This window comes from Muscardinus avellanarius (genome assembly GCF_963383645.1).
Source record: "Muscardinus avellanarius genome assembly, chromosome: 12".
Taxonomy (NCBI): Eukaryota; Metazoa; Chordata; class Mammalia; order Rodentia; family Gliridae; genus Muscardinus; species Muscardinus avellanarius.
Window position 1 is genome coordinate 93,493,809 of NC_137798.1, and position 144,179 is coordinate 93,637,987.

A 144,179-nucleotide genomic window follows, 5' to 3' on the forward strand; every position below is an offset into this window, starting at 1 on the left:
CAGTGGCATTCCCTCCTCTTTATTGGATTAGCTCTTCCTGGTCCTGAAGGTCCCCACTGAACCTCGGGGCAGCCCACTCTCTGTCCTGCTTGGGTATGTGACTCGTCCCCACTGAAATTCATCTGTCGGATAACTCTCTCATCTAAGCCGAACTGTGCTCCTCTTAGATCCACATGTCAAGGCCCTAATCCCTGGTCCCTATGAATGTGACTGTATTTGGAGACGGAACCTTTAAAGGGATGATTAAATTACAATGAGCCCAGCTGTGAGAGTGGACCCTAATCTTATTAGTGTCCATGTAAGAAGAACACCAAATGATGGATGTCCTTATAGAAGAGGAAATTTGGTCACAAAAATGCTTAGGCTCGGGGGCACACAGAAGATAGGCCATGTGAGGAAATTACAAGAAGATGGCCATCTGCAAGCCAGTCCTGATGACGTTTCTAAGAAAATCAATTTCCGCTGTATGATTCACCCAATTGGTAGTATTTTGTTACAGCAGCTTGAACTGACTCATACACTCCCCCTTACAGACCTGTTACTGTTTTGATCTGCCTCATTATCTGATTGCTGTCTCCCTGATAAGACTGTGAACTCTGGGAGGACTAGAACTGAATGGGCCTCAGTTTTAGAGGACTAGAACCCCAGAGCCTGGCACAAGGGCCTGCATGTAGTAAGTGCTTAATAAATGTTTGCTGAATTAATGAATGAAGGTAAGACACATTTGAGTGGATGGATGAACAGGTGCCTTAAAGCAGCAGCAGGTACAGGTGGCTTTTACCTGTGGGAAGACTCATTTCAGGCCTGAGCTGCATCCAGACACAAGGGCACCTTGTATTGGCCGATGCTGATATTAGCATGCATTTATATAATTTCACTAGATAATGCAAATTCCTGGAATGTCAAGCTTTCTGCCCCTTAGAGAAGCACTATTCAATGAAATTTAATCTCATGGATTTTATTTTTAAAGAGGCAAATGTATCTCTCTAGGGTTAAAAAGAAAGATCATTCTTAGAAATAGAAATCCAACATCACTGCAATTGGAAGAAAATACACTCAGGAGAGAAATGTCCTCATTTGATTAATGGCACGCTTGATTTCAGCCTGGAAAACGTCCTTGGTGGTGTCCTTAGGGGCGAGGACACAGTAAGAGAACTGTGGCCCCGCCTTGCGGGAGGGAGGTTGGAGCCCACCTGAGGACTTCTTGCCCAAGTCTTCGGAGGAATCCTCTTTTCTGAGAAACTCATTATTCACTTAATTATTCATTCTGTTTATTTACTGTATAGTTATTACATATAAATATGGTGCAAATCTCCAGAATCCTCAAACACCAGATGCCACTTTCTCTTTGCAGTCCCAAAAGACATAGCCAAGCCATCACTGTGAGAATTAAAACAACAACAAGTAAAACCCAATTAAAATTGTGCCAGCATGTTCATTTCCAAAAGAGAAACCCTGCGAATGAATAAGCTTCTAGTCACTCTCCTGTCTGCTTCTGCAAAGAAGCAAGCAAGCAAGCAAACCCTTGAAAACAAACCCAGAATTATCGCTAGTATTTAAAATCACAGCTTCTTTGAACTTCCGTTTCGGCACGGAAAGGGCTTTGGCTAGAGTCAACTTCATATAATTTCCCCCATTTTCTAAATCTAATGATGAAAGAAAACGGCGCTTTGCTTTTCAAGCTTTTGATGCGGCTGGCAAGACCCACAGTTGTGGAACCCAGAGGTGCCAGGTCCATGTTGGGGGCTTGGCACCCTGGGCGTCCAGGACTCTTCTTCCCATCGAGCTGAGCCAGGATGGGGCCCGGGCACCCTACGTGCTGGAGAATATGACTGGGCATTCAGAGCTCTTCAAAAAGGACACAGGCTGCCGGGAAAGGTCAGGCTGCTGCGAGGCTGGTGGGGGTTGCAGAGAGGACTCTAGCAACTGAGGACAGGGCAGGATTGACCTCTATGGCGGAGGAACCATGTAGGAAGGAGAAGGGAAGGTGTGTGTGTGTGTGTGTGTGTGTGTGTGTGTGTGTGTGTGTGTGTGTAATTGCTTGCAGGTCCCCAGTGTGCGTGTGACCATGGCCAGTCCCAGTGGAGAGTCCTGGTGAGATTGAGAGGTGCGTCTAGATCACTCTACCCATCTCAGCATCTCAGCATCTCTTCCCCAGGAGGCCACTGACCTCAGAGCTGCAGGCAGCTGATTCCTTTACTGAAAGTACTCAAAGCTCTTCTGGCCCGGCAGAGGTCTCTAGTGCCTCCTCCAAACCAGACCTGAAAGGCCAGGGGTCTCCTTCTGCAGCACTGACGGCTGTGCTCAGGGCCAGAGGATCCAGGGCCAAATCCCAGGTCTGCCCCTGACCACCGAAGGCACTATTCCTCCCCCCGAGGTTGCACCTGCATCTCCCCCTCGCTGTCACCACAGGAAGCAAATGCAGTAATGCGTGTAGTGTGCCCCGAAGAGGGCCCCCAACTTTGGGCAGGCATATGAAACCTCCTGGCTTCGTATGCACGCCAGCAGCTTCCCGTGCTGGCACTAGCCTTTGCGGTCACTCTGGTTGTCCTACTTTTTATTTTTTCAAGGCAGCCAGTAGACTTACTTGTTTCACTCTTTGGCAACAAGAATGTTGCCGTTTCTGGCATCTTCAAGTCAGGGCATCACCTCCTCTTCCGAGCTGCCTTCTGCTCGGTCTCAATAAGTTGCAGGGGGCCTCACTAAGTAGCTGAGGCTGTCCGCGAACCCACGATCCCGCCAGGCCCTCCCGGCCATCTTTGCTACCTGTTGCAAATATTTTCTAGGCACGTATCCTAATTTTGAGGCGTTTTGCTGAAAAGGCAAAAACATTTTCTAATTTATTCAGCAACCACATTGTAAAGTATCAGGCCCATCAAAACACTAAAGGTCTTCATTAATAATATATGGAATAAGAACTCTCTACAATATCTCTTTATTGCTTTCTTATTAACATAACATTAATAATCTGTTGCTGCTTTAAGAATTCATGGGTATGAAGGCCTGGTATATTAAGTTATGGTTCAAACGAGGTCTGCGAGACAGCGATACCCAGGATATCACGAGAGAAACGTGGTAGAACTGGAAGAAAATCAATTTTAAATTAGAGTAAAATCATTCTGTCTTATGCTTTCGATTTTCAAAGCAGCCTCTCTTTTCGATTAGCAGTGTCATTACTTCATTATCAGAGGTCAGAGTTAAGTGTGTGCGCCACTCCCTCCCCACGACCAGCGTTTTAAATAGAGATGCTCCAATGTCTTCTCTTGGGTGGGGCGGGAGGGGGAGGGGAGATGGATAAGTGGGGGCTGGGGTTGGGAGGCTAAGTGGGGGGCTGGGGGAGCTCATAGCCAGAGCATTGAGTCAGAAAGACTCTGTGCAACATCTTCATGGAAGCCATAAACACCAGGGACTGGAGGGTCCTGTAGAGACTACAGAGACTGGCTAGTTGGCCATTTCTCAACGTTCGATCCATGGAACATAAGTTCTTTGTGATGACTTTCTCTCTCTCTTTACACACGCGCGTGCGCACACACACACACACTTCCATGGTCCAACAAGTCTACCCATTTTATAAAGTGCCACAATGGGCCGGGCGTGGTGGCGCACGCTTGTAATCCCCGCGCTTGGGAGGCAGAGACAGGAGGATCGCGCAGGTTCGAAGCCAGCCACGCGTGCTGGCTTAGGAGACCCTGTTTCCAAATAAAAATATAAAAATAGGTCTGGGAGTGTAGCCCGGAGGTAGAAGGGCTTCCAGGAATCCCAGTACCACCAAAAAAAATAAAAATAAAAAAAAATAAAGTGCCACAATGGACTTTAGCATCGTATGTGTGTGGGGAGGGATACTGGGGAGGGGTTCAGGGCCATATTCTACCTCCGAGCTACCCCACCCCCCGCCCTTTTTGTTTTGAAACAGGGTCTTACCAGGTTGCTGAGCTTCTCACTACATTGCTGAGGCTATCCTCAAACTTGTGCTTTTCCTGTCTCGGCCTTTCATATATGGAGTTTACAGGTGTACACCGCATACCTGGTGGACGTTAGCATTTTAAAGGTTCTGTGAACCCTTGCATTAAAAATTACCCATATTATAGCCGGGCGTGGTGGAGCACGTTTGTAATCCCAGCATTCGGGAGGCTGAGACCGGAGGATCGCGGTTCACGGACAGCCTCAGCTAGTTAGTGAGGCCCTCTGCAACGCATTGAGACCTGGTTTAAAAAAAAATTAAAAAATAGGGCAGAGGGTGTAGCTCGGAGGTAGAATGCCCCTGGGTTCCATCCCCAGACCTGCAAAAAAAAAAATAAAAAATAAAAAAATTACCCATATTTTGAGTCTGGCATTGTGGCACACATTTGTAATCCCAGTACTAGGGAGGTTGAGACAGGAGGATCACAGGTTTGAGGCCAGTCTCAGTGATTTTTGTGAGGCCCTTTGCAGTTTAGCGAGATCTTGCTTCAAAATAAAAATTTATATAGGGCTGAGGATGTAGCTGAGAGGTAGAATTCCTCTGGGTTCCATCCCCAGTAACACATTTTCTCTCTGTCTCTGTCTCTGTCTCTGTCTCTCTCTCCCTCTCTCATCATCTTTGGCCAAGTATTCCCCACTTCTCTGACTTGGCACCTTGGTTCATATGATACTAATTCATGATAACGATGCAACAAACCAAATGTCTGCGCCTCCTCAAATCCCAGTGTTGAAACCCTCATCCCCAGTGTGATGGCATCGGGAGGCAGGACCATTGGGAAGTAAGGAGGTCACGAGGATGGGGCCTCGCGAATGGGATCAGTGCCCTTGTGAAGAGTGCTTCTGCCCCTTCCATTGTGTGAGGACGGAGACGTGCGTGAGCATGGAAGCAGGCCTTCCCAGACACCCAATACGCAGCGTCTTGGCTTTGGATCCCCCAGCCTTCGTAATTGTTAAGAAATAAATATTGGCTGCTTAAGCCACGCAGTCTGTGGTAACTTTGCTGCAGTAGCCTGGGTAGATTAAGATAAACAGGCAAAGAGCTATCTTATCTAAGTCAATAGCCTCACTGAGATTGATGAGACAGAGGAAACTGAGGCCCAGGAAGAGTGGTGGCCTTGCTGAACGGCAGAAGAGGTAGCGACCGAGTGCAGAGTGAGTCAGAGTTCTGATTCTTAGTTCCAGGATATTCCACCTCGCTGAGAAATGTCCCTTTGATTCTTCAGCGTGCCAAGACCTGTCACCCATGAGGCAGTGCCAGGCACTGACACAGCGACAGGAGTCCTGGCCTTCGGAAAGCACGTAATCAAAACAGCTATGGAAATATGTTACCCTCAGTAGAAGACGGCAGAACTGTGAAGCGGCAGTGTGTGGCTGGCCTCCGAAGGAGCCAGGAGAGTGGTCCTACAGAAGGTGATGGAGGCAGCCATCCTTGGGGATGCCATGATTTGAATGTTTGTCCCCCACAAAGCTCATGTTGAGGTTTAATTGCCATTTGTAATTTATCATTATTAAGAGGTAGAATTGCTGAACATGGTGGTGCGCATCTATAATCCTCTTGCTTGGGAGGCTGAGACGGGAGAATTGCAGGTTCAAGGACAGCCTCAGCAACTTAGCAAGACCATCAGCAATCAAAACAAAAAAATTAAAATGGCTAGTGGTGTAGCTGGGAAATCGAATGCTTCTGGGTTCAGTCCCCAGAAATACATACACACACACACACACACACACACACACGAGGTAGAACTTTAAGAGGGGATTAGGAATTGAGGGCTCTGCTCTTGTGAATGGCTTCATGTCATTACGTGAAAGAGGGTTCATGATAAAGGGGTGAATTCAGCTCTCTCTCTCTCTCTCTCTCTCTCTCTCTCTCTCTCTCTCTCTCTCTCTCTCTCTCTCTCTCTCTGAGATAACAGGACTTCCAGACCTGAAATAGATAGCTTTCCCTTCTTTATAGATAACTCAGTTTCAGGTTTTTTTTTTCTTTCTTTTTGTAGCAACACAAATGGGCTAAAACAAAAGGAGACTGGGCAGTTTGCTGCATAATGCAAATTATCCCCTCAATCCCTTTCTAAGGAGTTCCCACAATAGCCCCTTATTTGGAGTGCTATTTGCATAAATCACCAAACTAGTGCCATAGGAGTCTGTTAGCTGATTCAGGTTGGCCAACTGACCCTAGAGCAGCTGATTTAAATGTGGACCAAAACCCCACAGGAGTGCCTAGTGCCATCCAACAGGACTTGCTGCGATGGTGGGAATGTTCCATTCTGCACTGTTCAGTGTGGTAGCCCCTATCTTCAAGTAGCTGTCAAACACCTGAAGTATGGCCACTGAACATGGCTGTTCAGTGAGTACAGTCAGCTCCCATCACTGTGACAAAACAGCCAAGAGTAACAACTTGGCGGAGGGAAGGTTTATTTTGGCTCACAGTTTCAGGATTTCAGTCCATGGTCAGCTGACTCCATTGCTGTGGTGAGATAGAAACGACATGGTGGGAGGGCATGGTGGAAGGAAGGAAGCTGCTCAGCTCTTGGCAGCCAGGAAGGAGAAAGAGAGGGAGAGGGAGGGGAAGAGGGAGAGAGATGGAGAGGGCACGCGAGCGAGCGGCTGGGGACATCCTATATCCTTCAAGGACATGCCTCCAGTGGCCTACTTCCTCCAGTGAGGTCCCACCTTCTCCAGCTGTAGCTATCTCCCAATAATGACCTCAAATTGGGACTCCATCAGTGGACTGATCCACCACGAGGCCAGAGTCTTCACGAATCTAGTCACTCCCCAAGCCCTGTAGTGGACACTGCATCGAGGGCCTGCCTTGATCACATGAGCCTTTGGGGGACATGCCAGATGTGCGGGGCATCATTCTCACAGCCATAATGTAAAGACCTGACCATGTCACTTAGAGGAAAGAAGATTTATTTTCTTATGGTTTTAGGTTCAGTCCACGTGAGGCTGGAGACTGCAGGTCTCAGGGCATGGTGGTGGGAGGCAAAGCGAGGAAGAGGTTACATCATGGAGGTCGGAAGCAGGAAAGAGAGCAGGGGAAGGAGGAACCATGTATATAACCCCCAAGGATCCACTCCCCCAGTCGTACCCTACTGGCCTGGTCACCACCCAGATCAATCCATTACGATGGATTTTATCCACTGCTGGGATTACAACCTCATGACTCAATTACTTCAGCACCAAACATTAATACATGAGCTTTTTAGGGGACATTTTATATCTAACTATAACACCAGATCCAAACCATAAATGTAAGAAACTGAATTTAACTTTTTATTTGAGTTTTACTTGTTAATAATTAAATTTAATGGACACATGTGTTTGGTTAGTGGCTACTACTTCAGTCAGTATAGATTTTGGTTGAGGAACAGATTCACTTGGTTATTACAATTTAACATATAAGTTGGTTTAGATTCATGATTTCAAGTTGAAATCCAAGTTTACAAATAGTATTGGAGCACCCATTCTAAAGAATTAAGACTTAAAAGGTCATAGAGCTTATTTTTCTTAAAAATTTTATTCAAATTCATGGGAATATGTATTCATGCCCTGGAGAGTCTAAGAACTAAAAATAGAGTTTTAAAACTGAAAAGATTCAGAGTAAATTTTCTGACTAAAGTGGAATTAGCTAGAAATCATTAAAAACTAGAAGACACATAATCTTTAAAAAATTTAGCAATTCATTTATTAAAAACCCACAGGTCAAAGAAGAAATTGCAACAGAAATTAGAAAGTGTTTTTCAGAGACTGATAAGGAAATAAGACAGTATAAACTTGTGAGATATAGCTAAAGCTGTGACAGAGGACATTTATAGCCCTACATATATGTATTAGAAAAAATGTATGAAAGTAAAAATTTTAGTCTCTCAAGTAGCTAGAGAAAAAAATCAAGAAAAAGAAGAAAGGAAATAGTAATAATAATAATAAGGGCCAAAATAATGAAATGGAAAAGAAACATAAAGGAAAAGCAGGACGGCCAAAAGTTGATGTTTTGAGAAGACTAAAGAAATTGATAAAATTGGTTCTTGATTGGAAAAACTAATTAAGAAAAGATAACTGAGGGGCTGGGGATGTGGTTCAATGGCAGAGTACTTACTGGCATGTAAGAGGCCTTGGGCTTGATCCCCAGAACCATAAGCATAAAATAACTTAAAGGACAACGGAATATACTATTCAATGCATGCATTTCAAACTTAAAGAAACATAACAGAAGAGCAAAAGCTCTCAGAGTGAATAATACAATTTTCTGGATTTATAAATAGAATAATGTGATCTCTACATGAAACAAAAGCTTAACGAAGAACTGAGTTTTTTGTAACCATTATAACTTCCATGAATATGATATCAGCTTTATCAAACCCCACTCGTCCCCGAGTGACCTCACAAAGACCTTGCTGCTTCTCCAAGGCTACAATTCGGTTCACCAAGCTGAGGTGGAGCCACCAAGATCGCAGGACAGTAATGGCGAGTTGGTCCCTGGACACTGGCACGCTCCATTTGTGAACAGGCCTTTGCTGACCTGCCTCAGGAGAATCCAGGAACGACACCTCGTGGTGTACGGCTCCTTACAGTTTTCTCAGCACTGTGAGGAATTATCACGTTTAAAAGAAATACAAAGGGCCTTCTTTTCAATAGGTCCAATAGGTTCCTTGAAATGGATATTGAAAGCATATAATAGGAAGCTGCGCCTTTTTCTTATGTTTCAAATGTTCTTAAAATGTGATTCATACGTGGGTACTTTCAACTCTACGAGGTCTCTTCTTTGTCAGAAACCAATCCAAATCACATAATGGGTGGTGAACAAATTTTCCTGTGCCAAAGGTCTGACTCCAGTAGGGTACCCTTGAATGCTCAGAGGGGCCTGAAAGGTGCCATGAAGTGGTGGTCTACGGAACTTTTTTTTGCTAATGTATACCATACTATTATGTTGAAAAGTTACCCATCCCCTTTGCATACTTTTAATTGACATCATAACTTTCATTATAAATTCAAATCGTGGCGAGGGATATAATTTCCACCAATTTTTAAAATTAACTTTTAATTTTCAAACAGTTTTAGAGCTACAGAAAAATTGTAACGACACTCCAGGGAATTCCTATGCACCATAGGCTGAGCTTTCCTATGATGAACATTCGTCATTTGTGCGGTACGTTTGCTAGAGTTAACGAACTAACGTTGGTACATTATTATTAACCAAAGTGCCTACTCTATTCAGACTTCCTGGGTTTTTACCTACCGTCTTTTTCCTTTTCTAAGAGGATCTCATCCAGGCTCTCAGCTTACATAGGCGCCAGAACTCCCTAACCTCATCTTGGGATTTCTCCTAAGTTTTCTTTGCTTCTGGTGACCTTGACGTTTTTGAAGAGTACTGCTCAAGTGTTTTGTAGAATCTCCATTAACTTCTAGGAGGACATTTCTTGGTTGTTTCTAGTTTTTGACATTTGCGAATAAAGCCAATGTAAACAGTCACACGCACGTTTTTGTGTGGACGTAGTTTTCAGATCGCTTGGGTAAATTAGAGAGCCTGATCACTGGATCATGGGGTGAGACCATGTTCAGCTTTTTAAGAAACTGCCAAACTGTTTTCAGTGTTTGCATTCCTCCCAGTAAGGAATGAGAGCAGAAATTAGCCACTAAAAAAAGAGAAAGCAGGAGTATAAAAAAGAAGCGAATAGAGAAAGACATGTCAGATGCTATCACTGACAACTTAAAGCATTGCCGTTGGAGTCTGATAGGGATGATCTCTCCAAGAATACTGCAAAGGGAATATTTGAAGAGATAATGCCTGGGTGTGGTGGCGCACCCTTGTTAATCCCAGCATCCAGGAGGCGGAGACCAGAGGATCTTGGTGCACAGACAGCCTCAGCTACTTAGTGAGGCCCTTTGCAACTCAGTGAGACCCTGTTTCAAAAAATAAAAAGATTTTTTAAAAAAGGGCTGGGGGTGTAGCTTGGAGGTAGAATGCCCCTGGGTTCCATCCCCAGTACCACACACACACACACACACACACACACACACACACACACACACAAATCCCAAAAAACAAAAAAAAGCAACAACAACAACAACAACAACAACAACAACAACAACAACAACAGAGATAATAGCCAAGAAGTCTCCATGTCTGGTGAAGGACATAGTGTCCTGGAATTTTGGGTTTTATTTGTAGTAAGGAGAAAGGATTCTGTAGAAATGTGTTTGGATATCAGCCAAGAAGCAGGTAAGATTGACTCTTACACAGCCCAATGTATGTAATTCTATTTAATGAATGTGAAAGGAAGAGAAGGAAAGACAGAAGAAAGGAAGAAACGGAGGGAGGGAGGAGCTTTATCCCATGAGCAGCACAATACCAGCAGCAGTAGGGAAAGCTTGGTAAAGAAATTGATTCAAGCACTATCTCTGACACATTTGACCTTAGAAAAGTCATTTAAAATCCAGCTTGGCTTCTTTATTTAAAATAAGAAAGATGTCCAAATCTGACTTCTACCTTACAATGACTGTTGCTATGACAATGTGTAATATATTTCCAGCCTCTTGGTCAATTTTTCCTATAAATTTAATATTACTGGAATTGCTCTGTCTGAAATCACTTTTTTTTTGTACTGGGGATTAAACCCAGAGGCCTTGGACCTCCAATCTATATTCCGAGCACATTCTATATTTTTTATTTTGAAACATGGTCTTGCTAAATTGCTGAGGCTGGCCTCTGCCCTCCAATCCTCCTGTCTCAGCCTCCCGAGAACTGGGATTACAGGTATATGCCCCTGTACCCAGTTCTGATGTCACAAACCTTATCCAATTTATCTGTTTTGTTCTCCTTTGAGTTTTTTTCCTGAAGAATCAGTAAGCCATTTGTGTTTTAATATAAAGTAACTTTCATTTCTCTAAAGTTAGAACAGTGGTCTTTTTTTATATTTTTCTATTCATGTGGCCCACCAGATTTATATTTGTTTTGTGAAAAAGGTCCCCTTGTGAACTGCTACCTAACACCACTTTCAATCTGTGTGTGAATGTATGTGTTTATTTCTTTTTTCCACCCTTTTTTTGGTGGTACTGGGGTTCCTGGAAGACCTTCTACCTCCAGGCTACACTCCCAGACCTTTTTTATATTTTTTTATTTGGAAACAGGGTCTCTTAAGCCAGCACAGCTGGCTTCAAACCTGCACGATCCTCCTGTCTCCGCCTCCCAAGTGCAGGGATTACAAGCGTGAACCACCATTCCTGGCTGTATGTGTTTATTTCTAACAACCCATTTCTGAAGTTTCAAACAAATTTCGTGAAAGCTATGCATTAAGAAAAAGAAAGGAGGCCGGGCATGGTGGGCACGCTTGTAATCCCCGCGCTTGGGAGGCAGAGACAGGAGGATCGCGCAGGTTCGAAGCCAGCCGCGCGCACTGGCTTAGGAGACCCTGTTTCCAAATAAAAATGTAAAAATAGGTCTGGGAGTGTAGCCCGGAGGTAGAAGGGCTTCCAGGAACCCCAGTGCCACCAAAAAAAAAAAAAAAAAAAAAAAAAAAAGAAGAAGAAGAAAAAAGAAAGGAGCCCGGCGTGGTGGCACACACTTGTAATCCCAGCATTTGGGAGGCTGAGACTGGAGAATCATGGTTCACGGACAGCCTCAGCTACTTAGTGATATCCTCTGCAACAATTTTTTTTGAGACCCTCTTTCAAAATAAAGAATAAAAAATAGGGCAGGGGGTATAGCTCGGAGGTCCAATGCCCCTGAGTTCCACCACCAGTACCACCTCCCCCCCCAAAAAAGGAAAGCAAAAACTGTTTTTATTAATTCTAAATTACAAGTCTGTAAGTATAGTGGGAACATCAAGTAGAATGATTGGTGAACTATATTATTTTGAATTTGTACAAGTGACTATTGGCCAGAGAGAATGCACACTTATTCAAAGATGCTTCCAAGCCAGGGTGCACACCTGTAACCCCAGTTCTTGGTAGGCTGAGACAGGAGGATTTCAGGTTGGAGGACAGCCGTAGCAAGGCTCTCAGCAACCTAGTGAGACAGTTTCAAAGCAAACAATAGAAAAGAGCTGGAGTGTAGCTTGGAGATAGAATTCCCAGTAACACACACACACACACACACACACACACACACACACTTTCTTCCACAGAGTTCAGTCTCTCTAGAACTTCTCTTCGAATAGTGCCTTTTCAGCCTACTGCACATTTTAATCTTTGACTTTTGAATTCTGATTTATAGTCCAATGTAGTTTTGGTTCATTTTTGATGATGCACAAAAATGGGAATTAATTTTTTTTTTTTTTTTTGGTGGTACTGGGGTTCCTGGAAGCCCTTCTACCTCCGGGCTACACTCCCAGACCTATTTTTACATTTTTATTTGGAAACAGGGTCTCCTAAGCCAGCGCACGTGGCTGGCTTCGAACCTGCGCGATCCTCCTGTCTCTGCCTCCCAAGCGCGGGGATTACAAGCGTGCGCCACCACGCCCGGCGTGGAAATTAATTTTTAATACCTACTATGTACTAGATGCCTGCACTGAGCTGGCTAAGGAAACTGGGTTAACTCATTTGTGTTAAACCCCAAATGTAGCTATAAACTAAGGCCAGTGGCATGGACGAGCAGCCACGGTGTGCGTGCAGAATCACTCCTGGCACTCTCCACGGGACCCCATCACTTGGCCTGCGTCAAGTTTCTGACTCTGAGAGTGTTTCTTCATTTATACAAAAAAGATGGCTAATAAAGATCTCTAGAGTTTCAATAATAAAATTTATAAGATACCTGGCATAATTAGTCTTCCTTCTCCATTCCCAAGGGGAGGGCTGTGAAGGGAAAAATAGTCATTAGGATAAAGGTGGTCCATGTTTTTAAAGATGACGCATGGAAACCCAATACTTGGAAGGCTGAGACAGGAGGCTGGTGGAGTGAGACTCGTGAAGGCAACGGCGGGACTCTTGGCAGGGGTGAAACTGTCCTCGGAGGCTGCGTTGATGGAGAAGATTGGCCTCTTACAGGACCTGGCAGAGGACCACTGCCTTAGGATGGTGATAGGGTCGGAAACTGGAGGCTGGTAGGGAAAGATGGGCAAAGGAGTACCAGCGTCAGGGAGGCGAGAAGAGGATCCCAAAGGTGTGGCCGTCAGTGCAGACTCCGAAGGGGCAGTCTCAGCGGGGCTGGAGGGTTGGGCCTTCCCTGAGAGCTGTCTCAACAGGGAAGACTGTGGTGGGGAGCAGTGAGGAGTCAAGCCGGGGTGGAGAGAGAAGGGGCTGCGGCCCCCTCGGCCATCTTTGTCTGCTGTTTCTCAGTCTCTTTAGAAGGGTTTTCTCTTCCGCTGCAGGACGTTAATGTTACCTAGGGACAAGTCTGACTGTGTTTTTACAACAGAAAGTGACTCCAGCTGGCCCCAGCAGAAAGATTTATTGGAAGGATGCAGGGCTACCTCACAGGACGCAGAGGGTTATGCCTGGGCCTTGTGCATAAGCTTCAAGCAGAAACCTCAGGGTTCCTCCTGGAGTCTGTCTCCCACCACCCTCTGCTCCTGCCTCAGTTTTCCAGGCTGCATGGTAGAGAACATGCCTGCCATCACTCCCAGGGCCCACCCCTCTGCCCGGCCACTCGGGGGAGCATAGCTGTGTCCCACTCACTCATGCTTCTGATGCCCTCCCAAGGCGGAGGCTGAGGGATCAGCTAGAACAGGTGCCCACGCTCTGGCCACCAACTGAAGTCAGACCGACAAGATCACACGGCAGGACAGTGACAGGGTCCAAGACACCGGGACCTGGAGGTGAGATGCCGGGGGGAGGCTGGTGTGCTGAGAACGTGGCGCGGGCCGGGGCAAGTGCTAAGGAGAGGAGGGGACACGAGCGGCTCCCCACTCATCTTCCTAAGCAGCAAACCCAGTGGGCGCTCTCCCTCCTCAATGAGGACCTAGCCGTATTGATTTTTTCTAAGGAAGAAAATAGAATGGTTGTTCTGGTCTCTATGACCAGCTCTGGATAGACCTGGGGGATTCCTCTGTGGTCAAGTCCACAGCCCCGGGGTGAACTGGAGTTGACTGGTCAACAGGGCCCACCAGAGTCTCTTCCTGGTGTTTCTGGACCTGCACCTGAGTGGATATGGGCCAGCTCCTCTGCAGGGTGGTGTGGGCTGTCAGTGTCTATGGGAGGGAGGCAGAGACTGTAGGTGCTGGTGACACTGGACTTGGTTATCTTGGAAGCCATATCCCTGCCCTCTGTTAGGTTTCAGAAGCTGGCCCAGTGTTTTCTGTTAAAGTCTCTTACAGTATAAGCTAGTTTGGGTAGTTTTCTGGTATTGAGAACAAAAAGAGTCTTGATTAGCACAGGGACACAGGGCTGAGGTGCTGCCCAGGAGCTTTCCTAACCTGGCCTGTGGCTGACCACGTCCACTGCAGGAGGGGCCCTCCCGTCCCTTCCCCTCTTCTCCCCAACCCTTGCCATGCTCCCCGGGGAAATGCGGTCCAAATAGCGACTGCTCTAGGAGGCGTTGGAATTCTGGCAACTGCTGAAATCCTATCACTTTGCTAGTGAATATTAAAATTTAGAATATTGTGTGAATATATGCCATCGTCAACATGATCCACATTATAATGCGAGACTATAGTGTACCGCAAAAATTAAAAAATTAGGTTATTTTAAAGATCTAAAATTTATATAATTTGTGTTTTGAGATTAAGATCAAGTACTCAATTTATAATGAAAATATTTGCTGAGTAAAACTCTACCCCAGATCAAAAAGGGCAATTCATCAATGGGGACAAATTGTGTAAAAACTAAAATAAACAAATAAAACCAAACCAAACCAAAACAGGCTATTCAGTGATACCTCCGATCCATCATCTTGTGTTTGAAATATTATTTCATTTGTAATACTTAATAGTTTTCAATGTTTCTTCATTTTAGGTAAAGTTTAACTTATTCACTTTTGAATAAGGCCTTATTTTAACAAACTTTTAATTCTGGAATAATTTTAGACTTATAGAAAAACTGTGAAACTAAGTACAGAGATTTCCCAGATACCTTTCACCCAATTTAAACTGTGATTAACATTTTATATAAGCTTGGTCCACAATTAATGAACCAATATTAATACATTATTAGTAGCTGAAGTTCACCCTATTTTTGTCTCTGTTCCAGGACACATGCAGGACACCAGATGACACTTAATTGTCACTTTCCTTGGGCTCCTCTGCTTTATCGCTTCCTTTTTTTCTTTGTGGTCCTGGGGATTGAACCCAAGGACATTCTACCTCCATGCTAACAATCCCAGCCCTATTTTTCATTATTATTATTATTATTATTATTATTATTATTATTATGCGGGTCTGAGAATGGAACCTAGCGGCATTTGACCTCCGAGCTACACCCCCTGCCCTATTTTTTTATTCTTTATTTCGAAACAGGGTCTCATTAAGTTGCGGAGGGCCTCACTGAGTAGCTGAGGCTGGCCACCAACCTGTGATCCTCTAGTCTCAGCCTCCCAAGTCCTGGGTTTTATAAGCGTGTACTACCACACCTGGCTTAGTTTATCACATTTTAAAGCCTTGTTTTTATTAAGGTTATCAGCTAATAACTATATGAGAATGAATTTTGTTTATTTTTCCTCGATCTTTAAATATTTAATACTTGCTTGCTTGCTTGCTTATTTATTTATTTAGTGGTATTGGGGATTGAACTGAGGGGCATTCTATGTTTGAGCTACATCTCCAGCCCTTTAAAAAAAATTTTTTTTTTTGTTTTGAAACAGGGTCTCACTAGGTTGCTGCGAGTCTTGCTACATTGCTAAAGCTGTTCTTGAACCTGAGATGCTCTTGTTTCAGTCTCTCAAGTAATGGGATTACAGGTCTGCACCATTACAGCTGGCTAAAATATGTTTTACAAATGTTATTAACGTAGCGAATTCTAAGCAAAGATAAAATATTAGTGATGATAACCATATTTTGTACATTTTAAAAATAAATGCTGAGCTGGGTATAGTGGCACAAGCTTTTAATTCCAGCATTTGGGAGACTGAGGAGGATCGCGGTTCGCACACAGCCTTTGCTATTTAGTGAGGCCCTTTGCAACTCAGTGAGACTGTTTCAAAATAAAAAATAATTTAAAAAAATAGGGCTCTGGTGTAGCTTGGAAGCAGAATGCCCCTGGGTTCCAAGTACCAAAAAAAAAAAAAAATGGTGTACATTCAGAATTGCAGGCTTTGCTCCAGTACTGCAGTCGCTGGAGATTAGGGGACGGGTGGATCACAGAGAGCCTGAGAGTGGGACAGTTTGAGGCTCCACATGGGGCAGAACCACTCGGAACCAGGAGTTTGCAGCAGAGAGCAGCTGGGGAGGTGAGCAGCCCAGGTTTTGCTTCTCTGCAGCAGGAAGCCCAAGCCTTGGCCCTGGCCACCAAAAAGGGTTCTGCAGAGGTCTCTGGCCCCCGGACCCCTAGTGCGCAGTGTTCTTCCTCTGTGTGCGGTGGAGAGGGTGCCTGTGTTAGCCCCATCTGGGCTGTCACGCACAGCCAGTGCCCTGAGCCGCTGGCGTTGATGACGTGGCTCCAGGTCAAAGGGTCTTACATCTTTATTTTCTCAGAGCCTTGCTCACTGTGGGGAACACGGTAAGCAAGAGCTCATGTTGGTGCTATTATTCATTCAACCAAAGTTGCATAAATAAAGGAAACTGGCATCACTGGCAGGAAAAAGCTGTGGCCCCTCCCAGGCCTTGGATCTGATGAGAGCCACTGGGCGGTGGTGAGGACCAGTGAACGAGTGAGTGGAGAGCCCACCCTGCAGTGTGTGTGGGGGTGGCAGTTGGCGAGGAGGGGACCCCTGAGTGGTGGGGCCAGCCGCAGCACCTGGCTCAGGGCTGGCACCACGTGGCAGGAGACCCCAGTGCCCAGCCCCTCCAGGATTCCGGATCAAGTACACCATCAGCATCCACAAGCTACGACTAAGAGTTTAATCACAAATATGTAACGTCACATCATCAATAGAGCCAGGTCTGTTTGACCTGGGACTATGACACCATCTGTACATCTCTCCAGGACTATGACACCATCTGTACATCTCTCCAGGACTATGACACCATCTGTACATCTCTCCAGAGTTGCTGATAGTAGATCACAATCGTTGGGCTTCGCTCTGTCCACACTTCATGGCATATTCGAAGTCTCTAAAGCTGACGTGACCATCTGAGTCTTGATCTACTTCCCTGGAAAAGAAAACAAAAAGTTACTTTCTCATCACACTTCCGCATCGAGAGCATATTAGAATCTTTCTTTGTGTGTTTAAGAGACAAACTCATTTTATTTATGTGAAGACTAAGATTGATGGCTACATGTCTTTTCTTACTTTGATAATGCCTAAGGAAGAGAGGAAAGAAAGGGCATTTATTAAAGCCTAGGGGGAAAATATACCCAACCTATTTAAAGGAATGAAGCCAAATGCACAGGCTATACAAGAAAAGGAGGAATGGCTGTTTTTCTAGCTGTCCTGCACACATCTTTCTGTGATATAAAAATGCATTACAGAATAGAAATGTGATATAAACAAATAAGAGGCAAGGAAAACATTTTGGGAATAAATCATGCCAGCAACAGAGGCTGGCATCCACAGCACTGCCTTTGCCTCCTCAGAGTCTTGGCACCAGTGCTGAGGGGGGTCCACCGTACAGGAGGACACCGAGCCTTCAGAAAGCTCTTCAGTTCTCTCACCACCATGCTGCCAGTAAGCAGCAGCGATAGAACTCATACTCGAAAACTAGGGCTCCATCCTCTACCTAATTGCTTCTTTACATTATAGGCTATCGCAGAGATAAGTGATGTACTGCGATGCCCACTTGCCTAACTCTGGTGGTTTGCACTGGCTTCCCTCATGGCCTTAGACATGCTGTTAAATCCCTACAAACACCCGCTAAGTTTCTCTGATTCCTATAAGGACTGATGAGGCTGTGCGCCTCTCGCGGGTGGGACGAGGGTACTGCTGAGACAGGTACATGGCTTGCTGAACAGGCAGAGAGCGGAGAACAGCACCCATTCCTCGGGGTTAAGATAAGGTGTCAGAGGGACAAAATCCCAGCACAGCAACACACCTGAACCATGACCAGTAAAAGAAGTATACAAGAATGAGGGTCTGGGGCAGGATAACTGATGAGTGTTGGCCACGATTCCTCTTTGGGGGGCATTCTAAAACACTGCGTATTCCATGCCTTCTGCGTAGCTTCTGTGGTTGATGCAAATTACATTTTGTTGAAACAACAGATGGTATCAACCATGACATAGGGCTTTTTAAAGCAAAGGCTGGCCCAAGCAAGAGAGAGCCACTAATCACTGTAATAGTTTTAAAGCAGGCTTTTAAAATATTGAATTCTAAAATAAACTTTCTGAATATTTCATGCCAAAGTCTCTGAAGTCTCTAATGGTTCTGGATAGAGTGATGATAATTTTTCATTCTTTTGAAGTAGAGAAAAATCCCCACTTCTCTGCCCCAGGGCAAAACCATGTTGCAGTGTGTTAGTATAAAACGTCTGCAGGCTGCAGAGGCTATTAGTCTTGTTACTTCTTTTGGTGAAATATACATGACGATTTCATGCTTGCTATACGGCGCCAAAAGCGCGATGTCAGATCTCTTCTAAGGGATTAGAAATAATCAGCATCACGCGTTACTGAGTACGGAATATAAATCATCCCCTTTATAAAATTAGATAATTGAAGATTCTTAATATTGCCGAAGCATTTCTTCCCGAGGAATTGGATTAGATAAATGGCCTTTTTTCTTTCCACTCTCAACTGGTATGGGGGAACTATAAATCTCAGAGGCCGAGTAAATGAATAACCCAGGAAAGTAATATTTAGAATAAACTGCTTCTGATAATATTTTTGTATTTTTATTCACTTATCGAGATGCTACATGTTTGTAGAAAAGGAATCCTTTTGCCAGATGTTCTCAGTACATAACCTTCACTGTCACTGTATTAACTTCTAATTTTTTTTTTTTTTTTGCTGTCATTGACAAAACTTTCCAAAATGAATAGGTACAGCTAGGCATTGGTGTTGCACACTCGTCATCCCAGTACTTAGGAGGCTGAGGCAGGAGGAACACAGGTTCGAGGCCAGCCTGAGGAACTTGGCAAAAGACCTTCAGCGACTTAGTGAGATCCTGTTTCAAAACTAAAAACCTCACAAGGGCTGGAGGCGTCGCTTGGAGGTAGGCTGCCCCTGGTTCAACCCCCAGTACCAGAAAACAAACAAACAAAAAGTAACTTGGGCTTTCCTAGAGGAGAGCAGGACAGACCAAGCCAAGAAAACCAAGTGCGAGAATTCCAGAGGCAGAGGTTGCTTCTCAGAGGCTGATGTAAAAGCTCTGGCACTGAGGGTCCTGCCACCGGTGGGTGTTGCCCCGGACTCTGTCGTGTGAATCCCCGCAGCTTTGAAGAACCACCAGCTTACGAGAACGCCGCGTGCATGGACCTCGCGCGGAACCCTGCCAGGACTCCTGAGTGTCTCAGACTCGTGTTTGCTCACTGCACCCATTTTGCTAATGTCGGTTTAATTTTTTTTTTTTTTTTTGGTGGTACTGGGGGTGGTACCAGAGGCTTTCTACCTCTGGGCTATACTCCCAGACCTATTTTATACTTTATTTGGAAACAGGGTCTCACTAAGTTGCTGAGAGCCTCACTAAGTAGCTGAAGCTGGCTTCGAACCAGCGCGATCCTCCTGTCTCAGCCTCCCAAGCGCGGGGATTACAAGCGTGCGCCACCATGCCTGGCTTGACGGTTTCATGTTTATCTTTATTTGAAGAAGCAGAAGAGTTCCTGAGGGGACTTTCTAGATGAGGACAATGACAACGAGAAAGAGGCGGGCTTCCCACTGGCTGCTTTTTAGCTGAATCGGTCTTTGAAATTAAATAAATTAATATAATGGGCGCGATACAACAAGAAGTGGTAAAAGGGGGCAGTTTGGTCATTATTTTATTCAAGTAAGATGGAGGGGCGGCCTATTTAGAGGTAAACTGAGGCAGGGTAGAAGATGTTATGCCTCTGACTTTTCTTCATGTGTGAGCACAATCTGGTAACCTCAGCGAGAAAAAAGGAGAAAGGAGGGTCAAGTTTTAGGATACACACACACACACACACACACACACACACACATGTATGGTACTAGGCATTGAACTCAGGGGCATTCGAACTCCGAGCTACATCCCAGCCCTATTTATTATTTTTATTTTGAAACAGGGTCTCTTTAGGTTGATGAGAGTCTCAGTACTTGCTGAGGCTGTCCTTGAGCCTGCGATCCTCCTGTCTCAGCCTCCCAAGTACTGAGATTACAAACGTGCACCCCCATGCCCGGTTTAGGGTTATACTTTTGTTGTTGTTGTTGTTAGGTACTGGGAATGGAACCCAGGGACACTGTACCTCCAAGCTACACTCCCAGGCCTATTTTTTAGTCTTTTTATTTTTGGAACAGGGTCTCACTGAGTTGTGAAGGGCCTTGCTAAGTAGCCGAGGCTGTCCGCAAACTGCGATCCTCTGGTCTCAGTCTCCTGAACGCTGGTATTACAAGCGTGCGCCCCCATGCCCGGCTCAGGGTTATACTTTTAAAAGGTAAGATATATATTCTTCCCATTACAGACAGACTTCTTCTGGAGGAGGAAGATTTCACAATACCCACACTGGAATCGCCGTACGATGGGGGAACAGATGTGGCTGTGGGTAGAAGTGGCGTGAGGAGGAGAGGAGGGGAATGTCCTTAGGAAGGAAGGAAGACGTGTCACCGTGACTATTCACAGCCTCGGCCCCAGTTCTCAAACCAGTTATGGTGTCGCCACCATATGTGCACAGCACAGGAATATTCCATCCCTCCTTACCCCAGCCAGAAATGAGCCCGAGGGGGGCAAGAACATGTGCCCCCTGCTGTGGCCCAACTCTTAGCCCACACGGGCAACACGCGTGTGCTGGGTGACCGAGTTTGTGGAATAATGTATCTGGGGAAACAGGCGACAGTAGTATGGGAAGTCAATGGCCTCCCGGGAGGACCTGGGGATTCAAGAAAAGGACTGCACCATCACCGTCTACAGAAGCTAAAACGTAGACAGGGAACCTGAACGCACAGAAATAGCCACCAGGAAATCGCCACTCGAGGACCCTGAGGAAGTCAATATGGCCTCTTGGCAAACTTGGCAAACACAGACGAGGTGCCAGAGAGGCCAGATGAGGGCGGACGTTGGAAAACTGACGGGAGGAATCTCTGGAATGTGAGATGGAACCATTGCGAGCTGACAGGTAGGACTCTGAGCAAGAGCCGCAGACTGTATGCAGCATCCATGCTGCCCTGCGGCTGAGGAGGGCACGCGGCAGTCCCGGCAGCCAGCTGCTCTTTGCCGTGACACATGGACACAGATGCAGAAATCACCCCGGCCTGGGCTTCAGAACTGGCTCTTCAAAGGGATGAAGGCTATATTAAGCAGATGAGTTAGCCATTAACCATAAGAATAAATTGCCATTAACCATAAGAAACATAGGGTCAGTTAAACTAAAGGCTTTTTGAGTGGTTTGTGAGAGACACGAAGAGATATGGAATTAATTTTGGGAGGAGGGCCTTCAAAGAGCTCAAGTCTTCCATGCAACTTAGTATGAACGGTCGAGGGCCCTCTGGGAGGACGGGAAGCAAGGTAAGAGAGGTAGCGGGCGTGGGGGCGCAGGCCTGTGAGCCCAGTGCTTGGGAGGCTGAGACAGGCGGGAGGACTGCACATTCAGCAATCTGGAAAGGCCGTTTTAAAATTAAAAAGCGCAAAAGAAATAAAAAAATAAAAAAATAAAAAAGCGCTGGGGGTATAGCTGGGAAGCAGAATGCTCCTGGTTCAATTCCCAGTACAGAAGAAGTAGTAGGAGGAGGAGGGGGGAGGAGGAGGAGGAGGAGGAGAAGGAGGAGGAGGAGGAAGAGGAGGAGGAAGAGGAGGAGGAGGAGAAAAGGAAGGAAGGAAGGAAGGAAGAAGGAAGGAAGGAAGGAAGGAAGGAAGGAAGGAAAGAAAGAGACAAGGAAGAAGGGGCTTCTCAGTGAGAACCCCCATGTGCCCCCTGCGGCAGGGACTGGAAACCCTTTGATTAATGCTGCGCTTAGTAGGAGCTTCCAGGTTGCTAGTGTTGTTACATGCTCCCTCCCATCCTCACCACGGGGCGTGGCAGGTACATACCATGGGGAGATGTGAGCCCGGGGTGTCTGTGCCGAGCCAGGGGCCGAGGACTGGGTTAGGGGTGAGTTCTGCCGGGGCAGGTGCAGTGGAGAGCAAGAAAAGCAAACAGAGCGGGTACAGTTCTCCATCAACGGAGTCAGCTCACAAACATAAGAGTCAGACGCCCTCCAGAAACCTGCAAGACTCCTGGAGAGGACTTACAATCCTTCAGTGTGTGGAACGGGGGTTCTGGGTGACAATTTATATCTACACCTATATCTATTTATTTACATTTATCTATACATATGTATTTATATAGCTCATATAAATACATATTATATATAATATCTTTTTTTTTTTTGCAGAACTGAGGATTGAACCCAGGGGCATTCTATCTCTGAGCTATACCCCAGTCCTATTTTTTATTCTTTATTTTATTTATTTTTTGTGGTATTGTGGGTGGAATCCAGGGGCCTTCTATCTCTGGGCTATACTCAGACTTATTTTATATTTTATTTGGAAATAGGGTCTCACTAAGTTCCTGAGAGTCTCACTAAGTAGCTGAGGCTGGCTGCAAACCTGAGATCCTCTTGGCTCAGCCTCCCAAGTGCTGAGATTACTAGTGTGCACCACCACACCTGGCTAATATTTTAAAAATCTAAGGAAGCCGGGAGTGGTGGCGCACGCTTATAATCTCCGTACTTGGGAGGCAGAGACGGGAGGATCGTGCAGGTTTGCAGCCAGCCTCACTGGTTTAAGAGACCCTGTTTCCAAATAAAAAGTATAAAATAGGTCTGGGAGTGTAGCCTGGAGGTAGAAGGGCTTCCAGGAACCCCAGTACCACCAAAAAAAAAAAAAAAAAAAAAAAAAAAGGCAGAAAGGCAGGAAGACCTAGGCTGATGCTGGACACACTGAGAATTACAAGTGGGACTAGACAGTCCAATCAGCAGAATCCTGACAGTTCTCTTATCTTTAAAAACACAAGCAGCCGGGCGCGCACGCTTGTAATCCCCGCGCTTGGGAGGCAGAGACAGGAGGATTGCGCAGGTTCGAAGCCAGCCGCGCGCACTGGCTTAGGAGACCCTGTTTCCAAATAAAAATGTAAAAATAGGTCTGGGAGTGTAGCCCGGGGGTAGAAGGGCTTCCATGAACCCCAGTACCAAAAAACAAAAAAACACAAGCATTTCCTGATTCAGCGCCCTCTCTCTCTCTCTCTCTCTCTCTCTCTCTCTCTCTCTCTCTCTCTCTCTCTCTCTCTCTCTCTCTCTCTCTCTCTCTCTCTCTCTCTCTCTCTCTCTCTGTACTAGAGGTTGAACCCAGGGCAGTCTACCTTCAAGCTACACCTTCTGCCCTATTTTATTTTTAATTTTGTTTTGAAACAGTCTTGCTAAGTTGTTGAGGTCTTGATCCCCTTGTCTCAGCCTCCCAAGTGCTGGGATTACCCACCTGCCACCGCGCGCCTGGCTGCACTGTTCCCTTCTGCATCCCGATGTGTCAAGCAAGTTGTTCCCCCGCTTTGGGCGAGGCCGTGTGGGCTTCAAAGCCCACACAGATGCTCCTCTAACTGGTTTCGTGCCGCGCATCTCTCCTGGAGCCAGGTCACAGGGCCACCCTACTACATTCTCAGGGGAAAGCCAGGGCTCAGTTTAATAAAAAAAATATGTAAACAGTGAGTGCTTCTCCAAAGTGGGAACTATTCCTTGTATGAAATATTTACATTGGAATGATTTCTTAAGTGTTCTGAGAGTACTTATTTCTTGAAAAATAGTTTCTGTTGTAACATCATGTATGAGTAATTCTGGGCCAAGTCTCCAAAGTCTGCAGCCTGGAGTGCTGGCTTTTACCCCAAGTACTTTTTAAAAATGAAAGAAAAAAACCAAAGAGGCAGTGGTTACAGATTTTGTTACATAAAACAATGGTGTAGTCTCTATTCAAATAATACAGAGACTACACAAGTGACTTTTTCAATTGGAAACAAGAATACCAGCTGGTATTTAGATTATAATTGTAACTTTATAGCAGGGCATGGTGACACACTTTTAGTGGAGGCTGAAACAGGAGGAAGTTCAGGGACAGCTTCAGCTACTTAGTGAGGCCCTTGGCAACTCAATGAGACCCTGTTTAAAAAAATAAATAAAGAGGCCAGGCGTGGTGGCACATGCTTGTAATCTCAGCATTTGGGAGGCTGAGACAGGAGGACCATGGTTCATGGACAGCCTCAGCTACTTAGTGAGGCTCTTTGCAACTCAGTGAGACCAGGTTTCAAAATAAAGAATAAAAAATAGGGCAGGGGGTGTAGCTCGGAGGTCAAATGCCCCTGGGTTCCATTCCCAGACCCACAAAAATAAAATAAAATAAAAAAAGAAAGAAAGAAAGAATAAAAATAGGGCTGTGGGTGTAACTGGGAGGTAGAATGCCCCTGGGTTGCATCCCCAGTACCACACACACATTAAAAAAATAATAATTGTAACTTTATAAATATCTATATCCACCTGGGCAGAAGTTGAAGATTATATACTAAACAGAATGAAGATGGTCGGTAATGGGTAATTGTGTCTTAAAGTATTTTATAATATGAAATATTTTCTTTCTTTTTTGTCTGACTTTTCCAAACAAGTTGTCTTCTAATGTCTCACTGGCTAGAGAAGGGTGTTTCCACTTCAGCGCTACTGACCTTTTGGACCAAATTCTTTTCCGTCACAGCAAAGAGGGCCATCCTGGGCAGCCGAGATTTAACAGCGCCCCCCGGCCTCTACCCACTAGATGTCAGTTACCCTTTGCCACCCTTCACCCTCAGTGTGACAGCCAAAACAGGTCTCTATGATGTACCAAGTGTCCCCAGGGGGCCACATTATCCTGGCTGAGAACCATGAAACTAGAGGAACCAGAGTTTGAGGCAATCCCTGGGGATGCTCCAACTAAATTCACATTTTCTAAAATCATTGCTGTAAAGACATTTTTAAACATATAATTAAAGACGCGATTTAAAAATGTCTTTAATGGCCAGGCGTGGTGGCACACGCTTGTAATCCCCACGCTTCGGAGGTGGAGATGGGAGGATCGCGCAGGTTCGAAGCCAGCCTCGCTGGCTTAAGAGGCCCTATTTCCAAATAAAAAATATAAAATAGGTCTGGGAGTGTAGCCCGGAGGTAGAAGGGCTTCCGGGAACCCCAGTACCACCACCACCACCAAAAAAAAAATGTCTTTAATGATTTAAAAATGAGCCAGCTGAGGCACACATGTTTCTCAGCTGGATTATGCAGATAATTATCCTCATACTCTGTCTGGCCAACACTAAGGTTTTAAGTTGAGCCCAGAGAAGACCCCGCTCGAGAGGCAAGCCCCTGCTGGCGATAACGGGCCAGTGCCAGACATATCTGTGTTCCCAGCGAAGCGCTGATAGGCGGCAATTACTATGAGCCACTGGGAGAGTCACGCAGGGGTTGAAAGTTGACCCTGCATTTGATATACCTGAAACATGAATGAGAAACTGACTGTGGAGGCAAAGATTTAAATGAGGAAAGTTTTCTTTTAGTGCAATGTTTCGAGTGGGGCAAGGGAAGAGAGGATCTCTTTCTTTCTCTTTGGTTCTATACAGAATAATTGAAATGAAAGTCAAAACTGCCATCATATTAGGGACAAAGCTGTCATATTGACTGAACGGGGAGAGTAAAAATTACCCTTCAAGCAAGGAGCCCCTGCTGGGGATGAGAGAACCCGCGGGCTGAAGATGTAATAACGACTGCTCCCCCACGCGCCTTCTCTTCTGAGGAACCCGTGGCTTCTCTCTCTCCACCGGCCACTTGCCTCTTGGCTGATGAGACTCCTGCAGGGCTCCACAGCAATCCAGTTGGTAATGTGTTTATTAATTTTACCTTCTTAAAGACATGTGTTAAGAAAAACCACTCAGACACACAGGGAAGATTAAAGAGCTATGCAAATGATTTCTGGTCTCTTCCAAGCTCCTCTGTGACTCCAGAAGAGGCACGGCCCTTTACTGTGCGGTCAGCTCCCTTTCTGCCCAGCGCACACACTCTGCACCCATGTTTTACTCCAGCAGTGTGGGGAGCACCTCGCCTCAGATACACCTTAAACCAAATATCTTTCGCCATCTGCCATCCCTGATACCTGCAGGCGGCATGCACACTCACATGCACGCTCTCTGAGAGTTGAGGTAAAGAAGGCCCCGGAGGACAACCCTTGACCAAGCGAGGCGAGGGCTGTCAGTGGATGACGAGTCTCTCCTCCCCGCCCTAGCGGCGCATCGCGGTTCTGGTGGGCTGAGCTCCAGCTGCTCACAGCAGTGACTAACTGGATGGCAGATGTGTGCACCAGTTTCTCCTCATTCTGTTTCACAACAAGTTCTGGAAGGTTCTCACCACGGGTTCTAGAAGAACCTGGGTTAAGACGCAGTGATAACTTCATTTTGAAAGACGCACTTGACACAGAGTATTTAAACTGCCTCTGCAGCCGGGCGTGGTGGCTCACACTTGTCATCCCAGTACTTGGGAGGCCGAGTTGGCCTTGGGAGGCCAAGTTGGGAGGCTCGCAGGTTCTAGGCTATTCTCAGTAACTTAATGAGGCTCTCAGCTACTTAGCAAAATCCCGTTTCAAAATAAAGAAACAGAAATGGGGCTGGGGGGTAGGTCGAAGGTAGAATGCCCTGGGTTTCCTCAATAGCAAATAAAACAAGTTGCCATCAGCAACAGTATGTCACATCAGATTCTCATTCAGGGAAATGGGACCTCGCCGCTTGTACTGGATCAGAGTGTCCAGCTATTAGTAAATGGTCTCTTAGAGCAAATTAAATACATTACCTAAAAAAAGAACATTGAAGTTCTTGGCAAATGAAATGCCAGAATTAACCAGAAAAACACAGCACCAGTTTTCTCTTTACTGCCTAATATGCATGTCATATTTGATGATATTATCAACAATAAATAGTATTATTGAGCTTTAAGCGTTCCTTCAGCGTGAGGACACAGACTCCAAGGTCCTTGCGGGACCCTTCTGCATGTGGAGGTGTGGTGAAGAGCTGACTGTGAGATGACGGCAAACTACTCTGTCCCTGAGCTCCAAAGCTAAAAGCCTGCCCAGACCAGGCCATGAATATGGAAGGATGAAGCCAGGCAAATCTGGGGTCTCACTAGCCCTGGGTTCAGACTACAGACTAACAACACAGTTGATGTCGGTGTTTCTGCCTCAACATCCATCCTACCTGCTCTGTGCTATCCAGCATATATGCGCTTTAGGTGGGACTGAACCCCACCCCAAGCTCCAGAAATGGGATCTGACTGCCCCAGCCAATCAGCGTAACTCCGGGCTCCATGCCACGGCGACTGGCTCAAGGATCGACTGGCCGATGCCAATCAGTACATGACAGCATTCCTCTGGCCACCACTGATTGATGAAGAGTTGGTCCAAACATATCAATGTCCAGGAATTGTGTCTGCAAGTTGAGAAAGAAGCTCTCTAATACAGACATCCGGATGCAGAGGTGAGGCTTGGTCTTACAGGCTTGGTCTTACAGGTCTTACTGTGGTGGAGGTCTTTCCCTCTACCACAGTCCTCTCACTGTGGTGCTGAGATCCAGTAGTCGCCACACAGACTTCCAAGTGGTAAACACCAGGCTGAAATGGAGCGACGCCACGGAAGGGAGGAGCCAGAGCAGCCAGTGAGCAAAATCTAATCAAACCTTTCCTGAAGCCTGTCCTATGTCCAGCCTCTCAGTCACGACCCACTAAATTTTTGGCATCTTTTAAGGCACTCTGAAGTAGATTTCCTGCAATTGCAAGTGGAACCATCTTGACATACCAGGTAATCTGCCTGAAATCCTTTCTAGACCCTGCAGTCCCTGGACCTTGGCAGACATGCAGTAGACAGGAAGTACGCAGTAGTCTGACTTTGTTCTTGGGGGATATGTCCCCAGACTCCTAGGGGATGCCTGAAACCGCTGCTGGTAACAAACCCTATGGATACATTACATCGCTTCCAACACATCCATAGCTATGATGAAGCTTAAAAACCAGGCTCTGTAAAAGATTATCAACACATCGTTGATCTCACACTTTGGGATCCAATAAGGGTTCCTTGAACACAAGCCCTGCGGTATTACAAAAGCAGATCCGATAACCAAGAGGACTACCAAGAGACCGATGGCACCGGGCGTGGTGGCACATGACTAATCCCACTACTTTGGGAGGCTGAGACAGGAGGACTGCAGGTTCGAGGACGGCTTCAGCAACTTAGGCCCTCTGCAACTAAGCGAAACCCTCTTTCAAAATAAAATATGGCCGGGTATGGAGGCACACACTTGTAATCCCTGCAATTGGGAGGCGGAGACAGGGGGATCGCGCAGGTTTGAAGCCAGCCACGCTGGCTTAAGAGACCCTGTTTCCAAATAAAAAGTATAAAATAGGTCTGGGAGTGTAGCCCGGAGGTAGAAGGGCTTCCAAGAACCCCAGTACCACAAAAAAAATTAAAATAAAATATGAAATAGGGCTAGGGTGTAGCTCAGAGGTAGAATGACCCTGAGTTCAATCCCCAGTAACCCCCCAACACACACAAAGGGACTAATGGGTGACTAACACATACAGTGTGGCTCTGGTGGACAAAGGAATGATTCAGAGGACGGAACAAGATGGCATGCTACTCAAAAATGGTATGCAATTTAAAACTGATGAATTATTTATTTCTGGATTTTCCATTTAATACTTTTGGACTGAGTGTGACTGTGGATAACTAAAACTGAGGAAAATGAAACCAAGAATAAGGAGGACTACTGTAATTCTTTTGAAACTGTTCCATCTCGAAAGAAAAGCTAAAATAATTCAGATCTTGTTCCTCAGTTGCTTTCCTGAGATGCTGGGGTATTCTCCTCATTTCTATATTCTAAAGCGGTAATTTACTTGCTGTATCTGAAACAAATTTCTGTTTGTGGTACCTTAGCTGTGATTCCTAATGAGCCAAGGAGACCGATATGGCTTTCCCCTAGAGACGGACAGGATGGATCCTCCAGTCCAAGAAAAAAGGAAAAGCGGATGTACAATGCCGTCACAGCTGGTAAAAGCGGCTAGCCATAAATTATGACTCACTTTTTCCTATTTTCTAAGTTGTAAGAACGAGGAATCTTATTTAAAGTGAGGCATATTTCCAAAGGAGGAAAGAATGTAATTTCGGTGTGCCCAATTATCAACTACGTGCGGACACGTGGCCCCATGTGATCAACACGAAGACTGAAGTCTCATTTCCGGCAAACAGTCTGATGTTCCTTCTCTGTCAAGTGTTTTAGCAGAGCTGCTAATAAACGGTGATCTGATCTTGTTTCTCTTTGGTTTTCTGAAGAGAAACTGCAATGTAAGAAAATAGCACATATCAGACGGCTTTAAGGATAAGGAGTAAAGGTCAACGTGACCATCTTTGAACCAGCCATGAAAGATCCGTTTCTCTTGGGCTTCTACTCCCCCCACGCTATGTCTGCGTCACTCGCTCCAGGCCTACTCTGAACACGGCGGGGGTGGGGGGTAGCGCGGTTCAGCTCCTTCCCCGAGAGAGGGCTCTTCTCTCAGCCAGGATGCAGCCAGCCTTGTGACCTCAGGCAAGACTTTGTGACCTTGGGCAAGTCTCTCTGAGATGCTATGAATTTCAAGCTCCTCATTTGTCACGTTGAAGGGTTGGGCAAGACCGCAGATCTGATCTAGACCTAAATTTCGATGATTCTGAGCTAGATCTCATTTATACAACCAGTGTCTTCGTATACAGACTACTTAAAGATGCAACCCGATTCCTGTTAAGACATTTAAAAAAAAAAAGTAGTTTGAATCTTTGATTGTGTGAACAGTTATAAGGAACCACAGACACATATAAATGCAAATGGAAGGGGAAAAGATCCTGCCTTCAACAGTGTGAAATATGAACGGAGATAAAGCCATTTCTAGTTCAAATAATCGCTTCAGCTGAGATACCCAGTATCATCTTGAACTTGATTATGAGATAAAAGAAATGGGACAGCGATGGCAATCATTTAATCTCTTAAGAACAGCTATTCTGAAGAGCTTTTCACTTTCGGCTCAGTACATTTCTAGCAGGTTATGATCTGGCTAGAAAGAGAGCATAATGATGAGGAAAATAATGTTTTCAATAACACGCGCTTTTCCAGTACAAGTCTGTCCACAAAGGAGGCAATAAAATGAACCCTGACCACTTTAACAGATGGCATAATGGCTCGGGGCACAGCGCAGCCTTTCTGAAAAGCAACAAGTCCACATCCTCGACTGGAGGTTTAGGAATGAGCTGAACTTGCAAATGTAATGTAGGGAAGATTACGTACTTCCAGACGAGAAAGCTGAGTATTAGTGGGTTCAGAGGCTCGGAGAGATGCGCTAACAGAATAAGGCGTAATGAGCTTCATTTTGCTAATGCAACAAATAGAGTGGAAGTTGAAATGTGAACTATAAACATCAAGCCTTTCACGAATGCCCCGCTAATAGCACTGCTAGCCACTGTTTGGTAAGCAGCTTGCTTTTAAAAAGGCATACTGCCTCAAGTCAGAAAACACCAATTGTAAAATAAGGCTTACTTTCTCTGAGATGCATAATGGTTTTGAGTAGAATATATATTTTTTAATAATATGTGATAGGGGAATTGGAGGGTTTGTTTACTTGTTCTTTTAAATGGGAATTTGATAAATGAAGTCTTCAATTTATCTGGAAAAAAATAAACATGCCATAACATTCAGCATGTTTTAAAAATAATAATGATAATGTCAAAATAAATGATAAATCCTCAGTCACTGAAATCGTGTGATTATGACTCAGTAATCAGTGAAACAAGTGTAGTGCCCAGAAATATGTATCCAGGAATTCGGCGAAGATCAAACGAGGCATTTTGAGCCGGTGGGGACGCCATAGGTTGGCGGGAAGAGCAGCTGAGATGACTGGCTGTGCATTTTCAGGATGAAGAAGGCTCACTCCATGGCAGGCAGGGTCATGTGTTCAGTGAAACCTTACTTCCCTCTCTTTCCCGGAATATCGCTGGACTGCAGGCCCCGGCCTTCCTTACAGCTATAGTACAACCAAGAGTTATGGCTATGGGACATTAATGATACCATGACACAGAAACAAAGACCATCCCTTGCTCTCTCTAATTAAAGGCATAACAATTCAGAGGGCACAGGACCTGACAGCATTCCCAGGGGCTGTGACATGGCCGTATTCTGAAAGATACTCTCGTCTGGAGTATCTCACCGGAAATCCAGGTGAGTTGCTCCATATATCTTGGTTATAAAAGAATTACTTTAAAATTCTGCAAAGTCGGGTTTTCTTTTCATTAAATGAGAATGTAGGAATTTATAAAAATTAAGATTTTTTGGACTTCCGGGAAGATGGCGACCGAGAAAAGCGGGGCTTAAGAGCCCCGCTAACAACAAATATCCATTACCACAAAATCAGCGCCTTTCAAAGCCAGAAAACAACATCACCAGAGAAACAAAAAAAATCACCAGGCTCCAGAGAGAAAGCGGACTGAGAACAGAGCCACAGAGGATATCCTCACGCCCGAGGACGCGGCAGACGCGGCAGCAGCGCCATACTGCCGGCGAATTCACGGGACGGCCACAGCAAGCCGAGGGGAGCCGCTGCGGAACAGCCAGGCGGGATTTCTCGGCGCAGAGGACATCTAAAGCTCCCAGTGTCTGAGCTCAGCACACGCTGCAGGGATTCAGAGTGGAAATCAAAACCAAGAAAAAAAAAAAAAAAAAAACGCCAGCCCAACAGCCGAGGGCGTAGCAGCGGCGCCATATTGCCACCGGCGGCAGCAGCACGGAACTCACTACAGCTACATCTGCGTACTCAAGAACAGTGAGTCAAATTGCGGGCCACAGCGGAGAAATCCCAGTACTGTACTCACTGAGACTTGACCCAGAGGGAGAGGGGCGGTGGCAGTGATATCAAACCATAGGAGAACGTGCAACCTGGCACCCCCCACGGTCTAAAGCAGCCTCTATCGACTCTCTGGGTCGGAGACTCTGTGATAAAACCCAGTAAAGGAGTAGTGGGGTCTGAGATACTACTGACTCGAGATCCAGAGCACCTTAAGTGAAGTCATAGTGACCCAAGGGAAGAACCCAGAGAAGGCACAAACTTCCGAAATCATGGGAAAGAGGAATAATACTGGAGCAATGAATGCTCACAACCCCACAACATCAGAACCCGATAAAACAGAAAATCAGAGATTTCTAGAAGATCAAATCAGGAAAATAACTGTAGAAATAATAGAGGTGCTTCGAAAAGAACTCAGAGAGAGCCAAAAAGAGATAAAGGATGCAATTAATGAAGTAAAGGCCTCAATTCAAAGCACAAACAACCGATTAGAACACATGGAGAACAGAATCTCACTCTTAGAAGATGATCATTCCAAAAATGAACGCATAGTTTCTAATCTAGGAAAAAATATCCGACAGCAGGAATCTGATATTGAAGAAATATGGGCCCATTTTAAGAGAGCTAACCTAAGAATAATTGGAATAGAGGAGGGAAAAGAAAGTGAAACTAAAGGGATCAACAATCTCTTCAAGGAAGTAATAGCAGAAAATTTTCCAGACATAGAGCAAGAGGTCGATACGCAGGTCCAGGAAACTTATAGAACTCCCTTTAGACAGGATCGGAGAAGAGGATCCCCACGCCACATAATTGTCAAAATGACCAATGTGGAAGCCAAGCAGAGAATCTTAAAGGCAACAAAAGCAAAGGGCCAAGTGACATTCAGAGGCAAACCAATTAGAATCACTCCAGACTTCCCAAACCAAGTTATGAGAGCCAGAAGGGCTTGGAGTAACATATTCCCAATTTTGAAAGAAAACAACTTCCAGCCAAAAATTTCCTACCCAGCAAAACTTTCTATCAAATTAGATGGAGAAATAAGAAGCTTCCATGACAAACAGAAACTGAAGGAATTTATGTCTTCAAAACCAGCACTAGAGAAAATACTCAAAGAGATTAACTACAAAGAAGAAATAGGTAACACACATCAGAACTAGAGAAACAAGATTTTCCATCCAACAGACAACTAAGATTGGTTATCTGTGGAGATTCATTATTTATGTTAGTCTGTTACCTATCTCTAAAGGGTATTGTTTGCCTTTATTGTTGTTAATTTTTAGGATTTCTAGTTGGAATATTAATATACCTTCAGATATAGCATTTGGAAATATTTTATCCCATTCTATTAGTAACTCTTAACTCTGTTTACATTGTCTTTGGATATACAATATGTTTTTTATTTTTTAGGGAGTTTGTATACTCTTCTGTTGCCTGTGCCATTGAAATCATAACCAAGAAATCACTGCCAATTTCAATGTTGTGAGGTTTTATGACCCAGATTTTCTCCTAAAAGTTTATAGTCTTAAGATTTATATTTAGGTCTTTTATCTATTTTGAGTTAATACTTGTATATGGGATTAGGTAAGGGTTCAATTTTATTCTTTTCCATGTAATTATTATGTTTCAACAATATTTAGTTAAAAGATTATTATTTCCACCACCAAATGTTCGTGGAAACCTTGTCAAAAATAACTTGACAATATAGGGAAGAATTTAGCTCTAGGCTTTTATTTAACTCCAATGGTTTATATATCTGCCTTTAGAATAGTACTACACTGTTTCAATTATTGTAGCTTTATATGGTTTGAAATCAGAAAATGTATATCTTCTAGCTTTGTTCTTTTTCAAGATCGATGTGGGTACCTAGAGTCCATATTCCATATTAGGATAGATTTTTTTTTCTGAAAAATAAATATATAAATATATGATAGTTTCACCTAAAAAATAGAAAAAAATAGATTCTCTGGTAAGAAAGAAAGCAAAAAGAAATATTGAAATGTTATCTTTAAGTCATCAAAAGCTTGGTATCAGACAAATGAAACTGTTATGTGAGATTATCATTTTTAATTTTGGATAAATTGCTATAATACTAGATGTCAACTACTAAGCCAAGCATAGGAGGGGGGGATAGGGAGAGAATGGGGTGGGGATCGGGTGGGGGCTGACTGGGCAATGTGTGCATGTATGTCTACAAAAGTATGTATCCCACTATGATGTATGAATACAGTGCACCAATTAAAAATAAAAAAAAAAAAAAAAAAAAAAAAAAAAAGATTTTTAACAGTTTGTACTTTAGTCTTAAATAATCCATTTGGGAAAATAGATTTTACATCGTGGCCCATTTCTCACGGATGTGCATCACTGAGTGAAAAGAAAATTTGGCTTTAGTTCAGCATAATTATAATAAATTATTTATGTTTCATTTACAATGTACTCCTAGCATTTAAAACTTCTGGGCCTGTGGACAATAAGAAACAGCATAAAAAGTAGATAACACTTCCTAATGAAATGATCCCCTCAAATTATAAGAAGCACTCCATTAATAAAGTCCACCTATAATCAAAAAGTCACACCAAATGGAAGGAACAGTAGGCTTTTAATGAGAGAATATCAGTCTAAAGAGATGAAAGTTCAGAGGGCACGTAAGAGCATTTAGAAAATTACTAAAAAATAGGCAGTGTGGAAAAACCAGCCACTTCTCAGGCCAAACAAAACCAAGAGACCCCAGGTGAAGGTGCAGGGGCAGCATCCGAGGACCCAGACCTCCTGGTCATATTCTTTAATAGCTAAAAGGCAGGACTTGCTTTCTTTTCTTATTCTTCTCTTCTCTTCTCTTCTCTTCTCTTCTCTTCTCTCTCTCTCTCTCTATCTCTCTATCTCTCTATCTCTCTATCTCTATCTCTCTCTCTCTCTCGTCCTAGGGATAGAACCCAGGAGCATTCTATCTCTAAGCTATACCCCTAGCCTTTTAAAATTTTTATTTAGAAATTTATAAACAGCGTCTTGCTAAGGATCTCACTAACTTGCTGAGGTTGGTCTCGAACCTGTGATCCTCCTGTCTTAGCCTCCCAAGTACTGAGGTTATAGGTGAGGCCACAGCTAGGACTTGCTTCCTCTCCCTGCAATAATTCTCAAAGCCTTTATAGAATTATTTAATATTTAATTCTCAAAGCCTTTATAGAATTATAAAAGCCTTTATAGAGGAAGGAGAGGGAACATACCGTGGTGGGGCTCACAGATTGTGTACGACCTCCCGCACCCCAGGCCCAGTGGGCCTCTCCCCTGCTGTTCCAGGGCCTCAGACCATGGGCTGGGGCTGGCACAGCCCTTGCCTCGCAGGTGGGGAGGGGAGGCCAAGCCTCAAAGGCTCCAGGCTGAGCCAGACACTGCCTCACTAGGGGTTTCAGTAAGTGCACAAATCACTAAGGGGCATTAGAGATGGTGGGGGGCTCTTCCTAGCCCTGGGAAGAAACTGCTCTCCCATAAATTGCCACACTAATACCGATCTCAGGGATTCAAATTACCAGCCCAATCCAGCATGACATTTTCTGCCCATTATCTAGTCTCCCCCAGCCTCCAGGCAGGGGCACATCATTGATTACAGAGCCTTTCAGCCACTAGAAAAGATCACGCTCATCATTAAAGACATTAAGTGTTGATCTGCGCGAGCTAAGTGACTTAAAAGGTTCGTGCCCTTCTAGTAACAACTCAAAGAGGCTATTTCAGAATATTTATTAAACAAATTAAGTATTTACATTATGCTCAAGCACAGAGGCACAGGCATTTGTGTGCCTAGGTGTAAGAAGACAAACCCCCGAAGAACTTACATGGGGGAAAACTGCTTTTTTTGATTCCTAAGAGAAGGGCAAAGGAACCTCCGGATGTTTGGGAAAGAGTCTGAACTGGGCAGGGAAAGTGTTCCGACTGCTCTTCCCCCAGCCAGTGGCATCCCGATGGCCGCCTGTCTCAAAGCTTATCCTGTCGCAAGACAGTTTCCTCTAGAGTATCCAGTCTACTTCTTGGTAAGTGGTATTCGAAGAATGGGCAGGACATTTGGGAAATCCCTTTCAAAGACTTAAGGAAATGGATACATTAGCCCTATAGGTTCTCCTGCAGTTTAAATTTTTAGCGGTAGAATACCGAGGGCCTTGATCTCATAGCATGGTGGAGGAGCCCAAGCTCTGTGATTATGGTTCGTGTTCCTCCTCATCCTGTACATGTGCAATGGTCAGAGGCCACTCACGTCTTGTCCCCTGCGCTGCCAGTACTGGGCTCAGTGTCCAGCACACAGTGTCCAATACACACTGGCTGAGCATATAAACGTGTTTACACAGGAAACTATGAAGACTGGGAGAAAAAAAAAAACAACAACACAACTCCACACCCCATGACCTCAAACCAGTTCCAGGATTAATTTGGCACATTTTCTTCTGGTAAACATAAGAACATTTGGATCCTGCTATATTAAATGTAATAGATTATTCCCCTCTATTGTTACATTTTTTATTTATACTTTCCCTTTTTAGTGCCTGTGTACAATTTTATCAAATAGTTTTAAAATGATTAACACACTGTTGGATTTTTTGCCGGCCCCATCTTATTCACTTGTATAAGTGTCAGTGAATATATGAATTAATAGTGCTTTTTCTTGGCAGTGGATTCCTGAGTTCACTGACTCATTCACCAGACAAGGGCCCACTATGGACCGAGTGCAGTAGGTTTTGAAGATGTAGCCTTTGAGGTGTTTAGTCTAGCCAAAGAACACAACGATTCTACAGGAGAGTCAAACTACTAGTGTGCGAGGGGCCCTCAAGGTGCCACTGAAGGTGCTCAGAGAGGGTGGGATGAAGACCCAGAGACGGCTCAACAGGTGGGGCTGAGCTGCCCCGCGCAGAAGGAGCAGGAAGCCAGCCAGGGCAGTGCAGGTCGGGGACAGCTTCTCGGGCAGAAGGAACAGCAAATGTGAAGGCCTCGCGGCAGGAGAGAGTAAGGCACTCACCAAGCCCAGAGAGGGCCAATGTGGGAGAACACAGTGGGGATGAGCGTGGAGCCAAGGAGGCTGGAGAGTGGGGGAAGTGATCCAAGCAGCACAGCTGTCCTGCTGGGTCTCCAGGACTCAGAGAGCATCAGAGAAGCCACCGAGTGCTTCCAGGGGGGGGCGAGTTGCTTGATACAGATTTTGAAAGTTCATTCTTGCTGTGTTAGGCAGAATAATCCCTCCCTAAATATTAAAATAATCCCCAGAGGCCGGGCGTGGTGGCGCACGCTTGTTATCCCCGAGCTTGGGAGGCAGAGACAGGAGGATCGCACAGGTTCGAAGCCAGCTGCGCTGGTTTAAGAGACCCTGTTTCCAAATTAAAAAAAAAAAAAAAGTATAAAATAGGTCTGGGAGTGTAGCCTGGAGGTAGAAGGGTTTCCAGGAACCCCAGTACCACCAAAAACAAACAAACAAACAAACAAACAAACAAACAAACAAACAATCCCCAGAACCTATGAATACATTGTATTATTAGGAAAGAGGAATTAAGGTTGCTGACTTTAAGAATGATTTTCCTAGATATCTGACTGAGCCTAATATAATCTTACGGGTCTTTGAAAGTGGAAGGAGTCTGTAATATCAGTATTTGGGAGGCTGAGTTGGTAAGATCACAGGTTCAAGGCCAGCCTTAGTAACTTCATGAGACCTTGTTCCAAAATAAAAAATAAAATAGGGCTGAGGATGTAGCTTAAAGGCAGAATGTCCCTGGGTTCAGTCCCTAGTACCCACCCCACACAAACTCATTCAAAACAGAAGAGGGAAAGAGAAGAGTCGGTCAGAGTTAAAGATGTGAAGATGTTAAGCTGCTGGTGTTGAAGAGGGAGGAAGGGGCCCTGAGCCAGGGAAGGCGGGTACCTCCAGAGGCTGGGAAGGGCAGGCGAAGGATTCTCGCCAGAGCCTCTAGGAGGGTGCAACTCTGCTCACACCTCCGCTCCAGCCAGGGGCCCAGTCTGATCTCTGACTCCTGAATGTAAGACGGGAGACTTGTGTTGTTTGGAGCCACGGGGACTGTGGTACTTTGTTATTACTGTCCCCGCAACCTAACACGAGAAGAAAGAGCATGCGCTGGCTTCAGGCATCTTAACTTTCACAAGCCCTTGACACAGAGAATACGGACATTTGGAAGTATTCATCTGCAGCCGCTCTCCTAACAAAGTTACATGGTCTTTAAAAACTGTCTTACCTTCCATGACCTCAGCTTCAGCATACATAAAAAGAAACTGCATTTAAGGCTGGTTCCAGTTCTGAGACTCAGGGTTTATACACTTGGAAAAGAATAAATATGCTTTTCACTTAGATTCCTGTTAGTACTTGGCAATCACTCGGGAAAAAGTGATATTAAAAACAGTGATCCAACAAAGGGGAAAAGGATTCCATTAAAAAAAATGTACCCCAAATACACCCTGGAAATACCGTAGTGAGAAATGTGTTAGGCTTATTTAAAGAAAACTACACAATTCCACTGAGACATATAAGAAGATATTTGAAAATGTGGAAGGATGTGCCATATGTGTATTCTTGGATGGGAACACTGAGCATTGTAAAGATGCCAAATTCTTCCCAATTAATTTATAGGTTGAATGCAATTTTCATCGAAACCCCAAAGGGAGTTTTTAGAACTTCACATAAAAAAAAAAGCGATTTCATCATTCATCTAGAAAATAAACAAGCCAAAAGAGCTGAGAGTAATTTGAAAACAAGAAATATCAGGTTTTAGAATATATTATAAGAACCAGGGTGGGGGGAGGTATGTTTCTCGTGTAGGACTAAGAAGACCAAGTGACCAGAACAGATAGCTGGGTCAGCTCCCCTCAGTATAATATAGCATAATATATCCTTTATTATATAAATGGATTCTTTTATAAATGACCAGAGAAAAACTGGCTACCTACTTGGAAATGAAAATGTTTAGATCATCACTCTATGATATACATAGAGTATATCATTAATTTCAATACATTAAATTAAAACATTAATTTCAAATACATTAAAACATTAATAGCCTTAGAATTCAAACCAACCAATACAAGGGAAGTGGGATATTTATCATGTCCACAGCCCAGTTGTGCCAGGGCCGTGAGGTAGACTGCTGAAAGTCCAGAAGAGTGCCTGGAGATCACGGAGGAGCCCTGCGACTCACTGGGGAAAACTTATGAGAGACCAGTGACAGGCCCAAGAACGGCTGTATGGAGACTGGCTTGGTGCCTCCTCTCCTTCGTAGTATTTTTTTGGGGGTGGGTACTTGGGATGATGGAACCCAGGGGCATTCTACCTCCAAGCTACACCCCCAGCTATATTTTTTTTATACTTTATTTTGAAACAGGGTCTCACTGAGTTGCAAAGAGCCTCACCCAGTAGCTGAAGCTGTCCTTGAACTGAGATTCTCCCATCTCAGCCTCCTGAACGCTGGAATGACAAGCGTGCGCCCCCATGCCCGGCACCCTCACTGTGTTTAATGGCGACAGGCTGATAGCACCTCCTCTCCCTCACGGTGTTTTGTGGAGGCCAGCTGGACAGGTGGCGTGTCCCCTCCACAGTACCCTCGTTCTGTGCCTGTCCCCACTCAGAGACATCATCACAGAAGCTGTGCATGCGTCCGGCATCCCAGGCCCATCCGTCCTAGAGTACATGCAAGACAGTAGATTTCTACACATAAGACTAACTTGCCCTAATTTCCAGGGTGCATTAGACAAAGACAGTGGCCGTCAAGATAATATGTACCTGGACTTTCCGGCCCAGGCTTGTTCTCATTGTTTCCTTAAAATACTTAGTTTTTGGAAACACATAAAAGGGCATTCAGAGACATGGTGTTTTACTGTCCTTGTTTTCTTTAAGACAACACGATATTAACCTAGGACATCATTCTTATTGAAGAAAGTGTGAAGGAAAAGATTACAGGATTGAATACATGAAAACTTAAAATCTCTGCACATATGAAAGGTCATCTTAAAAGGAAAATAATAACCGGACACATAGTTGTAATCAAAATAGGTAAATGGTCTACCAGTGGAGAGAAAATGGGAAAATTTACATAAAGAGATACTTTGCAGAAAAAGGAACATAAGGAGATAATAAATGTGAAAATGTTCAGTATTTCTAGTAATCAGTGAACTAGAACACAAGAATGAGATATTATTCTCTTTCCTATTAGATTGGCAAAGATTTGAAGAACAAATAATATTTGATTTTTGGTGAGAACATGATCAAAGTGTAATTTGTTAATTAGGCAACTGGGTAAGAGGACTCAGAAACCATAAAATATTAAAATAAGTTCACATTCTCAAACATGGCATCACAACAATTTGAAAATGCAGACTCGTATATTCTTTGCAGGGTTATAGAGCAAAAATGAGAAAAATATTGAAAAGCATGACATACAAAACTCACCTATTTTAACAACAGGAAACTTGGAGAGAAAGAGAAAGAAATAAATATAAAAACATTAATGATGATTATCTTTGGTTTGGTGGGAATGTGGTTGGTTTCTATTTTTTTTTTAGACCTTACTCTATTTCTAGAGTATTCTACAAGGAACATTTGTTACTTTCACCAGTTCTCCACTTTATTACTCCAACAGAGATAGATTCTCTCTCTCCCTCTTTCTCTCTTCCTCCCTTTCTCTCTCTCCCTCCCTCTCCCCTTCTCTCCCTCCTCTCTCCATCGCGCTCTCTCTCTCTCTCTCTCTCTCTCTCTCTCTCTCTCTCTCACACACACACACACACACACACACTTGGAGCACGATGGTCAAATCCTCAGCGCACACACCACTCTCCCTGTTCAGTTGTCATCCTAGCACATGGCATAGTTGATAGCCAGGGGAAAATTCATACTTGATAAAATCATCCTGAGAGTGACGGCCAACAGAGGAAAACCACTTAGCACTTAGAGGGCTTCACAGTATGAGTTTATAGGAAAGGAATGAAAGAAGGGACCTTAGGGTAGACTGGCTAAAGGAACCGCCGTGTCTGACTGCGGAGAAGGAATGCCCTCCGCCCGGGAGCTGTGCACACACATTCCTGCGCACTGGTCTCCTTTGGTGACTGCATGGTCTGACTATTCCACTCATTGGACACTCTCTGGTAATAAGTATAGCCTCCTAGGGAAATTTTGCTGAAAACAGCTCCTGGGGGAGTAAATAACTTTAGAAAAAAAAACTTTGACTCAAATCACAGGTATAGAACAACTCTGACCTTGTATGTGGTACCACAATCTCTGGGGCCATGTGCAGGCCGCACCACAGAGGCAAGATCATCTTGTGTTTACATTTCCATTGCTTCCTGCTCTCCTCTCCCAAGCCATTAGTGAGCTGTGAGCCATGGTGCGGGTGCCCAGCCTGCCCCCTGCCCGCCCCACGAGGTCTGTACACTGGGAAAAAGGCCACTAGTCACCTGCCCCTGCACCTTATTCCACCCTCTCCCCAGAACATTGGCACAGAATTCTTTTCTCCTTTGGGGGCTCTAAAATTCACCCAGCTCATTCTTTTCATTTTATAGTCAAGGAAGCCAAGGTGCGGAGGTACAGGGCACCTTTCCTAACCACAGAGAACCAGGTCTCTTGGTTCACAGCACAGCCCTATGCCCAGCTAATAATTTGGGACTTTCTGAGATTCTGAGGGCCTTTGGCAACAATCCCTGTTGCACAGAAAGAAAAGCCAAGTATTAGAATACTATGTACCAGCTGCGAGCAGCACCGGGAGCAAGGCTTCGGGGCTCTTCTCTTCCAATGGCTTGGTCATTTTTGGCTTCTGTGGGAATATGGGGTAAACTCTGGGGCCAGTGGGGGTCTCTCTGCTGTTTCTGCTTTGAGTCAGCCCAGAGCTTTTCAGAGCCTTGCAGAATTGCAGGCTGTATGAGACATGAAGACCTGGACCTAGGCTGTGGCAATACTGACATCAAATCACACGTGCTCCCCGGAAATGGTGTAAGAGAACATTCCAATAATTTGGGAGCGGGAAAACAAAACACAAAAACACTTCAAAGTATTGGTGTTTCAACATTATGTAATAAGTATACATTGAGAAAATTTCCCTGGAAGTTCTTGGTCATGTTTTCCTCTCACAAATGCTGGGCTGTGCTTAAGAGTCTTTAGCAAAACCCTGCATTTAATAAAAGCAGTGGTATCATAATTAGAGGAATTCCATTATGAAATCCTTTTTAATTAATAGTATGTAGACAGCTAACAATTGAGCTGAACGATGGCGAGGAAATAAACTATTGGAGGAGAGCTAATGCCCTCAGAATATCCTCAGGATGGGGGCTTCTGCTGATGTGAAGGTTTAACTGGAAAAACAAAGGTCAGGAAAGACAGTATCAAGAGGAATGCCGAGTGGAGAGGCCGGAGGCATTGCTGAGCCGGAGGGAGAATGAAGTCTGTGCAGGCTTTAGGGGTACAACAATGCGCACTAAAATCTCCTCAGAAATACAATTTTTGAAACTTCAGAGCAAAAGATAAAAAAATGTATGGACCAAAATGGAAAGCATTCCAAAAAGAAATATGTTCTTCTCGTGTTAGTTAATTAACCCATGGCTTACATTTTTGGGGACCGTATTTTCTTTGTATAATAAGAATTAAATAAGAGTTTTGTAAAATAAAACATATAGTCCATGTCTTTGACTTCTGAAAACAGAAAACAAATCCCTTAGAATAAAGAGTCAATACTACTAGTGGTGAAGGAGATAGTAAAGCAAAGTCAAAACAGAGATACTTTTAATCTTATACTTTACTTGATAAACTATTAGAAGGCCTTGCAATTGTGACAAAGAAGGAAAAAAATAAAAATATTACTAATTGCTGCAATCATGATTGTATAACTCAGAAAATTCAAAGGAATCTACACAGAATCTTAGACATAAAAGAATTCAGAAATATCTTCATAAAAGAATTCAGGAATATTTTTCATAGCAAATATGTTCTAAAAATAACAATGAATCTTTTTAAAAAACTATCCTTTTTTTAAAACTAACTAAAAAGATTTCAGAATAGGATTTCACCTATAACAAGGACAAAATAAAAGTATATTTAATATACAATTATTGAGTACCTACTTGGTAACTAACCTAAGGTAGATTGTATGTCTAATATAAATAAAATGACAAAAATTTCATAAAAGAAAAATGACAATATTATAAATATGGAAATGCTTCAAGTTAATTTGTAGATTTAATATATTTTAAAATAATATAACAAAATATTTAATTGCATAGAAAACTCTAAAATTCATATCAGAGGTGAATTTGGAAAAAGAAAAAAAACTCATCTTAGAAGTTATAAGAATTTATAATAAAGCAACCCTCAATGAAAGTAAGTAGCTGACTTCAGATCCCTGGACCCATGGAAGGAAGCAAAGAGTTTAGAAATAGGATATAGTTATGTGAGAATTGAATATATCTAATCTCAGTGCAACAGAAAGGACTGCTGACTGTATTTAATATTAAGAATCAGAAACTTAAAATCATAATAATCACATTTTAACATGTGATTTTCCAATTTTAAGAGAAAACAGAACATATTTATATCAAGTGGACATTTAAATCTATTTAAAATATAAAAGAAGTAAATTGCATATGGGAAAACTAAGATAAGTTAAATATTGATACTACAGTAATTGTGATAAACACTGTATGTAAATGTTTGCGTCTAAATCTATGGAAAGCTCTTAAAATATATAAGAGTAAGATAAATCTAATGAAAGATGATTAAAATTTACCAAAAGAATCATCATTATTTGCAATACTGGGGACTGAACCCAGGGGTGTTCTATTTATTATTTATACTCCCAGTCCTATTTTTATTTTTTATCTTTAAACAGAGTCTTGCTAAGTTGCTGAGGGCCTTGCTAAGTTGCTGAGGCTGGCCTCAAAGACTCAGCTTCCCAAGTTCTGGGATTATAGGTGTGAGCCATCATACCCAGCTACAAAAGAATTATTTGAAAAATACACCAAGTTTAAGAAAATGTTCAACTTCCCAGGTAAGTGAAGTAAAAAGCAGCTATAATGTAACAACTTTGTGCTCATCAAAATGGCAAATAAAGACAAGTGAGAAGTACCAGTGTGGGCAAGTCTCCAAGGGACAGACATACCGTAACTCGGGGACAGTATTTCAAAGTCTCCAGGAGACAGATAATAGCTAACCAGAACACACACACACACACACACACACACACACACACACACACACCACGCACACACCACGCACCATACGCATACACACACACACACACACACACACGCACATGAAAGGAGGGAGGGGATTTTATAAAAGGAAGGAAGGAAGCAAGCAATTATATATTTGACCTAATCCTATTTATAGAAATATTTCTAAAAAAAACTAATTTCAAGAACATCTGGTCTTCAAAAGACACTGTTAAGACAATGAAAAGACGTGGAAAAGACTAGAAAAATCTTTGTGAAGCATTTACCTTATAAAGCGATGAATAAAGAAAGAAATAAACTCCCAAACCCTATAATTACAGCAAGAATCACTTCACTAAAGGAGGTAAATGAATGGAAGAACTCTAAATGAAGAAGGAGAAAGCACAGATGCGCAATGGGGCGACCTGAGGGGGAGGGGGCAGAGGAAGCGGAAATTCCCTAATGCACATGAGGAACATTCACAAACATATCGAAGTCAATCACTAAGGCAAACATGAGCAGGAGGGGGGGTGGGTGGGGTGGGAACTGGGGAAGGGCTGAGTGAGTGATGTGTGCACATGTGCCTCTACCATCTTGGACCCCATTAAGATGTATGACTACAATGCATCAATAAAAAAAGTTTAAAAAAGATAGCCAACATTATTAGTAGAAAAATGATGAGTAGGACTTCCGGGAAGATGGCGACTGAGAAAAGCAGGGCTTAAGAGCCCCGCTAACAACCAATCTCCATTACCACAAAATCAGCGCCTTTCATAGCCAGAAAACACCATCACCAGAGAAACAAAAAAATCACCAGGCTCCAGAGAGAAAGCAGACTGAGAACAGAGCCACAGATGCGGCAGCAGCGCTTTACTGCCGGCGGCAGCGGGGAGTTCACCGGACGGCTACAGCAAGCCGAGGTGAGCCGCTGCGGATCAGCCAGGCGGGATTTCTCGCCGCAGGTAAAATCTAAAGCTCCCAGTGGCTGAGCTCAGCACACGCTGCAGGGATTCAGAGTGGAAATCAAAACCAAGAAGAAAAACACCAGCCCCACGGCCGAGGGTGTAGCAGTGGCGCCATATTGCCACCGGCGGCAGCAGCAGCGAATTCAGCGAATCCAGTACAGCTACATCTGCGTACTCAAAAACAGTGAGTCAAATTGCGGGCCACAGAGGAGAAATCCCAGTACTGTACTCCCTGGGACTTGACCCAGTGGAGGAGGGGCAGTGGCAGAGATATCACACCATAGGAGAACGTGCAACCTGGCACCCCCCATAGTCTAAAGCAGCCTCTATCAACTCTCTGGGTCGGAGACTCTGTGATACAACCCAGTAAAGGAGTAGTGGGGTCTGAGATACTACTGACTCGAGATCCAGAACACCTTAAGTGAAGTCATAGTGACCCAAGGGAAGAACCCAGAGAAGGCACAAACATCCGAAATCATGGGAAAGAGGAATAATACTGGAGCAATGAATGCCCACAACCCCACAACATCAGAACTCGATAAAACAGAAAATCAGAGATTTCTAGAAGAGCAAATCAGGAAAATAACTGTAGAAATAATAGAGGTGCTTCGAAAAAAACTCAGAGAGAGCCAAAAGGAGATAAAGGATGCAATTAATGAAGTAAAGGCCTCAATTCAAAGCACAAACAACCGATTAGAACACATGGAGAACAGAATCTCGCTCTTAGAAGATGATCATTCCAAAAATGAACACATAGTTTCTAATCTAGAAAAAAATATCCGACAGCAGGAATCTGATATTGAAGAAATATGGGTCCATTTTAAGAGAGCTAACCTAAGAATAATTGGAATAGAGGAGGGAAAAGAAAGTGAAACCAAAGGGATCAACAATCTCTTCAAGGAAGTAATAGCAGAAAATTTTCCAAACATAGAGCAAGAGGTCGATACACAGGTCCAGGAAACTTATAGAACTCGCTTTAGACAGGATCGGAGAAGAGGATCCCCACGCCACATAATTGTCAAAATGACCAATGTGGAAGCCAAGCAGAGAATCTTAAAGGCAACAAAAGCAAAGGGCCAAGTGACATTCAGAGGCAAACCAATTAGAATCATTCCAGACTTCCCAAACCAAGTTATGAGAGCCAGAAGAGCTTGGAGTAACATATTCGCAATTCTGAAAGAAAACAACTTCCAGCCAAAAATTTCCTACCCAGCAAAACTTTCTATCAAATTAGATGGAGAAATAAGAAGCTTCCATGACAAAAAGAAACTGAAGGAATTTATGTCTTCAAAACCAGCACTAGAGAAAATACTCAAAGAGATTAACTACAAAGAAGAAATAGGTAACACACACCAGAACTAGAGAAACAAGATTTTCCATCCAACAGACACTAAGATTGGTTATCTGTGGAGATTCATTATTTATGTTAGTCTTTTACCTATCTCTAAAGGGTATTGTTTGCCTTTATTGTTGTTAATTTTTAGGATTTCTAGTTGGAATATTAATATACCTTCAGATATAGCATTTGTGAAATATTTTATCCCATTCTATTAGTAACTGTTAACTCTGTTTACATTGTCTTTGGATATACAATATTTTTTTATTTTTTAGGGAGTTTGTATACTCTTCTGTTGCCTGTGCCATTGAAATCATATCCAAGAAATCACTGCCAATTTCAATGTTGTGAGGTTTTATGACCCAGATTTTCTTCTAAAAGTTTATAGTCTTAAGATTTATATTTAGGTCTTTTATCTATTTTGAGTTAATATTTGTATATGGGATTAGGTAAGGGTCCAATTTTATTCTTTTCCATGTAATTATTATTTTTCAACAATATTTAGTTAAAAGATTATTTTTTCCACCACCAAATGTTTGTGGAAACCTTGTCAAAAATAACTTGACAATATAGGGAAGAATTTAGCTCTAGGCTTTTATTTAACTCCAATGGTTTATATATCTGCCTTTAGAATAGTACTACACTGTTTCAATTATTGTAGCTTTATATGGTTTGAAATCAGAAAATATATATCTTCTAGCTTTGTTCTTTTTCAAGATCGTGTTGGGTATCTAGAGTCCATATTCCATATTAGGATAGAGTTTTTTTTTCTGAAAAATAAATATATAAATATATGATAGTTTCACCTAAAATATAGAAAAAAATATTCTCTGGTAAGAAAGAAAGTAAAAAGAAATATTGAAATGTTATCTTTAAGTCATCAAAAGCTTGGTATCAGACAAATGAAACTGTTATGTGAGATTATCATTTTTAATTTTGGATAAATTGCTATAATACTAGATGTCAACCACTAAGCCAAGCATGGGAGGGAGGGATGGGGAGAGAATGGGGTGGGGATCGGGTGGGGGCTGACTGGGCGATGTGTGCATGTATGTCTGCAAAAGTTTGTATCCCACTATGATGTATGAATACAGTGCACCAATAAAAATAAATAAATAAAAAAGAAAAAAAAAAGAAAAATGATGAGTAAAAACGTAAGAAGCCACCACCACATGTGATAAGAATGGCTAAATTTACACAGACCAATGTTGGTTTGGATGTAGAACAATTAGAATTCTCATTCACTGTTGATAGAGATGAAAACAGGTGTAACCACTTAGGAAAACGTTGGCAGTTTCTTAAAAAAATAAACACACATTTACCATGTGGTGTTGCTATTCTATTCCTAGGTATTTATCCAAGGGAAAAGAATGCCCGGCTCCATTCAGACTTGGATCTGAATGCTCACAGCTTCTTTATTTGCAGTAGCCCCCAACTGGAAACAACCCAAATGTCCATCGACCTGTGCGTGAGTAAATAAACTCTGGTGGTGGATACACTGGAAACTACTCAGAACATTAAAAGGAATGGGTTATTGATACATGTTACTGCAAGGTTAAGTAAGCATGCTGAGTTATGGAAACTAGATAAAAAAAGAGTCTGCTTTATGAGATTCCATTTATATGATATTCTAGAAAATATAAAAAATAACCTGTAGTGTCAGAAAGCAGGTTGAAAGTTACCTGCTAAGGGTCGAGTGAGAGCGACTGCAAATGGGTACAAAACTCTCTGAAGGTGATGGATATTGCTACGGTTGGATACAGTTTGTCCCCTGGAAGTTCACATGCTGGAACGTTAGTCCCCAGCATATTGGCATTGAGGTGGTATAGCCTTTAAAAAGCAAGTCCTAGTGGGAGATAATTAGGTCATGAGAGTGCCACCTCACAAGGGACCGATGGCCATCTCCAGGGCGTGGGTTAGGTCTCATGTGACTGCTTCTGTTCTGGAGAGCAAGGTGTTATAAATGAGGACCCCCTGCATGTTTGGGCGCATCTGCATGTGGCTAGTTCCCTGCCCACTTCTCTGCCATGTTGTGACCCAGCCTAGTGGATGTACCATGCTCTTTAGACTTTGCAGCTATGAGAGCCAAACACACCTATTTTCTTTACCTATGTTAATTAGTGGCAGATACACAAAATGGACTATGACAACCATCTCCAATATTTTCACATAGTGATATTTCATGAGAATATCCAGATCAAAAATTATTGGATTGTATCCTTTATATACGTTCAGTTTATTGCATGTCAATTATATTGCAATAAAGATGTTAAAAGTGCATTAGGTAGGAAATAACTTATACCATCATTTTTACATTGGCAAAGTCTAGTAAGAAATCCAATGTCCAACAAAGGAAGGACAGCTCAGCATATTAAGGCTCAGCCATTGACCATAAAGCTTTTCTGTTATTAAATATAGTATATGTGAAGACCAAGTAGTTATAAACTTCCTCATAGCAGAATGTGGAACTACACATTCAATATTATTATAACTACACAAAAACCTGTAATTGTATATGGCTAAAGATTGGCAGAGGCCAGGGAGAAACCCAGCAGTTGCCAGAGTAAAGTCAGGGATTATAGGTCTACATGTAGAGTTGTTGAAACTTCTTTCTTTCTTTTTTTCTAAAGAAATAGCATATTTGGGTTTTAGAGTTTTATTAGCATCTTTCTAAAGCTCTATCCAAAGTACTTGGTTAAGTCCTGGCACTAAACAGACAAAGAACTTACAGAAAGATTTAAATGATGATTTTCCCAACAAAATATTATTTGCTTTTTTTTACTTTCTCCAACCGCTATCCTTCTAGCACATGCATCTCCAGAACTCTGCCTTATTCAGATATTATCATTTCTCTCTGAGCTCCCATCACGATCCTGTGCACTAAACCCCAGTCTTGAGATTCAAAATGGCAACTGTGGGACACAGCACATCTCAGTAGCTGTAACAAATAAAATTCAACTACCAAGAAGGCAGCGTCTTGAAAAAAATTTTTAAAATCAAAGCAGCAGAAGATATTTATGAAGAGCATTAAAAAATCACAAAAAGGGAACCATGGTGGAAGGAAATCCAGTACTTTGGAAATGAGATCCACTGCAAAGAGTTCAACTACTGAGAAGTCAGTGTCTTGACAAACAAAATAAATAAAGCTCATGAACCAAAACAGACCAAAGAACCATGGTGGAAGGAATCCAGTACTCTGAACTGCGAGATCCATTGGAAAAAGCCCAAGTGTGCGAAGGACCTGCTGCAGATGCAGCCCGGCCACTGGCATCATTGCAGGCTGCCGACCCAAACTGCAAGTCCCAGCTCTGGCCGGCAGGACAGTTCCAAGAAATCCAGAAAAATGATCCAAGAACTTGAAAGCGGCCACAGAGCTCTAACATTTTAAGCGACTGGCTCCATGCTTCAGGGATGCAGAAAAAGATCCAAAAGCCCATACGCTCACCAGAGGCAGCACCTGCAGTGGTGCAGCGAGCCCTCCAGTGAACCTGCATCAGGACCAGGTAACCACTTGTGTTGCTCAGTACTTGTCTGAAGACCACCCAGAGAAGCTGAGGGACCTGGCAGGCTAGTCCAGTTAGAACCTCCAGAGACACAGGAAAGGTGCTCAAGGCACAGTACCTGCCCAGGGTCACAGGGGTTTGCTCCAAGACTACACTGGACACCCCCCATCCCACTGGTGTGGGTAGGGAAGCGCAGGCGCAAAGCAGAAGGCTGAGCCTTGGGTAGAGAGCACAGAGGCCTAAGGGCGTGTGGAACACAGGGTGGAAAAGCACATAACCCTGGACTTATATGGAATGTATTAACAGTGACACGCAACACCCTGACACCTAAACACAAAGCTGTTAGAGACAACTGAGGGGCACAAACACTCAGAGAGTGGGTTCAAAAGCTGACAATAGGTTACAGAGCAAAGAGAGACATTGGAATATACTCCAGAATCTACCACAGTGAACAGACATACATTTATTATATGGGCCTGGCCCTATATACATAAATTAGTAGGCCTATTATATTTTTTCTTTTGTTTTGCTTTGTTTTTCTCTCACACTGTCACTAGTTATTTTTATTTTATTTTATTTTATTTTCCTTATTATTTTTCTTTTTTTTCTTTTGGTTGGGTTTTTTTTTTTTTTTTTTTTTTTGTCTCTGATTCAGAACAAAAAGCCCAGAACAGCCAGGGTAGTTCTCAGCAACAAAAACCATGCAGGAGGAATCACAATACCGGACTTTAAACTACACTACAAAGCCACTGTAATAAAAAACAGATGGTACTGGCAAAAAAACAGATACATAGACCAATGGAGCAGAATAGAAGACCCAGAAACAAGTCCACACACTTTCAGCCAATTGATTTTTGACAAAGGGGCCAAAAACATACACTGGAGAAAAGATAGCCTGTCCAACAAATGGTGTTGGCAAAACTGGTTAACCATATGCAGAAAATTGGAAATAAATCCCACTTTCTCACCCTGCACAAGAGTCAATTCAAGATGGATCAAAGACTTGGAAATCAAACCAGAGACCTTGAAGCTCCTTGAAGAGGGCATAGGTCCAACACTGCAACACATAGGCACAGATAAACACCTTCTCAACAAGACCCCAAAGGCACAACAAATTAAAAGGCGAATCAATACGTGGGATTGCTTGAAACTGAAGAGCTTCTGTTCAGCAAAGGAAACTATCAAGAACCTCAATCAAGAGCCAACAGAATGGGAGAAGATTTTTGCTACCTACACCTCTGATAAAGGACTAATATCTAGAATATACAGAGAACTCAAGAAACTCAACACTAAGAAAACAAAGCATCCAATAACAAAATGGGCAAACAAACTAAATAGACACTCCACAAAAGAAATTCAAATGGCCAATAAATGCATGAAAAAATGCTCAACATCACTGGCAATCAGAGAGATGCAAATCAAAACTACCCTGAGATTTCACCTAACTCCAACTAGAATGGCAATCATTCAAAACACAAACAACAACAGATGCTGGCGAGGATGTGGAGAAGTGGGAACTCAGAAACATTGTTGGTGAGATTGCAAATTAGTGCAACCACTTTGGAAAACAGTATGGAGAATCCTCAGAAGAATGGGAACAAATCTACCATTTGATCCAGCAATACCACTTCTGGGTATCTACCCAAAAGAAAGGAAACCAAACTACCAAACTAATGCATCTGTATCTATGTTCATAGCTGCACAATTCACCATAGCCAAACTATGGAACCAGCCAAGATGTCCATCAACAGATGAATGGATTACAAAACTGTGGGATATGTACACAATGGAATTTTACTCAGCCATTAAAAAAAAAAACCCTCAATCACATCATTTTCAATGAAATGGATGGAACTGGAGGACATTATGTTAAGTGAGATTAGTCGGTCACAGAAAAATAAGAAATCAGATGCTTTCCCTAATATGTGAAAGCTAAGGAGAAATGGGTCATAGGAGGAACTCTAGATGAAAAAGGAAATACTATAGAGGAGCAAACAAGGCAACCTAAAGGAGGAGAAAGGAAGGGGGAAGAGGAAAATCGCTAAAACACACAATGTACTTAAACATATCGAAGTCAACCACTAAGCCAAGCAAGGGAAGAAGGGACAGGGAGAGAATGGGGTGGTAATTGGGTAGGGGTTAAATCAGTGATGTGTACATGTATGTACACACAAGTTTTTTTTACCCCAATATGATGTATAAGTATAATGCACCAATAAAAAATAAAAAAAAGAATAAAGACTGATGTGTCCCAAAGAAGAAGCAATTCTGCCCCAGGACTATAGCATCAACTTTTACTTGGTTCTCTAGCTTGCAGCCTTCCCTATGGTCTTTGGACTTGCTGGCCTCACAAGCCATGTCCTTAAAAATCAACCTCGCTCCTCCTGCATATATATTATATTGTTTCTTTATTTCTGAGGAACTCTAATAACATTGCACTTTTGCACTTCTGAAACCTTTAGGTGGAAATGGGAATATAAACAATTAAACCCATCGCGGAGGGTACCATACTATCCCTTCTGCCATCAATAATGAAAAATATTATTTTTAAATATCCCTTCCAGATATTCAATAACAGAGACAAAGCCCATGGTCCCCCCCAAAAAATAAATGAGGGAACTCCCAGATAATCCTGGTCATGTGCCCAGAGGAACTGTTTGGACTAAGGTATAGGAACGGAAGACATGTGCAGGGGAGGGTGCTCTCATTGAGCAGAGAAGACAGCGGTCAGAGTTTAAGCCACTGTGTTCCTAATACATTTCACACCAGGAGTGTGGTCCTTTGCAATGCCTACTCTGTCTTGAAATTATTTTTAAAAATCATGTATTAATCAGTAATAGTCATTAATTTACTTATTCTCTGGTCTTTAATAGCAAACCATTAATAATCCAAAATGCAGAATATCCCTTTCCGAAATATTATATTCAGATTTAGTCAAGTAGTGCATCTAGTTCCTCCTGTGACTCTTTTTCCCTATCTTCTGCATATTAAGGAGTACATCTGATTTTTAACTTTTGGTGACTAATTTCACATAGCATAATGTTCTTCAGTTCCATCTATTTCCCTGTAAATGACATAATTTTGTTCTTCTTAATGGCTAAGTAAAAATTTCACTGTGTGTCTATTCTAGTTTTATAATCCATTTTTCTGTTGATGGACATCTTGGCTGGTTCCATAGTTGGACAACTGTGAATGGCGCAGCTATGAACATAGATACGCATGCATAGTTTGGTAGTTTGGTTTCCATTCTTTTGGGTAGATACTCAAAAATAGTATTCCTGGGTCATATGATAGGTTCATTTCCATTCTTCTGAGGATGCTCCATACTGCTTTCCAAAGTGGCTGCACTAATTTGCAGCCACCAACAATGTATTAGAGTTCCCACTTCTCCACAGTCTCACCAGCATTTGTTGTCGTTTGTGTTTTTAATGATTGCTATTCTAATTGAAGTTAGGCGAAATCTCAAAGCAGGTTTGATTTGCATCTCTCAGATTGCTAATGATGTTACACATTTTTTCACATATTTATTGGCTATTTGAATTTCTTCTGCATGATTAAAACTCAAAAGTAACCTCAGCAATTATTTAGAGTAGAGGCCAACAAAAGTTGTTTTACCTTATGCCCCCAGGCAGGACTTTTATCATTGATTAATAAGGATTGCAGAAATAAAGTAACAATGAAAAGAAGATAGGAATTTAATCATTTTTATAATCATTTAAAAATTATCTTTGGATAACCCCCTTCCCATTTTCAGCACCTGTTTTGAATATGAGCCTGCTCCACCCTGAGGATGGCTGCTCTCCTTGTCCCAGCCTTAGAGTCCCGGGAGCTGGAGGAGGCCGTGGGTCTGAATTTCTGGGCAGAACACTGGGGAGACGAGCTATGTGGAGAAAGAGTTCCAGATATGTCTGGTTCGGCTTGGGTCTGGCAGGTGAGAACCCCAAATAAGGGGAAAGACCACACAGTCACAGGCTGAACAACCACGGACCTTCCTCGGGGCCAGCAAGGCACAGGAGGTGCTGACCAGAGAGACAAGAGGCCTCCTGGAGACCTACGACTCAACACATACTAAGAAGGCCATCCCACAGAAAAGAGGCCAAATCAGTCACGGAGTAATGGCCACTCTAGAAGGATCAGACCAGAGCTTAGGAAGCAAGCTGCTTTGTAAGTGAATTTAAAAGCTGCCAGAAGACATCTGGTTAAAAGAAGGTATTGAATTTCTGGTACTCGGTGGGTGTGGTAGGTAATCTAGGCCTATAATCCACATCCATAAACCTAGCTACTCAGGAGGCTGGGGCAGGAGGATGGCAAGTTAGAGGCCAGCCTGGGCAATTTAGTGAGATCTTCTATCAAAACAAAGAATAAAAGGAGCTGGGGGTATAGCTTATTGGTATTCTTCTAGCATGTACAAGGTCCTGAGCTTGATCCTGATTATTAAAAAAAATTCTAAACCGGGCGTGGTGGTGCACGCTTGTAATCCCTGCGCTTGGGAGGCGGAGACAGGAGGATCGCACGGGTTTTAAGCCAGCCTTGCTGGCTTAAGAGACCCCGTTTCTAAATAAAAATATAAAATAGGTTAGGGAGTGTAGCCCGGAAGTAGAAGGGTTTCCAGGAACCCCAGTACCACCAACCAACCAACCAACAAACAAACAAACATCCTGATACTCAACATTATAACATTTGTAACTGTGGTAGGTAGAATTTCCAGGAATAAAACTGTAAATGACACACCCCATTCCCAAAATACGCTTCCTCTGGATGTTGTATTATCTAAGTGGGTAATCCAGATGGGCCTAATAGAAGCACATGAGCTGAGAAATTTCTCTAGCTGGCAGCAAAAGAAGAAGTCAAAGGGGTCTGAAGCACAAGAAAGATTTGACACCACATTTCTTTGAAGCTAGAGAAGACTTCATGAAAGGAAAGGGCATCCGCAAGGACCAGAGAATGGGCCTGACGACAGCCAGGAGGCAAGAAAAGAGGACTTCAAAGCTATCGCCGCAAGCAGGTGGGGTCTGCTAACAGCCTGGATGAACCTGGAAGTAGGTTCTTCCTCCAAACTTCAGAGAAGCGTCCCACCTAGCCTACTCTTGATTTTGCCCTCCTGAAACCCCAAGCAGAAATGATACCCACTCCAGACTTCTCACTTTGAGAACTGTAAGAAAACTGAGTGCTGTTTTAAGCTGTTATGTTTGTGGTAATTTGTCATGCAGCAGTGGAAGACTAATACAAGAACACCCAGAATCCAATCAAAAAGACATTACTAGACATGCTAAAGAAGCGGGAAAATTTGACCCAGAAGTAGGAGAAAAAGAAAAAAAGAACCAGAAACAATAAGGATGTAAGAATGAGTAGATGAGGACTTTTAATTCTACGTGCACCCAAGACTTAAATTTCTTAAAGAGAAATTCGTGATGTAAAAAAGAACTCAGTGGAAGTTCTAGAGATGAAAAGTTTAATATCTGAAGTAAACAACCCATGGGATGGGATCAATACAATATTTAGACATTGCAGGAGAAAACTTTTGTGAATGTAAAGGCAGAAACTTTCAAGCTGACTCTGAGATAAAAGACTTTCTGGAAAATGGACAGAGGGAGCTTCAGGGACATGTGGGGCAACACCAAGGGGGTCTCATGTGGGTGTTATCGGGAGACCAGGAGAGAGAGGAATGAAAAATATTTAAAGGAATATTGGCCAAAACCTGCCCAAGAAAACACAGATCCAAGAGGCTTGACAAATTCTAAGTTGGATAAATAAAGAGTACCATAAAAAGCAACACCACAATCAAACTGCTGATAACAAGCAATAAAAACAAAATCTCAAAAGCAGCATAGAAAAAGACACAAATGATCAGAGGAAAAAAAATACATATATTGCTATTTGACCTCTTATCAGAAAGAACGGGAACCACTTAGAATTACAACTTTAAGGTGCTGAAAGAAAATGTTCTTAATGAACAAGAGCAAAATAAATACATTTTCAGACAAACAGAAACTGAGAAATTTGTCCCCAGCAGACATGAATTTTAAGAAAGTGCCTTAGACTTATGGAAAATAATATGAAAGTGTATCTACACCAATGGAAAGAAAGTACTAAAAAAAAAGTAGGGAAAAGTGAAAAAGCTAAAACAATGACAGAGAGGAGAAAAAGGAAGATGAACATGAAGATGGGAGACTAGTAGACTTGAACCAGATCGTATCAATATTACATTAAATGTAAAGATGCAAAATGCTAATAAGAGTCAGAGTCTGTAGGAAAGGATGAAGAAGCAGACACAGCTATATGCTATCCTCAGATGTCTACTTTAAATATAAAGACACAGATGGGTAAAGGAAAATCACAACAAAGGAGAGATGGTTACATGAGTATCACTGTAGAACTTAGAACTGTCAGGGATAAAAAGAAATATTTTATAAAATAACAGGGTCAATTAAGACATAACAATCCCAAATACACACACACACACACACACACACACACACACACACACACACACGAACAGAGTTTAGAATAATATAAATAATAATAATATGACTAACATATTCCACTCCTGATGCTGAAAGGACACTCATTATCCATTCAAATGCTCATAGAACACTCAACAGGCTAGATAAAAGAAGTCACCAAGCCTAAAAGGATTGAAATTAAACAATAGAATTGGAAATCAATCACCAAAAAACCGGAGAATCTCTATATATTTGTAAATTGAACAATGCATTTCTTAATAGCATTTGGGTTGACAAAGAAAACACAAGGGAGAATTGAATTACAAATTCTTTTTTTTTTTTTTTTTTGGTGGTGGTGGTGGTGGTACTGGGGTTCCTGGAAATCCTTCTACTTCTGGGCTACACTCCCAGACCATTGTTTTTTTTTAATATTTTTTTAATTTGGAAACAGGGTCTCTTAAACCAGCATGGCTGGCTTGAACCTGCGCGATCCTCCTGTCTCTGCCTCCCAAGCACGGGGGTTACAAGCGTGCGCCACCACGCCCGGCTACAAATTATTTCTACATGAATGTGATGAACACACAACATAGAAAAATCTGTAGCCACTAAGCAGTGCTCAGATAAAAAATGTGTGATAGAAAAAAGAAATGGAAAGGAGCCGGGCGTGGTGGCGCACGCTTTAATCGCTTCGCTTGGGAGGCTGAGACAGGAGGATCGCACAGGTTCGAAGCCAGCCTCAGCTACTTAGTGAGGCTCTCAGCAACTTAGTGAGACCCTGTTTCCAAATAAAATATAAAATAGAGCTGGGAGTATAGCCCGGAGGTAGAAAGCCTCTGGGTTCCACCCCCAGTACCACCAAAACCCCCCAAAAAACAAACAAACAAACAAAAACAATAAAATTGATACACCTCTAGTAAGATTGACTGGGGTGGAAAAACACAAATTATCTGTGTGAAAACTGAATGTAACTCAGATACTATAGTCATTAAAAATATTCTTAACAGGCAGTCTTGTGGGACAGACAGAAATAAAACAAGGTGTGTGTGTGTGTGTGTGTGTGTGTGTGTGTATGTGTGTGTATGTGTATTGCTAAAAACAAAACAAGCCCATGATAATATACGTACTGGGGGAGTGGGCTTGCTCTATATAGAGGAGCTTGGGGGGTCAGAACGTGGACATCCTGAGATGGGAAGGCTGAGCAGCAGCCATACATGCCAGGGCAGCTGGATGAGAAGAGAAGGGAACTACAGAAGTGGGAGCCCAAGGTCGGAGACAGCTAGGAAGACTAGAACACCCAGAAGAGGGCAATGGCTTGAGCTGCGGCTAAAAGGTTAGATCTAAGGGTAGATCTAATTTTAAATGCAATCAGGTGTCACTGGAGGTTTAAGCAGAAGAGTTGGTTTTAAGGTACTTTGGTCACTGTAGGAAAGATGGAGTATAAAAAGGGAAGTCTGGGAGCTGGGAAGCTGTTGCAAAACTTCCAAGAAGGAAAGAGGATTGCTCAGAGCAGAAAGGTGGCCGTGGAGACGGAGAGAGGTGGAATCATTTGAAATTTGCCATGTACGACCTGAGCTGTGGTGTAGACTCCGGCTCGTCATTTTCCTTCTAGAACCATGTCGCCACCACACACCTCAACATCACCACCGCTACTAAAACAGTTACAGGCAGTCGCCGCTCGGTCCCCTCAGGTTAGTTGCTTCAGGCTCTTCATCAAAACGGCAGGGGATGGCTTGATTGATCATGATGTCACCGCATGACACAGATTACTAACATTCCATTTTGCGTGAGCAGACAGCCCAGCATGGCATTTGGGGCACACGAGGCAACCAAACCATTCCCAGGCAGACCACCCGGGACCGCTCCTGGTACCATTTAAGATATCCGGCAGGATCAGCAGGAGATCAGAAATCGTAGTGAGAGAATTTCATATAGGAAGTGGGTTAGGCAAGTGATGGGATAAGCAAAACAGTAACTCTGCAGTTAAGGAAAAACAAAAGTAATAACCATTAGCACACAGAGCCTCTACCATCCTTAGGGCAGAAGAGCAAAGGGAAGATGCTGAGGTCGGGGCACCTGGAAGGCTGCGGGCGAGTCCCACGAGGGGTGGGGAGCTTCAGTGGAGCACAGTGTGGGGAACATGAGAAACTAGAGCCAGCTTCAGAGAACTGAAGGGCTGTTACTGCGGCGACCTTCGGAGGGACTGCAAGTGGACAGGGAGGAGCCATTGGTTCTCCCCCCTCCAGTCACCCCGAGTCTTCTGTACCTTGGGAAGAAGAACCCCAATGAGAGGAGGCTGGTAAAGGAGCAATGTGGTTCTAGGTTACATGACTTTGGTTCTGTGCCTGGTACTCACTCAGACATTTCTACCTAAAGCCACTGCTGTGGTTAGGATGTGGTCTGTCCCCCATAGGTTCATAGGCTGGAAGCTGGATGTCACTGTGATGGTACTGAGAGGTGATGGAACCTGTGAGAGACAACTTTCAGCTCCAAACTATAAACCAAAATAGATCTCTTTTCCCTATGTAGGACACAGGCTCAGGCACTTTGTTATAGCGATACAAAAGGGATTAAGATAGCCAGGAAGTATCTATTTGCATTATATTGTGTGTGTATGTGTGTGTGTTTGTGTGTGTGTGTGTGTTACTGGGGATGGTACCAGGGGCCTTCTACCTCCAGACTACACTTCCAGACCTATTTTATATTTTTCATTTGGAAACAGGGTCTCTTAAGCCAGCAGAGGCTGGCTTCGAACCTGCGCAATCCTCCTGTCTCAACCGCCCAAGCATGGGGATTACAATGTGCCACCACGCCTGGCTTATTTGCATAATATTATAACAGGTATTCACTTTATATTAAACTTAAGATATATATTTGTGACCTCCAGAATGTAATGAGTTACTGTATTGATTTTTTCAAGTAATTTTTAAAGGTGTGTTAATAATCATAGAAAATATTTGCAATAATTAACTTATAATGTTAGGTACAAGAACTGAATATGTGTTAAATTTCTTCCTATTTTTCCTGTTCTTTTTTTTGGTCAATTACATCAGGTGGCTTCTGTAAAGCATTGTACCTGACATTGATTGAGGTTGTTTCAGGCTCATCTACTATTTTCTTGTTCAAAATAAAGTAACTGAAAATGTGTCACGTTATAAGAGATACACTGTAAGGTAACTATTCTTCAAAACATAGCCCCTTGTTAGAGGGCTATAATTTGAAGAAAAGTCTCACTTTATAGTAAGTCTTAAAATGCAAATAATCCATAAGCTCTCTATGGAAAAGAAGCTCATTTTATAAAACTCAGTCCACTGCAAACTGGTGCTTTATAAAAATATTGAGGAAAGTGTATTACTAGAACAATGAAATAAAAACAACATATAAAATAAAAGCTGGGATTTTGTATTATTAGTTTAACAAACAGAAAGTTATATGGCAATAAAAGCCCCTACGGTAAGCATAATAAAGGAGAAAATAAAACCATGAAAACTGTTTATGGTGTTTGTTTACTGAAAATGTGCGTGTAGGCAATTAATATGGCTCACTATTACAATTCTTACTTTTTCATTTTGAGAGAAAAATTAATCCCTATATTAAACATCTATGTGTATACTTTGAATGAACAGTATATATAAATGCTAAAAGATTTTAATGTGATAAGTTGACTTGCTTACTGCTTGACAATTTAATCTAGGTAAAATTTCTAGTAAGAGTACCTGTAGGAAATAATGAATATCTAAACTGTTTCTGTGCTTTATTTTAATAATAATAATGATATAAAAAAAAAACGGTGCCTGCACTTGGGAGGCTGAGACAGGAGGATCGCGCAGGTTCAAGGCCAGCCTCTGCTGGCTTAAGAGACCCTGTTTCCAAATAAAATATAAAATAGGTCTGGGAGTGTAGCCCGGAGGTAGAAGGCCCCTGGGTTCCATCCCCAGTACCACCCCCCCAAAAAAAAACCCCCACAGAACAAAATGAAAGAAAGGATTTTAGAACATTTTTAGTGAGCTCGGTTTTTTAAAAAATTTATCTAAAAGGGACCAAATGCTACTGTGCTTTCAAAGTCCTCCAACCCTTCAGTCGAAGTCAGTTCTGGCAACGCATCCTTATAAGTTACAGTTAGATGTACAGTATCTTTTGATGAAAGAAATGGATTCTGAATCCATGAATTTTTTGGTCATATATCTGGATAGAAAATAAAATTCAAAATGATTTATCGAACTTTAAGGTAACTGGTGATAGCACTTCCAATCCCGAGGGGCAAAATCAAGATCATCACCGACGTCACTGATAATGATTAAGTTTGGGGACAGGTGTCCTAACGGTCTGCAGAGAATGTCCTTTCAAGCTTCGCCATTTGTCTTTGCCCTTTGATCGTATCTGCCACGGAAAAGCATGTTGCATTTCGTCCTCATATGAAAGCATAAACATCATTAGACACACCAAAGGTATCAGCTTAATAAACAATTCTGCTTAGCCAGTTCCTATCACCAACAAGTTGAGACTTAACTGTCTTTTTATTTTGCAGAAACATGAAGTGCTGTTCTGTGGTTTAAACGCTGGAACACTTTGCGCCTTGCTTATCACCACACCACAGCATGTGGCCACGGCTGCTATGATCTGCTCCTGCTGGATCAGACAGCACAGGAGAATAACCTAGAATTTAACACAAGGGCATTTATCTACTTCACAACTTTCTGTACAATACTAAGCCCATGGCTTATTTCCATCCACATTCCTTTTCCTAGGAGGACTTTCTCCTGGGAGACACAGCACACTGATTTGCAACCTGGTATAAGCTTATTCTTCTCCTTGCCGTCATCGTCCTCCTCCTCCTCCTCCTGCTCCTCCTCCTGCTCCTCCTCCTCCTCCTCCTCCACCTCTTTCTTCTTCTCCTCCTTCTCCTTCTTCTCTTTCTCCCCCCCCCCCACTGGGGATGAAACCCAGGGCCATTCTATCTCCAAGTGACACCCCCAACCCTAATTTTTCTTTTATTTTGAAACAGGGTCTCACCAAGTTGCAAAGGGCCTCACTAAGTAGCTGAGGCTGTCCACAAACCGCGATCCTCCTGTCTCAGCTTCCCGAATGCTGGGATTACAAGCCAGGGCCACCACACCCGGCCAGTTAAGTTTCTTAATCAGGACAAAGAGTCCAGAATGTTTTCTGCACCACCACAACACACTTAGGTTCCCACCATATTTGTTGACAATGTAATCCTCCACAGATTTATACGGTTCAGACTTAGTTATGTATGTAAGCAAGAAAGCTGAAAAGAGACAAGACAATCTTCACTTCACCAGCATGCTCCAATTGCACACGAACAAGACTATGAGGGAAATTACCACACTGGGATGAAAAAATATGTTGCTAGCTCTTATTGCTCCAGGAGTCAAGTCTTCTGCTTCATTGACTGGTCCTGAAGAGTTATGGTGGTCCTGGAAAGCAGCACTTGAGCTTCCTTCTTCACCGCAGATCCACCCAACATTTCCAAATAAACACCTTTAATACACTCTTGGCAACTGTGTATAGATCTTAGTCTTGGTGAGTTAAAATGATACTTATTAAGAAGTCTGTAAACCCCTAATGTTTATATGTGAAATACTGAACATCTGCTTCAATCGGCTTTTTAATCCAATATTCTTTCTTTCAAGACATTCTTGCGGTTTTTAACTTGATTTTTTTAAAGTAAACAGCTCATAAGTTTTGATGGTTTCCCTGTCTCATAGCCCATACATCTCTACACATTACTGAACACCATTTTCTCTACATCAGCATCAATTACAGATATCAACTGGACTCGGTATGTTTGGGATTGTGGTTCTGAGGAAACCAGTATAAACTTTTTGAGTTTGTATTTCTCCAAGATCACTCCCATCCTCACTAATTGTCATACCCCTGCCACACTCAGAAAAGGAAAGTATTTTTTTTTTTTTTGTCAAAAGAAGGCCAGCAAAGCTTGTTTCACCTTCAGTGAATTGAAAGCAAAAAAATATAAGTTTTAGTGCTATGGTTAGCTAATAACGTTAAACCATAAAATAAAAAAATGCTGAAGAAAAATTAAAACTTATATAAGTTATAAATAGAATTGATTATATTTCCTTAGATTTTATATACTTTCAAGATCCAGCTGATATTCCAAATATACCTAGTCATTCCATTACTGTAACAGCATATCTGATGTAATCAACTTTAAAAGAGGGAAGGTTAGCCGGGCGTGGTGGCACATGCTTGTAATCCCTGTGCTTGGGAGGCTGAGACAGGAGGATCACAGGGGTTCGAAGCCAGCCTAAGCTACTTAGTGAGGCTCTCAGCAACTTAGTGAGACCCTGTTTCCAAATAAAGTATAAAATAGGTCTAGAAGTATAGCCCGGAGGTAGAAAAGCCCCTGGGTTCCACCCCCAGTACCACCCCCCCGAAAAAAAAAATAAAAAATAAAAGAGGGAAGGTTTATGTTTGCTCAGTTTCAGAAGTTTCCATCCTTGGTAGCTGGGCATGGTGCTACACTCTTGGAATCTCAGTACTTGGGAGGCTGGGACAGGGGGTCGTAGGTTCACAGCTGGCCTCAGCTACTTAGTGAGGCCCTCTGCAACTTAGTGAGACACTGTTCCAAAATAAAGAATACAAAATAGGGGTGGGGGTGTAGCTTGGAGGTAGAATACCCCTGGGTTCAATCCCCAGCACCACACACACACACACACACACACACACACACAATCTGTTTCCACCCTTGGACTGTTGGCACCATCACTTTTGCATTCGTGGCACAGTAGCACGTCATTACAAGTAGAGCAAAGCTACTCACCTCATGAATGGGATGCAAAGGAGAGAAAGGAAGAGCCCAGCCTCCCACAATCCCTTTCAAAGACACACTTCCGGTGACCTAAGACCTCCCACTGGGTCCCACCTCTTAAAGTTTCCCTGACTTCCCCCAGCAGTGCAAAGCTGGGGACTAATAAGCCTTCAACATACGGGCTTTTGGAAGATACTGCAGATCTAAATAGCAGCGGAGTAAAGAGAGAATTCAAGGAGGACCCTTAGGCAATTCTTAGCTTGAGTCACTAGGTATATAGGGACGACATTCACGGAAATAGCAGGGAGGAATCTTTTGGGCATATTCAATTTGGCACACTCCCAGGTGGAGATGGTAAGTATGGAGGGAGGATGCTTGAAATGAGGCAGTAATCTGGTCTGAAGGCAAAACTGGACTTGAACAGTGTTTAGATATTATTTGTTAGAAGTTTTAAACAAAACACATATTACATGTGTAATGTAGAAACTAGCAAAGACTGCAAAGTTTTCAAAAGTATTTCAAATGACGCGTGGCGCATATGCACGCTCTCACCACAAGCATATTTTCTTAAAGTGGTATTTTTTATTGCAGCTTTGTTGACGGCGGCACACAGCCTGAGATATAGGATGGGTGGCAGCAGCAGGGAGCGAGAGAGAGAGGAGGGAGCTGTGGGATAGGGAGGGAGGAAACGAGGCAAGAGGAGGGACAACTCAAAGATCTAAAACTTAAGCTGGAGGCAGCACTGGACTCCAGTCAGTTCTTGTTTGGAGAACACAGTGTTCTTAATTTTTTTCTTTTCTTTTCTTTTCTTTTTTTTTTTTTTTTTTTTTGCAGTACTGGGGAAGGAACCCAGGGGCATTCTACCTCTGAGTGTAGCTCTGAGCAACATTCCCAGCCCTGTTTTTTATTCTTCATTTTCACACAGGGCCTCAGTAAGTTGTGGAGGGCCTCATGAAGTATCTGAAGCGGGCTGCAGACTGCCATCCTCCTGTCCCAGCCTCCCAAGTACTGGAATTACAAGCATGTGCCACCAAGCATGGCTCGATTTGACGTGTTTAGAATGTGGATGCTCCTAGGTAACTCAGGAGTTCTCCCCTTTGTCACAAGCCTCACTACTCCTCATGACCTCACGCTCAGCCTCAGTCACACATATATGCTTCTGTAGGTGTTAGTGTTTAAAATGTTCACAGAAAGGTCGTGTGTTGGACAGTGTAGCCAGGTTTAGAGGTACACATGGCTAGAGGGGTATGTCTCTGGGAAGGACTTGAAGGCTGTATCTGTCCCTAGCCAACTTCCTCTCTCCTCCCTCCTCCTCTCTTCCTCTCTCTCTCCTTTATAGCTGCTCCGAGTTGAGGGCACTGTTTCCTCCTCCCTCTTACCCTAAAGCCCTGTTGCCATGCTGACCTGCCGCCATAAGCCAGATGACCATGGCCTGAGACCTCTGGAACCTCTAAAACTGCTGAATCAGGTAAATCTTTCTTCCTCTACATTGCAATTATCAGGTACTTTGGGCGTGGCAATGGAAAAGTTGACAAAAACAGTAGTCAATGACTTTTATGCCCCTAAATACACTGAGCTCTTACTCTTGGCTTGGCCATCTTTGATTCTTCCTTTTATTATCTTGAGTACTGAGGTAACTCCAGAAGATTAAGAGTGTGAACAGAGTATTTCTCAAGGTCTGATCTGAGTATATCTCATCTATCTCCTTTTTCTTGGGCATCTGTAAAAACTAACGTGGTCATAACATCACTTTTTAAGTTCCTACTTCTGGCGCTAAAAACGTGAACTATATGAATAACCAGGCAGTGGAACCCTGACTATTGATTTAATGTTGACAATTCTTTCTTCTCCTGGACTGTTGATGGTTGTCTCTGTTTAAAATGTAGAGTAGCACATGAAAGGAAAAATAAGGAAGACTTATTAAAGTGCCTTTGGCAGGGACAGATGGAGTCATCACAACGTGGTCCTTGAAACCTACGACTGCAGACTAACAGAAAACTGTAGCAGGTAAAGGCAATCTCAGCTTCTCTTCTGGTTGACATTGTCCCATACATCAAGTAACATCTACTCAGAAACGGTGTGGCTATTACCATAGTTACTTGCTGGGTGAACGATGGCTGAATAGGCAACAGAACACACTACATGTAGCATTGCTTTACTTAAATAAAAACAGAGCCTTAAATAACTCTTCTTTTAAATTCTTAGAGTGGGCTTCAAGATCTACTATGGCCGGGGTCTGGTGCCAATGTTCTAAATATGAAACATGGAGCTAAGAGAAACTTAATTTTGAAATAGAGAGGGAAAGGCCATGTTTAATTGAATGCCCGTAGAGAACACTCTGAAAGCGCTCTATTTGCATTACTCGTGGGACACACAGCGCTTTTTAAGACATTTCTCAGAGCAGCACACATCAGTTAGTCCAAGAGAACATGGTGCAGCTTTTTTTCTTTTCTAGATTCTCTGCCAAAAACTGCAATGCAAAATGAAATGATAGTATGGGGAGACAGCTGCTAAGTATCTCTTTACTGGCTTTCTTTTCTTTTTCAGTCTATCTCTGAGCTACACCCCTAGCCATATATATATTTAATGTTGAAACAGGGTCTTGCTAAGTTGCTAAGGCTGGTCTTGAACCTGTGATCCTCCTGTCTCAGCCTCCCAAGTACTGGGATTAGAGGTGTGTGCCACCGCCCCTGGACTTCTGTACTGTATTTCTGGTAAGACAGCCACTTCGTTTCTGTTGCTAACATATAGCCACATTGGGTTTAAAATAAGCTCTTAGGGTTTTTCCCCTTAGTGGACTCCAGTTAAAATAAGCAATGCATCATTTATAATTTGAAATACGTAGTCCTCACAAAAAGGTGGATTCATTTTGCTTAAACTTTTAAAGACTTTTTTGGGGGCCTATTTCTTGAATTGAAAACCAGCAGCTGGATTTGCATATATAATTTGATATTGATTGAGCACCTTTTATGGGCAAGGCGCTGAGAGCTTAATGAAGAAGAAGAGAAGTAGCCTAGGGCAGGAGTCTGGGGAAGAAAACACCGAAGGGAAGGAAGTCTAGACAGGGAAGCAGGGGGTGAGAGATTGAGCACTCTGGTTCAGTCATCTCAAAACATGCTCAAGGGCAAAGAGCATGTTCAGAAGGGGAGGCGACAATGTCACCTACTATGGAGGAAAACTAAGGTATCCATGGGTGTTGTCAGCAAAGAGGTCACAGGCAAGCTTGGTCGGAGCAGGTGCCATAGTTACCAGCGCAGAAATCAGATCATGGTGGACTGAACGGGATTTGGATGAGCAGAGCAGTGACTGTAGCTTAGCTGCGGAGCCTCAGAGAGAAGATAATGGATGCAGTTCGGTCCAGAGGGAGCAGACGGCGCAGGTGTGCGGCTATGTATGGTGGGAGTGTCTGTCTGGGGAGACAGCACCCCTGCCACTGTAGCAGGAGGGAGAAAGCTAGTGTCAACCCAGCCGCCCTCGTCCTCAAAAACAGTGTGCGTGAAACGGTGTGCCCACAGTGCTCAGCCACGCTGCAGAGGGAAGCAGGAGGTAGAACATGCTCACTGTGGCCCGGACTTTGGTTTCTTAAGGAAATAGGAAGGAGGTCTTTGGCTGAGGGCGACAGGAGAGATGGCGATGGAGGGGCAGAGCGAAGCTGCCTGAGGGAGCACAGAAGGACCCCTGGTGGCAGAAGTCCAGCTGGGGGCCCGAGCTTTACACCATCTCTACTACAGGCACTCAGCATCCAGTGCAAAGCGCGGTGTGGAGAGCCGGGCTGATGGAGGCTGGGTGTCGAGTGTCCCGTGTCTAGGGAGCTGAGGGCACTGCTCAGAGTGTGGTGGGCCATCGGCTCCAGGCTAGACAGGGGAAGGAGGCTTGCGGGGGTCAAGAGGCCGGACATCTCAATGAACTGATGAAGCTGAGTATCAAGTGCCATAGGACAGCCCTGGACCCAGGCCAGGGGGGACCCACCCTGGGGTCCTGGATTTCTGAGGGCCCCATACTGGCCTTTCTCTGTCTGCACCCCTCTCCACAGAGTCGGGGGATGTGTGCCTGCCCACAGCCTACACCCCCACCTTCTGCATGGCATTCCAGGCACCTGGGACCCTACAGTTGCCTTCTCAAACAGTCCCATTCACTTTTAGACCCTGTGCTGCCTCTTCCAGAAGGTTTGCCCACTGGGTGGTGTTTGAAGGGGATGTGATGAGCTCGGATGTGGCAGTTGGGGGTCCACGCAGCAAGTATAAGACTCCATCATGTCATGAGACCAGAGGCCAGACTTCTCCAAGCAACAGACTCATGAATTCCAAATCAATCCTTTGTCTTTTAGCTCACTATTAGACATCTGTCAAAGTAGGAATAAAAATACTTTATTTCTTAGTCTACCTTGACTTATGATTTTAAATACATAGATCGTGTGAAAATGTTAGAGGTGTGTCTGAATCAGCATGCCTGCCGGGTGAGAGGTCAGAGGAAGGATGATTTGACTTTCAGTCAATGTGGCAAACATTTTTCTGAGAACTCACAGCCCTTTGCAACATGCAGAAATAACAGGTTAAGAGAAGCACTCACAAAAGCCCTTTTCCACTTATTTTCTCTGCACGCATCCACCTGCTCCTGCTTGGCCTCGCCCTGAGCCCCTGTGCCCCTCCGCCCTGTTTTCTGGGTGAGTTCGGTCCACAGAATGCACAAGAGGCAGGAGGCTTCTGGCAGGAGCTACTCGTCCTCCCCGAGCCCAGCTTCTACTAGGTGTCTCCTCGGCACGGCTCCAGCTCTCCTGGGCTCCAAAATGGTTCCCTCCTTCCTTCCAGGACTAGGAGTGATACCGTTTTCCTGCAGTTCTTCTTAGTCTCTGGATTCCTCAAACACCCTGGTTGGCTTTTTTATTCCTACTCATATTTCTGTCAATATTCCTTTCATTAAATTCTCTTGAATTTAAGTATCTGAATATTTTTCTGCTTTCTGCTGGAGCCCTGATTAATAGAAATATTCTTAAAATCAAGAAAAAAGTCTCTGTGAATAAAAGAAAAGAATAAAAAAAAAGCTCATGCTATCAATGATGGCTATAATCTGTGGCCACTGTGAGGCTGGAGGTCTTGGATGGACTTGGGGCCTGAGGTGTCTATATCTGCAAAGGGAAAAGAATATGAATACTGAACATGGCCCACAAATATCAAGACTGGGAGGAGAGGTAGAGGGATATTAATTATATTTTTTCAGTTAGGTTCAAGGTCTCAAAATACGTATGATTGAAAATAAAGACAAGATGCCTATCTGTAATGAGTCAGCAATGTACATTTTGGATACAGAAATTACTTCTCTGAATTAGGATTCCCAAGCCATACTTACTGTATGACTTGTTTCAGAGTCAAGAAATTCACATGCCTGGTATAAGGCAACCCCCAAACAAAACAAAACAAAAAAATTGAGAGAAATTCAACATCTTTTTATAAGAAAAAAGTTCAGCATAATGGGAATATAAAGTAATTTTCCTTCCATCAAAACTCCCTGGCTATATCATAGTAGAAACACATAAGGATGCCCAGTATCATCCCTATACACAGTGTTGCGTTAGAAATCCTAACTCTTGACTTCCGGGAAGATGGCAACTGAGAAAAGCAGCGTTTATGAGTCCTGTTAACACTCGATCTCTATTGCCACAAAATTAGCACTTTTCATAGCCAGAAAACACTATCAGCAGAGAAATAAAAAATGTAAACACAAGGGACAGAGAAAAAGAAGACAAGAAGAACAACCAGAGACCAGAAAAGAAACCAGCCTGCAGTGCGGAGCCGCACCAGTGCCATCATGCCTCACAGCACCAGGCTCCAAAGAGGAAAGGTAAACAAGGTGCTGACATGAGTAGCTGTGGATCATTCAGGTATAATTCAGCAGTTCTTTCAGTGCAAAGAATGTCTAAAACTCCCAGTGCCAAGCTCATCACACCCTTCAGGGACTCAGAACGGAGCTCAAAACCAGAAAAGAAATACGCCAGCCTCACGGCCGAGGGCATAGCAGTGGCACCATATTGCCAGCAGCGCCAGTGAGTTCACCATGCCCGTGATAGCTCCAGATCACTGCGCACAATAACTGTAAGTGAAATTGTGGCCCCGACAGGAGAAATCTCAGCACTGTACCCCCAGGGACTTGCGCAGCTTTGATAATCTCCCTGGGTCTGAGATTTTGCAGTCCAACGCAGTGAAGGAGTAGTGGTGGGAAAGATACCACACCCTAGTCTCAGCTCCCCGTGGGAAAACGCCCAGCCAGGCACCCCCACGGTCTCCCGCAGCCTCGATTAACTCCCTAGGTCTGAGACTATACAATACAACCCAGTAAAGGAGTAGTGGCAGCTGAGATTACAACAAACTCGAGATACAGAGCACCCTAAGTGAAGTCGTGGTGACCTGGGGAAGAACCCAGAGAAGGCACAAACTTCTGAAATCATGGGAAAGAGGAACAACAATAGAGCAATGAATGCCCACAACCCCATAATATCAGAACCTGATAACACAGAAATTCAGAGATCTCCAGAAGACCAAATCAGAAATATAATTGTAGAAATAATATAGGACTTTCGAAAAGAACTTAGAGAGAGTCTAAAAAAAATAAAGGATACGATCATTGAAATAAAGGCATCAATTCAAACTAAAAACAATCGATTAGACCACATGGAGAATAGAATATCGCTCCTAGAAGATGATCACTCCAAAAACAAATGCATAATTTATAACTTAGAAAAATAATCAGATGGCAGGAATCTGACATTGAAGAAATATTGGTGCCATTTTAAGAGAGCTAACCTAAGAATAATCGGAATAGATGAGGGAAAAGAAGGTGAAACCAAAGGGATCAATAATCTCTTCAAAGAAATAATAGCAGAAAATTTTCCAAACATAGAGCAAGAGGTCGATACACAGGTCCAGGAAACTTATAGAACTCCCTTTAGACAGGATCAGAGAAAAGGTTCCCCCACGCCACATAATTGGCAAAATAACCAATGTAGAAGCCAAGCAGAGAATCTTAAAGGCAACAAAAACAAAGGGCCAAGTGACATTCAGAGGCAAACCAATTAGAATCACTCCAGACTTCCCTAACCAAGTCATGAAAGCCAGAAGGGCTTGGAGTAACATATTCCAAACTCTGAAAGAAAACTACTTCCAGCCAAAAATGTCCTACCCAGCAAAACTATCAAATTAGATGGGGAAATAAGAAGCTTCCATGACAAACAGAAACTGAAGAAATTTATGTCTTCAAAACCAGCACTAGAGAAAATATTCAAAGAGATTAACTACAAAGAATAAGTAATACACACCAGAACCAGAGAAACAAGATTTTCCATCCAGCAGACAACTAAGCAAAGAAGAATACATAGTATATCAAACAGAAATAAAATACTAACATGTTAGGAATTAAAACTTATCTCTCAATAATCACACTGAATGTAAATGGGCACAATTACCCAATAAAAAGACATAAAGTGGCAAAATGGATTAAAAACCAGAATCCATCTATCTGCTGCTTACAAGAAACACACTTTACAAGTAAAGATAGTAACAAACTCAAGGTAAACGGCTGGATCAAGGTAATACATGTTAAGTAGCCATCCTAACAAATGTGAAGTAGTATTTCACTATAGTTTTTATTTGTATTTCCTTAAGGATTACTTATATTATGATAATGATGAGTAAGAGTCATGTGTTTATTGGTTATATAAAAATCTTTGGAGATTCATGACCTATTTTAGTCTTTTACCTATTTCTAAATTGTATTGTTTGCCTTTATTGTTGCTAATTTTTAGGATTTCTATTTGGAATATTAATATACCTTCAGATATATCATTTGGAAATATTTTAACCCATTCTATCAGTAACTTTCAATTCTGTTTACATTGTCTTTGGATGTACAATATTTTTCTATTTCTTATGAAGTTTGTTTGTTTATTCTTTTGTTGCCTGTGCCTTTGGAATCATATCCAAGAAATCATTGCCAATTTAAGTGTTGTGACGTTTTATGACCATAGTTTTCTTCTAAAAGTTTATAGTCTTAAAATTTACATTTAGGTCTTTTATCTATTTTGAGTTAATATTTGTATATGGTGTTAGGTAAGGGCCCAATCTTATTCATGTAGTTATTATTTTTCAACAATATTTAGTGAAAAGATTATTATTTCCTTCACCAAATGTTCTTAGAAACCTTGTCAAAAATAACTTGACCATATATGGGAAAAAAAACCACACCAAACATATCAAAATTAATCAGGAAACCAAGCAAGGGAAGGAGGGAGGAGAAGGGAAGGGTTAGGGATTAGGTAGTGGCTGATTGGGTGATGTGTGCATGTGTATCTCCACAAGTTTTTTAATCCCATTAAGATGTATGACTACAATGCACCAATAATAATTTTTAACAAAAAAAGAAAAGAAATTCTAACTCTTTGGGAAAAGCTATTTGAACCTGAAAATTTAGACATGGTGCATTTCCTACTAATGGTTCAGGAATTATTAAGAGAACAAACAGCTAAAGTAATAAAGACGAGGGTCGGTGGAATCAACGAAGTTAAAAAACAAAACCTAAAGTCCTGGGTGGCTTTGGTGACGGCCTGGCTTTGAGTTGGAAGGAGGTAATGCATGGTCTAGGTGACCATGAGGTCAGAAGGAGGTAATGCATGGTCTAGGTGACCATGAGGTCAGAAGGAGGTAATTCATGGTCTAGCTGACCATGAGGTCAGAAGGAGGTAATTCATGGTCTAGGTCCATGAGGTCAGAGGACGACAGTGCTGGGGATGCAGAGGGCAAGTCAGTCAGACAGCAGCTTGATCAAAACCTCTGCAGCAGAGTGGGAAGCGATGGCGTCCACACAGCCTCCTGCTTGTGGCGCAGGGTTTTCTCAAAAGACTGACTGGGAAAAACTCTCAGGGAAGAACCAAATTTCAGTTTTAAAGCAAGTGGGCAGATGTTCCACCATCCGACTGTGGATGTAAAAGGTCTGTTTAATATGGAAGAAGGATTCCAGGGATGTCCTCAGAAAGACCAAGAGGGGGAAGAGCGGAAGTTGATTCAGAACAAATAAGCACCAACGTGGAATGGGGCGAGACAACCAGAGAGAGAGCGGAGGGGCTTCTGTTCCCAACAGAGACGACCAGCCCGTGAACTGGGTGTGAGTCCAGCATTGAGGAGCGATGTCTTGTTAATAATCGGTCACAGCCTAAATATTTCCAGGGGAATCCATCATATGTAGTAAGGAATGGAACACAGGGCCTCTTTGAGGTTACAATGAGAAGAATAACAACAAAATATATGTGGTACTAAGGGAAAGACAGGTGTAAGGGGGTTCAGGAAGTAGCTCCGATGGCTGGGTTCAGTCAAAAGGCAACAAAGTCTGACCGCCAGGTTCGATTCACTAAGCATCACCTGCAGATGTTTCATTTAGGGGAGCCTTGCACAACACTGTAGTCTATACTTCTATATATTCAACACAGGAATATCAAAATTTATCAGCATTAGAAATCTAGAGAAATTCTGACATGGCATTAAAGCATGTATCTGAAACAAACACCAAGTCTTAAATGCAAAAAATATTTAGTAGAAGCAAGACTTGGAATCCAGAAGTATTTAATGGATTAATCTTGTGTCAAAGCTACTTATTTTATTTTACAATTTTAATAAAGAAATCATTTTATACTTTGCATAATTAACCCCAGAGAAACAGATTTTGGAGACCACTTAGCTGTCTCCCAAAGCTACTATCTCTATTGCATGTGACTTATCACTTGCCTTGATACAGAACACCCATGTTCAGGTACTAGGAGACATCCCTTTCAATAATGACCACTGAGGAACAAACACAAGAACTAGCAAGGATTGGCATCTGCTAGCCTATGAGTGTGGACTGTTAATTATGGAAAACAAATACAATGTATTCCAGAAAATAGTACCCATTCATCTGCTTTCTTCAAAATCGAAAAGCACTACATTTAATGTGTGGTTCTCTGCATTTTAAATAGGCAATTCAATGAAGCAATAAATGTGCTCATAGTGAATAGATTTTTCTACATAGGGAACTCTTCACGACAGTGGCATAACTGAAAATTTAACCTGAAAATACAAGTCAACAACAGAAATATAAAAAATAATTTGAGTTGGCCAGAAAATTATGCTGTTTTTTTCTTTTAAAGAATCATTATTGTTTTTCTTTTAAAGAATCATTTTAAGTTGTGATGTAAGTTGTGTAAAGAGATGAGAATGCCATAATTAAATTGCCAATATCTAAAATAAGATACTGCTCTCTGCACAGCCCGTCTCCTCATCAAACTGCCATGTGTGTGGCCTCTGGTGAACCTCTCCAGCCTCCCGGTCTCCCATGCCTTCGGCCTCATTACCTGTGCTTTTCTCCTTTGATCCAAACTTCTATTACTCTCTTAAAACTTTCTGAGTACCACTGAGTCTTGATAAAGCAGGGGACTTAACTTGACAGCCATGGCAAAAACAGAAAGATCAGGCTATCTTGACTGTTAAGAACCAGTCACTACTTGGGGGCCAACAGCATTGCTCAGAGCGCTATCGCTTGTCTTGTCTTGTCTTGCAGCACTATGGGTACATCCCAGTCTGCAGCCTCCCCTGTCTCCACCTGTTGTGATTTGAAAGTCAAATGTCTCTAGAACCGCACGCTCTGGAGGCAGCCCTGTGCAGGGGTGGGCCGCTGAGGATGTGGCCTCTGGAGGCAGGTTGGCTGGAGGTGGGTCCTGGAGGTTTGGCCTTGAGGACTACATTTGTCCCTCCTCCCCTTGCTCGCTCAGCTTCCTGCCATCATGCCCTGAGGACCTACAGCCCCGGCTCCTGGCTGGCAGTGGGTATAAATGGACTATATACAGGACTGAAATCCACAAGCAAACCGACCTTCCGCCCTCTGAGTGCGGGCGTCAGGTATGGGACCACAGTGGTGAGGATGCTGACTGAAACACTAGCTATGACCCGACCATGAAGGACATTAAAAATCAGTGACACCGCCATCCGCAGATGAATGGAACTTAACTCAGCCACAGAGAAGAGCAACATTATGTCGTTTGAAGGAAAATGGATGGAACTAGAGAATATTATGCTAAGTGAGAATGGCCCGTCTCAGAAAGTAAGGGCCATATGTTTTTCTCTCAGGGGGAAACAAGAAGGACTTCAGATTAGATGAGGAGAGAGACCAGTAGACCGGTGGGAGGGGACCTGGGGAGGGAGATGGGGAGGGGAAAGGGGAGACCCGATGAGGGAAGCGTTCAAAGAATCCTATGTATGCTGGTGAAGCTACCAACGTCAATCCCAAATTTATGAACAGGGAGGAGGAGCCTGTGACAGTCTAATACAGAAGTGGAACTGGGGGGTGGCTGAGGGGATGGAGAGATGCAGAAGGTGTCAGACTGGAGGGGAGAGGATGAGAGATGGAGGGATGGAGCAGGGCAGGACCTGGGGGAGGCCCACCAGGTGCTATGCGCATGTATGTTTCTGTTACATTAAACCTCAATATGATGTCGGCTTACAATACTTCCTTTTCTAGTCAAAGTATCCTGCATCCTCATTCCACCCATGCCTCGCCTGGAATTTGGTTCCTTGTTGAAGGCAGGGCTTCTCTCTACAGTTTCCCCAAATCCTCTCCCCTCCTGTAGAGAAGGCTATTCTGGAACCCCTTGTCATGATGACTTCCCATCCTCTTCTGTGTCAGATTCTCTCTCCAACGGCTCCCTTCCCTATTTCAGTATTCTCAAATCAATCTCTCTCCCCATGCCTACCCCCCTCCTCCTCTCCCCTGTAGTCTGCCATCTTCTGCGTCTCTTCGGCCCCTCAGCCATACCCTAGTTCCATCTTCTGTATTAGATGGTCACAATGATCCAGCCTGGGTCTCCTTCTCTCTAAACATGAGTTCTCCGCAGCCGGAAGGACCTGTCTAGAATGCAAGCTAATGTCATCCCCTGCCTTAAAACCCTCCCACACCCCATTTCCCTAGGAGGAGGTCCTAACTCCTAAACTCACAGGCCCTTCACTAGCACCACCCCCTTCATTCTGAGCTTGTTACACTTCTTTTATTTCTGCAATGAAGTAGTATTTTATAGAAGATCCTTCACATGGGGACCTTTGCACATATACCTAGAATAACAGCTATTGTCTCTTTGCCTCTCTCTTATTCATCCTTCAGGAATTAACATTCCTCCTGGTAGGCTTCCCTAAATAGGGCCAGGTGTCCTGCAATGGGCTCCCATAGCACCTTGTGCTTCACCTTGTGCTTCTTCTATATAGGGAGATGAAAACGGAAGGAGTATTTTAACAGCCTCTTCAGATGACTGTAGGTGTTCTTTTAATATTACTGTACACTATAACTCAATAAGTGCCTTTCTTAAGGCTGGCTGCGATGTGTAATTTGAAGACATATCAATTAACCTTTCACACTTTATTACATTAAAATACACTGGTGTATCTTGTACTTTTGATGAATCTTTCACCCAAGCATGATGCATGCTTTTTGTAACATCATACATTGGTCATCAAAAATTATCAATTCACTGACTTACGCAAATCCCATAAATGTTAACACAATTCATTATAAAAATAAAAGAATGCACATTTGTTAACATCACCACTGAACTCATCACAAAAGTCTTTTCTTGAGAAACTGCCAAGCTCACGGGGTGAATGCAAGTTTCCTAAATTCTAATTTTCACTTGAAAGTCCAATTTGTATCATTAGCAACAAATACTTCCTTGTTTTTTTTGTTTTTTGTTTTTTTTGGAAATGACAGGCTTACTTCATTTTTGAGAAAATGTCAATTAAAAACCATAGTTTGAATAATGGTAGTTGGTCTGTTATTCTTTCCAACAAAAATGGTGTCCCATTAAAAGAGAGGCCAGTTCAGATCTCACTTAATTATGCAAATGCCTTTTCTGAAGACAGCCATCAGGTTTGGCAAGTAACAGGAATGGTATATGGAGATTTCCCAGAATGGTCAAATGATTTGCATTTGAAGATGGAAATTTAATACACTTAATGATCTTGGTTGCTTCATCAAGGATGAAAGACACATGTAAGGATATCCTTATGTGAAATGTTTTCTTTTTTTTTAACTGTGCAGGTCAGGTGCTGAACAATACAATCACTGTCACTACAGCGTAGGGCTTCTATCTCAATTCAATTAAACTCAGGTGAAATAATTCACGCAACTCTACCTGCCACTGCTTTTGCACCATCAATGCAAATGTCAGCAGGAAACACCAGACACGCCGTGTCCTGACATGGTGAGAACAGCTCTGACCTCACTGACCCCTTGAGGTTGCAGTTTGCTGCTGGAGAACCTCTGGGGCGATGAGCCAACAAGGAAGACCATCACAACCAGCTTGGGTGCCTGTGAGGCCGCCCCCAAGGATGCCGGTCCCCTGGAGCTGCCATCCTCTGGGAATCTTCGCTCTCAGGCCTCCCAGTCACTTTTCCCACCCACGCCCCAGACCCATCGCTCGGTTTGGCTCAACCTCTTGGTGTTACAACTAGGATTTAACAAAGATCTGGTTTAAACTCGGTTTCATGGCTTCATTTTTATTACTTCTGGGACTCACCCTGGGGTGTCAGCCCTCTGGCCTCAACCCCCACAAGCAGAAATAAAGTAGACCCTCCTTGCAATTTTTTCTGGATCCCCATGCGGTGACCCTCTAGGTGGACCTCCCACTAGCTCTATGTTTATATTTAGTGGGGGTTGAAAGAGGCGGTAGAGGATTATAGGAGTTATGGATCTGGAACAAACTGACATTGTTTAGGAATATACCTTTGAAAGTAAAACAAAAACTGTTTTGTTTTTGTTTTGTGCTTCTGGAGATTGAACCCATGGGCATTCTACTTTCAGCCTTCATTTACTTACTTACTTATTTATTGTGGTACTGGGGATTAAACCCAGAAGCATTCTACTTTTTAGCTACACTCCCAGCCCTGAATTTATTTCTTACTTGGAAACAGCATCTCACTAGGCTGATGACTCTCACTACTTGCTGAGACTGTCCTTGAACTCGCAATCCTCCTGTCTCAGCTTCCCAAGTACAGGGATTGCACGTGGGCATCGCCATGACTATTAATTAATTAATTAATATTTTGGTGTCTTTCTTTGTGGTGGTACTGGGGTTCCTGGAAGCCCTTCTACCTCCGGGCTACACTCCCAGACGTATATTTTTGAAACAGGGTCTCTTAAGCCAGCGCGGCTGGCTTTGAACCTGCGCGATCCTCCTGTGTCCGCCTTCCAAGCGCAGGGATTATAAGCGTGCGCCACCACGCCCAGCTATTAATTAATTAATTAATTTTTATTTTTTTTATTTTTGGTGGTACTGGGGTTCCTGGAAGCCCTTCTACCTCCGGGCTACACTCCCAGACCTATTTTTACATTTTCATTTTTGGAAACAGGGTCTCCTAAGCCAGCGCGCGCGGCTGGCTTCGAACCTGCGCGATCCTCCTGTCTCCGCCTCCCAAGCGCGGGGATTACAAGCGTGCGCCACCACACCCGGCTATTAATTTATTTTTGAAACAGGTTCTTGCTAGGTTGCTGAAGCTGTCCTCGAACCTTGGTCCTCCTGTCTCAGGGTTCTAAGTACTGGGATGACAGGTGTATGCCACCACGACCGGCTTGTTTTGTTGTTTGATCTCTTGCAAAATTAGGTGAAACAGACTTTGACTCCTGCAGAGAAGGGTCAAAACAGGCTCCCCTGGGCAATGAACAGAAGGAAACCCTTAACACGCTGAAATTTCTAAAGTGTGATCACCCATTTCTCTCCCATTAGCACTTTCTGAATACACATCAGCAACTGATCCAAGGAGGACACTTGGTAACTGCTTTAATTGTGGAAGCAGGAGTTAGGCACAGGAAGACAAGTTAAAGTATCATTTTCTAAAAGTAGCTTCCAGCAAATAACAAATTAACTTAGAACCAAATTAACAGAATGTTCACATCACCTATTAACTAACTCATTTTTATCGTTATGAACGAAACACTTTCTTTTCCTGTTTTACCTCTTATATTCCTTCTCTGAGCCTCTAGAACTGAGGTTTCCCCATCCTCACCACAACCTCCTGTACTCTGAGTGGCCAAGCTCTATCACAGGGCTGTCTGAAACAGCCTGATATGTACAAGGGCCAGTGACAGGGTGAAATATCTTTCATGCCCTAACTCAGCTCTCTCGCAAGGAGAGCCCAGGGGTTTAAACTGGGAGGGGCACTGGCAAGATGTCTCAGGCTGCCCCTGGCAGTGAGGGGCCTGGGGAAGCAGGGCTGGATGGGTGGTGGCAGTCCCAGGAGGCACCCGTGGGCCCATGCTCTGCAGAAGCAGCTGGGGATGGGCGCTGGGAAGACTGAGACGCAGGCAGGAGCCCCCGTTCTGGGGTGCATCTCTAGACAGAGAACCCCAAGGGCAGGTACCCTCTTCCTTCACAAATGGGAAGCCACTGGCCTCCAACATGAGGTCTTCCCAGTCACTGAAAGCAGTTTTTCATAGTTAGGATCTTGAGTTTTGCAGGCAAACTGCCTGGATTTGAATATTGGCTCCATTACTTACAAGCTGAGTGACCCTGGGCAAGGGTCTCAACCTCCCTAATTTTTGGAGTCCTCAGCTATAAAGTAGAGATAGAAAGTAGACACATTTCATGGCATTATTTAAGGCTATAAAGAAATAATCTATATTAAGTGCTTAGCAGAACAGCTGGCATGTAGTAAGTCTTCACAAATGACAGTATTATTATTATTAGCATTATATTTTGTAAGTGTAAGCTGTACATCTCCTGGGAGAAGAAAAAAATGAATCTAAGACTTTTATCTCTTTCCCCTACTGATCCCAGGAAGAGGATCCTGAGAAAAAGCTGAACCTTCTATCAGATTTCTGGGGCACTCATTAGAGAATATGTCACTATACATCAGGGGTGTTTCTTCCATAAGGAAGAGAGACCCCTGTAGACATAAACTTTTTGTATGTGTGTAGTACTGGTGATTGAACCCAGGGGCATTCTGTCTCTGAAGTTCACCCCCAGCCCTGTTTTTATTTTTCACTGTGAAACAGCGTCTCACTATGTGGCTGAGCCCTCAAACCTGCAATCCTCCTTTCTCAGCCTGCTAAGTACTGCCAAAATATAAACACTTGGGTTATTAAACAACGATGATGAAAAGATGTGGTCTGGACAGGTGCCAACCCAAAGGGATGGCAACAGGGTCCCCACCACAATTCTAAGCATGAAGCCCCTTGCCTGCCTCTGTTCCCCTGACCGTCGCCTTCACTCTGCTTCACGGCTGACCTGCGGTGGCCACACCAAGGGCTGTGCCAACTACCCAGGACTTCTCTGCGTGTGCGCTGTCTAGAGCGAAGGCCCCGGTGCCAGCCAACTGTGTGTGACTCCCTGCTCCTCCAACCCTGGTGCTTGTGTATTCCTAACTTCCCTCAGCACCTTTGAGACTCCGGGGACTTTGACCGCTCTGCCTGCTCTCAGTGTATGAATGGCCTCCTAGTTTTACTTATTTTGTACATAGCCTAGATCCCAAGTACTACGCCTTTTAGCCATACTGACTATTATCCTCAGAGTTCTCTGCCTCCTGTTCTTCTAGCACAACCAACCCACACTACTGGAACCCGGGGTCTACCTGGGCAGACTTCTTCCAGGCTTGGGCTTCCATTCTTCCTAGTTCCCAAGGGACTTGGTTTCTACAATTACATTCCTAAACCTTCCCTTTTATTCGCTATTTCTTCCCAACACACACACACACACACACACACACACACACACACACACACTCCTAAAATCTCCCAGATTGCACATTACTTATAATTCCGCAAAACAGTATTTTGTGTGGACTAGTTCTCTCCACTTTGTCATCAATTGACTCCTCAACTCAAAGCAATCTGGTGAATTTTTATTAAACTACTTTTGTTAAAACTGTCTATTTTTTATACTGCCAAATCCAAGGAATCTTTCCCTTCCTTTCCTCTTTCTCCTTCCTTCCTTCCTTCCTTCCTTCCTTCCTTCCTTCCTTCCTTCTTTCCTTCACTGGGAATTACACCCAGGGGCATTCTACCTTCTAACCTACACTCCGAGCCTATTTTTAATTATTTTTGAAACAGGGTCTCACTAAGTTGCTGAGGGTGGCCATGAACCTGCAATCCTCCTGTCTTAGCCTCCCAAGTACTGGGATTACAGTGTTTGCCGCCACCCCTGGCTCAAGGAATCTTTTCTAACTTTTACTGTTTATGACCACCCAGTGGTATCTGGAACTGTTGACACTTCTTCCTTTTCTAAACTTGTATCCTGCCTGTTAAATGCCAGTGATGCCCAGGGCTGCATCCCTGCCTGGTGCTTTCTTACTCTGTAGACCTCGCCAGTGTGACCACAACAAACCCAAGCCTTCAGACTGTCATAGGACTCACAAACTGATTTCATCTCAGATGTCTGCTGGGTAGAGACCCCACACTGACAGTGGCTAAGGATGCAGATACTGAATTCAACAAACTTTCATCCCATATCCTGTCTGGACTTTCCAGCTATCTGGCCATGAAAAAGTTACCTGACTTACCTCTCTTTCTCCTCAGCTGTGGACAAGGGGAAATCAACTCACTAGTGTCTACCTATACAGTTCTTCTGAGGAATAAATGAAATAATGCCTGTGGAAGCAGAGCTAAAACTCAATAATTTTAGATGTTGTTGTTAGTACAGAATTCTCTACCTAAAGCAACTCAAAATCCATATAATCTAAATAAAAAATCAGCCTTATGCCCTCATGCTTTTCTTTATTTACTGTTATGATCATCATAGTTTCTATCTATCAAGGATTATTCTCTATAACCAACTTTAAGTTAAATATTGGTGACTGTAGCTCACATATGAGGCCACTGAGAGCTTAGAAAAGTTAATAATTGCCACGAATGGCAGTTAGAACTCAAACTCTGGTCCTGACTACAATGTTTGTGCGGCCCAGCTCAACAGATGACTTCAGTGTCCAATTCTCAAACCCAAAGTCAGGATGTTTATTTTGGACTTGTTCCCTCAGCTATATCTAGGGATATGCTGGCTTTTGTGGCAAAGAAAAAAAAAAAAAGTCCCGATCTGAAGCATTCGCCGGTTTCAAGCTACCAAGGTGATGTCACTGAAGAGATGGGCAGAAGTGGCTTGAGAACCTGTGTGAGCTGGGTCGGGCACACTGCTGGACCTACGAGCCTCCACACCTTAGGAATTAGATTAAGTCATTTGCCAAAATAACTTAGTCCAAAACAAGCTGGTGAAAACCACCACATTTTAAAACAACCTGTTTGAAAAGGAATACTATTAGGTGATAGGCTTTGCAATTTTTTGTCTTTTTTTCCCCTCTACTTTTCCCTGGCTAACTTAATTTTGGCCAGTTATTCCCCGCACGATAGTCTATTAGCTGCAAGGCTTTAATCTCAACAACTTCCACTCCCACGACCCTTCACCTTCCACGATCCAGCCTATCATACACCTCTCCATTCCTCAAGAGGACTGTGGTCTCCTCCCTCTAGGCCTCTGCTGAAAGTTCCCTCAGCCCAGAATGTCCATCCCTCCATCTGTCATCGTTGCCTGACTGATGATCATTCCTCTACTCTCAGTTTAGGCATGAGCCATAGGGGATTACTTAGAATAGACTAAATGTTAAAAAATGGGGATTAAGTTGGGATAGTGCTAATGTCCAACGACTGGCAGGTTGCTTAGACAAACAATGCTAGTTTTCAAAACATAAATGGCATGATTCTATTTTGGTAGAGAAGAATACATATGTACATAGAAAAGGATCAGAGAAGTTAGTCTCTAAAAGTTTTAGCAGTGATTTTCTAAATGTGGGTGGGACTGTGTGGGGTTTTTTGCTTGTCTACAGCTTCTGTAATGAGCAAGCATTGTTTTTGCAATAAGAAAAGTTAGTTTTTGATAAGATACTTCTATTGTTAATGTCTTGGTATACCAATGGTTTATTATTAACATCAATTTTGTACAAGGTTGGTTAGACAGAACCTGGAAAATGATAAAAAACAGGTAATATTTAAGAACATGCCAATCACATGGTGCATAAAATTTACCCAAACTAAAGACCTTTCTTTAAAGAACACATGAACTTTCAACTAAAATGTTAATTCAGCCAGATTACTGGGACGACTAAGTTGTATTTGGCCAATTCTATGCTCTTCGCTCTACCTCTTTCAGAGCTCTTATAAATGAATGATTCCTCCTTTTCTGTTCCCTTTGCTACCAGGTTAGAACCACCCAATCCCTTGGAGCACACACGCCTCTTCCTTGACCAGAGCTCTACCTAGTTCTCAGCACGTCTCACTAGCCACCCTCACCCTCACGCGCTAGCACATGACTGCACACATCACTGCCGGTCGTGTGCTCTTTGTACCAGGAAAGCAAACTCCATGCCATGAAGGTGTCGCGAAGTTTCAGTCCTCTCTGCATCCGCACATGCTGCGTTTTCTTCAGGCTACACCACAATAACGACTGAATCAGAAACTCTCAGGGTGGAGCCCAGGAAGGATGTTTTAAAAACCCTTCAGGTGCTTCTTGTGCGTTTAAATTTTGAGAAGCACTCTCTGGGTGTCTCTTAATAGTGATGAGTGAAGTGATAAAAGATTAAAAACTTGGCACACTCCTTAACATTTTTAACGTAGCTCTACTCCAGGCTTTTGCTTTTATATGTACAAATCCATATATATATATATATATATATATGTGCATATATGAATATAGGCAAATGCAGAGATGTATGTAGTGACAACTCTTTTCAAAATGTCTGGTCACATTTTACTCACTTGATCATGAAGTACATCGTTGCTTTCTCCTCCACACAGAGGGAGTGAATGAAGAATCTCATTCAGTAGGACCACACCAGGTTAGTCATTCTATAGCTTCTCGGAACTCCTTAAGCTAAATTTATATTCCGAGTACTAATTTGGGATGGAGACACTGGAGCCCTGGAAGTTACATGTTGGGTATCTTGCCCAGGCCCATAGAACAGTTTAGCGGGAGGCCTAGGTTTGGCCTGAACAGCCTCAGCATTTCCATTTCAATCTGAATTGGCATGGAGTGACAATGCTCCTCCACCTTTAGTATAGGAATTAGCTTGATGTAGAGACCTGCTTATAGTAAACATTTTATTTTGTGATCAGACAATAAAATGTGCCCAAATTTCTGCCCTCCGTCTGATCACTGCCCGAGTACATGTCTGCTGGGCCGGAGGTGATGTGTTGGCCTTGTCCTACGGGCAGCCTTTTTACATCTCCCTCTGTAGCTGCTGAAATCTTGGCTCCCACCCAAATGCCCCACTTGGGTTTTGTTCAGGAAAGATTTCTTCCAGCTGCTTTATTTGTTCCACAATTACATGTGTGAGCTTCCAGAATGTACAAGATCACAAGTCAAATGAAAGGCTTCAGTTCCCCATTCGCATAAAGAGATAAAATTTGAAACCAAGGAAACAACAAAACTTAGCTAAATGAGGGGCTGAGTATAAATGAGACAGCAGTGTTCCTACTAAAAGGTCAGCACACGCTAAAATGTGGAAGGAAAACAGACCCTGGTGTAACCACAGTATCTCGAGCTTACGTTTATGGTGACACGAAAAGAATTCAGACTTTCCTGTTAGCATTTACAACGTGCGGCAAAGCACGTTGATAGGAATGAAAGGATATTCATACCCAACAAGAAACAAAAACAACCCTAACACCTGGTACTCATTCTAAGAATTTGAACGGCATAGGTGAAAATCAGACTGGGCATCCTGTATGAGCCATCACTGAAGTCAGGAGCTGGGGGATCATGATCAAGAGATGGAGGTCTAACCGGCGTGGGGGTGCATACCTGTAATCCTCGTACTTGGGAGGCTGAGACAGGAGGATTGGAGATCTGAGGCTAGCCTTGGCAACTCAGTGAGACTCTATTTCAAAATAAAATCAGGCTAGTGGTGTAGCTCAGCGTAGAATGCCCCTGGGTTCAATCCTGAGAATGTGAGAGAGAAAGAATACAGAGGAAAGGCTAATGTAAGAGGCCTAGGGGTGGGTGGCTCTTCTTGTGGAAGGGTAACTAGAAAACGCACAGAGTGCTGCAGGTCACAGGGCAGGAGGGAAGGTGACCTTCAGTACAAAAATGGAGGGTTTGCCAACGAGGCTCATCAAAAGCCACGGCTTTTTGGAAATTTAAGAAGAAAAAAAAATCTGAAGTTAGTGCCACAAATCTCAAAATATATATTGGAAACTCAAGCGGACAGAAGCCCCGTCCAGCAGCTGCACTTCAGTCGCACGATACGCGTCATACACACGATACGGGTTGTGCCTGGGTTGTAGATTGGTGAGTCACACGCCTGCCAAGCAATGCACTTAAAGATAAAACACGGTGAGACCGGCAGGAGCAGCGAAGAGCACTGGAAGCAGTCGGGACCAAGAGTCAGCTGTTCATTTTCAAAAGTCTGTGCAAAGGGAGTAAACACACAAATGCTGATAGATGTTCTTGTGGCGGTGATGGCTGAGCGTGCCGCCTGCCTCAGCTGCAGCTGGGACTCGCCCTCAGCCCCAGGCCCCGCTCCTGCCCGAGGCTCTGTCCCGCCCTGGGAGCGGCTCACACCCAGTGTGTGATGGACACACACGGATGAACAGGCGCGAGTTGCTTCCATCTCTGTATCACGGTCTGTCCCAGGAGCCATAATAAATTAGATGTTTAATTTTAAACTTAAAACATAAGCGCACATCCATTATCTCCGGTAATTTGGTCTAGGGCAAAACCTTCATCTTTGAGAACTGGCCTTCTGCTCAGCAAGCTTTGCTCTCTATCGTGCACAAAGGACCTCTAGAAATGCACTGCTTATGACCTCCTATTTTGATGTCCTAAAAGTAGGAAAACGATCTAGCTGGGAAGTACCTCTAGATTTTCTATCCCCTCCCTAATCTTTAACAGTTATCCTACCCACAACTTATTTGACGGTTTAAAAAGTTTTAAAGTGTAAAATACATATGACATAAAATTTATCATCTTAACCCATAAGCGGGCAGTTCAGTTACATTAAGTACCCACAGTGCTCTCCGTCTCCAGAGCTCCTTTCCCCTGGCAAATCTGAAGCCCTGTCCCACGAGGCAGCCACTCTCCATCCCCTCTCCAGTCCCTGCCAGCCACCGTTCGACCTTCTGTCTCGAGTTTGACGACGCTTGGTACCTTAGCAAGTAATATTTGTCGAGCCTTCCCAAAGCTTTCAAACTTAATTTTTATATATAAAAAGCAGCTGTCTTTTTGTACTTACACTCCATCTGTTCGCCTAATATTTAATTAAATTTTATAATTACAAATAACAAGTTCAACTGACATAAACAGGTTTGGCAACAAACAACATAAACACGTCTGAGAGTGAATACAAGCCAGCTAGTTGGAGGAGAAACAGCAGGACACCGAAGAGAAGCCAGCCACGCATGCTCAGTGTGCTTGAGGCGCCTCTGGGTTGCCTGGAAGGGACTGGGAGCTTCCTTTAACCTGGTGAACTGCCTAAGAAAGTACCTCCTATCACATGAAAGCAGTGTTAGCAGTCAGTGACACTTACTGTGTACCAGGCACTATGCTAGGCATGCCCTAGCCCTGTAATACCCATCACCCTTTTTTTTTTTTTTTTGGTACTGGGGGTTGAACCCAGGAGCATTCTACCTCTGAGCTATACCCCCAGCCCTATTTTATTTTTTATTTTGAACAGGGTCTCACTTAAGTGGTAGAGGACCTTGTTAGTTGCTATGGCTGGCCAAGAACCAGTGATCCCAGTGAGCCTTCCTGTCTCAGCCTCCCAAGTACTCCGATTACAGGTGTGTTCCACCACGCTCTGAGATTCTCATTTTCCTTAAGAGACAGGGCCTTGCTATGTTGCCCAGGCTGGCCCTGGACTCCTGGGCAATCGTCCAGCAATCGTCCAGCCTCAACCTTCCCAGTATTTGGGACTGCAGGTGTGAGCCGGCACTCCTAGCCCGTTACCCTCATCTCACTTACAGGAAACCCAGGCACAGAGAGGTACTTAAGCAATTTCTCCAAAGTCACACTGGTAAGGAGGGCTGAGCTGGGAACTTAACGTCACTCTGGAGTCACACAGACACCCAAGCCAGTCCTTACTTCACCTGCCACCCTGGCTCCAGAAATGAGAATTAAACAAAAGATGTAACACAAGTAAAATTACAAAAGTGAGTCTTTTCTATTGGCATCATACAAAATGACAAAATATGTCACATCTAGTTTTTTTTTTTTAACCAAAAAGACTAATTTAAAAACAAGGGATGCACTTAAATCCACACAAGAAAAGAATGTAGGCAGCACCATCTGCAATTGTTATTTGTTTATACAGGAATTATTTCAGTTAATTAAAGACAGAAGAATTAGGCAATATTTGTAGGGAAAGAGCTAAAGTCAGACATCTTAATTAAGCTCTCAGATTAGCACAAAAAAGAATAAATAGCAAATGAAAAAATAGGAACTCTATAGAGTGTAATGAAAGCTAAATGTGTTACATCTTGTGATAACTCTTTGAAACAAGGGGGCGGGCACACGCAAATGCACCAACACGTTTAAAATAACTCAGAGCCAGATAGCCACTCGTCAGGGAGGTCTCCTTACAACCCTCGGCAGCAACACCCTTCTGAAAAAGCCAAGTTAGGGTTTTATCAGAGGTCTTTTTCCAAGAAAACACAGCATAAATTTGTGGTTGTCTGTTACAAAGAAGTACGAATGACACTTCAAAACAGATACAGACAACACTTAAAGATAACCAAAAAAAAAAAAAAAAAAAAAAGCGGGCACTAAGAGTCTCAAATCATAATGAGTAGAAGCAAGTTAGAGGAGTCACGGGCAGAGGCAAGAGGCCGCCTCCTGCAGGGTGGTGTGGCAGTGGCAGCTTTCTTAACATCCCGTAGCACGAGGTCGCTCAGTGCTCCCTCCTCATCCAGCAGCGAAGATCCCCAGTAGAGCAGCACGTGGAGGAAAGGCTGCTTGTATCAGCCTTGCATCACCTGGCTCTTCTCTGCACCAGCCATCCATACAGGGACCTCGTCAGACACGTGCCTGAGGCTCAGGCTCTTGTGGATATCCTGGGGCAGCTCCTTTTTCACAGGACCTTCTGAGCTTGACGCCCATTTCTAGAAATAATGCAGGTCCCGTTTGTTCAGCAGAAGCCTAAGTGCTTAAGCACGTGTACACTTGGCATCATCACCAATCCTGCACCTGCTCCTCCTCCTGTGCCCCTGGTCACACTGAATAGAGCCACCCCTGACTGGGACACACAGGCAGGAGGCCTAGGAGCCACCTCAAACTCCACACACACACACCAGTTTATTCATTTGTCATCAGTGGATCTGAAGGACGTCTCCATCTACTGACCCTTGGAAATAATGGGATGAACATGGGAGTGCAGATTATTTTGGGAGGGAATGGTTTTGTCCTTTGGGTATCTGCTCTAGTTTTAGTTTCTTTTTCTTTTCTTTTTTTTTTCTTTCTTTCTTTCTTTCTTTCTTTTTTTTTTTTTTTTTTGCGGTACTAGGGATGGAACTCAGGGACATTCTACCTTTGAGCTACACCCCCTGCTCTATTTTTTATTCTTTATTTGAAACAGGGTCTCACTGAGTTGCGAAGGGCCTCACTAAGTAGCTGAGGCTGTCCGCAAACCGCGATCCTCCTGCCTCAGCCTCCCAAATGCTGGGATTACAAGCGTGCGCCACCACGCCCGGCTTAGTTTTAGTTTCTTTAGAAACTTCCAAACTGTTTTCTGTAGTGGCTGCACCAGTCTACATTCCCAAGAAGTGTACCAGGGTTTTCTTTTCTCTACACCCTCGCCATTTGCTATCTATTGACTTTTTGAGAATAGCTATCTCAGCAGGTGCAAGGTGCTATCAATCATACTGGTTTTGATTTTTGTTTCCCTGATAAGTAATGATGCTGGACATCTTTTCATATGTCTTTTTGAGAGAAATGTCTGTTCAGATTCTTTGCCCATTTTTTAAATTGGGTTATTTGTTTTTCTACTATTGATTTATAGGGGTTCTTTTTAAAATTCTGGATATTAATCTATCAGCTACATGGTTAAAGTAGGCCAGCTTACTTTTAAGACTTTTTGAGACCCTTTTATGCAGACAGCAGGCATCCTTCTGATAGTCTCTTACACTGTAGTGCTCTATTCTGAGTAAAAGCAGAAATCTCTCCTAAGTAATTTCTCCTAGCTAAGATCTACAAGGCTGCCACTTGGGCCTCCCAATGGTTCCTTCCTGGTCTTCCTGACAGCATCTGAGATGGAGAGGCAGATACACATTTCTCTGTGAGTCCAAAATCTGCCGCTTCCTGACTGTAGGGTTATAGCCAAGTTCCCCTGTCTTCAGAGTGTCTGCTTTCGTACAGAAAAAAAGAAGATGCTGGTACTCACCTCTGAGCTTATTAAATTCAACAAGAAAGAATAAAAAGTCATCAACTAAAGGCCCAGGCATTGCCTTGGGCACCTGGAATTCAACCCAAGTAACAGCTCTGCCCTTAAGGCACTCACAGTCTAGTGGGACAGACAGATATGGACCAAAGACTACGCCATCATGATGTGGTGCATGCTATCATCGAGATGCATGGAGCAGGAAAGGAGAACTGGATGGAGGGGAAAGAACTGAATGAAAGAGAATGTGTTTGAAATGAGATATTTATTTAAAACACAATGCCTGATGCCCAGCTCACTTAATAAGTGCACTTTGGTTGATGTTTTTAACCCCTTTTTGGGGGGACGACAGCTGTTAGTGATCTGATCTTTCTCTTGTCTTCTTGAAAGTTCATATTTTATATTAAGTCCCTGCCGGTCATTGGTTCTGCTTTCGGAAACACTCTAAAGTCTCTGAAGGCTCGTCCTCTCTGCTGCCTGCTCCTGCGATCCTACATGCAAACCCTGCGACTGGTGCTCATGTGCGCATCTGAAAACCGAGCAGCTTTCTCCAGATTTTTTCCACCTTCATTAAGAAGTTCTCAGAGAAGATAAATTCTGAATTGTAGTCTAGACAGGAAAAGCTGGTAGTCTGGAATGCAGAGAGAAAATGACATCGTTTGATTCTTCCTTTTTTTTCTTTTCTTTTGCCAGTATACCTCATTATCTGATACAAGGGAATGGAAAGGAAGTAGACACTAGAAGCAATAAAGGGAAAACCAGAAATTCTGATATCCGATTTCTACTCGTGGATAACAAGCTAAGCAAATTACTTGGATGACGGATGCTTTGAGATCCTGAACAAACCGCTGAGGAAGCAAATAGTGTTTTGTATAGAGGCGACAGTGGTTTTAAAATATGTCTGTAGCCAGGCATGGTGGCGCACGCTTGTAATCCCCTCGCTTGGGAGGCAGAGACAGGAGGATCGCGCAGGTTCAAAGCCAGCCGCACTGGTTTAAGAGACCCTGTTTGCAAATAAAAATGTATAAAAATAGGTCTGGGAGTGTAGCCTGGAGGTAGAAGGGTTTCCAGGAACCCCAGTACCACCAAATATAAAATAAAATAAAATAAAATAATATAAGGTCAACAGCAACGTGGTAGAATGAAAGCAAGTAACTTCTCACAAAATTGTTAGGCAAAAAGCACAATAGTCTTAGACACAATTATTAGATAATGAGCAAGTTCTGAACTTTACCAGAACTGGTAAATGATTTCATTTATTAAAAATGTAATTGTGTATGGTTGGTGTGAAATAGTCTTTAAAGGTTCAAGGTGTTATATTTGCAAACAGAAGAAAGGGCATTTTATTCTCATTAATTATGTATTACATTCCTCAAAACTTTAGGTTCATTTACAAACATTTTGTGTGTATCTAATTTCTGCCAGAAACCCCTAGAGACTTAGAATAAAATGACAGAAACTATATTCTGTGCCTTTAGGGAACTCACACAAGGTAATCTAGTATTTCTCACATGAGCACGACTTGTGGGGATATTTAAAAATATGGATGTATAGACCTTTTCTAGAAATCAAATACCAAAGGCAGGAGAGCTGGACCTAAAAAACATGTTGCTAAATTCACCAATGAGATAGAGGTGTGAAGTGCCAACAATACCATTCTGTGCCCCAAACTGGGCAACCTGATGTTAGAAAGATATGATGGTCAGCCAAATGAAGAGACAGGTGAGGATGGACCACGAGAGGCCACGAGGGGATGGAGAGCTTCTAGGGAACAGGAGGAGAGTGTGACAAACACTCTGGTCACATCTTTTTTTTTTTTTTTGCGGGTTTGGGGGTGGAACCCAGGGGCATTTGACCTTTGAGCTACACCCCCTGCCTTATTTTTTATTCTTTATTTTGAAACTGGGTCTCACTGAGTTGCAGAGGGCCTCACTAAGTAGCTGAGGCTGTCCGCGAACCGCGATCCTCCAGGTCTCAGCCTCCCAAATGCTGGGATTACAAGCGTGCACCACCACGCCTGGCTTACCCTGGTCACATCTTGAAGTGTGGAATTGTACCATGTGGCAGGGTTACTGGTAAGCGAAAGAATAAAGCAGTATAGTCATGGATTCTGAGCTTTCTTTTTTTAATGAAAGAGATCTAATTGACACTTTAACACACTTCCTCACTGCATAGTTGAGAAATCTAGAAACTGACTCCCCCAATAAAAAAAACACAAGGAAGAGGCAAAAAGAACACAGGTTCTGTGAATTTGGTTCTAATGCACTTTTTCCTTGATTGGCTCCTCTTAGGACTGAAAGACGTCTTCAAAAACCAGGACAAGGCCGAAGTCTATTTCTCAATCAATTCTAAAGAGCCAGTGCTGTCACTATAGGCCACTATCTCAGGTACCATCAATCTGGGGCTTTTTGAAAAGATATAATCAACCAAGAAAAAGCAAGGCAGATGTGAAAAATGAGAAATGCCTCTGAAGCTATTTCAGTTGATACTATTGGAAAATGTTTGAATTGAAACTCTAGTAGGCATAAAATAAGCTTATAGAAAACACTAGTTTTGAAATCTGAATCAATGACCTAGAAATAAATCTCAGAGAGGGATGAACGGAATTTCAAAAGAGTAGAATCAAAGAACATCAAAATGTTATTTCCAAATGGTTTGTAAAAATAATGTTTTTGGACTACAATGTAGAAATAAGTACATTTTAAATCTACAGGCATTAATGATATACTGGCATTTTGTTATATAACATGAGTCAGCTGAGGAGTGAATTTCCTTCAAAGGGGTTTATTACTTAAGGTGACTAAGGATATTGTGTTATAGTCCCACCAATAATACAAACTCTTCCTCACAACTCCCTTCTTTCTCTCTCTTTTTTTTGGGGGGGGGGTTTGGTACTGGGGGTTGAACCCAGGGACATGCTACCACTAAGCTACATCTCAGATTTTTTTTATTTTTCATTTAGAAACAGAGTCTTGCTAAGTTGCGGAGGCTGGCCTTGAACTTGCACCCTCTTCTCTGGCCTCCCAAGTACTGGGATTATAGCTGTGTGCCACTGCACCCAGCTCAGACCTCTTATTCCTCAACCTCTCTGTTTTCCCTGTTATCTTGAAATTCTGTAACTCTGTCTCCCCATTATTTCATGAAACCATAGGTTCCTGGCTTTCCTTTGAGCATTCCTTGCTGGGCTTCCCTCCTAACCACTGGCAGCCTCCAAAGGTTCTGCCTGGTACCCTCCTCTTTCTAATCACCTATTCATATCAACATGTCTCCATGATTCCCCAACTCCTCTATGTTCTCCTTTCCTTTCCTTCAGTGGAAATAGATCGAACCCAGGAGTATTCTACCTCTGAGCTACACCCTTACCCCTATTTTTGTGTATGTGTTTATGATACTGGGGATTGAACCCAGGGGCACTTCTACCTCTGAGCTGCACCCCTAGCCTTATTTTTTATTTTGAAACAGGGTCTCACTGAGTTGCGGATGGCCTCACTAAGTAACTGAGGCTGGCCATGAACCCCATCTTCTTGTCTCAGCCTCCCAAGTACTAGGATTACAAAAGTGTGTGCCGCCACACCCAGCTAAGGTTCTCCATTCTTTTTTCTTTTTCTTCTTCTTCTTTTTTTTATGGTGTTGAGGATTGAACCCAGAGGCATTCTACCTTTGAGCTACACCTCCAGCCCTATTTTTTTATTCTTTATTTTGAAACAGGGTCTCACTGAGTTTCAGAGGGCCTCACTAAGTAGCTGAGGCTGGCCACAAACCTGCAATCCTCCTGTCTCAGCCTTCCAAGTACTGGGATTACAAGCGTGCGCCATCATGCCCGGCTTGGTTCTCCATTCTTGAGGCTAATCCTGACAGTTCCCTTCACATTGCTTCATAATATTCAGTCAGTTACAGGGGACATCTGATTGTTTCTGTGTTAACAGTTCTAAGATAGGACCTTCTCTCCAGATGCCCATCTCCTTTGCCTAGGAACAAGGCTTTATCCTTAGACCGTGGTCAGTTACAATGGCTTCCTGTGGACCAGCCTCTTCATTTTCGGAATAAAGAGATGTATCCTTCAGTCTGCAACTTGATGAAGAACTTTCTCGTCAAACTACTTCCTTGTCCAAAAATCATTAAACACCCTGCTGAATCTAACCCCAGTGCCCCTTGCCTAGAATGAGTTTTCCCTTTCCCAAGCCAAGTCTAATTCTTTCCCAAGACCTAGCATGAAATTCTTGCTTTGATGATGCTTCCCAACCTAATCTCCTTCCATGGTGAATTTTAACTTCCTCAGCTATCACATGTGGTCACAGTGTCTCTTGCAAAGACCATGGCAATGGGCGGGGGCAGAAGGATCTCTCTCTGTAAATGTTTAAATGGGCATGAGTTATACTACAGCTCCTCCAAAGCTTAATTTTAATTATATAAAGGCTGAGGGAACATAGAAAGCACATCTTATTTCAACTGTAACTATTGTTGCTTTGATTTCTTAAACAGTAATAACAAAAGCAAATGCTAAAAGTATTTTTGTAAATAGAAAAATCACTGGAACAAAATCTTAAAAAACATCCTTGTTAGTTTTCTCTAACGCTCAAGATAGATCTTATCACTCTGAATATAAAGCGGTCCTTTGGCATTTGAAGAGCTCAGGATTGATGACGATGGAAAGACTCAAATACATGAAGGATGAATTGTGTCCAGAAAACCGTGGGTCAGAGAGATATTTCCCAAATGGGAAATGAATCCTGACAGGAAGCTGCCTGCTGGGAAATGACAGAAAGCTTTGAGAAGCTAGTGATCATGATCGAATTTTGGTTGGTTGACGAGTGGAAATACACACTTGGAATCTACAACATATAAGTTGTTCTGAAAATAACTTAATTATGCAGAAGAGGCACCCAAAACTCTTTTAAATTTTGAGCATTCACATCATCAAACAGGTGAATGTGCCACAGATAACAGGTCTGACTTGTAAAATAACGGGTATTCAAGAGTACTTTGCCAGGCTTAAAATCTCATCTCTTCCGCAAGGGAACTCCTGGCGAGGCAAAAGATCACTTCCTAGCCCAAAAGGGCAGCGTGCCCTGCAGAATCCGATGCCAGTGCCCCTCGTGTGGAATGGCTTTTCCCTGCACCAGCCAAGTCTAATCCTTGTGAAAATGACATGTGCAGATTAAAATCCTAAGTGTGTACTTCTAATTTCCTCTGCGTTCTTTCTGTTTACATGTAAAATGTTTCCCTTCACTTGCTGGTAACCCTCCACGTGCCGGCCACAGCCCAAAGCTCCAGAGATCCAGGGATCATTGTTGGAAAGGAATTCAAAGCCAAGTAGGGGGCAGAGAGGTGTGGTGGGAAAAAATGACAAGTAAAAGACTGAAAATAACTAAAAGGGAAGAAATAACACAAAATGAAAACTTTCAAGTATAATCCTAAATTTATTAGACTAAGAATAATTCAGTGATTCAATGTTCAATAAAGTCTTCTCAAAAGTGTTCCACTTTGATCGCAGTCGGATTCAGGTTTGTGAAATTCTGATGTCAGATTGTGTCGAGCCAAACACCACAGTGAGTAACAGTTCTGAGCAATCGAGGTGCTGCAAGCAGAGACTGCAGAAGGGGCAGCTTTTACACTCCAGGTAAGAACTGTCTCAATATTCTGTTATATCCCTTAATATCTGATGCTGTTATTTGCAGGTTTGCACTTGGCAATACTTTCTCCGATATTATAAAATAAATCTGTAATTATATTAATTATTTTCATCACAAAACGATTCTGAGAGAATAATAAGAAACCATTACAGACACCTTGGAAAGTATACACATGTTCAGAAGTGATCTACATAGCCAATTTTCTCTAGGAAATATTATACAATAAAGAAAATCTTGGAATTAAGCAACGTGCTCTAATAACAACTTTAAAGAAAATAAAGTACGACTCTCAAAGCAAACTTGCTGAGCCACCTGGAATGTTCCCTTCGCTGCCAACACCAGAGCCTCTTCCCCCCCTCTGCAGCCGTCCGCCCTCACCCCGGCAGTGGCTCCCTTTTCTGAACGCCGTATTGTCATTTCACCTGCTAGCACAAGGCAGTAAATAACCTGCTACTATTTATTTCCGTGCATTGGCTTTTCTTCCCAAACAGATCATATGCTGTTCCCAAAGGAAAGGAAGGATGCCTTCAATTTCTCTACACCCCAGCAACCAGGAAGCATCCTGTGTGTGATAAAGGTCTGTTGGTGAGGATGCATATGCTTATTTAGGTTGATATTTCTGTGGATATTAATGAGTATGGTTGGTTGAGAAGAACGAACTTAGGATTGACATTTTTAAATGCTCTATATTTTGCCTGATTTGGGAATAGTTCTAAAGAACTCAACACAGCCTTATATTAATTAGGCAAGTAAAAATTAAGTGAAAGAACTAGTTCCATTTTAAAACTTGAAAAATTCATTTGTTAGGAAGTTTAAACATTTTTTAAACTTAGATAAGATAGAGAACAAAAGATCATCAAACCTTTCATTAGCCAATAACCCTTATTTGCATCTTTTCCCCCTTCTGCTGAATTCCAGTTCTGAAAATTACTATAATACATCTAATGGGAAACAGTTTAATTTCTTAATAACTAGTTCTAAATAATGCATAATGGTCCTAAACAAACAGGGTCTACATCTTTACTGAATCCCTCCACACACCCCAGTCACTTAGCTTATTATAAATTCCCCAGGCTCCCAGTGTCAAAGGCCCTCCCTTAGGCGCAAAAGTATATCAGAGACAAAAATAACTGGGTAACAAAGTCATACTCGCAAATTAGCAACTATCTGAGTGAGTGTCGAGGGCAAGGTTGGTGTGAGGAAGCACAAGTTTTAAGGACTTGAATGGCGCCACTGCCTATCCGAAGAAATTCCTTCTCCATCTGCCCATTTTCTTTGATATGGAGGATTAAACTGTCATCCCCCTTCCATAGGCCCCACCGGGCCTTGTCGCCATTCTTGGCCACCGGGATCCCTGTGATGTGGGCAGGGTGGATCCCATTTGAGGCTGCAGGGCTGTGCCACCCCTCTGCCCTCGGTGGCCAGCTCATGGACTGAGACACTACTGGCCCTGATCATTGGCTCAGGGGTGCCCACCACCATAGACATCGGCTCGAGACTGTGGCCCTCCTGAGGAGAGCAGCTCTGAGCTCAGGCCAGTGGGGTTGCGGGTGTGAAGGCTGGAGCAGCAAGCCGTCAGTGTGATGGCCACAGGGGAGTCAGCCCCAGATCACAGTGGACACAGGGCGGGGGTGGGGATGAAAGAAAATCAGAGATACAGAGTGGCTGAATTTTACCCAGAGCCGGTCTCACCTCTGGATGGTTTCGTGGTGAGAGTCAACAAATTCCTTTTTATCACGTAATTGGAGTTAAATCAGCCACACGTTATAACACGAGAGAAGGCAACAGCCTGATTCAGAATTGCATCGTAAAGTTCATATAAGTCACACCTGATAGAGCTTTTCTTGAAATGAGGTATTGATTTAGATACTGACAGCCCAGCCCTGGCCGTCTGATGTGGGAAGGGTTCTATCGAGGAAGGGAAAGAGACTTTATTTAAAAATGAAGGCTTTTAAAAATGTTCCTCCTGCTGTGGCTTTGTTTGCTTGGCTATTGGGAACTTGAGTTTTAAAGAGATAAAATTTTCAGTTGTGGGTTTCTGACATGTTGTCAGGGGTAATCTAAAGGATATTTGGGGCAGGGGTCTTCTTGGGCATCCCTCAAATGACACTGTGTGACAACTGCCCCTTCTCCTCTCCTTCAGATCTTAATTGCTCTAATAGATTTCCCTTCCCTAAACACCAATTACTCATATAGTCAGGGCCACAGAGTACAATCGGTCTCTCCCTGACTTAAAATTCTCAAGGCAGAGCCCACCCTTGTGGCTCTCAATCTCCTCTGTGGCCCAGCAGGCCTGCAGGACAGAGCTGTCTCTCGGCCTCCTCCCAGGCTGAGATTTTCAGCAGCAGTTCTTGCAGGCACCCAGCTTCCTCCCCGAGTTTCACAAGCCCCGTTCTGCTGTGCCCTTCCAGCTCCTCTCCACACCCTGGTCACTTGTTTGACCTTGGCTTGGCCTCCAGGTCCTGCTGAGATGTGGCTCCCTTGGAGAAGCCACCTGGCGGAGGCACGCTCCATCAGGACCCCTGCTTCCCACCAGTCACGCCAGCCTTTGCTTTCGAGGATGGCAGGTAGAGGCATTTATAACGATCTAGTCTTTAGTGTAATGACTTCAGGCCAGTTTTCCTTGAATACACCGTAACTCTGAGTACGAAGCCAGGAACCAGGTCCAGTTGCTCAACCCCAGTTTGGGGGGGATGTAATTGCCAAATGATTTGAGGATTTCTGCTCTCTAAACCTTTGACACCTCCTGCAGGTCTGTGGCTATGCCGTGTATCAGCAGCCTCCAATCTCATTATTTCCTGGCTTATAATATAACTTAAAGTTGGGCACTGATAACCTTAGCCAACACCTTAGCCCTCTCCAAACTTCACCCTCTCCAATATGGCTTCTACTGCTGCCACCACCATATTGACATGTGGCCTTTTCCAGAAACTGTATCTTCAGCACAAGGAAGGAAGCGTATGAGGCAGGGCTGACCTGGGAAGCGCTCCCTGGGGGCCACCCCACCCAGTGCTGCGCTGCCGCGTGACCCCGCAGCCTCAACCTATCCCCCCGCTTGACTTCATTCTTAGATTTCACTTTCATCTGTGTGCTGAATAATCTATACTTGATTGATTAGCATTTAAAAATTATTTTCTTGGGCCGCAGCCAGTCAGGTGGGCGCCAGGCCCGGGCCGGGGACCGGCAGCGAGGCCGCAGCCGCTCGGGAAGAGGCCGCCCAGCGACTCCCTCGCGGGCGGGACCGGCGGCCGGCGAAATGACCCTGTTCCACTTCGGGAACTGCTTCGCCCTCGCCTACTTCCCCTACGTCATCACGTACAAGTGCAGCAGCCTGTCTGAGTACAACGCCTTCTGGAAATGCGTCCAGGCCGGGGTCACCTACCTCTTTGTGCAGCTGTGCAAGATGCCGTTCTTGGCCACTTTCTTCCCCACCTGGGAAGGTGGCATCTATGACTTCATTGGGGAGTTCATGAAGGCCAGTGTGGATGTGGCAGACCTGATAGGCCTCAACCTTGTCATGTCCCGGAATGCCGGCAAAGGGGAGTACAAGATCATGGTTGCTGCCCTGGGCTGGGCCACTGCGGAGCTCATTATGTCCTGCTGCATCCCCCTCTGGGTTGGAGCCCGAGGCATTGAGTTTGACTGGAAATACATCCAGATGAGCATTGACTTCAACATTAGTCTGGTCCATTACATTGTCGCGTCTGCCCAGGTCTGGATGATAACACGCTATGACCTGTACCACACCTTCCGGCCAGCTGTCCTCCTACTGATGTTCCTTAGTGTCTACAAGGCCTTTGTCATGGAGACCTTTGTCCACCTCTGCTCCCTAGGCAGTGGACAGCTCTGCTGGCCCGAGCAGTGGTAACAGGGCTGCTAGCCCTTAGCACCTTGGCCCTGTATGTCGCTGTTGTCAATGTGCACTCCTAGGCATGATGTCCCAGACATTGGCATACCATTTCCCTGCCTCTCTCCAGGTTTTAGTGAAGTAAACAGTATTTGGAAAGTGAAAAAAAAATAAAAAAATAAAAATTATTTTCTTTTAATAATGCACACGCCTCTGGGAGGATTGAGGAACTATCAGTTATGCACATTTACTTAAATTAAAATATGTCCCTACTAACATCTACCTGGGCCCAGTTGAGGAATGAGAGTTTTGATAGCTTGGGGAAAAGGGAAGAGAAACTGCAGGTGATTTTGAAGTGGTTCATTATGAGGACGCTGAGAACCTCACAGGCAGGTACTTTTTTACTTTTGTTTTGTTTTGGTACTAGGGATTTAACCCAGGGGCATTCTTTCTACCTCTGAGCTATACCCTCGGTCCTATTTTATTTTCTATTTTGAAACAGAGTCTAAGTTGCTGAGGCTGGCCTCAAACTTATGATCCTCCTATCTTAGCCTCCCAAGTACCGGGATTATACGTATGTGCCAGCATACCTGGCTAAAAAGGCACTTAAGAAAGAGTGAACTTGGCCGGGCGTGGTGGCGCACGCTTGTAATCCCCGCACTTGGGAGGCGGAGACAGGAGGATCGTGCAGGTTCGAAGCCAGCAGCGCTGGCTTAAGAGACCCTGTTTCCAAATAAAAAAAAATATATAAAAGTAGGTCTGGGAGTGTAGCCCGGAGGTAGAAGGGCTTCCAGGAGCCCCAGTACCACCAAAAAATAAATAAATAAATAAATAAAATAAAAAGAGTGAACTTGGAGTCCGGGAAGGCAGAGGAGAGACTCTCCTGCTCCTTTTCCTTCTCTATTTTAACACTAAACCATAGGTGTTATGAGTGAACCGCACTGGGGCATCACGGGCTAACCTGGGAAGCTAAATATTCTTCCTGCATCGTTGAGTACGGTATTACAGATTCCAAATTCAACTCCTCACATTTGTGGAGACCAATCCACTCTCAACTGGGGACTATACTTCCTTTCTTTCTTCCCAAGGGGAAAACCATGAGGCAGGCCCTAGTGAGTATGCAGTAAATATCTGTTTAACTGATGGATCAAGCGTGTGTAATCCAATCACCAAATCAAGAACTGTGGAAAACCTGGCAAGACTAGAAGGGCTAACTGAAAGAAAGGTCTCTTGTGACGATTGCCCAGACCCTGAGGTAGGCGGCAAGTTGGAGCGTCCTGTGTTCCAAATTATGCATTATATTTCAGCCTTCATTATGTAATGATGAACAGTGTTGAACAGAACAGTGTTGTCACCAGGCAGCATTCAAAGGATATAAAACATTCCTATGAGCGGGAAGATATTCTGATTTGCTATCAAACCCCACCAAAGTAGGGCATTTACAAGAATACATCAAGATAAAATACTCCAGGGTTACTCGCAGACTGTCTGCTTTTAATAAAGCACTCTGCTGTTAGCACTGGAACGCAAGGGTCCAGGTCTCTGGAGCGCAGACGCTCCATGATGCGGCCAGCCTGGGTGTCCTCGGGAGGCTCGTGCCCGCTGTTTTACACTGACGTTCCTTGTTCTAAGTGCTCTGGAAGTCAGGTTAAAGTATTTATTTGTTTTTTTTTTTTCTTCCCTGTAGCTGAATAAAGACAAATCTACAGGTTAGGGAGGAGTAATCTTGATGTTCTGCCTTTGAAACTCACTTCACATTAAGTAACCGACTTCCCTCACAGGGGCCAATTATAAACCAGGAGGAAAATGACATTCATACCTTTCAGGAACATACCAGAGACCCAAACCTTGCACACACTTAGCCTCCTTTCTTATAGAAACAAATATGTACACACTAGATCTCATTCCAGTCATATGTTAAGGAAATATAGCCTTGGCCAACGAAATAAAATATCTCTAATGTGATTCTTCCTTTCTCACTATATTTTAGAAATGTTAAATCTAGCCTTTCCAAAACATAGCCATCAGATATCAATGATGCAGTTTTGCTGGGAAGAAAAGTATAGAATTTAATGTAGAAGGTGGTCATCATAGAGGTCTCAGCAACTACCCATGTGGTCCTCCCTCCCACCTGGAGACCCCCCCAACCCGGCCTGGCACGCTTGTCTTACAAGGTAACTCTCGATCACAATTGTGTGGGTTTTGACTTCTGCAAGGCCAAAAAAGAAAATTCTACCTATTCACATTACACTACTAGAATTAAAAGGTCTGGTACTGTAAAAAGAATGTTTAGCCCGGCGTGGTGGCGCACGCTTGTAATCCCAACATTCAGGAGGCTGAGACAGGAGGATCGCTGTTCACAGCCAGCCTCAGCTACTGAGTGAGGCCCTCTGCAACTTAGTGAGACCTGTTTAAAAAAAAAAATGTTTATAACCCACAAAAGCAAGTTTGTGTTCTGATAAAGGGACCATGAAAAGAAACTGCACCTCTCTCTGAGCCCTGCTTCAACAGGAATGAGAATGTTGATAACAGCCACCTCAGGGTTGCTTTCAAAAAGAAAATAAAGCAAAGCAATGAAAGTGTTTAGTCTGCAGCAGGTGATAAAAATATTTAGCTCGCATCAGTTATGATGACATCACAGAGATACCTCACAAAGAATCTAGTGTCTTGACTTTCACGGTTAGCTACAGAGAGCAGCAAGCTACCCTCCAGCATTTAGTAAGGGTTGGTGAGGCCCCTGAGGCCTTCAGCATGGAGCTGCTGTCATTCTCAGGACACATGAGCACAAAATTCTCCTTAAAGTCTTGCCACCTGAGAAAGGCTTGTAGGACTCTTCTCTCGACTAGATAGAACACAGAGTTGTGTGCGTCGGTTCTCCATTGCTGTGCCGACACTTGAGAATCAACTGAAGAGGAGAAGTTTATTCTGACTCCTGCTTTCAGTCATGGCCACTTGGTCCTGTTAGTCTGGACCTGTGGAGACAGTATATTATGGCAGAGTGCACCACAGAGGAGGCTGCTCCGCTCACGGCAGCTAGGAAGCAGCAGGGGAAAGGGCTGGAGTTCCAGTACCACTTTTAAGGGAATGTCCCCCCCAAAGACTTAAACTCCTTCCACTAGGCCCCACCTACTAAGGCTTCAACCACCTTCTGTTAGCACCACGCGCTGGCGGCCAATACCTTAAGAACATGGGCTTGGGGCCACGTAAGGTCCAAACCAAAGTAAGCTGAGAAGGAAAATAACGTAGGCTTCTCCATTCTCCATGAACGGTGAAGCTAGTAGAATTGGAGGCAGATAATTCTACCTCAAAATTCTCAAATTCCTGGGTAATGGCCCCTCAGCCTTATAAATGTAGCTGTTTATGGTCTGCTTTCAGAAATGATGAAAAGTAACTGTATCTGGAATTAGACATTAGGCTAAAATCATTTTTAGTTTTAGCTCAGGCAAGTGCCAGAAGATTTAGTTGCAATAATATACATATATTCTCAACAAAGTAAAATAATGAATATCTCTAATGCTTCTTCTTCTGTGAAAGTACATAAATATGCCATTTTTCCGTGTTAGACATTCTTATTAAATAGTGTAGGGCTTTTAATGAAAGACACTCTCCTCTACAGAAACCCATATGAATCTAACAGATACTATATAATTCATAGCAATTTGGTAATTTTAATTATTAGTAAAATTTTCCAATGCTGCCTGCAAAAATATTATGTAACAGTTGATGTAAAAAGAATACATGTAACAAATAGGCGCATTATGAAGCATAATAAAAAAAATTTGTGAAACCACTCCTAACTTAGAACTAGAAAATTACCAATATCACCATGGCTACCGAAGTGTTTCCCTGACCTTCGCCCTGTGCCTTATCTCCACAAGTGATCACTCTGCGATTTTTAATTTTGTCTTTCCCTTGCTTTTTGAAATACTCTCTTTCCAAATATGGATCTTTAAATGAGTACTGCTTAGTTGACTACACACTAAAAGAAGTTCTGAGAGACTTATCTCCACATAAAGTTGGCGTGACAGTGTAGGAGGGGCTGAGTTGGGGCGGAGCAGCGGTCGCCACTCCTAACAAGCGTCAGGGACCCTGTTCCTTATCACGCAGAGAATGAAAGTTCCAGTGGCCCCCCAGGTTCTGCCGATAGAAATCACAAACTTCCCTTCACTCTCACCCATACAAGAACTGAAGTTGCTGCTGTCCGAAAGGGACTACAACAATCTGCCCATCGAGGATGAATTTCTGTATAAGTTGTTCAAATGGGTGACCGAAGGCTGGCCGCCATATTGGTGAGGAAGTTCTCCTCCTGAAGCAGAGTTAGCAACAACCCACATACTGTCTGAGCTGTGGGAGGTGAGTTTACTGCAACCACCTCCCTATTCCCTCTTCATCAACAAGGAATAAAGCAGAGGGTCACGGCTGCCTGATTGACCATGCACTTTGGTGGACATATTTGCTATTATTTCCCATGGACTTCCCTTAAAATATGTTAAGGACCATGAGTTTCCAATCTTTCTTTCAGAAATCCATATTCCCATCACCATCTCATTCTTGTTAGAAAACCTATTAGAAATTGTGAAGGAGCAGCCGGGCGTGGTGGCGCACGCTTGTAATCCCCGCGCTTGGGAGGCTGACACGGGAGGATCGCACAGGTTCGAAGCCAGCCTCAGCTGCTTTAGTGAGGCTCTCAAGCAATTTAGTGAGACCCTGTTTCCAAATAAAATGTAAAATATGTCTGGGAGAATAGGCCGGAGGTAGAAAGCCTCAGGGTTTCACCCCCAGTACCACACACACACAAAAAAAGAAATTGTGAAGGAGCTAAGAGCTTTCTTCCAGAATACCGCATGCCAAAGGCTCACCTATGCAGGAGGGACTACTGGGGCAAAGACAGAGAACTTCATTAATTCTGGCATAGCCAGCAACATGAGCATAGCACATTTGTGTCAATTCTCCTTGCCCTCGAATTCTATGGAATGATGTAAACGGGCCAGGTAAATTCTATAAGAGGAAGCTTGAGTTTATGGAGAACCTGGATCCTTTAAAATGGCCAGTGTCTTAGACTGTTTCCTGTCACTATAACACAATACCTTATGCTGGATAACTTATAAAGAAAAGAGGTTTATTTAGCTCATAGTCTTACAGGCTGTTAGTCTAAATAGCATGGCACTGGCTCCAGTGAGAGGGCCCGTTTGGCCACATCACATCATGGCAGATGGCACGACAGTAAGAGGATGTGTTCAGAGGGAGAGATAATGGGCTGAGATGGGCAACCAGAGTAAGGGGAGGGGCCAGCAATGACACATAGGCCCCGCCTCTTAAAGGTCCCACAACCTCTTAACATTGTCATATGGGGACCAAGCTTCTAACATATGAGCCCCTGAGAGACAAATCACACCCAAACCAAGTATCAGTAAGCAAACCTGATCTTTGCCCAGAAGGAGATTCCCTCCCTCTCTCTCTCTTTTTCTCTCTCTCCCCCCTCTCTCCCCCTCTGTCTCTTGAGGTGATTTACTTTAAAAGAACCCCTAAAAAGATATTCTAGAAATAAAGGACAGTTGGTGCCTCCCTCATATGCAATGTAGAAACTACAGAGGCTCATTCAGCACAGTCCCTCATCATGTTGTATTTAAAATTTCAATACTTTTAAAGTTTTAATAATTAAAAAACCTGTTAATTATTTAAAATGTTAAAAATGACATTTAAAAATGTTATGACTATTTAAATTTTATCTTGAACTCAGAGACATATTTTTGCAATATAAATGTGCACACGCACACATGACCTCTCAGAGGAGTGTGTATCCATGTACAGTAAAGGGGTTCCCCAAAAGATGCATGCTTATTAGTTGATACACAGGAGATTTATAGTTTGGACATGCAATCTTTCTGACTCAGTTTTTCTTTTCTATTCAGAAATATAATAGTTAACTCTCTTGCCTCAAAATTTAATTTATGATTATAAAAGACAAACATCTGCTGAGATAGAACTATAAAAATACCGGTCAGTTGTAGCCGGTGTCTGTATGGCCAGACGTCTTCCTGGTATGAGGTAAGTTCTTTTTACAGTGAAGCCTTTACTTTATATTATCCTACAATTTGCACCTTTTCTTCCCAAATGGTCAGTTTCCCATGTCACTAATGTGCTGACCTCCCATTCATGCTACCCTGTAATTTATACCTTTTATTTAAGCCCATCATATTCCCTGCATTACTAACAGAGACTCCCCTGGATATTATCCTGCAATTTACACCTTTTCCCCCTGATGCCATCAGATTTCCCATGTCACTACTAATGTACTGGCAGCTCACTCTCTGTACTGTGCTTCTCAGTATCTCAGGAAAGCTGTATTGCTACTCTGTGTCTAGGACAAAGAAACAGAGTCTGCTGAGAGGGAGGGCTCTGGATTTTACGGCAGCCCCATGGATGAGGTTCCCGAGGGAGGAAGGTGCTGCCACCAAGGGATCTGACATGGTGAGCCAATGGCTAAGAAAATGATGAGCATTTGTAAGTCTAAAAACATAGCCCTTAAATTAGTTTATTTTTATAGTACCAAGGATTGAACTCAGGTCCTCATGCATGTTAGGTAAATGCTCTACTACTGAGCTATTTTCCCAGCCCTAAAATTTATCCCTTTAAGAAAATTCCAGCTGAGTGTGGTGGAACATGCTTGTAATCTCAGTGCTTAGGGCGCTGAGACAGGAAGATCATAGGTTCATGGCCAGCCTCAGCAACTTAGTGAGGCCCTCTGTAACTTACTGAGACCCTGTTTCAAAATAAATAAATAAAATAGGGCTGGGGATATAGCTCGAAGATAGAATGCCTCTGGGTTCCATCCCTAGTAACACACACACACACACACACACACACACACACACACACACCAACAAAAAAGAAAATTCTACCGAATGAGAAAAGTCTATAACAATTAGCTCAATTTACATTATTCTATTATTTTTATTGTATTCTTTTTCATGAGAGTTTTTTCTATGTATTATTTTTTTTTCTATTTTTGATAGTACAGGGGATTGAATCGAGGGGCATTCTACCTCTGAGCTACATCCCAAGCTCTTTTTTTTTTTTTTTTTTTGCGGGTCTGGGGGTGGAACCCAGGGGCATTTGACCTCCGAGCTACACCCCCTGCCCTATTTTTTATTCTTTATTTTGAAACCGGGTCTCACTGAGTTGCAGAGGGCCTCACTAAGTAGCTGAGGCTGTCCGTGAACCGTAATCCTCCAGGTCTCAGCCTCCGGAATGCTGGGATTACAAGCGTGCACCACCACGTCCGGCTCCAAGCCCTTTTATATATTTTTGTTTTGAAATAGGGTCTCACTAGACGGATGAATCTCACTACCTTGCTGAAGCTGTCCTTGAGCCTGTGATCCTCCTGTGTCAGCCTGCCAAGTACTGGAATTACAAGCGTGTGCCACCCTGCCTGGCTTCATATATTAATTTAACAATTTCTCCCAATTTGTGCTACTGCTGTTTGCTGTCTTTTCTCTTGGCCAGTGTGCAGTAAGACTTCCTGCAGAATGTACTCCTTCTCCTGAGTCTTAAATGAGCCAGAGCGAGTGAGACAAAGGAAGGCAGGGTTAAGGAAAATCTAGGCACAGAAAGCCACATCTGCAAAGGCACGGAGGTGCAGGCCTGGAGCTCTGGGGAACTCTGCATGTTCTGGAGGAGGAAAGGGCAGGGGTGTGATGAGGAGTGCCTGCCTGCCCTTGGAGGGATCTGGATGCGACACTCCTTCCACCGTGTGCATTAAAGGATTTTAAGCAGGGAAAGTGACGGTTCATATTTGAATCAGAATGCTCTCAGGTGGTGGTAGGGAGGATACGTTAGAATTACGCCATACTATGATACTGAGGTAGGCAAACAAATGAGAAGAGTAAGCAACATGCTGGGAAGGAGAGCTTCTGACCCCCAAATTCATATACAGAAGTCCTGAAGCCCAGCTCCTCAGAATGTGGCTGTATTGGAGAGTCTTTATAGAGGCCGCGAAGCGGAGGTCACGTGGGTGGGCCCCAACCTTCACTCTTGTGTCTTTCATAACTGGGTTTTTCTAAGAGGTGAACAGGACTTGGCTACAGCAGAGGGGAGCCCCTGAGAAGCCCCCAGGAGAAGGTGGAGAGATGCCTCAGAGGACGCCAACCTGGACCTCAGATTTGCAGCCTCTAGAGCGGTGAGCAGGTCTCTTCCTGTGGTTTACGCCACCTGGTCTGTGGAGCTTTGTAACAGCATCTACGGCAGCATGGATCGATGATGGTGAGGTGGGTAAACAATGAGACCGACGGCGAGCGGGCCGGGCAGAATTCGGGGAACGGTGGTTAGACGTGATCAAGAAAAGAAGCTGACTTAAAGCTTCCTGTTGGGTAACTGGTAGATGGTGAGACAAAGAACACAAGGAGAAGGATCAGCAGGGCCGAGGTAAAAGATAATACAAGCATCCAGAGTATGAGATTGTGAGGGGTCGATGGGGACGTCTAGAGAGTCGGTCGGGATTGAAGATGGGGATTTGATGCTCAGGAGATGGGACTGGGGTAAAGGTAGGGGCGTGGAGGATGTGCGTGAAATCTCCCTGAGAAAGTGTGCTGGTGAAGGAGAAGAGCAGAAGGCGATGCAGGCGAGGGCCATCTGCTAAAATAGAGGAAAGAAATGGCTGGGGAAGGTGGGGTGGGGCCAGGAAAGGGCACTCTCACGACACCGATGGCCGAGTGCCTCAAGCAGGAATGGCCAGCAGCGTTGAACTCAACAGAGGTGAAGGGAGATTACGGGTGACCTCACAACCGTTCCAGTAGAACTGCTGGGGAGGGAGCGGCCCTGTACTGCATGGGAAGAGAAGAGACTGGGAGAATGGACACAGCACCCACTCCTGAAGGAGCCTGGCTGACCCAGAGCTGGGGTCGGGAGGGCCCACGATGGGCCCATCACTGTTGTCAGTGGCGGCGCTGGTGCTGGTCCTGCAGGAAGAGCAGGTGCTGTGGGGTCATATCCTGAAGTCACAGGGCTCTGGGTCTCCTTGACATGTCATCTTCAAGACAGAGTCAAACACCATCTTTATTACTAGTTGTTTCCTGCTCCTATTTAGGGTGGCTGATTAGGAGTAGAGCAATTCCTAACCAAAGTATGTACATGTGTTTAAGTAGCCCATTTGGGAAGGATTCCTGACGGGATGGCATGGCTAACTGTAGGTGAATTCTGGCCCCTGCTTACATCTCTTCTCTCCCACCAGACCCCTAACCTGCAGAGATGGGTCTTGTTCAGCACCCTCACATTGCAGCACCTAGCAGGAGCCCAGACAATACTGAATGGAAGTTCTGCCACACCTGTTTGAAACGGTGGCCTCGGGCCAGGGCTCCCCGTCCCGATGCACAGATCCTGCTTATGAGGCAAGAATGAGTGTGCTGAGAATCCACAGCTGATACCGACATCCCCCGAGAGGCCAGGACATGTGACAGAGAGCTGCTCAACTGAGATGGTTAAAGGGCAACTCTCGGGTAGGTGACCAGAGGTGTTTTTGAGCCAAGACAAGGTTACACACTGGAAAGTAGGGTACTGGGGCAAGAAAGTGCTAAAAGGAGAATAAAAAAGACTGAATGGAATTCACGTTTGGTATATAGCTAAAGATAATGCAGAGCAGAGTGGCGAAGTGCACATTATCTTATCTCTAGCATTATCAGACTCCTCTTTCCACAATTTAAAATGTCTAAAACTGTGACGCATTTTACAAGCAGTGTGTCACCGTTCACCAGGCAGAGTATCTTCTGTTGCTAGTGGTATAAAATAGAGTGGTGCTCCTAGAATCGATGGTGTCTCAAGCTCAAAGAAATACAGCATTTTATTCCATGAAAGGGTGTGTCAGTTGTTTGGATCTTCTGTTTTAATAAAAAGCATTCAGCTTTTAGCCATGGGTAAATTCCAAGTTCAAAACAGGGTATCTCAAAAGATACCTCTTTATATTAAGACATTGGGTGACTATTTTGAGAACCAACTGTGCAGTGTAATTTATCGCCCTCAGCCTCAAAACGCTGAGCAGCAGGAGCTCTAATCAGCAGAAAGCACTATTAAGCTGTATCATAAGTAATGACATATAAGTCCCCACATTCAGCAATAAGAACCTGATTATACCCACTTTTGTGGAATTGTTTCCATGCTTGTAAGTCTGCGCCTCTTCTTTAACCCTACGGAATACTGCCTACTTAAGTGGATAGCGGGGGTGGGGAAGAAAGACTTGAGGATCCGCTATTTTAAAAGACAGATTGTCAGGAAAAAAGAAAAATTCTAGCTTGCAGATGGGACACACTCAAGGAAGGTTCTGAGGGAAGTCTGAGATGGTAATCCTTTCCTTAGAGGAAGCCTGCAGAAACCGTGCTCTGTGGAGTTTGTGGTGCTTTCAGTTTTCACAGGGTCAAATCTAAATCCATATATTAGAAATGCATTCTATTTCAGCTGTTGAATATGGGATGAATTAATTGACTTCTTATTTTTAAATGTATCCACTGGCCTTTAGAAGTTATTATTTATATAAAGGTATTTTTGAACTTTACAAACAGGTTGGATATTACCCACTGTCCAAATATTTAAAACAAGGCCTTAGAGGTGTACAAAGAACAACTCTTATCCAAGATAGAAAAATGAAAGATGGAAATCATTTTCAAATGCCTTCCTAAATCATATTTTAAATAATTTCTACAAATTTGTTCTTATCATACTGTATTAAAACATATGTATATTTAAGATATTAAATCATGTGAACAACTAAATATATCTCTACCGCTTTGCATAAAGAATATGCAGTGCATTTTACATAGAAATCAGTATCCTTACTTTTGGCTGTAATTTTAATATTTATTACAATTCGGTGTCTAAACAAATCGAGCTAAGAGACGCTAAGAAACGTGATCCTGTGTCTTAAACTCCCCCGAGGTCTCCATTGCTGCGATCTCACCTTGCGCCTGGCTGCTCTGCAGGCGCATGTCTCTCCTTTAACTGTTTCTTCTGCTTCCTTTTTCACTTTTAAAGCTGCTTGTTGCTAAGCAATGTGTATAACATTAAGATGCACACTCACTATCTTTGAGCATGGGTCTACTTGGTATTATTTTCCTTTATTACTTTACCCTTGTTTGAGTTGACCTAAACTGTATTTTCTGCCTTCTTTCGACCTTTTGCTGGATGGAACATGTTCCTCTGTCTTCCTGTCCTTTGATCATTACTTAATAGCTACGATATTCAATATTTAGCCCATTTTCCTTTTTTGTTCTCCACTGCTCTTGTTAAGCTCTGGTGGATAGACTCTTATCTCATAGGATGTTTTTCTTTTTAGTCTATTTTCTTTGTCTTCTTTCAATTTAAAGACATTAGAAAGACACCTCTTCTTTTATGAAATTTAGGTCACTTCCTATTATTTTCCTTTTAACAGTTTTGTCATTCCAGATGTTGGTTCCTTGCAGTACCAGACACAGCTCATGTGATTGCTCTCTGCCCGACACCTCTTATTTATGTAGTGATTATAACATTAATTCTAGTATAATCCCCCCCAAATTCCTTATTCAACTTAAATTTGTTTCAATGAGTTACGCTGTATTTTTCAAGGGGTTGCAATGTATCAAATTTACTTAGCTATGAGTTCTTATTCAACTTAAATTTGGATATCTCTTATTCAACCTAAATTTATTTCAATGAGTCACATTCTGTTTTTCAAGGGGTTACAATGCTTCTAGTTTATTTAGCTCTGAGCCCAAAAGCACCTCCCAACAGACATCTTGATTATTATAAACACATACCATAATTTTATTTTACATATGTCTGAATACATATTTTGAAGAGCACTAAGAACACACTTTTCTTTTTTAGAAACGTGCTATTGTGGCATTGCATTTAATTGTACCTGGTGGAGGGATTCACTGTGATACAGTCATCGTTCATACGTGCACATGTTTTGCTTTTGCCGAAATACATTAAGTTGAGGTAACTTACACAGTTGGACTCACACAGACTCTTGTTTCTATTGTTATAATGAGGAACAATGATTTCTAAGAAGGAAGCTAGACGGGCTTAGGATTCAAGGTGACCTAATATTCAGCTTGACTCTCTCCGTGTCTAATCTTCAAGTCCTGTTTTTTGCTAATTATAAAAAGGTAAAAGTCATGTTCTACCACTATTACAATACAGGGATATTACGAAGTTGCAAGACACGTTAAGTAAAATTCCTCATGTCTACACTTTCTGGAGCACAGCTATTCTATCGGAAATGTCAGATCTGTGTATGGGTGCCTCTGGGACTCTCCAGCCTCCAGAGCTGAGAAATAAATCTCTATTGTTTACAATCTACTAGTCTCTAGTATTTTGTCACAGCAGCCCACAGGGCTTACAACGGAATCCTTTCTCTTGAGTGCTGGACTGCAGAGCCAGATGACTGGGCCCAAATTAAATGAAACCACATTAAATGGTTCTTGCCATTTTTCTAATGTATCTTAAACTGAGAAATTCCTACCAATTTTCTTTCCATTTGAAGGTGGTTTGTAATTACTTGAAAAATAATAATGAAAACCAAATGATAAAATGGAAAAAGGTCAATTACTGAGTAGATGACAAACGGTGCACACACAGCAGGTGTCTCCATCCTACACTCTGCGGCAGGAGAGGCGGCTGGCGAGGTTGTTAGCTCACAGGCCTTGGGTCTGTCGGCTGATCCTTTCCTTGGCTCTTTCACTGAAATGAAAGCTAACCCTACTTGTAGGGCGGCAGGCCACAGTGATGGAGGCTACAAACTCTGGAGCCAAGCCACTTGGTTTGAATTCTCAGTCAACGCTTAGATAGCTACATTCATGTTTGGAAAGTTAGTCGACTTCTGTGCTGTGCCACACTCTCTCCATTTGTAAGACAGAACACAATGCCCACAGGGTAAACAAGGACTCTTCCTGAACCTCTCTTGGCCCTGACCTCAGAGGATATCCTCTTCTGCAAGGAAGACAACTTTGTTAATCTTTTCTTTTTTGTGAAACTGGGGGTTGAACCCAGAGGCATTTTGCCTCTGAGCTACACCCCCATCCCTGTTTTTCATTCTTAATTTTGAAACTAAGTTGCAGAGGGCTCACTAAATACTGAGGCTGGAGGCAAACCTGTGATACTCCTGTCTCAGCCTCCCAAGAACTGGGATTACAAGTGTGCACCACCACGCCCGGCTCAAGCATGACAACCTGAATTCCACTTGGGTCAGACCCATGGTCCATAAAGCCCTATGGGTGGCACCACAGAAATCACAAACACGTATCCCCCGCCACAAGGTCTCAAGCACCACCTCTAATGTGACTAACTTTGCTTGCTTTCTTAGCACCTATTTATGTATGTCTTAATGCTGAGAACAACTGATTATATAATTGTTATAATTTACTTGTTTATTGTATTTTGCCGCTTACTGCTATATGGAAAAACCGTCTATCTCATACCACATGCCTACCAACTAGCCCAGTGTAAAGAAGACATTCGATGCCTCTTAATCTTTTTTAAAAGATTAAATGAAAGGATAAATAATAGTGTCCTTTACCAATCTCAACATTTAGAGATACACAAAAACCTTAGTCTCTCCAAAATTACTATCCATCGAGCAAGCAAAGTTTTATATTATACAGTATTTTAAGAGCTATTTTTTGTGGTACTGGGGATTGAACACAGGGATATTCTACTTCTGAGTTCCATCCCCAGCCCTATTTTTTTATTCTTTATTTTGAAACAAGGTCTCACTGAGTTGAGGAGGGCCTAAGTAGCTCAGGTTGGTCTCAGACTTGCTATCCTCCTGTCTCAGCCTCCCAAGTACTTGGAGCCACCACACTCAGCTTTTAGAGCTCTTTTTATTTATTTATTTATTTATTTATTTATTTATTTTTATAAGTTTTTATTGGTGCATTGTAGTCATACATCTCAATGAGGAAAAAAAAAGCTTGTGGAGATATAAATGTACACATCACCCAATCAGTCCCTACCCAATCCCTAACCCCTTCCCTCCCCCTCCCTCCTACCCAGGCTTGGCTTCCTGATTGACTTTGATATGTTTAAGTACATCATGTGCTTTAGAGAGTTTCCCTTATCCTCCCTCTTATCCCCTCAGATATGTCACCTTAACTGCTCCTCTATAGAGTCCCTTCTTCATCTAGAGTTCCTCCTGTTACCCATTTCTCCCTAATATTTTGCAGACTAAGAAAAGCATCTGATTTATTTTTTGTGACATTTCACTGTAGATACTATAATTTTGTTCTCCCAAATGGCTGGGCAAAATTCCATTGTGCACACATCCCATAGTTTTGAAATCTACTCATTCGTTGAAGGACATCTTGGCTGGTTCCACAGTTTGGCAATGGTGAACTGTGCAGCTATGAACATGGTTGTTCATGCATTAGTTTGGTATTTTGGTTTTCATTCTTTTTGGTAGATACCCAGAGGTGGCATTGCTGGATCATATGGTAAGTTCATTTCCCTTCTTCTGAGAATCTTCTCTACTGTCCTCCAAAGTGGTTGCACCAACTTGCAATCCCACCAACAATATATTAGAGCTTCTATTTCTCCACACTTATTCCCACTTACTGAAAACCTGAAAGCAAGAAGGTGAGTAACTTTGATAGGGTGATCCACTCACAACCAATTTTTAAAAAAAAAAATAGAGGTCACTTGGGTCTGGAAATCTGCTAAGAGATTAAGTGAGGCAGAGGCAGCTTCTATTGCTTCCTGGCCACAGAGCTGAAGAAACTTGCTGGCCATTTGGTGTGAAGCAGGCCCCAGTTCCAGGCCTGCCACGCAACGGGCTCCAGGCCCAGCCTTCTTGGCTCTAGACCTGGCCTCACCCAGCGGCAGGCTCCAGGCCCAAGCTCACTGGCTCCAGACCTGGCCCCGCTGTGTTGCGGGCTCCGACCCGGTCGGCTGGTTCCTGACCCAGCCCCGCTGCGTGGCAGGCTCTGGTTCCTGTCACTTTGGGCATGACGTTTACAGAGGTTCCCATTTTTCCCTCCACATATATTTTAGTAGGAGAAAACAGCACGTGTCATTTGCAAAAGTTGAGAGCCCAATTCTCTAGCAGCAATGGATTTTATCTCCCCACTGAAAGTGAAGGCTCACAGCCTCACCATGGAGAATGAAATCCGCTGCTCCAAGCACACCTTGACCTTCAGCGCAGCACAGAGGAGCACAGTGGCCATAAGCTGAGGTCTCCCAGGACACCCAGCACAGCGAATAGCCCAGCAATATGGGTGGGGCTCCCTCTGACTCACCCTGGGCATTTTTCTTACATAGTGCATTGTCTAGAATTCCTGCACATGTACGGCAAGAGCAGTCTACTTTTGGGGAGATGTTTTCAAAAATTCAAGGTGGATTGGATTGGATCTGTCTGCCTCTCCCGAATACTGGCCACCACCGCCATTTTGGTCTGTCTCCACAAAACTTTTTCTTACATGGTATGTTGTTCAGAGTTCCTGAGCATGTGGGGCAGGAAAAGTACTTTTGGAGAGATTTCTTCAAAAATTCAAGGTGGATTTGGTTGGATCTGTCTGCCGCTCCTGATTATTGGCCGCTACCAACGCCTTCTTGGTCTCTCCTAGAGTATGTTGTTGTTAAGTATTCCTAAGCATGGGTGGCAGGAGCAGTCTGCTTTCTGATTTCTTCTGGGATATCCCTCCAAAAATCACTTTTCTTGCAGTGGTGGGAGCCGCGCTGCAGTCTTGTCTCTAATCCCGCCATTTTCCACTCTCTCTCCTATATTTCAGATAGGAAGTCATGACTGGAAATGTTTCTGTGTGTTGTCCCAATCAGCTATTAAATAAAAATCTGTTGTCCAGGGTTTCTCAGGGGGATGCATATCCTATTTGGCCGCTGCTAACCATCACGGTTGTGGTCGTGGTCACTGCTGCAGCTGCAACTGCAGCCACCACCATCTCCCTTCCTCTTCAATATTTTTTAATATTTGGGAAGATGGCGACCGAGAAAAGCGGGGCTTAAGAGCCCCGCTAACAACAAATATCCATTACCACAAAATCAGCGCCTTTCAAAGCCAGAAAACAACATCACCAGAGAAACAAAAAAAATCACCAGGCTCCAGAGAGAAAGCGGACTGAGAACAGAGCCACAGAGGATATCCTCACGCCCGAGGACGTGGCTTCCCACCCGAGGACGCGGCAGCAGCGCCATACTGCCGGCGAATTCACGGGACGGCCACAGCAAGCCGAGGGGAGCCGCTGCGGAACAGCCAGGCGGGATTTCTCTGCGCAGAGGACATCTAAAGCTCCCAGTGTCTGAGCTCAGCACACGCTGCAGGAATTCAGAGTGGAAATCAAAATCAAGAAAAAAAAAAACGCCAGCCCAACAGCCGAGTGCGTAGCAGCGGCGCCATATTGCCACTGGCGGCAGCAGCAGCGAATTCACTACAGCTACATCTGCGTACTCAAGAACAGTGAGTCAAATTGCGGGCCACAGCAGAGGAATCCCAGTACTGTACTCACTGGGACTTGACCCAGTGGGAGAGGGGCGGTGGCAGTGATATCACACCATAGGAGAACGTGCAACCTGGCAACCCCCACGGTCTAAAGCAGCCTCTATCGACTCTCTGGGTCAGAGACTCTGTGATACAACCCAGTAAAGGAGTAGTGGAGTCTGAGATACTACTGACTCGAGATCCAGAGCACCTTAAGTGAAGTCATAGTGACCCAAGGGAAGAACCCAGAGAAGGCACAAACTTCCGAAATCATGGGAAAGAGGAATAATACTGGAGCAATGAATGCTCACAACCCCACAACATCAGAACCCGATAAAACAGAAAATCAGAGATTTCTAGAAGATCAAATCAGGAAAATAACTGTAGAAATAATAGAGGTGCTTCGAAAAGAACTCAGAGAGAGCCAAAAAGAGATAAAGGATGCAATTAATGAAGTAAAGGCCTCAATTCAAAGCACAAACAACCGATTAGAACACATGGAGAACAGAATCTCGCTCTTAGAAGATGATCATTCCAAAAATGAACGCATAGTTTCTAATCTAGGAAAAAATATCCGACAGCAGGAATCTGATATTGAAGAAATATGGGCCCATTTTAAGAGAGCTAACCTAAGAATAATTGGAATAGAGGAGGGAAAAGAAAGTGAAACTAAAGGGATCAACAATCTCTTCAAGGAAGTAATAGCAGAAAATTTTCCAGACATAGAGCAAGAGGTCGATACGCAGGTCCAGGAAACTTATAGAACTCCCTTTAGACAGGATCGGAGAAGAGGATCCCCACGCCACATAATTGTCAAAATGACCAATGTGGAAGCCAAGCAGAGAATCTTAAAGGCAACAAAAGCAAAGGGCCAAGTGACATTCAGAGGCAAACCAATTAGAATCACTCCAGACTTCCCAAACCAAGTTATGAGAGCCAGAAGGGCTTGGAGTAACATATTCCCAATTTTGAAAGAAAACAACTTCCAGCCAAAAATTTCCTACCCAGCAAAACTTTCTATCAAATTAGATGGAGAAATAAGAAGCTTCCATGACAAACAGAAACTGAAGGAATTTATGTCTTCAAAACCAGCACTAGAGAAAATACTCAAAGAGATTAACTACAAAGAAGAAATAGGTAACACACATCAGAACTAGAGAAACAAGATTTTCCATCCAACAGACAACTAAGATTGGTTATCTGTGGAGATTCATTATTTATGTTAGTCTGTTACTTATCTCTAAAGGGTATTGTTTGCCTTTATTGTTGTTAATTTTTAGGATTTCTAGTTGGAATATTAATATACCTTCAGATATAGCATTTGGAAATATTTTATCCCATTCTATTAGTAACTCTTAACTCTGTTTACATTGTCTTTGGATATACAATATGTTTTTTATTTTTTAGGGAGTTTGTATACTCTTCTGTTGCCTGTGCCATTGAAATCATAACCAAGAAATCACTGCCAATTTCAATGTTGTGAGGTTTTATGACCCAGATTTTCTCCTAAAAGTTTATAGTCTTAAGATTTATATTTAGGTCTTTTCTCTATTTTGAGTTAATACTTGTATATGGGATTAGGTAAGGGTCCAATTTTATTCTTTTCCATGTAATTATTATGTTTCAACAATATTTAGTTAAAAGATTATTATTTCTACCACCAAATATTCGTGGAAACCTTGTCAAAAATAACGACAATATAGGGAAGAATTTAGGTCTAGGCTTTTATTTAACTCCAATGGTTTATATATCTGCCTTTAGAATAGTACTACACTGTTTCAATTATTGTAGCTTTATATGGTTTGAAATCAGAAAATATATATCTTCTAGCTTTGTTCTTTTTCAAGATCGATGTGGGTACCTAGAGTCCATATTCCATATTAGGATAGATTTTTTTTTATGAAAAATAAATATATAAATATATGATAGTTTCACCTAAAAAATAGAAAAAAAATAGATTCTCTGGTAAGAAAGAAAGCAAAAAGAAATATTGAAATGTTATCTTTAAGTCATCAAAAGCTTGGTATCAGACAAATGAAACTGTTATGAGAGATTATCATTTTTAATTTTGGATAAATTGCCATAATACTAGATGTCAACTACTAAGCCAAGCATAGGAGGGGGGGATAGGGAGAGAACGGGGTGGGGATCGGGTGGGGGCTGACTGGGCAATGTGTGCATGTATGTCTACAAAAGTATGTATCCCACTATGATGTATGAATACAGTGCACCAATTAAAAATAAATATGAAAAAATAAAAATAAAAAAATAAAAAAATAAAATAAAATAAAATAACAACTTTACATGAAAACACTTAACAAATAAAAAAAATAAAAAAAATAAAAAATAAAAATGAGACATATACCAATGGTGGATCATGACCATAATTAGTGGGGCAACCTCATGAAGGTAAGAGTCAAGATAATGTCAACTACTCTAAGTATCTAAGTATTCAGGGGCAAATCATGTGAATTTATTATCTATTCTTACAAATTCAATGACTGAGAAAAATCATACATACTCAAATTATACTTGTCATGGACTTGTCCAGGAATAAATATTTAATTATTTCTTTATAATAAAACTACTTTTTCAAAGTTAAAAAAAATAAAATAAAATAAAGATACCTGAACTAAAAAAAAAAAAAAAAAAAAAAAATGTAAATTACAAGTCCCCTTCTTCCTGCTAGCTAGCCCGGGCTTTCTTAGTAAAGAAGATATATTTTTAAAATCGGACTTCTTTCCCAATATTGATACACTAATAAATTTTAAAACCTCTCCCCAATACTAGTACAGTCTGGATATGGAGCCCAGGGGCATTCTACCTCCGAGCTATACCCGTAGCCCTATGTTTTATTCTTTATTTTGAAACAGGGTCTCACTGAGTTGCAAAGGCCTCACTAAGTAGCTGAGGCTGTCTACGAACTGTGATCCTCCTGTCTCAGCCTCCCAAATGCTACCACGCCCGGCTGTACTTTAACAAACATATCAAAGTTAATCACTAAACCAAAGGAGGGAAGGGGAGGGAATGGGCGGGAATTGGGGGAGGGCTAATTGGATGATGTATGCATGCATGCCCCCACCATTTCTTACCCCATTAAAATGTATGATGACAATGCACCAATAAAAATATTTAAAAAAAAATATTTTTTAATAAAAAAAAAAAAAACAGTACATGTCTTTTTCAGGAGTTGGGGGCCCAAGTACTTAGTAGCAATGTGTTTTATCTCCTGGCCAAGAGCAGAGGCTCACAGCTTCACCATGGAGAGCAGGTTCTGCTGCTCTGAGCTCACTCAGCCTCAGCGCTGTGCAGAGGAGCGTGGCGGCCAGGAGCAACCATGGCTCCCGGGACATGCAGCACCAGCTGACCTGACTATGCAGGGCTCCATCTGACGTGCCTCCAACATTTTTCTTACATAATATGTTGTCCAGAGTTCCTGAGCATGTGGGGCAGGTGCAGTCTACTTTCGGGGAGATTTCCTCAAAAGTTCAGGGTGGATTAGAATGAATCTACCTGCCTCTCCCCATTGCTAGCTGTTGCCGCCGCCGTCAACTTGGCCCTCCTCCCGAGCATTTTTCTTACATAGTATGTTGTCCAGAATTCCTGAGCATGTGGGGCAGGAGCAGTCTTTTTTTGGGGGGAGATTTCTCCAACAGTTCAAGGCGGGTTGGATTGGATTTATCTAGCTCTTCTGAATACTAGCCACCGCTGCTGCCGCCATCTTTGCCATCTTGGTCCGTCTCTTCTTTTTTATATTTTAGTTAGGAAGTCATGGCTATAAATGTCTCTCTATATTGTCCCGATCAGATATTAAACCAAAATCTGATGTCTGGGTTTCTCAGAGGAATACCTGACTTTGGCCACTGCCAGCTATTGTTGCTGTGGCCGCGGTCACCACTATGACCGCAGTCACCGCCATCTTATCCAGAAGTCTATCTTTTTAATTTATGTTAGGTCTTAGAACTAAGGTATTTTCGAGTTCTACTGTCAGCTAAACCAACCTTGTCCCAAATTTGCTTGTCTAAAAGTTACCCTTATAAAGAGTCAAGGTATAACTTCTTGGTATCTTTCCAAAGCGTTTGAAATCAGAAAATTATACTGATATATGTATATCCATGTTTATAGCAGCAAAATTCACAATAGTTAAGTTACGGGACCAACATAGGTGTGCATCAACAGGTGAAGAGATTACAAAATTACGGGATAGACACACAATGGAGTCTACTCAGAGATAAAGAGGAACAAAATTATGTCATTTGCAGAAAAATGGGTGGACCTGGAGATTAGCCAATCACAGAAAGCGAAGGGTCATATGTTTTCTTTCATATGTGGAAGCTAGGGAGTAATTGGTATGCCAGAAAAACTTCTGATAATGGAGGAGAAACTCCAGTGGAGTGATGGACGGAGTACAGAGGAGGGTGGTGGTAGAGAGAATAAACGAAGGAAGCACTTTCACTAACATTACGCACATAGGTGAAACTGTCAATGCCAACCTCAGTATCATGTATGGGGAAGGGGGTGGGGTGGGGAGGAAGCTCGCCAAATGCTGTGTGCATGTGTGAGGCTAAATGCACCAATAAAATATAGATACATAAAGAGAGTCAAGGTAAAGTTTGAGTTGTGCAAATGCTTTAACAGAATAGTTTCTAAATTAAATCTATAACCTAGATCATCATCAGTATTAAATTCAGGTGCTTGTAAGCCTAGGGTCACACAGCCATGGGCGTATTCATGGAAATAATTACTAGAGCTTCAACTTTTACTTATAGTCTTTCCCCATATTGGTTTGCTTTGCTTGTGTAGAATATTTCTGTGAAATAATACTGCATTCCTGATCCCAGTTTCTCTTTCAAGGACCTTTTGTCTACTTTGCAAAAGAAACACACATCTCTTATCTCAAATGAGCCTTATATACGTATTTCCTGGGTATTTAAAGACTTCTACAATGCCGGAGAGACAGTTAAAAGTGTTCTAGATGTTAGTGCTCTATTAGAGGAGTAGCTGGCAAAGATTTCCCATTCTGTAGGCTCTCTCCTCAGACTCTTGATGGCTTTCTTTACTGCAGAGAAGCTTTTTAATTAATAATCCCACTTACTACTTCTCATTTTTATTTCCTGAGCTTCCAAGGTCTTACAGTGACTATATGTTGGAGAGTTGGTCCTATGGCCTCCTCCAGTAATTGAGAAATCTTTTGTCTAAATCTCTTTTTTCCAAGTTTTCAAAAATCTCCTGTTTATTTCTAAATTTTGTGAATTGTGGACCGTGATGGTAGAGAATACAAGTATGTGGAATTTGTGACAAGTTACCTCACACTTTTCAAAAATTCTCTAACAATTTCACTCAGTAATCCACTGATGAAAATCATAAGGCTGCCAAGTATGGTGGTACATGCTTGTAATTTCTAGATCTCTTATCCATCTTGAGTTGACTCTTGTAAGATAGGGTGAGAGGCTGGGGTTTAATTCCATTACTTTATTACTGACAAATGAGTAACCATTTTCCCACACCATTTGTTAAAAAGTCTCTCTTTCATCCAGTGTATGGTTTTGGCACCTTTGTAAAAAATCAGCTGGCTAAAATGTGAAGATTTGTTTCTATACCTTATGAAACTTAACGCTACAAAAATAACCCAATCATAAAATGGAAAACTGAACTGAATGGACACTTCTCAAAAGAAAAAATAAATGACCAATAAATATATAAAAAATGTTCAACAACATTAGCAATCAGGGAAATGCAAATCAAAATTCCACTGAGATTCCATCTACTTCCAAATAGAATGGAAACCATCAAGGATACAAACAATAAATTCTAGCTAGGATGTGGAGAAACATAAAATTTTTTACACTGTTGGTGAGAGTGAAATTTAGCAAAGCTGCCGTGGAGATGTGTGTGGAGATTCCTCAGAAGAATGGAAATGGAACCACCATAGGACCTGGATATGCCACTTCTAGATATCTTTCCAAAGGAATAGGAGCCAGATTTCATAGTAATACATACATATCCATGTTATAGAGGCACAATTTACAACAGCTAAATTATGACACCAGCCTAGATGTCTGTCAACAAATGAACAGATCACAAAACTATGGTGTATATACACAATGAAATTTTATGTAGCCATAAAGAAGAACAAAATTATATCATTTCCCAAGACAATTTTGATGAAATTACAAAGCTCTAGAATATAGATTACCTGATTTATTATCAAGCCATATAATTAAAAGTGTGATACTGGCTTTTGCAAAATGGCGACCATGGCATGCAGCATATCTCAGTAGCTGGAACAAATAAAATTCAACTACCAAGAAGGCAGCGTCTTGACAAAAAAATAAAATAAGCAGAGAAAGATATTCACAAACAAAAACACAAATGGGAACCATGGCAGAAGAAAATCTAATACTCTGAACGTGAGATCCACTGCAAACAGCCCGAGTCCGAGCACGCAACTGACCTGGTATGGTGGCCGATGCCATCATGGGCCTCCAGCCTGAACCATGATTGCTGGTTCTGGCACTGTAGTCTCAAGAAGTCCTGCCAAGTAATCAAAAAACTTGAAGTACAGAAAATGGTGGCAGAGCGCCAACATCTTAAGCAACCAGCACCATGCTTCAGGGACACAGAAAATGATCCAAAAGTCTGCACGCACCAGAGGTGGAATCCGCAGTGGCACACTGCGACCTCTAGTGGCCTGGCCCACAAGGCAGCAAGGTAACCATGTTGCCTTACTCATTACTTGGGGGAAGACCACCCAGAGCAGCTGTGGGACCCCAGCAGGCTAAGACCTGGTATACCATCCCAAAGTTAGTCTACTTAAAACCTTCAGAGACACAAAAAAATGCCTATAGTGCTCAAGGCATGGTGCCTACACAGGGTCACAGGGGGTCACTCCAGGACTACACTAGGTGCCCTCTACCAGTGCAGGTAGGGAGGCAGAGGCTCAGGGCAGGAAGACGCAGAGCACAGAGTCTGGGATTTCAGAACCCAGGACCAGAGGGCACTGAGCCAAGGGCTCAAGGCACATGGAACCCAGGTTGGAAAGGGCAGAGCCCAGGATGGGGAAACACAGAACCCTGAGCTTACACGGAACATGTCTACAGTGACACCCAGTGCCCTGACACCTAAGCACAAAGCTGTCAGAGGCAAGAGAGGGGTGCAAACACTCATAATGTGGGTCCAAAAGCTGACAATAGGTTACAGAGCAAATGAGAGACATTGGAATATACTCCAGAATCTACCAAAGTGAACAGACATACAGATATTATACGGGCCTGGGCCCTATATATGTAAATAAGCAGGACTGCTTTTTTTTTTTCTTTGTTTGTTTTTTTCTTTCATACTGTCACTAGTTCTTTTTGTTTTTGATCTTTTCTTTCTTTTGGTTGTTTTTTCCTTTGGTTTATAATTGTTAGTTTTTATAATTTCTTTTGTTACTTTATGCATGTCTGTTTGCTCCCTGCACCACTCCTTTTATAAGCTTCCTCCCTCTAGCCTATCTACTATTCCCTTCTCTCGAAACTTTTTTCCCCTTAATGTATCTCCCTGTTTTATATTCAAGCTATTTTATATCTCCATACCTAAATACTCTATACTAATTATAAGAACCCTACTATCTTACCTTCTCTCATTCTCAACCATATACTACATTATTATACTTAAATTCTTACTCAACTTAATCATACCCTCTATTTTACCCAACTCCTGTACTCATCAGCCCAGCTCCTCCCCCTTACCCAAACCTCACCATTGAAGAAAGCACTGCTTACCTGCTGACACCTCTAGATCCCTACTGCTAAGACTGGAACAGACAGATTATCCACAGAGCCACACGCAAAAAGTAAGAAGATGGTAAGACAACAGAAAAACAAACCTGAGAACTATGAAAATATGAGAACTCAGAACAGTGAGGAAATAAGAGAAATCATGAATAATGACCTATAAGAAATGCAGCAAGAATGCCAAATCCTGATCTTCAATATAATAAAAGGCCTCACAGTAAGTGTACAGAAAATGAAAGAGGAAATTAAGACATTAAGAAAGAATCAGAAAGAGGTCAGGAATAAAATGAGTCAACAAATGAAATGAAGACAGCAATAGAAAGAAATTCTGGAAGATGAGATGAAATGGAAAACAGAATATCACTATTAGAAGACAGTTCATAAAAGACCAAAAGCACAGTCAACAGCATACAGAAGTCATTACAGCAATAAAACTTAAACATCCAACAACTATGGGACAACATAAAACATCCTGACTTAACAGATAAAAGACATTGAAGAAGGGACAGAGGCACAGACCAGGGATATCCATAATCTCTTCAGAGATATAATTACAAAGAACTTTCCAAACATGGAAAGAGACTTGTACATACATGTACAGGAGACATACAGAACATCATTAAAACAAGATCAAAGACTTCCCCACGACATATAATAATCAAAACAACTAACATAGAGGCTAAGGAGTGAATCTTAAAAGCAATGAGAACAAAAAAAAGTTAGTATTCAGGGGGAGAAACAGTAAAAATTACCCCAGACTTTAAAACCCGAGACATGAAAGCCAGGAGAGACTGGTCTGATGTAATCCACCCTGGAAGAAAATGACCTCCAACCAAAACTGCTATATGCAGCATGATTATTGTTAAAAACTGATGGAAAAACAAAAGTGTTTCAAGATAAGCAAAATCTCAAAAAATTCATGAATACAAAGCTAACACTAGAGAAAATGCTTAAAGATATAAACCATAAAAAAGAAACAAGAAGCAAATTTCAGAACCAGAGAAGAGATAAAGCTGATCAGCAGGGCAACTAAGCAAAACATAAATAACATATCAAACAGAAGGTAGAACACAAATGGCATAAGACAAAGATCATATTTCAGTAATAACTCTGAATGTCAAAGGACTTAACTAACCAACTAAAAGACATAGACTGGCATGTTGATTAACATAATCCAAATATATGCTGCCTGCAAGAAAATCACCTTACAGCCAAAGACATTCATAGGTTGAAAGTGAAAGAATGGAAAAAGATATATCATGCTAATGGAGACCAAAAATGAACAGGGGTAGCAATGCTGATATCCAAAAAAACAGACTTTAAGCTAAAACACATCAAAAGAGTTAAAGCATGACACTGCCTTTTATTAAAAGAAATAATTCAGCAAGAAGATATAATGATAGTAAATGTTTATGCCCCAAATGTGGGTGCACTCACATACGTAAAACAAACCCTTCAGGACATCAGATCACAATTAGACCTAAATACAATAGTATTGAGAGACCGGGCGTGGTGGTGCACACTTGTAATCCCCGCACTTGGGAGGCGGAGACAGGAGGATCGCGCAGGTTCGAAGCCAGCCACGCGCGCTGACTTAGGAGACCCTGTTTCCAAATAAAAATGTAAAAATAGGTCTGGGAGTGTAGCCCGGAGGTAGAAGGGCTTCCAGGAACCCCAGTACCACCAAAAAAAAAAAAAAAATAGTATTGAGAGACTTAAACACACTACTCATGCTATTACATTGATCTTCAAGGCAAAAGAAGAGTAAAGACTCTTCAGAACTAAAGAAAACTATAAACCAAATAAACCTAATAGATATATACAGAATATTTCAACCAGGAACAGTAGAATACACATTCTTCTCAGAGGCCAATGGAACCTTCTCCAAAATAGGTCACATCCTGAGTCACAAAGAAAGCACCAGAAAATTCAAAAGATGTAATATAATTCCCTGCATTTTTTTCAGATCACAATGGAATGAAAGTAGAAATTAACAACAGAAAGACCAAAAGAAACTATTTAAAGGCATGGAGATTGAATGATACACTATTGAACGAGGAGTGGAAGATCAGAAATAAGGGGAGAAATAAAGAAATTCTTAGAATTAAATAAAAATAGAGATACAACATACCAAAATCTATGGGACACTTTGAAGGCAGTGTTAACAGGAAAGTTTATAGCATTGAGTGCCCACATAAGGAGAACAGAAAATCGCCAAGTAAACAACCTAATGACACATTTCAAGGACCTAGAAAAACAACAACAGTATAATCGCGAAGTCAAGAGAAGGAAGGAAATCATTAAAATCATAGCAGAAATAAATGGAATAGAGAATAAAACACAATTCAAAGAATCAACAAAACAAAAAGCTGGTTCTTTGGAAAGATTAATAAGAATGACAAACCCCTGATCAACCTAAACAAAAGAAAGAATCAACTCAAATTATTAAAATCAGAAATCAAAAAGGAGACATCACCACAGACAGTGGGGAAATTCAAAGGCTTATCAGAAACTATTTTGAAATTTTATACTCCAATAGACTGGAAAACATGGAAGAAATAGATAGGTTTCTAAGCACATATAACCTACCTAAGTTGAACTCAGAGGACATAGTAAGGTAAAACAACCAATAGCAAGCAAAGAAATAGAAATAGCAATAAAAATTCTGCCATCAAAGAAAAGCCCAAGTCCAGAGGGGTTTCTAGCTGAATTCTACAAAATCTTCAGTGAAGGACTAATCCCAATACTTCATAACTTGTTCTGGTAAATCCAAAGAGATGAAATTCTCTCAAATTCCTACAAGACCAGTATCACATTAATCCCAAAACCAAATAAAGTTACCTCAAGCAAAGAAAATTACAGACCAATATCCTTGATGAACATAGATGCAAAAATTATAAACAAAATACTAGCTATATGCATTCAAAACCATATCAAGAGAATTGTACACCATGACCAAGTTGGTTTCATCCAAGAAAAGCAAGGCTGGTTCAACAAACGCAAATCAATACACATTATTTACCACATAAATAGAACTGACAACAAAAACCACATGATCATATCAATAGATGCTGAAAAAGCTTTTGACAAAAGACAACACCCGTTCATGTTAAAAACACTGCAGAAAACTGGAATAGAAGGAACATATTTCAACATCATTAAGGCGATATACAATAAACCCAAAGGTAACGTTATATTTAATGGAGAGAAACTGCAAGAATTTCCTATAAAATCAGGAACAAGAAAAGGATGCCCACTATCACCACTCCTTTTTAATATAGTCCTCTAGATTCTCGCCAAAGCAATAAGACAGGAGAAGGATACTAAAGGAATTCATAGGAAAAGAGGAATTAAAATTATCCTTGTTTGCAGATAACATGATCCTTTATCTAGAAGACCCAAAGAACTCAACCAGACTACTGGAGCTCATTAACCACTTCAGCAAAGTTGCAGGATACAAAATCAATCTAAAGAAAACAGTTGCTTTTCTATAAGCCAACAATGAATCCACAATGAAAGAAATAAAGAACACAATTCCATTCATAATAACCTCAAAACCAATAAAATACCTAGGAATAAACCTAACCAAAGATATAGAAGACCTCTACAATAAAAACTATAAAACATTAAAGGAAGAAATTAAAGAAGACCATGGAAGATGGAAAGACCTCCCGGATAGGCAGAATAAATATCATCAAAATGGCCATTTTGCCAAAACTGATCTACAGATTCAATGCAATTCCTATCAAAATACCAATGACATTCTTCATAGACCTAGAAGAATCAGTCATGAATTTTATATGGAGAAAGAAAAGACACAGAATAGCCAAAGAAATCCTCAGCAATAAGAACCATGCCGGAGCCATCACAATCCCTGACTTTAAATTATACTATACAGCAATAGTAGTAAAAACAGCATGGTATTGGCACAACAACAGGCATTCAGACCAGTGGAACAGAATAGAAGATACAGAAACAAACCCACTGATCTTTGACAAAGGGGCCAAATTCATATTCTAAAGAAAATACAGCCTTTTCAACTAATGGTGCTGGGAGAACTGGCTATCCATTTGTAGAAAGATGGAACTAAATCCTTACCTCTCACCATGCAAAGAAATCAACTTGAGGTGGATCAAAGACTTGGATATTAAACCAGAGACTATGAAGCTAATCGTGGAGGGCATAAGCTCAACACTCCAACATACAGGTACATGCAGTAACTTTCTCAACAAGACCTCTAAAATGCAAGAAATTAAAACAAGAATTAACAAGTGGGATGGCATCAAACTAAAGTTTCTGTTCATCAAAGGAAACCATCAAGAACCTAAAGAGAAAGGCTACTGAATGGGAGAAGATCTTTACCAGCCACCACTCTGATTGAGGGTTAATATCCAGAATATACAAAGAGCTCAAAAGACTCTATGCCTGCAAAACAAATAACCCAATCAAGAAACGGGCAACTGAATCGAATAGACACTTTACAAAAGAAGAGATACAAATGGCCAATAGATACATGAAAAAATGTTCAACATCACTGACCATCAGGGAGATGAAAATCAAAACTACACTGAGATTCCATCTAACCTCAATCATAGTGGCAAGCATAAAGAAGTCAAATAATGACAAGTAATGGTGAGGATGTGGATAAATAGGAACTCTTTTACACTGTTGGTGGGAGTGCAAAGTAGCTCAGCTCCCATAAAGATCAGTTTGGAGATTCCTTAGAAAACTGGGAATGGATCCACCATATGATCTGACTATACCACTCCTGTGTATCTTTCCAAAGGGGGTGAAATCAGAGAACTAGAGTAACATATTTTTCCAAAGGGGGTGAAATCAGAGAACTAGAGTAACATATGCATACCCATGTTCATAGCAGCACAATTCCTAATAGCCAAAATATGGAACCAACCTAGGTCTCCATCAACAGATGAATGAATCGCAAAATTATGGGAAATACACAGAATGGAATTCTATTCAACAATAAAGAAGAACAAAATCATGTCATTCGCAAGAAGATGGAAAGTCCTGGATTCCTGGAGAATGTTAGGTTAAGTGAGATCAGCCAAGCACAGAAAGAGAAGGGGCATGTGTTTTCTCTAATATGCTCAAACTAGGGAGTATTAGGGATACCAGAGGGACTCCAGATAATGGAGGGGAAACCTCAGCAAAGCTAGAAAGGAGGGGTAGGGGAGAAAGAAGGCTGAGGTTGATTAATGTAAGAGCTACATTCAAATATGTGCATAAGCGTGAATGTAGCAAGATCAACCTGTACACCCATTATTAGGGAGAAAGTGGGGGGAAGGAGGGCACCAAGCACTGTGTGAATGTATGCCATTGTCATTATAATCCACATATATGTCATTATAATCCACATATATGTATATATATACATATATATACATATATTTATATACATTATATATGGCACAAAGATAGACAAATAGACCAACACAGCATACCAGAGTGTACAGAAGGAGCTGATGCTTCAGTCTCGAGTCTGAAGGCAGCCTAGAAGCAGAATCTCTTCTTCTTGGAAGATATATGCCTTTTTCTTAAGAGTTAATCACATTTTTAAAATGCCTTCACAGCAATATCTAGACCAGTTTTTGGACAAAATCTGTGTAGCAGGGCCTGGCTAAGTTGACACATAAAATTAACCATTATGTCTGGGTTAGTCAAAATAAGGTAAGATAACAAAAAAGTATGAAAACTTAAAAAGTTGATGAATTGAATTTTATTCAAATGAAAAACTTCTGTGTTAGGAAAATAAAAAATGTCACAGTCTAGAACTTTTATATGAAATGTGTAAAAATCTCATCAAACGCAGGGATTTTAAAAAATGATTAAATATTGAGGAAAAGATTTAAACATGCACTTAATGAAAGAAATGTGGATAGCAAATAAGAGCAAGAAAAAAGCAATTGAAGTCATTAATCATTAGAAATATTCAAATTAAAACTACAATAAGCTATCACTACATGCCGAGTAGAAATGACTAAAAACAAAATATTTAAGAATTCCAAGTGCTGGCACTGATGTGCGGCAACTGACAGTCTCATATTTTGCTTCTGAGGATGCAATATGGTACCACCAATTCAGCAGACAGCTCTCCAAGAAAATAGATTTGACATATTACAGCTCTCCAAGAAAGTAGATTTAAGATGTCCTCACCCCCCGCCCACAAAAACATGTTTGGGAGGTAATAGGTGTTACTAAGTTCAATTTAGCCATTCTACAACGTGCATATATTTCAAAACATCTATGTATGTATGACAAAGATATACAATTTTGTCAATTAAAAAAAAAGAAAATGCTTCTGCCAGTTTCTTAAAAAAGTAAAACATAATACTATATTATCCAGAAATCCCATTTAACACAAAAGAAATAAAAACAAACATCCATACGAAGACAAAAGCACCAGGGTTTATAGTGGCATCATTCATACTGGAGACGACTCGCATACCCACCTGGTGACTGTACAGATGGTGGGACATCCATCTGTGCGCTAGAATGCTACTCAGGAATTAAAAGAAACCAATCACTGAGACATGCAATCACAGAGCTGGATCTCAAGTGCATTCTTACATGACATTCTGGATCGGAGAACAGTACATAAAACTCAGATCAGTGGTGCCAGAGGCTGGGAGAAGAGGAAGGCAACTGAAAAGGATGTAAATGTCTGTGCATCCACTGTGGCCCTGGTTACAAAACTGTCAAAATGAACACAATTATGCATCTATTAATGGGGAAATCCACTACATGAAATTATACCTCAATAAACCAAACTCTACAATATTGGCAGTGGAAGCCAAGAAGATGAAAGACACTTCATCAGGATAAAATTTAGTACGGGAAAAATAATAATGGAAGTATAAATTTTATTTAAAAATGTGAGAGTTTAAATTGTTCAGGCATAATCTTAGGAGAAATGATGAACATCAAATCACTGGTATTTAGGTTCTACTAGATAAATTTAAATAGACTGACATTTCAATTTTAAGTGTCAACATCTCTAATATGCTGGAAGTTATATGTCTAGACACTATTTAAATTTACGTTAAAAGGTTTTAGCTATCAACCTAAAAATCCATGGGGAAGTACACAGTGTTTAAGACTCCTTCCTGAGGAATACAAAGACCACTCCTCAGGGCACTGCTTCCCAGAACTGTGCCACAGGGGGTTGACAGGTGGGGCACGCTGTCCAGCCCCGAGCTCTTGAGCAGGAGTCTGCCTTTATTCAGAGTTTATTTACCCAAATGTGCTTTATAAACACTCTCACTATCGATGAGTGCTGTAGGTGACGTCTGTAAAGCACTGCGTAGAGAAGTTATGGTACGCTTGTGCGAATGGAAAGGTCCAAGAAAGCTTACTGCTGCATTAATTAAAAGAGCAAATAAGAGAAAACAACTACAAAGTCCCTCTACACAAGACTAGACAAATAAGATGTAGAATCATCTACTGAAAAAAATACTTTTTTGCAACACGGGGGGATTAAACTCCGGGGCATTCTACCTCTAAGCTGCATCCCTAGCCCCATTTTTATTTATTTATTTATTTATTTTTTGAAACAGGGTCTCACTGAATTGCAGAGGGTCTTACAAGTAGCTGAGGCTGGCTACAAACCTGTGATCCTCCTCTCTCAGCCTCCCAAGTACTGGGATTACCAACTTGTGCCACCACACCTGGATTCTAATGAAATTTTAATAGCAATGAAACTGGATGAACTACAAGAGTTACAAGTACCATCATAAATGAATATCAAAAGCTTAATGTTGTAGTACTTGGGAGACTGAGATAGGAGGATCATATGTTCATGGCCAGCCGCAGCAACTTAGCGGGACCCTGTTTAGAAAAAAAATAAAATAAAACAGGGTTGGAGTGTAGCTCAGAGGAAGAATGCCCTGGGGTTCAATCCCTAGTACCCCTCCACACCCACCTTAAGACTGAGTGAAAAAGGTACTGGTTATAGACAAAACACTACCATGTATAAAACATTTGAAAACATGTCAAAGGAGATAATATATAGTTTATGAGTAAATATCAATGCAAAAATACTGAACCATGCTCAAGATTGATAAATACAAAATATGGTCCATGTTTCTCTCTAGAGAAGGAAAGGAATCAAGGGAGAAAACATAAGGATTTTAAATGTTATGTTTAATATTTTATTTCTTTGAAAATTTGAAGGAAATAGGGCAAATGTTAAGACAGGTTAGATGGCTGAAGAGCCAATGATACATTGTGTTACTGTCTACATTTTTCTGTGCTTAAAATATTTCCAATGGATACAAAAAGACCAATGTATGTATTCAGTATCTTGAAATTTGGCAGGAGTCCTGGTTTGTTATACATTTGATGATCCATGGCAAATACACAATCCTCAATGCCCAAAGAATCAAAATGCTAGAATGTTAAATATAGGCACTGTTTTTAGTTAGATCATTACTAGTCTTTAAACAAAAGGTCATTCTCTTCAAGTGCCAAGTAACCTGAAGAAAATCTCCTACTTTTTCATCAAATCCATCACACACACACACACACACACACACACACACACACACACTCCTATGTATGTATAGGTATATTTGCCTTTGGGCACGCTGTGCCTCACTATTCTTTTTGTACATTTCGTGGTGCACTCTAACTAATAAGGTGAAGAGCAAAGTGATGTGTGCACGGATATTGTATCACTTTGAAAATCTCATATATTTAAATTAATAAAGATCAGATATCATTTCTAACATCAATAGCCTGTTTTTCTGTAGTCTTGAATAAATTCATTGATTTCTTCCACAAGAACTAAATGACCATGTGCTTGTGCTCACCTGAGCATCCATCAGTAATTAAGATAGAAGAGACAACACTACAGCTCTCATGAAGCTTCAGCGTGAAGCACAAGAGACAGACAATAAGCAGACAAGGAAGAAAAGAGCCTCTGCAAGATTTGGAAAGTGATATGAGTGACCAGCAGCAGAGAGCGCCTGGGGTGGGAGGTGGGCCAAGTCGCTCTGGGTAGGGGGCCTGGCAGAGTGTTCTGTTGAAAGGAGCAGATGCAAAGATCGGAGACAGAGGATGCTGGGTGCCTTGAATAACGAGGCACCCATGACCACCTGAGCCTGATGAAGGGATAGCCTCTCAGCCTATCGAAATACGGGGCTGTTTATCATCATGTGGTAGTTTGAACTTTGGGAATTCTTTTCAAAAAGTCAAAACTGGAAATAACTTTTTTCCTATCTATGAGCATTTAAATAAGTGTCCTACCCACAGGCACACGGTATGACTTCTTCTGTGGCATTTAAGTAGAAACAATATTAAGGTACCACACTGAAATAAAATAACACTCCAAATAAAATAACAAGGAATCCTAAGGTATTTGCTAAAAAAAAAACACCAATAAAAATCAACCTTTTTCTAACATATGTACCGAGCATTTAGAAAGTACGACAGAGTGTAAATATATTCTCAGGAACAGGTGGTACAGAATAAAGAAAGCAAATGTAGGCAGGGATCATAAAAGCAGGTGACTGTGAACAGTAAGATAGTGTTACAGGAAGACATTAAACATCTGTATCATATTTCAGCACATGTGTTAACGCTCAAACTTTTCTTGAAGCAATAATGTGTCTTCTTGGGAATGGATATAGTAGATAGCAAATCTTTTCATTTCAATTAGAAAAAAAGTAACCTAAGTGCACTCGGAGGGAGGCAGGCTCCCTGCTCTCCAGATGGCCATGGAGGGGCGTTCCAAGACTGCACTCCCCGAAGTCTCTCTCTGATGTACTGAGGCAGACGACATGGCCCATACACTGATGGGGACCACATGGAAGGAAATGTGGCCGTGCACCGAACTTTGGTGGCCCCCAAAGTTCCTATGTTGGAAGCTGATCGCAACATGGCGTGACTAGGTCCTGAGGGCTGAGCCCTCATGAAGGAGATTAGGGCCCTTGTGGGGGGCTGAAGAGACTGGAATTTTCCCCTGTGAGGACTGAGCTGGGAGGCACCGCCTATGAACCCGACAGTGCACCCTCACCAGGCTCTCCGTCTGCTGTCTCTTGCTTGTGGACTTCCCAGCCCCGCAGCATTCATTCCTGTTGTTTATAAGCCACCTCCCATCAATGGTGCTTTATAGAGCAGCCCAAAGCACAAATGCAGCTGTCTCGTTTTTGTTTATAAACCATGGTGCCACGATACTGTCTCTGTAGTTCTAGTTGTTACATTTCAGAAGACACAAATAGGAATGATAGAAACTACAGTAGAAGTAAATTACTGGTCAAGAACCAGAAAACCCTTCTGTAGGAAGATTGAAAAAAAAAAAATCAGATTCTTTAATCCCAAAACACAAAGACTGGAGAAAGTCTATGAGATAAGGAAGGTTTACACAGGATAATTAAGACGATTTTCCAAATCTGAAAATTAAGAGCCATGAAACAACAATGAAGGTTAAAAGAGGCCATAGAAAGACAATTTCTTTTAATCACAGTTTTATAAACAGGCATAAAGCACCTTATCCATGAGTTGACACAACATGAAAATAATTCCTTAAAAAAGCCAATAACGCATTTGAGAAAATAATGGTTTCTGAAGCCTTAATGAGTTTGAATCCCATTTTGCTATCTACTGCTGTACAAACTTTCCTAGCCTCTCTGGGCTTCCAGTCCTCGTCTATCAAGTGGTTGTCATGAGGATGGAATGAGGAAAGGGTTTAGAGTAGCGCTTGCTATGTAGCAGGTGGTTTAAATCTTCGGCCGTGACTTTACACGCAGAGTTAACACAGCAGGCCTGACTCCTGCCCTGACAGGCGGGCCTTTGATGGGCATAGGAAGCGTCCCACTGCCATTAACTAACAAGCGGGCCACTGTGCGGACAACTGTTGGTGCAAACGATATGGTTTATGTTGAACACCTGCTTTCCTTCTGGGAGTCTGGAATTTTGGTACTTGCCAGGCAGAGAATGCTTATGTGATCAGCTCACAGTACAAACCATGGGCACTGAGTCTCTACCGAGATGCCCTGGTGAGCAACATCTCACACATGTTATCCAAACTTGTTGACTTCCGGGAAGATGGCGACCGAGAAAAGCGGGGCTTAAGAGCCCCGCTAACAACCAATCTCCATTACCACAAAATCAGCGCCTTTCATAGCCAGAAAACACCATCACCAGACAAACAAAAAAATCACCAGGCTCCAGAGAGAAAGCGGACTGAGACAGAGCTCAGAGCCACAGAGGAGATACACCGGCCTCACGCCCGAGTACGCGGCAGCAGCGCCATACTGCCGGCGGCAGTGGCAAATTCACTGGACGGCTACAGCAAGCCGAGGTGAGCCGCTGCGGAACAGCCAGGCGGGATCTTTCAGCGCAGGGAAAATCTAAAGCTCCCAGTGGCTGAGCTCAGCACACGCTGCAAGAACTCAGAGTGGAATTCAAAACCAAGAAGAAATAAGCCAGCCTCACAGCCGAGGGCGTAGCAGCGGCGCCATATTGCCACCGGCGGCAGCAGCAGAGAATATAACGAGTCCAGTATGGCTACATCTGCAAACTCAAGAACAGTGAGTCAAATTGCGGGCCACAGAGGAGAAATCCCAGTACTGTACTTCCTGGGACTTGACCCAGTGGGGGAGTGGCGGTGGCAGAGATATCACACCACAGGAGAATGTGCAACCTGGCACACCCCATAGTTTAAAGCAGCCTCTATGGACTCCCTGGGTCGGAGACTCTGCGATACAACCCAGTAAAGGAGTAGTGGGGTCTGAGATACTACAGATTTGAGATCCAGAGCACCTTAAGTGAAGTCATAGTGACCCAAGGGAAGAACCCAGAGAAGGCACAAACTTCCAAACTCATGGGAAAGAGGAATTACACTGGAGCAATGAATGCCCACAACCCCACAACATCAGAACCCGATAAAACAGAAAATCAGAGATTTCTAGAAGATCAAATCAGGAAAATAACTGTAGAAATAATAGAGGTGCTTCGAAAAGAACTCAGAGAGAGCCAAAAAGAGATAAAGGATGCAATTAATGAAGTAAAGGCCTCAATTCAAAGCACAAACAACCGATTAGAACACATGGAGAACAGAATCTCGCTCTTAGAAGATGATCCTTCCAAAAATGAACGCAAGTTTCTAATCTAGGAAAAAATATCCAACAGCAGGAATCTGGCATTGAAGAAATATGGGCCCATTTAAAGAGAGCTAACCTAAGAATGATTGGAATAGAGGAGGGAAAAGAAAGTGATACCAAAGGGATCAACAATCTCTTCAAGGAAGTAATAGCAGAAAATTTTCCAAACATAGAGCAAGAGGTTGATACACAGGTCCAGGAAACTTATAGAACTCCCTTTAGACAGGATCGGAGAAGAGGATCCCCACGCCACATAATTGTCAAAATGACCAATGTGGAAGTCAAGCAGAGAATCTTAAAGGCAACAAAAACAAAGGGCCAAGTGACATTCAGAGGCAAACCAATTAGAATCACTCCAGACTTCCCAAACCAAGTCATGAGAGCCAGAAGGGCTTGGAGTAACATATTCCAAACTCTGAAAGAAAACAACTTCCAGCCAAAAATTTCCTACCCAGCAAAACTTTCTATCAAATTAGATGGAAAAATAAGAAGCTTCCATGACAAACGGAAACTGAAGGAATTTATGTCTTCAAAACCAGCGCTAGAGAAAATACTCAAAGAGATTAACTACAAAGAAGAAATAGGTAACATACACCAGAACCAGAGAAACAAGATTTTCCATCCAACAGACAACTAAGATTGGTTATCTGTGGAGATTCATTATTTATGTTAGTCTTTTACCTATCTCTAAATTGTATTGTTTGCCTTTATTGTTGTTAATTTTAAGGATTTCTAGTTGGAATATTAATATACCTTCAGATATAGCATTTGGAAATATTTTATCCCATTCTATTAGTAACTTTTAACTCTGTTTACATTGTCTTTGGATATACAATATTTTTTTTTATTTTTTAGGGAGTTTGTATACTCTTCTGTTGCCTGTGCCATTGAAATCATATCCAAGAAATCACTGCCAATTTCAATGTTGTGAGGTATTATGACCCAGATTTTCTTCTAAAAGTTTATAGTCTTAAGATTTATATTTAGGTCTTTTATCTATTTTGAGTTAATACTTGTATATGGGATTAGGTTAGGGTCCAATTTTATTCTTTTCCATGTAATTATTATATTTCAACAATATTTAGTTAAAAGATTATTATTTCCACCACCAAATGTTCGTGGAAACCTTGTCAAAAATAACTTGATAATATAGGGAAGAATTTAGCTCTAGGCTTGTATTTAACTCCAATGGTTTATATATTTGCCTTTAGAACAGTACTACACTGTTTAAATTATTGTAGCTTTATATGGTTTGAAATCAGAAAATATATATCTTCTAGCTTTGTTCTTTTTCAAGATCGTTTTGGGTATCTAGAGTCCATATTCCATATTAGGATAGATTTTTTCTGAAAAATAAATATATAAATATATGATAGTTTCACCTAAAAAAAATAGAAAAAAAATATTCTCTGGTAAGAAAGAAAGCAAAAAGAAATATTGAAATGTTATCTTTAAGTCATCAAAAGCTTGGTATCAGACAAATGAAACTGTTATGTGAGATTATCATTTTTAATTTTGGATAAATTGCTATAATACTAGATGTCAACCACTAAGCCAAGCATGGGAAGGAGGGATGGGGAGGGAATGGGGTGGGGATCGGGTGGGGGCTGACTGGGCGATGTGTGCATGTATGTCTACAAAAGTTTGTATCCCACTATGATGTATGAATACAGTGCACCAATAAAAACAAAAAAACAAAAAAACAAAAAAAAAACTTGTTGCCAGGGAATTGAGCGTGTTCTGGGTGATTCCACCAGTAGAGAATTCTTGGAAGCTTCCTCCTGGTCTCTCCTGAACGTCATCCATGGCCTGTCCCTTTGCAGCTATGCCCAGTCTTCTCTCACTTCAATAAGCCATGGCCATGATTATATGTTGAGTCCTAGCTAACCATTCAATCCAGTGGTGGCTCAGAGAACCCACGGACACACTTGCACATATATAAATGGATATAAATTTAAAAATGCATTTTAATAAATCTTGAAGTCAAGTTTGACAAAAAAAGTGATTTAAATATACTACCTTGAAAACAAAACACATTCTATGATTTTGTCTCATAAATAATAAATGCAATAATAAAGCTGAAATTCAATAACACATTCATTACATTGTATCACTATTTTCTGATACTATATTTTATGCCAAATGAAGAAAAAAAATTTAGTTTACATCTAAATTATATTCAATATAAGAATAATAAGTGGTCAGAAATACTTGGACTGCACATTCTTCAAACAGCAACAGATACTGCACAAATAAATGTCAGAGTGACTACATTTTAGAAATAAATCACTAATTTTTATACATTTTCTACATTTCTTACAAATGGTTAGTATTTTCTAATACTTAATAAACCAAATAGCCTAGCTAATAAATCAACATTTGAAAACCAGAATCTTACTAAAGGGACTTCAGAAACATGAGGAGAGAGACCAGAGAACAGCAGAAGGTGATGGGAGAAGGGAAAAGAAGCACCGATGAAGAAACCAGTTCAAATACGGCCACGTCCATGTGCGAAGGTGTCACTACCAACCTCACCGGCACGTATGTGTGGGAGGGAGTGGGCAGAATCCGGAAGAAAACACACAACGCTGTGTGTATAAGTATATATCACTTTGAACCTGATGATGATGTATAATTACAATGCACGGATAAAAGCATATTATAAATAAAGTTTGGATGAGAAAGTATTTGACGATTCATGCCACCGTGTTTTTGTGTAGTCAGATCAACTGAACAAATTAAACACTGAACAGACCCCCAATGGACACACTGACCCTGCTGAAGAGGACATTCAACACAGCTGGTTTGTGGCCAGACTGGACAATTTAGCAACACTGTGTCTCAAAATAAAAAGGGCTTGGGATGTAGCTCGGCGGTGGAGCAGTTGCTTAGCAAGTGCAAGGCCCTGGATTCAATACCCTGGATAGCAAAAAATAAAATAAAATAAAATAAAAAGAAAAAAGAAAAAAGAAAAGAAAATGGAGCAAACAAACAAAAACTGAAAGAGAAAGAAAAAGAAAAGACCGCAAAACCACCAAAGAAGCCGGGGGGTGGTGGCGCAGGCTTATAATCCAAGCATTTGGGAGGCTGAGACAAGAGAATCGCGGTTCGCAGGCAGCCTCAGCCACTACATAGGGAGGACCTCTCCATCTCAGTGAGACCCTGTGTCAAAATAAAGAATAAAATGTAGGGCTGGGGGTATAGCTCAGAGGTAGAATGCTCCTGGGTTAGATCTCCAGTATTAAAAAAAAAAAAAAAGAAGAAGCACCAAAGAGTTAAAAAACAAAAACAAAAACAAAAACAAAAACAAAAACAAAAAAAAACAGTGGGAGACTTCCAGGTCAAATTCTTGGGGCAAATGGAACCTAGAAAGGTTAGTAGAAAGTCAACGCTCCAAAGCTATTTTTGCCCTGGAGGCTTGAGCTACATCATATACTTGAGATGGTTTCATAGCTGTTATGATCTGGATACAGATTTTCTTGGGAAAAGCTCATGTATTGGCAATGCAAAAATGTTCAGTACTGGAAACAACTGAATCATGAGGGCTCTAATCTCATCAGCAGATCAAGTCATTGATGGATTTTTGTGTGTGTGTGTGTGTGGTACTGGGGTGGAACCCAGGGGCTTGTCTACCTCTGGGATACACTCCCAGACCTATTTTATTCTTTACTTGAAAACAGGGTCTCACTAAGTTGCTGGCTTTGAACCTGTGAGATCCTCCTGTCTCAGCTTCCCAAGCACTGGGATTACAAGCGTGTGCCATCACGCCTGGCTCTCATTGATGGATTTATAATTTGAGTGGATTTACTGGTTAGTAACATAGTCAACTGGGCATAGCTAGAGGAGCTGGATCCCAGCCTCTCCTCTCTCCTCCTCCTCCTCTCTCTCTCTCTTCTCTTCTCTTCTCTTCTCTTCTCTTCTCTTCTCTTCTCTTCTCCTCTCCTCTCCTCTTCTCTTCTCTCTTTCCCCCTCCCCTCCCTCTCCCTTTCCCTCCCTCCCTTCCTTCCTTCCTTCCTTCCTTCCTTCCTTCCTTTCTCTTTTCCACCACCATGCCTTGAGCTCTGAAGATGTGACTTGGCCTGACATGGACTAAACTTCTGAAACCTCCAGAACCATAAGCCCCCAAATAAATCTTTCTTTCTCTAACTTGAGCTGTTGGTATTCGATCACAGTGGTGGGAATGCTTACTGAAACAGTAGTTTCATGGGGGAAGAGGCCATAAATCAAGATCTATGGCTTGCCTAATATTGACCATCTCACTGGATAATTTATGCATATTAGACTGAAAACCAAAGACTACATAAAAGTTTTCCTATTGCTGAGCAAAGTAGGAAAGCAAACAAGGAAGTGAGGAAGCAAGGGGGAGAGGGAGAAGAAGATGGAGAGGGGGAGGGTGGGGGAGGGAGAGAGGAGGAGGAGGAGGAACAGACAAGAAAAAGAATAGCTATCATTACCTTTGTAGAAATATTCTTTAAAAAGCCACAGAAAATCTAACAAGAAACTTCGATATAAGATCAATATGCAAGATTGATAGATGTTAAGATCAATATACAAACTCCATTTCACTTCTGTATGTTTCTATAGGTAATTTACAAAAACAAATTTCAAAAGCTACCATTTATCACAGAAACAAAAACTATACAACATATAGGAATTAAATCTACCAAAAGAAAAGGAATACCTATTGGCAATGCAGAGCGGTGAGCAAAGGCACACTCCGCCCCTGGGGCCTGGCCGCCTTTGCCACCAACTAGCCGTGAGAGCTCCAAGCGTCCAGCAACCCCTCCATGCCCGGGCGCAGCGTGTCCTACTAACAGGACCTACCTCAGCAGGCTGTTATGAAGACTGCATATAGAAGGCATATATAATCCATGCATGTACGTGCATATATATGTCTATATTTATTTATTTATTTGTGGTGGTACTGGGGGTGGAATCCAGAGGCTTTCTACTTCCGGTCTATACTCCCAGACCCATTTCATATTTTATTTGGAAACAGGGTCTCACTAAGTTGCTGAGAGCCTCACTAAGTAGCTGAGGCTGGCTTTGAACCTGTGTGATCCTCCCGTCTCAGCCTCCCAAGCACAGGGATTAGAAGTGTGCGCCACCACGCCCGGCTATATGTCTATTTTTAAAGCAGAGGAATAATACTCAATTCAGGAAGTGGATTTTATGGAGAAAAGCAGAAAGATGGCCTGGAAAAGTATACGAACATATATGAGTAAATGATAATAATTTAGTTATTGTCCTACATGTATTAATTTCACTGTTAAACACAGTGACTTAAATAAAGAGTCATGTATGGAAAAATTGTATTTAAAAATTAACCACACACACTTACAATTTACATCTAGTTACAATCCGATTCAAAATATTGCACCATAGTTTTAATTTATGCAAACTGTTAATGTGCCATTTTGGAATAATTTACCATAACATTTAACTTATTTATATAACCTGTTGGAAAGCTTAGCATGTAAATACAGTTGAAAATAAGGAAGGAAAACAGTATGCATTATTTCCATAAAGCTAATTTAAGATAGTATGATAAACAGTTTCTTCAGTATTAAGAAACAAACATAAAAAGATACCATAAACAAAAAGCCGAATGCATGAAAACTTAACAATCAAGAAAATCTAGCTATAGAAATAGCTCCGAAGTAGAATACCCCAGCTTCAATCCCCAGAACGACAGACAGACAGACAGACAGACAGACAGACAGACAGACAGAAGTAAAGACGGATGGATTTGACTCATGATTCTGGCCTGGAGGATCCGTGCAGCTGGGCAGTGATATCCTGGTTAGGGCCCCCTGTCTCCATTCCAACATGGTGGAGAATCAGAAAGAGAATGGGCAGTATACAGAAGAAACTAAGCATGTGGAATGCCTTGCTTTGTAACAATCTGCTCCTTGAAGAACTTACTTCTGTGAGAACCACTCGCTCTATGTATTAATCCATTCAGAGGGTGGCGCCTGTGTGCCCTGATTACCTTCTACTGGGTTCTGCCTCTTAAAGGTTCAACCACCTCAACATCACAACACTGGGACCAAGCTTTCAGCACATAAAACTTTGGGTGACAACCATATCCAAGCCATATCATGGCATTACCATGTGATTTATTAAAATGGAAAAGGTGTATTACACAGAGGATTGCCAAGCAGAAGACAAATTTGATAAGTCAGAGTTTGCTTTGTGGTATAGCCTTTACATGCAATAATACTGATGTGAAAATTATAATGTAAAGCACCAAGAATTAAATTCTATAACATAAGAGAATCTGAAAAGCAGTACAAGCCTTGCAGAAGCATTGTTCAAACTGGCTAATATAAAGATGAATGATTAACAATTGTTCAAAGATAATCTATAAGTACTCCCACAGGCAGAAAACTGTAAGGCACATCCTGTTATGGTCAAGTGATACCACATGCATTTTCCATATAATTCTAGACTTGGAACATATCAATGAGTCCTATACTATTCCTCTTTTTCAAATTCTTCCTGAAATATCAGGAAAGCATATATCCCAGGTAAATAGCATCTGATATTCTCCCTCCCAAAAAAGTAAATCAAACTACAAACAGGTGGTTTCTGTGACTTGTAAATGAGAAATAATTAGCACCCAGAACATATAAAGAATCTCTATAAATCAATTTAAAATACACAACCCAGGATTTTTGTGTGGGCTAAAAATACAAGAAACTGACATTAACAGGAAACCTAAATGGTTAGGAGACATGTGGCTGAATTTTACTAGTAATTGAGGAAATTAAAACTGCAATAAGATGTCATTTCATGGCCATCAAATTGGCAGAGACCAGAGTTTGGTAATATGTGTTGGTTGGGAAGGATGTGGATCAAAAGGAATCCCAGTGGGCTCCTGGGTAAGAACGTGAACTGCACAGCCGCTCTGGAGGTAAGCCAGGCTGCTGGTGCGCATGCGCGGTGCCCCTGCCCTTTCCCCTACGCGCTCTCACCCCACACATCTCTCGCCCCGGGCAGGGAAATACTTAACAAGAAGAGCCACTGCAGCACCACTTGTAGTAACCATAGATGAGTCAATCAATAGGGAAACAGATATATAAATTATGGTACACTTACATAATAGGAAAAAATGTTTCAAGGAAAACTTCCATTTCCCCGTCTCTGTATTCCTGTGCAGAAGGACCTCTTCTGGAGTAACATCCCCAGCCTCCCTCTGCCTCCCCACTCCCTCCTCCTAGAGAAGTGACATCTAATTGGTGTTCTCTGCTCCTTTTCTTCATAAAGGTTACCTGAAGGTGGTGGGGCACGTGCATACCCGTGTTCTGCTCCCCGGCACCAGGGGGCAGACCCTCCTGAGAGTCCTGGGTGAATACCCAGCCAGTGATGGGAAGTGAACACCTGCTCAGTCTGAGTTGCATTTCAACAAGCCCATCTCTCTGATAAATCTCTCTCTCTGATGAAATGGCTATTCCTATCTACTACTCTCTTGTACTTGGAGTCTATTTCTCATTTGATTCGGGGTGGTAAAAGAGGGTACTATTTATTGTATCCCCTCAAGCCCCAACACAATACTATAAATCAGGGAGGATAAATGAAAGATGCATGTATCTATGCAGATAAGTCCTAAAAATATACCGATAAGGGAAAAAGCAATTTGCATTTAGGTAAGGTTTTAAAATAAGCAAAATAAAACTATATATCACTTAAGATACATAAATCAATGTCAAAAACAGAAAGATAGCTATGAATGATTTTAAAAAATTAAAGACAGTGATTATCTCTAGGGCAGAGGAATAGAAATACAATCAGGCAGAAACACCCAGGGGGCCTCAACCAGGGTTAGAATGGAATGTTTTGTTTCTAATCCTGAGAAGAACATATATGGATTTTTTTCCTGTCTCAAATAGTTCATTTTTGCGTACATACACACTCACGTACCACCTACGTTATCTACAAGAAAATAAGAAGCAAAGTTGGAGGGCGCTGCGAGCACTGCCTAACACGCCCTGCCCTGCCACATTTGGGCTTAGCTGTGCTTAAATGTGGCACTGGCTTCGACGGTGTTATCCTAGACAGGGGGAAAATCTACTAAGCCGCAGAATCCTGGAGAACTGAAAAGAATAAGGCAGAGCGAGCATGCAAGGAGTGGAATTATATCAGCACATCAAGGAACAGCTTCTAGAACTTCTGCCACGTTGAAACCTAAACTATTGCTTTTTTTTAAAAAAAAATAAGAAAGTATTTTATTAATTATCTCTAAAAAAAGATTCAATAACCGCTCTTGGTAATGCACTTCAATGGCTTATAAATCACTGGAAAGTTTAATCCAGTGGAAACTCTGGGTCAGTATATTATGACTACATATGGTCTGAAGACACATAGAAAGGAAATGGTCTATATTGTTTCCTGATTCCCTCATCTCAATCAGACACCCTGAATCATAATCATCATAACAGAACAGAGTCTACAGATCTGTGTTGCTTCATTTAAAAGAATATACATTTTAAACCTTCATTTATTTTATTAAGCTATTCATTTTAAAAATTTCCTTTATTCTTCCTTCAGAGGATAAACACTTTTTCGTCTGATGTATACACAGGCCTCAAAATCGCTTTTACCTGTTCCAGTCTCCACAGGAGAGGGACAAACAGACAATGTTAACATGGATCACTGACTTTCAGATGAGATATTTAGCCACTGCCATCATCTTGCTATTTATAACCTAAGAATAAATAAACAGGGTGGCAGCAAAGGTACGTGCTCACTGATTGATATAATAATCAATACAATCCAGGGAAGTTGCTTTACCGCAGAAGCCTATCACAGCTCTACAGCTTTTCTCTACAACAGCCAAGTGAACTCATTGGTTTCTTATACCCGGTGTGTTCCCAGAGGGTATCTGTTGAACTGATTTTAACTGATAAATAGAGAAAAACAAAAAACAAAAGCACATGAGCTGGTGGAGACCATGCCAGGCCACTGCAACCCACCAGCATGACTGTCCACGGAGAATGCCAGAAAACCTCACATCTTGAGGAGTTGAAGGCCTCCCTCTCCCCACTTACAGGGCACAGAAACATAACGCTGACACAATATTAATATGCAATATGACATATTACCTGAGATCAGGCTACAGCACATGTAAAACAATGCGATATGGGATATAACATGCCTGATAATATAAACGAACGGGCTGTACGCATGCACTGAGGCGTCATACGTCCCTGACTACCTTCCAAAGCTCATTCTTGCTTTTCTGAGTCCTGCTCTCTGCAATCCAACCTCTCTGGCCGTCTCTTAGTTTCTCAGTCCTGTGGAACATAATCCAATTTTGAGCTTTTGCAATTGCTTTCCCTCTTTCTGGATGGGTGGCTCATCAAGATGGATGGCGAACAGCTTTTTGTCATTTGGCTCTCAGTTCAAATGTCATCCCATGTATTAGTCAGGGTTCTCTAAAAAAAAAACTGGAATCCAGGTATGTAAGGGTATGGTTATAAAAGATATTTATTAGATTGGCTAACAGGATCAGAAGCTGATAGTCCCCCATGGCCATCTGTGGGCCAGTAGAGGTGGAGGAACAACTAGCTGCTCAGTCCAAGAAGCTGGAGCCTCAGAACGCAAGAGCCCAATGCTGCAGCCCCTGTCCAAGAAAGACAGGCCTGGAAGCTCCCTGGAACACCGCTGGTCAAAGTCCACGTTGGAGTGGAGGAGCTGGAGTCCGATGTCCTCGGTGATGGCCACAGCAACAGAGGCACCCACTCACGAGGAATCGAGTT

The 144,179-nt window shown here is 42.5% G+C and overlaps 1 protein-coding gene across 1 annotated transcript; it reads left to right on the forward strand.

The window, feature by feature from the left end:
• Positions 1 to 97,474: 97,474 nt before the first annotated feature.
• On the forward strand, positions 97,475 to 98,086 carry LOC308271332 (BOS complex subunit TMEM147-like; the record flags this gene model as incomplete). The annotated part of the gene is made up of 1 exon (XM_080707619.1): positions 97,475 to 98,086. One exon carries the CDS (start codon positions 97,475 to 97,477, stop codon positions 98,084 to 98,086), a length of 612 nt encoding a protein of 203 aa, XP_080563745.1.
• Positions 98,087 to 144,179: the final 46,093 nt, after the last annotated feature.